The sequence below is a fragment of the Panthera tigris genome, chromosome B1, assembly GCF_018350195.1.
Source record: "Panthera tigris isolate Pti1 chromosome B1, P.tigris_Pti1_mat1.1, whole genome shotgun sequence".
NCBI classification, from domain to species: Eukaryota; Metazoa; Chordata; class Mammalia; order Carnivora; family Felidae; genus Panthera; species Panthera tigris.
In genome coordinates, this window is record NC_056663.1 from 52040436 (window position 1) to 52184614 (window position 144179).

Genomic DNA, 144179 nt, shown 5'->3' on the forward strand with positions numbered 1-144179 from the left:
ATTTTTCTGGCCCGCAATAATCAATAAATTGGTTTTTCATCCTGGAATGTCAGAACTGAAATGGACCTGAAGACCACACAATCCAGCCAGTCGTTTCCCTCGTCTTATAGGAGGCTGTGTGCTACGAGGAGACCTTGGATGGGCGGCCCTGGGGCTCACCATGTGGGGAGACCTGACCTGGCTGCTTGTCTGAGCACCCCATAGTCCTGCAATGGCTACGGTGGCCCGTCCTGCAGCACCGTCTGCCACCTCAGAGTTCTCATCCGTTGTTTATCTCAAGTCATAACTTCAACCATGGCACAAAGATGCTTATGCAAGACAAACTCGTCTGGCATCAAGTTTGGTGCGTCCCTTGTCCCCTGTGCCAGACCACGGACTGGGTTTTGTCCTGCCAGCACTTAAGACCCTTTCACATACTCTTAGCTTCTTAGTTACAATAGACTTTTAGCAACATGACCTTTCCTCCTCCTCCTCCTTCTCCTCCTCCTTCTTGAAATTACCTAAGATGCATTCAAATCTGGTTCAAGCATTTTTTACATGAAAATGATATACAAAAGAGCATAGTAACTCTTTAGGCCACACCTGTCTCTCCTGTTTTTGATTTCTTATAAATAATAAGTCTATTGGGGCGCCGGGGTGCCTCAGTCAGTTAAGCATCTGACTTCAGCCCAGGTCATGATCTCACGGTTTGTGAGTTCGAGTCCTGCATCAGGCTCTCTGCTGTGAGCACAGAGCTCACTTCAGATCCTCTGTCTGCCCCTCCTCTGCTCGTGCTCTCTCTCTCTCTCTCAAAAATAATAAATAAGTAAATCTAGTTAAAAAATAAATGTATTAACTGTAACACTAACTTTAGCACTTTATACTACTTTTTGTTTGGAGCATATATAATTTCTCAAACTGATCAGGGGACCTCAAACATAGAAACCTCCTTAGAACCCTCTGCTTCCTGCCCCTTACCCCCAAACATCTTCCTTTAACTGATCCAGTGCAGTGAACAGAGTGAGGGATGGGGGGACCAACAGTAACAAAGTTGTTGCTAGCCACCACATGCTAGACTTATGTTACCATGCCTGCTCCCCAATGAAGTGACACCACCACAATCATTGTCATCACCATCGTCATCACCACCACCACCATTTCTGAGGCTCTGAGATACTAAGTTCCTTGCCCAAAGCCAAGGTCCTTCCATGCCCTCCCTCTCACCTCCTACAGGCTGACTGCCTTCTCCTTCAAATCCAAGATGCTAAGGGGAACCTGGGTGGCTCAGTCAGTTAAGCGTCTGACTTTAGCTCAGGTCATGATCTCACAGTTTGTGGGTTCAAGCCCTGTGTCGGGCTGTGCTGATAGCTCAGAGCCTGGAGCCTGCTTCAGATTCTATGTCTCCCTCTCTTTCTGCCTGCCCCCTTGCTGTGCTCTGTCTCTCAAAAATAAAAATAAATGTTAAAAAAAATTTTTTTAAACCCAAAATGCTGCTTATGGGGTGGACACTAAAACAAATAGGTTGATTCATAGGAAAATTCCCTTATAAAACCTTTTTTTAAAACTTACTTTTTAAGAGACAGAGTGCGAGCAGGGTAGGGGCAGAGAGAGAGGGAGATACAGAATCCAGAGCAGGCTCCAGGCACACGGGGTTAGAACCCACGAACTGTGAGATCATGACCAGAGCCGAAGTTGGACACTCAACCTACTGAGCCACCCAGGAACCAGCCCCCTTATAAAGTAAAACCTTTTAATGAAGCAGTTCCAGGCTACAGAAATAAGAGTGTATTTTCAATGTTAACCAATGAACATAGTTCAAGTTTGTACAGAGATGTCAAATTGGCCATTTTTGGTTTGACTTTCTTTTCCCAAGTTGTAAATGCTAATTTGCAGGCTCATACCCCATTTTCAAATGAGATACTACTGTAAATCAAAGAATAACGAATGCTGGTTTTAAAAAATATATATATATATACAAATACAAGGTGTTAACATTTGCAATTTGTAAATATATCTTCTAATATAGTTTACGTATTCCAGATATTCTTCAAAATACATTACATTTGTAAATATACTGTCACTTCGAATTTGAAAAAAGTCTACTTGCCATAGTGTAGAGACACGGAAGGCAGAATCAGCCACGGAACTCATGAGACTGATGCTTTCAGAGAACTGCTGTAATTTTGCAGAACACCCCACACAGCATACTGTTCTGAATTCCCCTCCTCACAAAAGCATTTTGATCTTCATTGTTAACAGATAACACATAAGACAAGATACACCCGGTACGCTAATAAAATGTAATGCTCAAAGAAAGCAAAAAAAAAAAAAAAAAAAAAAATCACATGCAACTTGGCTCTGATCCTTTCTAACTCTGTGGATTTGTGTAAGGTTCTTTTTTTAAGTTTCTTTTTTTGATTTTTTTTTAATATTTATTTATCTGAGAGAGAGAGAGAGCGCGCGCAAGTGGGAGAGGGGCAGAGAGAGAGGGAGACACAGAATCTGAAGCAGGCTCCAGGCTCTGAGCTGTCAGCACAGAGCCTGATGTGGGGCTCAAACTGTGTCACAGACCATGAGATCATGACCTGAGCCGAAGTCAGACCCTTAACTGACTGAGCCACCAAGGTGCCCCCTTTTTTTTAAAGTTTCCGATTCAGTGGTACTAGACTGTGTCCCAGGAACTGGTAATTTTTTAAAGCTCTAACAGGATTCTGAGGTACACATCTGGTTAAGACTAGATCACATTTCATTAGTGGTTGTGTTTTCCTCAACACTCTGCCAATCTCTAATTCCACCGTCTTCCAATGAAGTGTACAGGTAAAGCTACCTTCACTAGCCTATTTTAGTTCAGGACTGGGAAGACATTTTCAAGCAGAAAGAAAGCCTAAAATAAAAGATTGAAAAATCCAACTAGGTGAAAGCATAACACTTGCTGAATGTCAACCAACAACTATAATCAAAGTGAAAAAAAAACAAATGAGGGAAAATATGTGTACAAGACAGAGCTTTTAAGGATCATTGAAAAACAACATCAGCAACAAAATAAAACTCCAAAAAAAAAAAAAAAAAAGGAGCCACGGACCTAAGAGGTATTTGTCAAAGGAAAAGAAAGAAATTGTAAACAGTTCAGTCTCCGGGAGATCAAATATATGCAAATTAAAACAAAGGATATCATTTTGAACTGTCAAAGAGGCAGTTTAAACACAATACACCAAAACAGCCAGAGCTCACTGTTGGTTGAGGATATAAATTGGATCAACCACTCTGGAACACCCTCGGTAGCATTTATCAAAAGGCATCATTTATCCAACAACGATTTTACATATATCTTTAGAGCTGGTAATTCCACTTCTCCATATTTATCCTAAAAGAATAATTAGAGATGTGCACAAAGATTCGTCGCAAGGATTCTCTCTCGGAGCATAACATATTAAACAACAGGCAACAAACTACACGTTCATCAATAAGGGAGAACTGCATAAACTAGAACGCATCCATCTGATGGTACACCAACCCGCAAAACAAACTAACAAGCCAATGAAAACCTCTTCAATAATATTTCAGAACTTGGGAAAACATTCACTCTAATACTCATGGGAAAGAGGAGGTTACAAGACTTAAGTAGTAAAACAAAACAAAACTTTAATAGCGTCATCATCTCAACTTGGTAAAATATGTTCCTGAATGATACTTACCAAAATGATAACAATAGTTATCACTGAGTGGTGGGAGTATAGCAATGTTTTCCTTTACACTTTCTGTTAATTTCCAAAATTTTTGCAGTGAACAGGTATTATGTGCATAACAAGACACTCTTAGAACACCAAAATCAAGGTGATCATGTCTTTGAACTGAATCAAGATCCCACATGAATCCAATTGTTCTATACCATTGCGTTGCTTAGCAGCAAATGCCTAAGAGGGACAGTTTGGAAAAGGAAGAAGTTTGGACCAACACAGATAAGAAAGTAACCTCTTGAAAGAAAGAAAGAAAGAAAGAAAGAAAGAAAGAAAGAAAGAAAGAAAGAAAGAAAAAGAAAGAAAGAGAACTTGTGAAAGTGAAAGACCATAGGAGACTCACTTTACCCCAAGGCCAGCTGGGGCTCCTCTCCCCAGATGGGGTCCAGGACCCACGGTCACAAATGCCACTCTGGACTTCCATGTTTGGACCTTTCTTACATTTGACAGGATTTAGCTATTTCTCAGCTAAAAGTAAGCCTAGTGGAGACTTCATTGAAAGTTACCCCAAGATCACATTAAAATCCAGCTGGAATCAAGACGTTGTGTTTCCGGTTGGCAAATTCTGAGTGAGATTTAGCCCACTTGCATATGATTTGCACATCCTTTGTACCATCTGACAGGAATGGTGTTCCATAAATCAAAGCCACCCAGCTCTCAAGTTCTAGCTTCATCCGGTAGATGGAAGGCAGCCTACAGTCAAGTTAAATCCCATTTTCCCAAAGATAGTTAAGTTTGTCACCAGAAGGACACTCGCCACCTGCTGTCTTCCTGTTGCCTAAAAATGGCAAGTGTAAGAACTCTCATGTGACCATCTCCCAGTCTATTAGCGCTGGCTCTAAGACCTCAGGGGACATCATAACAACAGTAATAACAAAAGGGTGCATTTTCTCTATTGGGTTTCCAAAAATTTTAATTTTACCTCCCCACTCCCCACATATTCATGACTCAACCACCAAGCTAGAGCTCCCTTAATAAAAACACTCCATGGGACGTTAGGAAGCTTGGGTTCTAGCATCAAGCTCTGTTTAGGCAATCTGCCTCTTGGGACCTGCCCTATTATGTATAAAAGCAGGTGCCACCAGCAGTGCTCAACTCACAGGATAGTTACAAAGTTCCATGAAAAAAAAAATGCATGTGAAAGTTCCTGGTAGGCTAAGAGGCTTACTATTCCATGGAGTTTGTGAACCAGCTGTACTGGCTTAACCAGCTGGCTCGTTAGAAAAGCAGAATCATTCCCAAGTCTCACTTCAGAAATAGTTGAGTCTGAATCTGCAATTGAATTTTGTCCCCACGTTATTGTCTGTCTCTGTCTCCATCTCTGTCTCTGACACACACACACACACACACACACACACACACTCTTTGAGAAAGAGGGAGCCAAGCGGTGCCTGGGTGGCTCAGGCAGTTGAGCATTTGACTTTGGCTCAGGTCAGGATCTTGTGGCTCGTAAGTTCGAGCCCCATATCAGGCTCTCTGCTGTCAGCTTGGAGCCCGCTTCGGATCCTCTGTCTCCCTCTCTCTCTGCCCCTCTCCCACTTGTGCATGCATGTGTTCTCTCTCTTTCTCGCTCTCTCTCAAAAATAAAATAAAACATTTAAAAAGAGAGAGAGCAAGAAAGAGGGAGCCAGAATGTGAGCTACAGGACCCAGTGGACAGGATACAACAAAGTGAAATGAAAAGGAGGCCCTATTCTTACCAGTCTTTGGTTTCACCTGATAATCTGAGTGCCGTGTACGTCTCCCCCTTAAAACACTGTAAAAGCACCATAGAACTATATTTCAGTAATTACATAACTAGAGGCCAAAAACTATGCCTCTGCACAAATCCCTGAGTTACGTACAGGGTAGGGTTACATGGTCATTCATGTTTGCATTACACTCCTTTTCAGCGAAATATTCCTTACAGAGAAGTTCAAGATACCTCTCGTAGAGTATTTGAAGGACTCATTATTTATTGCTTTCAGTAAGTGAGAAAAATCACCTGGAGTTCCTGTTTCCTTATATTTTAGTCTATTTGCATTGTTGGAGAAAGTTTTTGTTGTTGCTCTTCTTCTTTCTTTTGAATCTTAAGTGCAGGGAGAAACACAAATTTGTTGTTTCCAAAGTTGTTTTTAAATAGACTTTCTGGCTTTGGAACTTTCTCGAAGAGTCACCCATGGAAATATTTAAAATTATTGCTAGCTTCTGAATTTAGTCCACAGAAGTCTAACCAAAACCAAAAAACGTGGTAGTTTTAAGAATTTTATTGATGTGGTCTAGTAGAAAACAAGCATACAGAGAGCTTCCTCCCTCTTGAGCCCTGGGGGAGCTGAAGCCAAACCCTGACACCACACAGTAAGCCCACCTGCCCACCAACACCTGGGCTCCGCCCCACACAGCCCTTCTGCCCACTGGGCAAAGCTTCCCCTCTTTCAGGGCTCTTCTCTTAGCTTGAGGTGGCAGGAGGGCGATCTTGTCCAACCAAACTCATACTGAAAAACTGTCAGCTCAGTGAGTGTCTTGTGGCCTCTTATAACCCTGGCCTCTAGCACAATGCCTGGGACCGTAGTTGTTGCTCTGTAAATATCTATTGCATGTATTAATCCATTAAAATGCTTTTTTTTTTAAGTTTTAAAAATGTATTCATTTTGAGAGAGAGAGAACAAGCAGGGGAGGGGCAGAAAGAGAGGGAGAGAGAGAGAGAGAGAGAGAGAGAGAGAGAGAGAGAATCCCAAGCAGGCTCCATGTTGTCAGCACAGAGCCTGATGCAGGGCTCAAAATCACAAGTTGTGAGATCACGATCTGAGCCGAAATCCAGCCAGACGCTTAACCAACTGAGCCACCCAGACTCCCCCACTGAAATGCTTTTTAAAGGCAGTGCCTACTGTTAGCACAAGTCACCCTCCACTTGGGGGGGTGGGGAATGTTAGAAATCATGGCTCGTGCTCGCTTCGGCAGCACAGATACTAAAATTGGAATGATGCAGAGAAGATTAGCATGGCCCCTGCACAAGGATGACACACAAATTCGTGAAGCGTTCCATAAAAAGAAAGAAAAAGAAGAAAGAAAGAAAGAAAGAAAGAAAGAAAGAAAGAAAGAAAGAAAGAAAGAAAGGAAGAAAGAAAGAAGCCATGGCTCCACGTGAACATGCAGTTAGAGAAGGAGCTGGATGCAGAAATGGCGCCACTGGGCCAGGTCAGCCCGACACAGAGATCCCGCCCTGAGATCACTGCTCCTTTTCCCCAAGTCCTTGACTTTCCTCTGGTGTTTGAAAGCTCCAAGTGTCTTCACACGTCCCTAGGTAGGAACATGGGGGGATTTGTTCACTCATTCAAAAAGTATACATTTACTGAGTTTCTAACATAGGTCAGGTATTGTTCTCGGTTTTGAAGGAACATCCAGGAACAAAACAAAAGCCCTGCCCTCTCTGAGCTTATGCTTTGTGGAGGAGACAAATCTTTGCTGTCAGCGTGGGGTAACTGCTGTGAGGAAATAAGGGAGGGAGGGAAAGAGATGCTATTTTAGATAGACAGGTGGGTCAGAAGGGCTCTCTGATGAGGAGACGTTTGAGCAGAGAGCTAACAGAAGCAAGGGAGAGAGCCATGTGAGCATCTGGGGAGGAGCAGACCAGGCCAAGGGAACAGCAAGTGCAAAGGCCCTGAGACAAAAGAGTGGGAGTATGCTAAGGGGCCTGGTTGCTGAGTACAGGAGGGCTAGAGCTACAATTTGTTAAGTAGGGCTCTCTGTCTCTCTTTTTTATGTTTATATATTTATTTTGAGAGAGAGAGAGAGAGGGAGCGGCAGAGGGAGAGAGAGAATCCCAAGGAGGCTCTGCGCTGCCAGCATAGAACCTGATTCGGGGCTCGATCCCTCGAAACATGAGATCGTGACCTGAGTCAAAATCGAGAGTCAGATACTCAACCGACTGAGTCACCCAGGCACCCCAAGTAGGGCTCATTTTTAAGAAGAAAGAATGGAATGTATGACTTCAACCTAAACCAAGCCTTCTACATAACAGGACAAGGAGTCTTTAGCTCTGAGTTCTCATGACGTTTAGTACACAGTGGTTTAATCCAGGAACCATCCAGAGATCTTATGGACGAGAAATGGCTGGGGAGGGGGGCCTGGGTAGAAGACCACCACTGAGGGATCCAATTAGACCACTTCCAGAAGGTACTTTCCCCTGAAAGAACCAAAATGAACATCGCTCACACTTAACCCTTGTAAAGACTTCCTACATTGAAAAATAGAGCGGTTTGCCATATGATTTTCAACTTCTCAGAAAAACGTGTTGTCTCTTTGATCTGCCTAATTAAAATAGGAAAACTTGGAATCAAAGCAGTTTCGTGCGTGGAAGCCGGAAAGTTCCATTTTTAGTTTGGCTATCATGTGTGCTAATCATCGTGTATTCCAAAAGCTTCTGTTGGCATTGGCCTTAGAGTTGATGTTCTGAAAGCTGATTGCAAATGTGCTTTGTGAGCAGCAGGCACTTGCCATGTGACAGCAGTGCTGAGGAGAGATGGGAGCCCCCCACACCCACCCGAAGGAACGACCATCATCTCCACTAACCCACCTCGCAACGTTTTATGCAGATCTCAAGACGGAAGTTGCCACTAAAGTGCTCTGAAAAGTGCACATGTGGGCATACACACGCACACAAACTGCTCAATGGTAATGTCTGTACTAAATTCTGGTATTGTGGACCTCAGTTCTAGGTTTCAAACTTTTTTGTTATTTATTGAGAGAGAGAGAGAGAGAGAGAGAGAGAGAGAGAGCATGAGCAGGGGAGGAGCAGAGAGAGGGAGAGAGACAGAATCCCAAGCAGGCTCCATACTGCCAGCACAGAGCCTGACGCGGGGCTTGATCCCAAGAACCCAAGATCATGATCTGAGCTGAAATCAGGGACTGGACACTTAACCGAGGCACCCAGGTGACTCTAGGCATCCCAAGTTTTTGAGGTGTCCTGTTTATACCAAGGAGATAACTGGGTAAATGCAGATCTTATGCATAAGGACGTTCACGGGAAACCAAGTTTGCAAGAGTGAGAAAATGAAAAGAACATGAATAATGAAAATTGTAGACCACCTAACTTCCAGCACTAGGGAGTGAGATGGTTGCATCCACACACAGCAGCCCTTACCAAGGAGGCTGTTAGCACAGATGATGTAGAAGTCGAAACTGCTGATGATCAGAATATTAGCAGTAAGATAGCGAACTTTACTCTTACTTTTCTGCACCGTGTGAATTTTTATAAATCATCTCCTTTTTATGAGGAAAAAGTTATGTGCATTTTGGAAAAGCAAGTATTGAGAGACAGGAGAGAGGGAATGATTACTAATCAACTTCTCTCTCTTTCCTCCCTTGCCCGAGATGATAAAAGGAGAACCCACAGGGGCCAACAATTCTGGACCATACTCAGATGAAAGTCCCACATGAGCAAAGCCACAGAGGACAGGTCCCCTCCTGCCTGTAGAACTGAACCCCTACTCTTCAGCATGAACTTAGGGGGCCTCCACGATCTCTTTCATTTTAATCACCAGTAAGTTGGACCTTGCTCAGTCTGGGGCTTCAGCTCCTGGCACTGCTTCTGCCCGGCCTTTCCTCCTAAGACCCCCTTATGAAAGATCCCACGAACCGTGAGATCATGACCTGAGCCAATATCGAGTTGGACACTTAACCGACTGAGCCACCCAGGCCCCCTGCTGTTATCTTTTTCTAATTCTTGCTCTCAATTTCAAACCTTTCAGGTGGTCACCGGCCTCACTACCATAGGGGGCCAGAGGATCTGAAGGGTGAGAGACTAGAGAAAAGGCTTATTACACTCTTTCTGCTTCAGACCAAATTTATCACTTAAAAAACTTTTTTTTTAATCTTTATTTTTGAGAGAGAGAGAGAGACAGAGCGTGAGCAGGGGAGGAACAGAGAGAGAAGGAGACACAGAATCCAAAGCTGGCCCCAGGCTCCAAGCTGTCAGCCCAGAGCCCGACATGGGGCTCAAACCCACAAACTGCGAGATCATGACCTGAGCCGAAGTCAGTCGCTCAACCGACTGAGCCACCCAGGCGCCCCGAATTTATCATTTTTTAAATCAGAATTTAGGACTTACATAATAGTGAGTACAAGATGGAAGTCTAGGTCAGCTGCTGCTGGGTTTTTTGCTTTTGTTTGAGGAAATGGCAGCTATGGAGTTAACCTTACTTCTTAATTTAAACATAAATCACAAAATTCTAATCTGGGGGAAGGGAGAAACTACGGTTTGCTACAATGACTCCTTAGAAAGATGTTACATAAAAAGTAGGCAAACAGGAATTGCTTACGCTAGTAGATGTGAAAAGCCATTCTCCCAACACCTGCCACATTTCCACCCACCCCCCCCCCCACTGCCACTCAGCCCCCACACCGGAAGTGTGCTGAAGGCAGCCACAGACACAGACCAAGCCATCTGTGAACCACCTGTTTCGCCTTGGTTTGGCCTCTCACTTAAGGATAATTCCCCGTTTCTCAAAGAGGGAAACTATCCTACAGTGATGTATTTTAGTGTTTTCCAGAAGATCCCACAAATGGGGCTTTTAAAATTGTGTAACTCATTCTCTGATGCGGCTTTCTTAGGTAAAAAGGGGGCCTGGACAGGCCACAAGAGCCACTCAAGGGCTAAAGAAAATCCTAACGGAAAAGTTCTGAGGTATTATTTTGACTAAACACGTAACTTGGTATTAGAGGCAGAACTAAATTTCCTGCTTGTAACTGTCATCAAAGACCCCTAGCAAGTCACTTGTGTCTTTTCTTCCAAATACAAAATTGCAAATCTACACAGTTTGGTCATGTCATACTTTAGGTAAAATGATTTCAATCAGTACGTATCTATTTATAATCTTTTGTCTGCTATGCTACAAAATTGAGGACGTTCAAAAATATTTAATCCAAAATTTTCACGGCAAAGTGATGCCCTCCAGTACTGAGAAATTTACCAGCCCTCTGAGTGCCCTGCCCGCAGGAATGGATGCATAGCACACAGCTAACGAAGTCCAAAATATCCCTCAATCTCAGTTTATTTAGTAATTTCATTCTTGCTTTCGAGTCCCAGGGAATACAGAAAGCAGGTGTCTGCCTCACTAATCTTAGCCCTGGGTTGAATAATTCAAAGTTGGGACTCCTAAGAAAAAGTCTCTAAGGAACACAACGTGGAATACTAATAGAGCAATACGGTTCCGAATTTTGCAATATCCCCGAGATAAAGGGACGTACTTTGGAGTGCTGTGAACCATGACTAGAGATCACTGACTTCCTCTGAACTTGCCTACAAGCACCCGTTTAGGAAAGATACCAACCTTCATCTTTAGATGCCAAAGGAAGAAATCTCCACATCTTTCTTGAAAATTCACTCCTCGACACATTTTATACATTTACCTTATTGCAGGGGCTAGCATGTAAGCGGATATTAAAAAGCAGTCTAGTCATGCAAGACGATGGTACGTAGAGTAAATCTTAAAAGTTGGAGACAGGCAGACATAAGACAAGTTCTAACCATTGCATTGTTTCTGGCCACTCACTTATCAGCGTAAAATTTTTTGGAGGTTTGTGACTACTTTGCAGGTTGAAAAATTATCTGCAAGGGAGTGTGAAATGATTTCTTCAGTTTGTGTTGTAGTGGATCTTTGCATTATTGGAGGTCTCAGTTCATCCTCATGTAAAATACTGGAAATCTGTTCAAGAGATTTCCAGAATGAGTCCTCGGCCAACTGTTGGTTGAAACAGGATGATAACAGCTGTTCTTTTAATTACTACCTTTTTTAAAAAAGTAAGCTCTACACCTGACGTGGGGCTTGAACTCACGACCCCGAGATCAAGAGTCGCGTGCTCTACCAGTGACCGAGCCAGCTAGGTGCCCCTTAACAGCTACCTTAATTTTTTTGAGACAGGGTCTCCCACTCTACAGCAAAGCTGAAGGAAGTATGTAAACCTGCCCTGTTCTTTGGCGCGTTAAACAGCGTCCCATGATCTATGGGTTGTAGGATGGACAACTAAGACCTGACTATGCTAATCCTGCACATTTCCAAGAAACAGCAGCACCCAGCCTTTTGATTTCACAGGTCAATAAAAAAAATGGTTTGGGTATCTGTAGAGAACTGATTTGAGATGGCAAGAGTTTTATTTTACCAGGGGTACACAGTACAGAGAATGACACAGAAGTTTAAAAGGTCGATTTTTTAAAGTGAAAAAAACTTTTGAAGTCCCCACCCCACCCTTGATTTTCTTTTTCCTATTTTGCCTCATGGCACCCATCTGCTGATCAGTCAGGAACGGTGGGGATAGACTTCTGCTACCAAGCTTCCTTGACCTTGGATCCACGTCCACGGAGCACAGCTTACGCGCACCGACCCACACCACTACTGACTCCAGATGGGGGTCTTGTGCTCCTCTCCAAACTTCACAGCCCACCCCACCCCATTCCCACCGACTCACTACCACTGCCACCTTCCATAAAGGTTCCCAAACCTCTAATTTAGACCATCGTTTACAGCTCCTTTTGTTCACTTCCTCTCGTCTAACTTGCTCATGTTTCATAAAAATTTAATTACTAAAAGCTCCTTCAGGGTACAAAGCTATTTTATTTGCACACAGTTTGCTGCATACACAGAAAAGCTCGACACGCGTTTCCAGCCAGCCCAACCCCCAGCGCTTGGTAATTACAGCCAAAGGTTCAGAAACTCTTACTGAAGACACAGTAGGTTCACATGTGGAAAACAAACACGTGTCAACAGCTTCTAAGAACACTTGAACGTTACATGAAAAGTAAAAAGATTGTGTACCTTAAAATGTTACTCAAGAAAGTAATTTCAAAAAAATAATTTCAAACTATTAGGGCTCAAATGCGGAGACCACTTAAGTTTAATATTTATTAGAGCAAGAATCAGAAAATTATTGTACATAGTATAAACTCTTTCATACAAAACATATTTATTTGCACATGTTTCTGAAAACTACTTGTAAAAAAGTAATACCACATTTGACTTATGTCAGGGTTCATTTGGTAAGGTTTTTATTTTGTGGAAAGTAAGGCACACCAGGAGAGTCAATGTGGGTTCACGGTCAACCTGGAATTTGGCCTATTTCTTTGGACAAATCTTGTTTTCAAAATCATTCCGGCATGAGGACTTTCTCTGCACATGATCTGCTTTTACCCGAGTCCGGTGGAGGACCCGGGGAACTCTTCAGCTCCCTCGTTAACTCATGACCTCAGGAACTAGCAAGCTTACACAGAGGCCAACTACGGTTCCCCCTGTGTGAATGGTGCCATGCGGTCCATTCCCGGCCTCAGGAGAATCGAGCGGTGGAGAGGACGAGGGGACAATGCCCAGCACAGAGCAGAGGTATGAAGGAGACTACTGTGGACAGCACAGCTAAGAGGCTGTATTTTAAACACCGCGCTGTGCATCTGTGGGGGCAAACCTCACGCAACTCAAATCCCCAAGTCTAGATCTGTTTTCTCTCTCCAGCAGAACACGCAGGAAGGGGGAGGGAAATGAGAGAGCACATGTGTCCCAGTAGCACAACTGAAAACCGCCCACTGCAGGCAGAACAAAAAGGACGATGGGAAGGGAGCCTCAAAAGGTGTGATTTTGATGCCGCCTCGACCTAACCGAGGGGCTAAAATTGGGCAACACTGAGAGGAGCTGAAAAGGAAATGCAATACAACTACCTGGGAGGGAGAGCGGGATAGATTTAACAGGATCCTGGAATCCTCTACCTGCTCCACGTTTCCCCACATTTAAGTCAACAGTACAGAAAAGAAAGGACAGAGAACAAGTATCAGGGCACAGGTGAACTCCAGCTCCTCTCTCAGGGGACAGGAAAGGCACATGGAAGGCAGATGGTGCAAAAGCCCAAAACACTATATTCTGAGAGGAAATTAAAAAAACACCTTCAAATCCAGAATACATGGCAACTAACTTTCAGTCGAGTTCAATGACCCAAGCTCCTCCCTCCCTCAGTGAGTAGTCAGAACAAACTGTCCTGACAGAAATGTTTCAAAGGCCAGAGTCCTGTTTTCTTATATTAAAGATACATTTTATGAGGCTGTTTTCTCTCTCTCTAGGTCCAGTTCATAAAACAGTCAAATTGTTTCATGTACAAAAGCAGTGCAGTCGAAGATGTTTCCAGAGTGTGCTGCGTTGTCACTCTGACGATGCTCTTCCGTCTCTTTACTCAAGTCCCAAAGTAAGTTTCTTCAGATTTCTTGATTTTTCAAGGATGACCTTCTCAGCGAAGCTGTATTTTGCAGCAAAGTCCCAGTGAACGACATAACGAGCAGGGGATCTGAGATTCCAAAATGAAGATTAGAGCCACTCAAATAGAATTTTTTGTCAAAAACACATTTCTAATAAGATCAATTCAATGTATGCATTCTGTGTCAAAATATGAACTGAAGACAGTTTTGTCTCATCTTATAAATGGCTTAATAAGATTCAGAAACAATCATACATTCAGGAACTTGAAAGGAATAAAGAATGAATTATCCGGTCATCTCAACAATTCCCCTGAAAACGTGTTATAGATTTCAGAGTCACAAAATAACAATCCCAGGTTCCCAGTAACTATGTTAATTTGAAGTGCACATTTTACACCATTAATGTGACATCCTATGACACGAGGAAAAAGTCACAGTTAGAAACCTTTATAATAATTCGAGGTTTTAGAAGAAATATGCTCATTTTAAAAACAGAACATCAAGATTCAACTTACTATGGAATAAACCCCCCTGTGCCAGTAGGAAGGAGATACTACCCAGGAGGCTGTGCCACACACAAATGCCTCAGGCTGTCTTTTTACCACTGTACTTGTGGGGCAGCGTTTTGTGAACGACGTCTGCTCCATTACGTTACAGAGCTCTGGACATGGGGCTTCAGTTCAATGAGTAAGGCAGTAAGCGTCCTTCAAGATTTGAAGCTCCATTCGAGAACCCCTGACAGACAGTTGACAATAAAGTCAAGAGCAAGGTCAGAAGTAAAATGAAGATGATCTTGTAGATCAGGGCTTCCTGACCTGACAGCCAAGGGCGGTCCCTCTACCCTCAGAAATTGCAGTCTTGCTGGGGAAAGAATCCATAGTTACCTTCAGGTTTTCAAAAGGGGGTCGAAAAGTGCCGAAATACCAAGAACCACTGTTCTAGGCTCACATTCTGTGTGTGTCCCTACGCACTTACTGTATCCAAATTTACAAAGATCCGTTCCTCTCTGGGTAAACGAGCTTAGATTTCTACATTTTCACAGTGATGTGCCAGACTATGGAGTAGAGTGACCCAAGAAGGTACACATTTTCTCACTAAAATTGTTACAGTACAACTAAGGACAACATTAGACAAATGTCAGGTTTTATTTAGAAGTTTCTAGTAATACTAGCAACCATCAAATACTGATTATAGTCATGCCATCAATTCTCTACTATGCTCTGTAGTCTACATTACTCTCTAACGTTGCAAAATACAGACAAAAGATCCAGATTTTATAATATTTTCTCTAGTATCTACAATACTTATTTTGAATTATATTCATTTTTGAGCTGCATGCCCATTTATAACCCACTACAATAAATGTCAAACTCTGTGTTAGGAAATCCATTAATATTTCCCCAGATCACATAACACTGTCCTTACAATACTGCAGTGTGCTAGTGTGAACTACCCTAATGAGTCTAAGAATGCCTACTATCCAAGGGATTTCATATTCTATCTCATAATCTCCAGGAAATTAATTTCCTTCCCTTATTATACCTTAGTTAGCTATGTAAGGGGTTATCCCCCACCCCCACCCCCACCATTTTTTTATTCTTGGGCTCTTAAATTTTCCCCCCTCTTGGGTCTCTTTCATTTGTACTCAAAGTGTTCAGAATCTAAGAAGGTTTTTAAAATATTCATTTCAGTATAGACCAACTTTTTTCCTGTCTGTCTAATTCCTTCTGGGTATATCAAATGCCGAGGCCCAGTCAATACTGTGGCTAGAATTGGCTAAGAGGAAACACCTCTATTGATAAAAGTATCACAGAAGGAGAGTTTTTAAAAAGCCAGTTGTAATGGGAAAGCAGCAAAGAGGCAACACACATTTAAATTAAAATGTAACCTGATTTTTAAAAATCTAATGTCTTCATTGTGCCACCTATTAAATATACCTATCAGTCAAATCCTCTTAAAGCAAAGCAAAGTAAAGCAAAGGGGTGGAGGGTGTATTTAGTTCTGGAAGTCTTCTAATAGAAATGTTATGAAAACTTGGGTTATACACCAATTTCCGTATTATTGGATAATCTACCAATAATAAACCTTGTAATAGTCAAATACATTAACATTCTACTGGACTACCTCAGCCTTTTCCTATGATCCTTTTTCAGGCTGTTCTAAATACAGTCTTAAAAATCAATTTTTTCCTCAGTTTTGGTCAAAGGGGTAGAGAGGCTGTTGTATCATTTGACCATCAAAATAACTGCCCCAGAAAATTCCTCAAATCTGTTAATCCCAGCAGGAACAGGTCAGGGAACAAGTCAACCACTGACTGTCACCCAAGGACTGTCTGACTCTCCTATCAAATAACAAGTTCTCCAGCCATTCCTATGGTTAAGCATAAGCATACCCTAGCTGACATTCTGGGCCTATGTGAAAGTGAGCCCACAGTTTTAAAACAGTATGTTCAGGTACACAGAATGGAGCTAACTTTCGAATTTTTAAGGGGAAATATTCTTTCTTGGAGATTAAAATTTGTTTTTCCTCCTTTTCATTTACATGGTCTATCTCTTGGCCATTTTACTTTCCCCCAACCCATTCGCCCAACAAAAGGGAGAGAGGGAAGAGGTAAAACTGAACAGTTCTTTTTCCTCCCTATTAGCACTTCTGTTCCTAGATAATAATATCCAAGGAGAAAATCGGCAGCGTTTTGTCACAAGTGTATTTGGATATAATCTGTATATTCGAATACAGACCGTTCTGAGGTCATTTCCAGGCTGAAATTTTATAATTACTATCTCTAGGACTGTCACTTGATCTCTTCCTGTTCAATAATTACCACTGATCTAAGTAAGCTACACTGCACAGTAGTAGAAAGGTAAAGGAGCTGAACAAACTGGCCCAAGGGGTGGGGGAATACATAAACTGCCTGGGAAAATACGGGGTCCATAAAAACCCCCAAATCTTCAAAATAGGACTATCTCCAGAGAATGACACTAATACTGATAGATGACAATTTGAGATAATGCATGTCAACTTAGAAACACAAAATTATAATACCTAGTCTTTTATATACTTTTTATTAAATCTACTGATTCACCTAGTAAGCCATTATATACACAAAACAATAATTTCCAGAGTTCCTAAATATTTCCAACATATTCAACTTAGGGATCCAAGATTCTGAACATGCCATCACCAAAAAAAATTGCAAACCTAAAAAACAAAAAGGAAAAAAAATTAAACAATGTCAAAAGGAAAAAACTTTCTAAGGTCAATATTTACTTTTATAATTTTCAAAATGACATTTTAAAGTTAATGTTTCTTTCATCTTACAGTTATAAGCTCTTAAGTCTAACATTAAAGTTTTGCTTAGAAACAAGGCAGTTTACTTATTAAAAAATATTAAACTATACTCATATATATCACCTATTTAATATTTATTGGGTCCAAATATCTTCACATTTACAATTTCAGGCTTTAAATTAAAGTGGCATCAGTTCTATATTTTCTGTTAATAAGCTATTATTATGGTGACAGATATTCAGATGTATAAATGAGATTACTGATTTCATTCTTATATAACACATGCCTTTAGAAACCACATTTTTAGCCAATTAATAGTGGTTAAAGTCTTTGTACTTCTATCACATTCATTTTTAGCACATGAAATAGAAATATAAAAGATGACCTTCAAAGTTCTAACTTCAAACAGGGTCAACTAGATAGGCTTTATTTGAGGGAAAAAAAAAAGTGGGTAAACATAAGAAACAAGAATTTCAAAAAAATAAAAACAATCTAGTTGTTTCTTATTAAAGCATTAACACACAAAAGTGAACTATATGAACAATTCTGCTACTACAGGCTTAAAAACTATGTTTTTAGATTGGCCTGTTTAATTTTTCCATAGAAAAGCAAGAGGTCAGAGTTCACATTTCCAGAAGAATTAAAACAACACATAGGGAGATCTAGAAAACAAAGGAAAACTGCTTCTCTTCGGAACAAAGCTAGACTGACTGACTGAAGGCTAAACCAAGATCACAGATAGAAGATAACTACACTGTTGTGAGCCTAAGTGGTGCCTGGATTTGCATGGCATGTGATTAAGTCTGTCATCACAGAAAGCCACATATACAAATAAAAATACATTTTAAAACTTTGAGTCACTCTCAACATCTGCGAAAATACTGTTTATAAGATATTATTTGTAATACTCTTTATAAGAAAATACTGTTTGTAGAGAAATGAGGTAATGTAGCACTATACCAACAACCGAGACCCTAGAAGAAAACATGGAAAGAAGCATGACTTTAAAAAATATATTAATGCTGTCACAGTTCCATAGAATTTGCCCCCCCCCACCCCATTACCCTCTGGAAGGGGATGACAATCTCATTTTCTTGGCATGCCATCAATTAAACAAACATATAATTCAGGCTAAATATAAGTAAACTTGTGATACTATTTTTGCTATTAACACTATTACATGTAGTACAAGAAATAACAAGTAACCATTTATTCTGAAAAGATGGCTTTGCATAAAATCTGAACTTGAGCAAAGACCCTATTGGAATTCTATTCCCAGCGGGATTCAGCCTAGTAATTGCCACATCAACATTATTTTAACAGGACCTGGACCACTGGAATAAACTTAATAAATAGTAGCACTCTCTCAAAAAAGTTTTACTGTAATAAAAGCAAACAGTGCTATTCTCAACTATAAAATACATTTTGAACTAAGATACCGGTAATAATTAAAGTAGAGCTAACTGATACTACTAACATTCTTAATAGGACTTTACATCTTAAATAGAAAAACAAAAACACATACATAAGACATTAAAATTCTTTATGACAGCAAAAGAAAGTTGTGACAAGAACCCTAACTTCCTAGTCTGAAACGCCTCACAAGTCTGGAGCCCCTTCTAAGAGCAAACCCTATCATTTTTCAAAGGAAGAAAATTATTTCAATCTGCAAATTCCTAATGGCTCAGGCGTTTTCACAGAATACAGATTTTGTCACTAATTAAGTAGCTCACTAAAAAGTTCAAACAACTATACAAGGCTTACCATGTAGATTTACACAACTCTTCACCTGAGACATAGTTTAGTTAGGGTATATTAGCATATTGTTTAATACTTTTTGTTCGTAACTTAAAGAATTTGTTTTAATCTTAAAGAGGAAGGAATTGGGATAAGAGAACAGACATGGAAAAACATGAAGGCCTCTCTTTCTCTTAGGTTTTGCCATTACCATTCTGTTTGAAGTGGTTTCAGGACGAGGCGATCGCACACCTTCTAGTCAGAAATCAGATGGCCTCAAAACAACCTCATTTCAGTCTTAGGCCTCATGTCTTTCGCTTAGAGCTAAAAATAAAAATACATGTGAATGAACAAATGAGCATGGAATGAAATCTCTAACATGACACTAAAATAGAAAATATCAGAAGCCATTTTTATCACAGAAAAATGAAAACATACACATTTCTATGCAGAGCATCACAATCCTATTTAGAAGGAAAGAGTACTCTTCTTGCCCGTCAGCTGCTGGCTCTGATAGTAACAATGACAATTAAATACCAAAGGTGGTTCCACAAAGCTACAGTAGTATTACACTCATCTCCTGAGATTCTGAAACATCCCCCCCTCCTTTTTTCACAAAGTTAACTACAACAGTACCATTAATGAATCTAATGACATTTGATAGCAACTCAGCTCTTTTTATGCAAATAAACCAAGGCGAGCAAAGAAAGCATAATGCTGAAACAGAACAATGGGCTGGCCCTAGAAATATTATTTTTCTGTATTTAGAAACTCTGAATTCCAACAGCAACAATGGTGGTACATGAAAATTAACTTGTTTCTACAATCAAAATAAGGCATTCACTCACTCCACAAATATTGAATGTTTCTAAGTGCTGGAAACCAAATGCTGAATAGGAAAGCCGGGTTCCAGACCTCAGCAAGTGGCATCCTGGCTTTCTATCTCCTAAGTTTTTGTCTCAAGTCTGGGCTCTATATTGCGAAGGAGACAGAAAATAAGGATTGCTATGTTTCCACGAAAGGGAGGAGGGCAGTATATATGACAAGAGAATGACACTACAGGGTTTAAAACAAAATCCACTGAGAAGCCTAAATCTTATGCTGTAAGTGACGTCCAGTCAGTATTTGGTCTCTGCAATGCGAAGCTTATATTTTCAAAATCCTCATTAATCCTGAAAATTAATTCTCCTTCATTTGTAGAGCATGGTAGTTTCAATCCTCAATATAAATGTCTCGTATTATTTGGTAAGGTGAAATCTGCCAAGCACCTTCAACAGTCACTTAATAGGGGAATACTTCATTCAACAGAAGCCATATTTTAAAATGCAGAAATTCTGTTGCCAAAGTTACACTTTAAGAACTGGCCTTAACTATAACATAATGAAGACAAATTGCTTATGAGATTTTTTTTACACCATGCATATACTTTGGTTAAATAGAATTAATACATCATCACTAGAGTCTGTACTAACATTACTGCTTAATGCTTTGCATTTCTCTGCTGGATCTATGTATACCAATGAAAGTCTTTAATTTTGCGGAACACGGTACATTACCAAAACACATCAAAATCAATCAATTTAAGCTCAATGTTCACCTTAAATAAAGAGTAGTAAAAAGATTTCTGAATTAGCTTAGCTTCTGCAGTTTTTCATGTGAAGTCCAAGTACATTTAGTATCTAGACAAAAGTTACAAAATTAAATGGCTTGACTCTGAAGTTTATAGGTTTCTGAACCATTCTTTAAAGTAATAACTTGCCATTTCCACGTAAATATTTAAAGAAAAGAACTGTTTTGAGTTATACCTAGGTTTTAGAATATGGTTTGCACTAAGTGAAAATGTATTTTTTTTAATCAACAAAGCTTTTGAAAGTTCATAAAATGATTCTAACCGTTTTGTATTTTGATGCATTCAAATTTTAACCAAGGAAAACTGAATGCTGGCCTTATTTGGAAGCAGTTCCTACTTCTTCCTTTCCCACATGCATCACAGATTCCCTACCCCTTTCATTTTCAGTAAATTCCAGAGAAAACATAACTAATTGATAGACACACTTCTCCTACTCTATGCCTCGAACTCTCACTTATTTGTAAGTCCCAAATTTGTCCCGCTTCCATCAAGAAAACCTATCATTTAGCTCACAGCTCCTCTCAACTCAGGTTTGCTACCATTCTTTGGCAAAAACAAAAAGCAACCAGAGGCTTCACTGGCCTCTCCAAAACTTGGATCTTTCCTTTAAGTAGCTTTCATTCCTTTTTGCATCAATCATAGTCCGTTTTGTTCTACAAGTTACAGGCCTATCATTTCCCTGAACCAATCCACCCAGCCCAGAGGATGTAACCATTATTTCTTGAATTCTACAACTTTCACTACTGCCACTTTGATCAAGGCCTTTCATGATGAAGTCATGAGATTTTATGACTCAGAAGACATGATTTACAGCTTATTGAGGCAAGTAATATTATACTCCATCTTAAGTTATACTAATCATAAAACTCCACTTGTCACATCAGGAATGTCACTCTGAGGTCTCCCATTTAATACAATCAATGGGGACACCTGGGTGGCTCAGTCGGTTAAGCATCTGACTTCGGCTCTGGTCATGATCTCACAGTTCGTAAATTCGAGCCCTGCATCAGGCTCTGTGCTGACAGCTCAGAGCCTGGAGCCTGCTTCAGATTCTGTGTCTCCCTCTCTCTCTGCCCCTCCCCTGCTCATGCTTAGTCTCTCTCAAAAATAAAAAAATTAAAAAATTAAAAAAATAAAAACCACTAATAAGATCAACGAATTCCAGTAAGTTAGTTCCATTACACAGAGAATAGATATCTATGGGTTCAAGATGTTAACTGCTGTGAAGGAGTTAACACCCAAGGCTATGACATATGACAGAGCATCAACAGGGGGTTTAGATTGGGCTGCCACTCTGCACAACCTCAGCAGGTGCTCTTCTCTTCCTGGGCTAGGTGTTCTGGCATACAGAGCTCTGTGGTCTTAGCATACAGCAGTGCTGGTGAGGTCTCTTGTTGGAAACAGCATTTAAGCTGAGATCTAAAAGCTGAACAGGAAATGGCTAGGCAAAGAATAAGAGAGGTAGCATTCCACATAGAGGGAACTAACTATGTGAAAGTCCTTGGACAGGAAAGAATATGGTGACTTGGGAGGATCAGAAAGAAGGGCAATGAGGACCGAGCACACGGAAGAAGAACAAACAGGTATGAGCCAGACTAACCAGTCTCAAATGGCACGATGAGGATTTGGGGCTTTAATCTAAGTGCAATGGGGACTGCATTTATCACCCTTAACCATCTAGTTCTTTGCAGCATGATTACTACTCATACCTATTCTCTTAACAGCCAGCCATACACTTCTAACACACAGGGTCTTCTCAGTTCTCAGGAACTGACTACAAGCATACCCCAGAGGCACTGCAGGTTTGGTTCCAGACTAGCACAATGAAGCAAAGTCAAATGATTTTTGGTTTCCGTGCATATAAAAGTTATGTTTACGCTACACTGTAGTCTATTAAGTCTGCAATAGCATTATGTCTAAAAAGGCCATGTACATAATCATACCTTAATTTAAAAGCACATTATTGCTAAAAAAAATTCTAACCATCATTTGAGCTTTCAAAGAGTCCTAATCACTGATCACAGATCACCATAACAAATATAATAACAATGAAAAAGCTTGAAATATTGTGAGAATTACCAGAATGTAACAGAGACATGAAGTGAGCAAATACTGCTGGAAAAATGGCACTGAAAGACTTGCTTGACGTTGGGCTGCCACAAACCTTCAATGAGTTAAAAAAAAAAAAATTGCAGTACCTGTGAAGTACAATAAAGTAAAAGCACAATAAGACAAGGAATGCCTACGTTCAGCTTCTGAAATGGCTTCCACCCTGAGCTTGAAAACATAAGCTGTCACCGATTTTCCTGTCTTCTACGTCTCTCAGTATTTAGCTTAACATTCTATACGTACTAGGTATTCAAAGTTTGCACAGAGACAAATCAGTCTTGGAAGAAAACAGACTGATGAAAAATTAATCACGACAGTACAAAATGCAATCATATTTAATAAGATTCTCTATTAGATGTCTATTTGAAATTGCTTTAATTCAACTTATGGACTTGCCTGATTTTCTCTTGTGGGGATGAAATATTTATGAACTCCAGAAATTTCTTTAAACAAATGCCCAATTATAACTTTATTAGTCCACAAACACAATGCTGAGATGGCCCGGCTGTTCTCTGTGCTCAGCACCGGGTGTAAGTATGGCAGTGGCCTCGTTCCTCCATAGTATACCTATAAAAACTAGACAACCAGCACCCAGCTAAAATGTACATTCAACTGAAAAGCAGGACTCCTCTGTTCTTCTTACAGACAATACAAGCCAACGACCTCTCACATTAAACTAGCCATCACGTTCTGCAAGTTATTGTAGGTACGCTTTACATAGGGGCAATCTATCATTTAGAAACTGTAGAATATGCTATTTCTTCCATTTTTGATAATTTTAACAAACGCTAAAAGTCAAGGGCCACCACACTTATAGATTTTAGCAGGAAATTACCATACTTCTGTTCTAAATGAAGATAAGCACCGAGTATTTTCACCTTATTCTGGTACGTAGGGCAAGATGTCAAATTTGCTGGGTTCAACATTTAACGGCTCTGCCCACATCCCACGGATCTATTGGTACAGACTTAGAAAGAAATGTAGGATTTGTTTATTTTAAATAGGAATACACTTCCTCTACCATGAGTTGCAGATATTTCAGCTCTTTCAAAGCAGATCTTTTTGTGTCTGCAGAATGATTTGAGTTGTGCCCAGAATCAGGCCATCATATAATTACACTTAATTAGATATTTTCTACACAAAACAAATAAAAATGTACTTTCATGGTTCTCATACTAAGTCCCCCATATTATGTGTCTTTATAACCAAGAGTGATTACTCTAGAAAGATTAAATGTTATTGGTTTAAAAAATTCTCATCTGCTTCACACTTGGTTTTAAATGGGTTAAAAAGACCAGATTTTGCACATTTTGAAATTTAACATGGATATGGGTCCGAAGTCTAGTTTTCACAGCAGTAGATAGGATGTTAACAGGCCTTCGAAGCTTCAGCCGCGCTAACAGACAGATAGCGTTGTCCAAAAGATATGATCAGACTAATAACTAAACATCCAACAACCGGGTGGCACAATCTGACCGGGACAGGAAAAAGAGTCCGTATTTAGTACTAGAGCAGAAAACAGTGTCAGTGCGGCAAAACAGACGCATGCCGCCCTAAAGTAGAAACATCTGTCACAAATTCAGGCTCTATGAAGTACAGCCCACGATGGTCTAAATGGGAACTTTACAGTGTGAAATGACCATGTCATTTTGTGGTAGTTCCCGACAACACAGACAACAAGTACAGCCCCGTCTTGATAGGAAAAATCTGTTGTAAGACGGCCGACAGGACTGACAGGGGCATTCCAGTCCCGGACCCAAGACTCCCCTTCCAGGTTCTTCTTCCCACCCCCCTTGGCGCTCGCACCAAATTACTATTAATGAGGAATGCGGAAGTAACACACTATAAATCGTTCCCTCTGCTTATGCTCGGGGGATCAAACCTCTGGAATGGGATCTCCTCTGAGCCTGCGGATTTGAAATAAACCCCTGCCTTCCAAGATCCCCGAGTGCCGCTTGGGTCTTCTGCCTGGGGATCCAGACCAGGTTCCGTAACAGCCTGGGCTCCTGAGAAGAAAAAGGCCATAGGAATGAAGAACACTGAGGGACAGTAAAAACTGTTGGCACCTTCCTGGTCTCAGGCAGTAGCTGTACTAATCTAATAAAAGCAAAGCAACTGGGAAGGACTCACAGACTTTAACTGCCTACATGAAGTGCCACCCCTTCCAGCGTCCTTTCTGTTAAGAGCTAACAGCATTCTTCACAATTTGTTCCCTTCCTCACCAGCCACAGCCCCTCTACACTGGAAACGCTCCTTAGTCGTGGAGGGCCACAGCAGCCACTATGACCCCCTGGGGGAATAACTTCAGTCTCCTAAATTGAATGACAAATCATCATTTAAAAATATTTTGTATTATGGAAAATTTCAAACGTATACAAAAGTAAACAGACGAGTGCAATGAACCCTCAAGTACCCTCAACTCTGTTTCACAACTAAGCTAATCAACATCCTGCCCTTTCTGTTTCACCAGTGTCTCTGTCTACTCCTTACTCCCCAACTAATGAGGATTGTTAGTTTCCTTTTTTGGCCCTGGAGGTAAAATTTACAACTAAGTTGTTTTTGTTTGTTTGTTTGTTTGTTTGTTTTTGTGGACAACCACCTTGACCATTTTTAAATCGTGCAGTTTGGTGGTAATAAATATATTCACCACTACCCACTGTCGCCACTACCACCACCCATTTCCAGAATTCGTTTCATCTTGCAAAACTGAAACTCTGCAGCCATTCAACAGTAACTGCCCATTGCTTCTCCCCATCTTCCCCAACAGCCACCTTCTTCTACCTTCAGTCTATGAATGAGACTACTCTAGGACCCTCCTCACACAAGAATCCTACAGTAAAGCATCCTTTTGTATCTAGTTTCTTTCACTTGACATAATGTCCTCCAGTTATCTGTTTGTTTTGTTAATGCATGCTTTCTTTTTTTAAGTTTATTTATTCATTTTGAGCGGGAGAAAGTAAGCTGGCAGTGGGGGTGGGGGGTGGAGAGCAGACAGAATCCCAAGCAGGCTCCGTGATGTCAGCACAGAGCCCAATGCGGGGTTCCATCCCATGAAAGGCGGGATCATGACCTGAGCTAAAATCAAGAGTTGAACACTTAACCGACGAAGCCATCCAGGTGCCCCTGCACCTTTCCTTTTAAATTAGCTGAATAATACTCATTTGTATGTACAGACCATGTTTTATCTACTTATCAATCAATGAACGCTTGGGTTGCTGCCACCTTTTGACTATTGTGAATAACACTGCTATGAACATTGAGTGTACAAATACTCTCAAGACCCTTGCTTCCAATTCTTCTGAGTATATACTCAGAAGGAGAACTAATGGCTCATCTACTTTTCAGTTTTTGAGGGACCTCTAAACTGTTTTCCATAGCACATTCCCACTAATAGTGTACAAGGATGATAAACAATTATTTTTAAGACAACTGAAACTTGATAAAAATTTGGAGTATACAAATTTTACATATGTTACATAACTTTTTCAAACACAACTGACTGGCTGGAGTCCCAATCTGTTAGCAAGTATTTCAAGATCCCTAATAATCTATCACCATTCTTTACATATTTCTTTTTTTTTAAATTTTTTAATGTTTATTCATTTTTGAGAGATAGAAACAGAGTGTGAGTGGGGAAGGGGCAGAGAGAGAGGGAGACCCAGAATCCGAAGCAGGTTCCAGGCTTTAAACTGTCAGCACAAGCCCGACATGGGCCTTGAACCCAAGAACTGCAAGATCATGACCTAAACCGAAGTCGGACTGAGCCACCCAGGTGTCCCTCCATATTTCTGACTAAATGTTTTCTTCTAATCAGGCTGGTTTAAGCAGACTATATTACACAATATTAGATTTATAGCTCACTCAATGCTAAAAATATTAACAGTACAGGAATTAAAAGACCTAAATGAAAATACAGTGGAATGCTACTTGGGGCTCCCAAAGAAAAACTACCCTTACTGTAGCCTTGACAGATACCAGCTAGTTATTAAATAATAGATTTCTTGTTGTTCTTACCAAAGTCAGAAAAACACAAACTACTTTTAAATCACAAAAATGCCATAACAAAATATACCAGTTAAAACTCAAAGTTAAAATAACAGCTTTTGGAAAAATTTCTGGAAACATTCCATAAGGCAGCAAGCAATCTACTACAGTTCTCTCAAATAAGCAAACAGCCTCTTGGGGTAATGCCGAAAAGTTGTAGTGTTGGCAATGTTTTCCTAGGGAAAAACTAAGGAAGGAAAAATAAACACCCAATTATATTTACTGTTTAGTAACAGAATAAACAAATTCACTAACGCTCTAAAATTTAAATGACTAAAAGTACATGCCCCACATATAAATAAAAATACAATATTTTTCATGACAATTTGCTTTCAGTTGCTGAACTTATGACTGCAGAACTTATGCTCTTGTAAAGTTAAATTGGAAAAATCCTATTCAGTATATTTTACAAAAAAGATTTGTTTTCTTTTTAACGTTTTATTTAGTTTTGAGACAGACAGAGACAGAGCACCAGCAGGGGAAGGGCAGAGTGAGAGGGAGACACAGAATCCCAAGCAGGTTCAGTCTCTGAGCTGTCAACACAGAGCCCAAAGCGGGGCTCGAACTCGGGAACGGCATGATCATGACCTGAGCAGAAGTCAGACACTCATCTAACTGAACCACCCAGGCACCCCCAAATAAAGATTTATTTAATTAGGGAATTCTATTTTAAAACAAATACTCGAATCTGCTTTTCTACTTCAAATTGGACAGTCAACTAAAGTAGATAAAACTGCATGAAGATATGCCCCACCTTTAGGACCATCTGCTACATTGTAAAGCCTGAAGTTTCTTCAATGCCATCACCAACCTCAAACTGGACCTAAGAACAGAAATACTCATTGGCTGATACACACGTCGATTAAAAATTCAAGTGTGCCAGAGTTTAAGATACTTTACCATCAAAAAATATACATCCTCTGTATTTTACATTTTCAAAGGGACTGAATCTCCTGAAGAAACCTGAATTTGTGTTGCCTCTTCAGGGGCGGCTCTTCCTCGGTAATTGTTACAGTCATCCCACTTCATCTCAGTAAGGTATCTGCTCAAATGCTAACTCCTCAGGGAGGGCACCCTATCCAATCAATCTGTCTAAAATCAAACAGCCCTTCCTACTCATCCCTTCCCAGTCAACCCAGAGCCCCTTCTGTGTCCTGCCATTTTCTTCCCAGAATAATGTACTGCTAACATTATCCCATAGTTTAACTCATTTATTTTCTATCTCCCCTACCAGAATTGATTCTAGTTTCCTGGCATTTATATCTGAAACTATATTTTATGGTATAATCATTCAAGGAAGAAAAAAAGCTTTAATGCTATTCTATTATCTAGAGGGTAGATCGTATACTTTACCCACTTTACTCTATCTGCAAAATAGCAAACCAGGATACTGTTACGGCTAAGTTTCTACCCATAACCTGTGATGGACCCGAGGTCATCAATAACTCACCCATCTCTGAGACAACTCAACGTGAATGCAGTTACACCTCAATTAAACACACAACACAACCAACTAGAAACAAGCACATATTGCCTATCTTTTTTGAAGTACAGAAACCACAAGCAGAAGCTGGAGAAACAATTATTACAGGGGCTCCTCAATAGAATATTTATAAAGGTTTTTGTCAAAGTTCCAGACAGTACTGTAACTGGTTGATCAAGTAATTATAAAAGCCAAACCCTGTGAATACAAGAGTACTTGAGGGTTAGTAAAGATGAAGAGAAGTTAGGAAAGCAATCCCTATCAAAATAACACCAGCATTCATCACAGAGCTAGAACAAACAATCCTAAAATTTGTATGGAACCAGAAAAGACCCCAAATAGCCAAAGCAATCTTGAAAAAAAAAAACGAAGCTGGAGGCATCACAATCCTGGACTGCAAGCTGTATCACAAAGCTGTAATCATTAAGACAGTATGGTACTGACACAAAAACAGACACTCAGATCAATGGAACAGAATAGAGAATCCAGAAATGGACCCACAAACGTATGGCCAGCTAATCTTTGACAAAGCAGGAAAGAATATTCAGTGGAATAAAGACAGTCTCTTCAGCAAGTGGTGCTGGGAAAACTGAGCAGCGACATGCAGAAGAATGAATCTGGACCACTTTCTTACACCATACACGAAAATAAACTCAGTGGATGAAAGACCTCAATGTAAGACAGGAAGCCATCAAAATCCTCAAGGTGAAAGCAGGCAAAAATCTCTTTGATCTTGGCCGCAGCAACTTCTTACTCAACACCTCTCTGGAGGCAAGGGAAACAAAAGCAAAAATGAACTATTGGAACCTCATCAAAATAAAAAGCTGCTGCACAGCAAAGGAAAACAATCAGCAAAACTAAAAGGCAACCGACGGAATAGAAGATATTTGCAAACGACATATCAGATAAAGGGTTAGTATCCAAAATCTATAAAGAACTTCTCAAACTCACTACCCAAAAAACAAATAATCCACTGAAGAAATGGGCAAAAGACATGAATGAACACTTTTCCAAAGATGACATCCAGATGGCTAACAGACACATGAAAAGATGCTCAACATCACTCATCATCAGGGAAATACAAATCAAAACGACAATAAGATAACACCTCACACCTGTCAAAATGGCTAACATGAACAACTCAGACGACAACAGATGTTGGCAAGGATGCAGAGAAAGAGAATCTCTTTTGCACTGCAATGGGAATGCAGTGGGAATGCAAACTGGTGCAGCCACTCTGGAAAACAGCATAGAGGTTCCTCAAAAAACTAAAAATAGAACTACCCTACCACCCAGCAATTGCACCACTAGGTATTTATCCAAGGGATACAGGTATGCTGTTTCAAAGAGGCACAGGCACCCCCATGTTTATAGCAGCACTATCAACGATAGATAGCCAAAGTATGGAAAGAGCCCAAATGTCCATTGATGGATGAATGGATAAAAAAGAGGTGGTGTATATACACACACACACACACACACACACACACACACACACACACACACAATGGAGTATTACTCGGCAATCAAAAAGAATGAAATCTTGCCATTTGCAACTATGTGGATGGAACTGGAGGGTATTATGCTAAGCGAAATTAGAGAAAGACAAATATCATATGACTTCACACATATGAGGGCTTTATGATACAAAACGGATGAAATAAGGGAAGGGAAGCAAAAATAATATAAAAACAGGGAGGGGGCAAAACATAAGAGACTCTTAAACATGGAGAACAAATAAAGAAGAACTGGAGGGGTTGTGGGAGGGGGGATGGGCTAAATGGGTAAGGGGCACTAAAGGAATCTACTCCTGAAATCATTGTTGCAGTATATGCTAATTTGAATGTAAATTTAAAAATAAATAAATAATAATTAAAAATAAATAAATAAAATAAAAATTAAAAAGAATACACTTTTAAAAAGAGAGAAGTTAGGAAAAAAAGAGTTAAAAATATGAGGGGGATGGGGTGGGGGCAAAGTAGGGTGAGCAGAAGCTGGTGAGTTATCAGGCAGGACAGGAAGCCCACAGGGAAAACTGGAAACAAAAGGAGGAGAGAAAGCCCACAAATAATCAAAGCTTATGCAAGGCATGGGTACATAATTTCCAGGGCCTAGCTTACAAGGGAAATGCAGGCCCTTGTTTTTAAAAACAAACAAAAAAACCCCAAAAAAACAAAAAACAAAAAACACTTTCAGGGTAGCAGGAGAAAAACATTAGAGCAGTTGTGGGACCCAATGCACTCCCCGGGACCCTGGCCCTGAGTATTGAGCTGCAGACCTAACGTGAGACAACTAATTGCTCCAAGCAGCAAAAGCAGGGGAAGGCCAAAGTGAACCCCCACCTCTAAGTACAGCAGGCATTCACAGAAGCCACTGGCACTCATGGTACAATTTAAGGGGCAGAGCAAGGCCAAAATACTTCTTCAGGCATTTCCAAGTTGGTTTGTTTAACTAAGAGGGTGGGGGGAAGTGGTAACCCATTAACAGCTATTAACACAATTCCCTAGTTGAATAGAAGATTACTAAGCAGGAAACACAGTAGATACATTTTGGTGAAGAAGCATAATGAATTAGATCTGGATTCTATTACCACCCAAGAAAGATCAATATGGCTGACTGAGAGCAAGAAGACAAGAAACCCATAAATGATATCTGAAATATGTAACATAAAGAATAGGAAAGACCTAAGACTATTTCCCCTATTGACTAATACTCAGAGTTGGCCACGGTTAAAAAAAAATCCCATTAGGCAAGGAAATGGAAGAATTGGAGTTGGACAGGAAACAAGTTTTAATACCAGAATGGGTCTTCGGAGAGTTTAAAAAAAAAGTCTAAAATAAAGAGGAAAAAAAGAATCTCAAAAACTATCAGTTAAACACTGCCATTCCAGGAGACAAATTTGTTTACTTTGGAATTTATCTTCTAATTTCTGAAATGTGGTAATGTGTAAGAAAAGACTGTCATTTTTATAAACCATGTATGTTAATTTATTTTCCTGATATCCTGATAGATTAAATGAAATATGCTTTATAAGAAAAAAACTAAAAAGAAAGAAAAAAGCTTCACAATAATATGTGGACAGTCCCTCTTTTTTGCCTTTATTTCTGATATAAGACAGCTCAATTAAACACTGTGAACAATTAAACCTGATGTTTCTGACAATGTCCACCATGTATAAAGGTAGATTCATTTGTATTCCATTTTTGTTTTTTAAATTATTTTAGCTTCTCATTATCATCTTGAAATCCAAAGGGTAGAGACATCAATTTAATAAGCAAGCCACTTATTTTGACGTCAAATAATGTATTCCCAATTTACAAACTCGAAAAGCACAAAATATTTCTAATAAATGCTTACCACTATTATTACTTTCCAAAAGGATTATCATTTCAGTATGTCCCTACAACATCCTCTATTAGTAAGACTAGAAATACTTGGTTCATCTTCCAGCAGGAAAAAAACAAAACTAAAAAGATTAAGATTCTTTAAATTACTAAAGTAAAACAAAACTTCTGGCATCTACTCTAAGACACTTTCTTCTCTCCATAAATTAGTGCATCTGAACAACAAAAATGTCTTTTACACTGAAGCACAATTATGTTCTATCTCCTTCCCTCTGGAAACTATGAAATAGCAGTGATGTAGGGGAACAAAGGCAGAAAGAAATGTAGATAAAATTAAAATTTCCTTATAAACCTGCAGCCCACTGACAGATATTTGAGGCAGGCAGAGTCACTCCTCACAATCCTAGGGCAGCTCTTTTTTCCAAGGGTCCTGTCCCTGTGCTATAAGAAAACCATGTTTTTGCACCAAAGACATCTCAAGAATTCTTTTTTGGCCATCAGCTTCGAACCCCAGTATTTCCACATGAGCAGCAGACAACATATTCAGAGAAAGGAAAATGGGCTATGTGATAGGAGAAACAATGTTCCACATTCATCTCTCAAAGCAGTGATGCAAAGAGAGCACAAAATGGAGAAGCTAAGTGGACCCAATTTCAACTGTGGATTGCTCCAGTATTTTGTTTTCAGAATGGTAAAGCCTGAATCTTTTAGTTAGAAAGAATCTAAAGTCATCTAGTCCAGACTTTCACCAGTGCTAGAATCCCAAGTCTATTAAGTGGTTTATTTACAGCTTTTGTTTAAACATCTCAGAGGACAAAAAGGCTGTTTCTTTGGAAATAATCTTTTCCATTTCAGAGAGGCTCTGTTGGAAATCATTTTGGTCCTATACAATTTAGGAAAAATAAAAAATGTTACATTAATTACTTCAAGTAAAGGCCGGCTCATTTGTTTTTTTATTGTTCAATAATAGGAAGTTCCAAGGTCACGAATCTCCAGTGGTTTGTTATTCCAGTGGTTCAACAATCAAAGGCCTAGGCTCTTTTCACTCTGCCATTAGCAAGCTGGTTTAGCTCTCCTTATGGTTTCAAGATGGCTCCCATCATTCCAGGCTTCACATGCGGATATGATAATGTCCAGTATAAAAAGATTATTTCTTCCCTTCTGTAACTTTTTATCAGAGAGGAATATCTGTGTCTGAAGTTCCCCAGCACACATCTTATTGGCCAGAACTACACCTGGCCAATCACTGGCAAGGAAAATAGGTCCATTGTGATTGAGAATGATTATCATTTGCCCCACACCCCCACCCGCAGCCCCCCTGAACTGGGGTTTGCCTCTCTTGACAAAGCTATGAAGAAAGGGTAGATTACTTAAACAAAATAAAAATTCTCTTAGGAGGAAGGGAAGAGGAAAGGGCAGAGAAAGTAAAAGTGATTCAACATTTGCTTATGGGTACATGGCCTCAAAATCTGCTCTTTGGCAATTTCTACTCTAATCTCTAGATTTTTTAAAATAATTTTTTTTAAGTTTAGTTATTCATTTTGAGAGAGAGAAAGCATGAGCAGGGGAAGTGAAGTGAGAAGAGAGAGAGAGAGAGAATCCCAAGCAAACTGCACTGCCAGTGTGGAACCTGATGTGGGGCTCAAACTCAGGAACTGTGAGATCATGACCTGAGTTTGGTCATGGAAGTTGGATGCTTAACTGAGGCTACCCAAGGTGCCCCAACCCTCTAGATCTAATTGGAGAAATCGTTATACTTGTACTTAACTACACACAAACTCTATATATGCAAAAAAAAATACTGTGTGTTCTCATCCTCAATCCTAAATTCCTATTCCTCTCGTTTTGGTGTACTGTTCTACATATATGACTTTGTATCTCTCTACATGTTTTTACCATCTTGATCACTAATGTCCCTCATAAAAATGCCCAGACCCTCTTAAAATGTTTAGTACCAGTACAATGAAACTAATGATCTCCCATGTTCTATCAGTGCCATCTAATACACTCTGTTGCTTCTCTGGTACTCCCCTCCTGACTTCCAATAAACTTGCTGGAAACGATAAGCCTCTTCGTGTTCTATATCCTACACTTTATTTGTAAAGATGATGTAGTGCAAAACTCTACAATTAATTATCCTATACTTCACCTTATTTTTGGCCTATCTTTCCAACCTAAGCAGTTGTTGGAATTTTTTTTTTAATTCTAAAAACTAATGTTTGCCATTTTCCTAGTTTTCAATTATAGAAATTCAAACTTAAGGAAAACACACTCATGTTTACTTCTCAGCTTTGCAGAAGCAGGGCTATGACACCTTGAGAAAACATCTTATTCTCACAAGAGGCCTTCTGGGATTGCATTAACTTGTTGAGTTTTCAAGATCTAGAGACTAATCCTCATAAGGTGAGCAAAATAATCTGTTAGGTGCATTGAAAAGAGCCATTTCCCAGGGATGGACTGACTTTCTATGGACTAACTAAAACCAGAATGTCAACCCTAAAGTGTTAAGTGAAAATTAGAACAGCTAAGGAACTGAGAGAAATTAGAGTTCTGTGGCCAATGTATTCCCACCTGCCCACTCCTGCCCACAGACAAACCATATTGGAAATCAATATATAGTCCAAAGAAACCAGATAATTGAATCATTTGAGCAAATCATTAGAACAAACTCTAATTCTTTCCATGTGAGCATATCACACAGGAAGCCAAATTATACTCAAATGTTTGTTTACTGAGCATAGAAATCAAAGCAAAACAATCAGTTTTCTAACATATATTTAACAATACCAGGGTAAACAGTCTCATGTATCATTCTCTAAACAGGGTACTGTGCCTGGTACTTGAATGAACACTGTTAAAATATGTCTTGGTTACATGAGGAAGAAACATCCTTCTTGACAGTCCTACTTCTTAATTAGCTGCAATGCAACTCCACCAAGTTCTGATCAAATGCCAATGACCTGGAGGCTAGCCTATGTTAAGGCCTGGGAGTCATTAACGTTTGAGTTCAAAGCCCACTCGTCCTTCTGGAGACCCTCAGGGAGGATCCTTTGCCTCTTCCAGCTTCTAAAGATCGCATGCATTCATGGGCTCAAGGCCCCTTGCTCCATCTTCAAAGCTAACATCATCGGCAGCACAGTATCTTCAGATCACGCTCTGACTCTCCAGGCTCCCTCTTTCAGTTACAAGGCCCCCATGTGGTTACATCGGGCCCACCTAGATAATCCAGGATTATCACTCCATCTCTAAATCCTTAACTTAATCACATCTGCAAAGTCTCTTTTAGAATGTGAGGTAACATATTTATAGTTTCTGGGGATTAAGATGTGACATCACTAGAAGATCATGATTCTGCCTACTACAGAGGTGCAGTACTATAGTGTCACCACTGATTTTATGTTTTGTTTTTAATGTCTATTTTAGAGACAGAGAGAGAGAGAGAGAGAGAGAGAGAGAGAGAGAATGCTAGTGGGGGAGGGACAGAGAATCCAAAGTGGGCTCTGGGCTGACAGCAGAGACCCCAATGTGGGGCTCGAACTCATGAGTCATGAGATCATGACCTGAACAGAAATTGGATGGTTAACTGGCTGAGCCACCCAGAAGCCCTACCACGGATTTTATATTAACCAGTTTAAATTTGGTGAAAAAATTCCATCTTACCTTGAAACTTCAATACTGTTAATTGGGAGGACACAGCTATTTTCATGTTCATACTAAAATTAGACTGCATTTTTTTACTTCAGTTTTCAGATACAAAATGGAAGGTGTTTGATTCATCAATGGAGAGGAAAAGAAAATATAAGCGTTAGGCAATCATTAAAACCCTCAAGGCTACATGAATTAATATGAGACAAATTAAACTAATAAGGAATATGCAAATGCCAGCTCCAACAACTCCTCAACCTTCAAATCCGGGATCCTACTACCTTTCATTCTCCCTCCCCCGTTCTCACCCTCACACTCCAACTTAGGTCTCATAGTCAGTTGTTATAATCACTCCCCTCTCTCATCTCATGGTACTTGGCTAGCAAAAACCAGCAACACTCCTCTGTACCACTTTCCGTCTACTTCATGCCAGCCCAAGGACAGTTGAACATTGGGAAGAGAAAACCTCCACCACTCATCTCAAATGGGCCCTTTACAGCTGCCCTCTAATCAAACTACGTTTCCTTAATTCAGGTGATTTTTTTCCCCGCACATAATTATTTAGCCTCCTCTCTCTGAAACCCTGTACTCCCCTCCTCCCTCCCCAGTCCTCACTCCCAGGTTCTTCCTATTTCACTCAGCAAACAGAACATCCATCAGGTCCCACCTCATCATCTACTCATCTACCCACTGACTCCAAGTGCACCCTTATACCCTCCTTTCCCTCCTGTTAGTCTGGATAATTGCCAACTGCTTCACTCTGCCTTTGATCACTTCTCATCTGTTACCAACTCAAGGCTGCAGCTCTAGCAATCCTCCCCTGTCTCCTGCTTCATCAAATTCTTCCTCTCTTGTGGATCATTTCCACAAGCATACAAACAGGTCTGTAATTTTTCCCATTACACTTAATGTCTCCAACCACCTCCCTCACACCTTTTCCTAAGCCCACAAACCAAGTGCTCACCCTCAACACACAGCAAAAACTTATCAAGGTCATCAATAATTTTTACATGGCTGAATGTAGAGGTCAATGCTTGGTCCTTATATTACTTCACCTAGACAATCAATTTCTCTTCTATGAAGCATTTTTCACATTTCACTTGCAAGACACCATACCATTCCGGGTTTCCTTCTACCAACGGCCGGGCCTTCCCACTCCCCTTTGCTGGATTCTTCTTGATTCCCTAAACTCTAAAAGTTAAAGTGCCTTAGGCCTCACCGTCTACATTCACTCCCTTGAGAAGGTATTCAGTCTCAGGACTTTAATTACTATCTGTGCTGACAATTCCAAATTTTGTATTTTCGGTCTGTATCAGATCCTTGGTCTCCAGTCTTCTATATCACAACTACCTCCCCCAATAGGTTCTCTTATATATCAAACAGGTATCTCTGCATATCCTAAACCAAATTCTTGATCTTCCCTATAAACCTGCTCCTTGAAGTCTTTCTCAGCTCAGTATGTGGGAACACTATCTCATCAAAAACCTTAGTATCATCCTTGAAAACTTTCTTTCCCTCACATCCACCACACCGTCACATCAACAGACCAAATTAGCTCTCCCTTCAAAATATATCCAGAATCTGACCACTTCTTATCGTCTCCACCGTTATCATCTTGAGCCAAGCCATCATCATCTCTTACTTAGGTTACAGCAACAATCTGCTTCCACTTCTACTATTGTTCCTGTGGTTTATTTAATACTATATGCTATTTCTTCTTTTTTTTTTTTTTTTAAGTATGTCCCATGCCCACTGTAGGGCTTGAACTCATGACCCTGAGAGCAAGAATCCCATGCTCTACCAACTGAGCCAGCCAGGTGCCCCCAGGCTATTCCTGAATGCTTGTGTCCCCTCTGCCCCAGAGTTCATTACGTTGAAATCCTAACCCCCAAAGGTAACAGTATTATGTGGGGCCTTTGGAGGGTGATTAGGTCATGGGAGTGGAGCCTTCATGAATGCGATTAGTGCTCTTATAAAAGAGGGCCCCACAGAACTTCCTCACCCTTTCTGCCATGTGAGTACCTGGCAAAAAAGTGCCTGCTTTCAACCAGGAAGAGGGCCCTCACCAAAATGCAATCATGCTAGCACCTTGATCTCAGACTCCAGAACTATGAGAAATAAATTTCTTGTGTTTATAAGGTACCCAGTCTGTGGTATTTTGTTATAGCAGCCTGAATGGACAACAGCTAGAATCATTTTTTAAATTATGGTTCATGGTTTATTGTTCCTCTCTCTTTTAAAATAATGTAAAATGTACACCTAGTGAAATTAAACAGATGTCAGGTTTCAATTCAATTGCATACACCCATGTAATCAAGACCCCAATCAAGACAGAATTCTTCTAACTTTGGGCTATTATGAATAAAGCAGTTATAAAATTCTTATATAAGTCTTTTTGTGGACATATGGGTTCCTCAGGTAAGTACCTACAGCAAAGGTAGGTGTAATAAGATAGAAACATGCACATGCATGAGCGCCACTATTCGTAATCGCCAAAAGGTGGAAACAATGTTCATCAACAGATAAATGGTTAAATAAATGCGGTACATCCATACAACGGATTCTTATTCAGATATAAAAAGGAATGAAGTATTAATACATGTTACAATGTGGATGAAGCTGGAAAACATTAAGATAAGTGAAAGAAATCTGACATTAAAGATTATACTTATATGAAACATTCAGAATAGGTAAATCCATAGAGACAGAATGCAAATTGGTGGTTGCCAGATGCTGAGGGGAAGGAGAAATAGGGAGCAATTGCTTAATGGGTAGCAGGTTTTCTTTCAGGGTGATAAAAATGTTCTGGAGCTCGACAGAGATGATAGTTGTTGCTTAATACTGTGAATGTAACAGATCCCACCAAACTGTTCACCATGAACAGTTATGTTATATACATACATATATACATGAATGTTATATACGTTTCACTTCAATAAATAAATACATAAGACCCATACAGAATGTTTTATTTTTTGAAACAGAAAGCAGTCAGGCAATTCAGAATAACACAAAATCCAGTGTCAATACCACCGTATGTGTGACTTAGGTTATTTCACTAAAGTACGTAGTCTGGAGTAAGTCTTTCCAGCTTTACAGATTTTGTAGTTTTTTTCATGTGTAAAATGAAGACACTTGACTATTGTGAGGATCAACCGAGATAATGAAAATGAAACACACTGTAAAGTGTATAAAAAAGTTGACTATATTTCTATTAGTACCAGGTAGAGGATATGCTCAGACTGGGAGGGCCACAGGTAAATACAGGCATTGTATTCTCAGGCAGGCAGCTAGAACTATTTTGAACAGCTAGTCTTGTAGGCATGAGAAGAGGAGAATCCAAGTTAAGCCACATCAGCAAAGTGTTCACTGTTGGCTTCTATAATGACCTAGCTTGTCAAAGGTCATACTTAAGATTGTCCTCAGCCCCTGTCAATGCTTTAACATTGCACTATATAGTGTTACTATAAAGTAAGAATGGCTGAAGAAAGATTGCAGGAAAGAAAAGAAGCTACTTTCCTGAAGCCGTAAGTTTAAGATCTCCAAGTGTTCAGGAGTTAAAACAGGGTGCTAGTCAACTATTATGCCATCTCAAAGTTTAATCCCAATTAACATAGGGTAATAAAACAGTCTGATTACAGTAATTCGCTTATGTCTTACACAAGGAAAAACACTACCCAACATATAACTAGCCACGTAGAAGTAGCCTTAACTAGATTTAACGTGTCCAAATTTAAATGTTGTTAAATTTTCATATGTAACAGCTACCAAATTTACAAACACTAATGAAAACTACTACCACTTAACCAACTCCATGACAGGTACTGTGCAACAGAGTTTACAAATATTATCTGCATTCCTTACAACAACCAAGGAATGTTGGCTGTTTGAATCCCCATTTTGCCAAGCAACTTGTGCTGAACCAAAGTAATCAGAGGCAACTCCGGGACTTGATGTAGGGTGGGGCTGACTCTGAAGCCCACGCTCCAGCCATCATACCCTGCTGTCTCCCAGCCCCAGAAAAAACTCTAGGTTCTAATTCCTAAGGTTCTCAAGTCTACTGAATACAACTTTGGAAGGTATCTGGTTATTTTACTATTCAAGATAAATCTGATTCTAAACATCAGGGAGCAATAATTAGACAAAAGGGATTAATTCCAGAATGGAGTCACATTGTCTGTAACTGGTTGAGGTGCAGTTGTTGGTTCAGGGCTAGTCTGGATTTGAAGGGTCACAATCAGACCCTGCCCACGGGGAAGCCCGGAAGGGCTAAATCACTGAAGAATGCAAAAACAGAGCCCATATCTAGAGCAATTCTTTGCATCTCTGCAGACCCCATGAGACTCACACAAGTAAAGGAATAAACATACAGAAACGCCAGAGTTCTTGTCACTTTATGAGTTAGTTAATGTGGCTCACCAGTCCATTATCTAATGTGGCTGCCATTTTGTCTTTTTTTTCTTCCTCCAACTTGCAAGCAGAAAAGGCAAGCCCCTAGGAAAGGAAAAGAAATCAAGCTGGCCTCAGACTTCCTTACAGCAACACTCCATGGGAGAAGGCAATGGAGCAAACCTCGATCTAGTTTTGAGGCAAAGTATGACCCAAGAACATTAAAATCTCTTTTTCAAGAGCTCATCTGAAGCTAAGGGCCACACAGAGCCTAAAATACAAAAAAAATCACTGGGTGTCCAATACCCAGAAGTCTTTCTCTTGTGAACATTTCCTTCACCTTCCTGTGCTAAAGCTGCATCCAGTCACCTGACAACACAGCTTCTCCTGCAGTTCTCAGAGGCGAAAGCTGTCTTCCTCCCACATGCCACACACCTGAGCCCTTTTGGGGCAATCTGTCTCTTGATGACCTCAGTGCCACTTCTTCTCCTTCTACTGTCACACGTCCCAGGCTCTTTGAAGGCCTGCCATCAGACTCGACCACCATGAAGAAAATCTCAACACATTCCACAAGAAACACCAACACAAGCCGAATTTGCTAGCCAAACTGGAAGGGAACTGGAAATTAACAACAAAGGCCTAGTCAAAGACCACTGTCTACTTGGCAATGTAAAAGCACCTCTTCTGAATTCAAGAGGATAGAAAATGGAGTATTTTAAACTAAAAAACTAGTATTTTTGATTAGAAATAAACAGTGCAAAGAAGACTGCAGACCTTCTGCAGACACGTGTAGGTACCTTTTAGGAGTTCACATTACAGTGAACACATCAAGTGGTTCAAAAATATTGCTATTACCTAAAATTTCTATTCTTTCCACCATTGCCTTGATTTGTGAGGCAGAGTCATCAGGTGGAATGCACATCAGAAAACCTGTCAGGGGACTCTGGCTTACAAGCAAGCACTGCACAGTGAGAGCTCTGGATGCAGTGCCGGTTTTGCCACTATCTAACAGGCTGAGTGTCCTGTGCCTCAGCTATCGAACTCTGAGTCTCGAGCTTCTGCAGCTACAAAAATTAGGAGAATGGGCTGAATTCGATTATCTCTGACCTCTCCTCTGGCTTTCAGAATTAAATCATTCTACCTGCAGAAACTCTTGCTGTTAACCTCTTCTGAAAGCAAGCTTTTGTGTAGCACACATTTCCCTGCTCTACAACAGAGTGCACACACTAACCTTTTCTTAATGACAACCACCCTAATGAATATTTCCTATTGTGCCATGTGTTTTCAAACAGATACCACAATTCAAAAGCAAGAATAAGACACATTTCTGGGGTGCCTGGGTGGCTCGGTTGGTTGAGCACCAGACCCTTTGATTTCAGCCCAGGCCATGATCTCACAGTTTGTGGGTTCGAGCCCCACATTGGGCTCTGTGCTGACAGTGTGGAGCCTGCTTGGGATTCTCAGTTTCCCTCCCTGTCTCTCTCTCTCTCTCTCTCTCTCAAAAATAGACAAATAAACATTGAAAAAAAAAAAAGAATAAGATAAATTTCTGCCTTCAAGGAGTAGTTCCTTTTCATTTGCTGAGTGATTCCTCAATTCAGTAGAATAGATTGGGGTGAGGAGGGAGGGCAGCACACTCTTCTTTCTGTAGAAAATCCTCCTGGTGTTCAAAGCTGAAAGGTTTATTATTGCAGTCATGTTTTCCAAATCAGGTAAAAAAGTGATTTTTCACTATTCCGCTAATGGAACTTTTACCAAACTCTTATCATCAAACATTTCTTGAGTAGTTTCTCCTTGGCTTAAAAGGAGATCTGCCTTCCATTTTCCACAGGAAAACCACTAGCTATTCAAACCATCTCTTCTTTAAGAGTTAATAACTAACTCTAGAATTTAATGAGAATATTCATGGGACAAGGCCAAACATAAAATACCATTTTTAAAATGGTGACACATAGGAATGCCTGGGTGGCTCAGTCAGTTAAGCGTCCGACTTGGGCTCAGGTCATGGTCTCAGGGTTGGTGAGTTCGAGCCCCACATCCGGCTCTGTGCTGACAGCTCAAAGCCTGGAGTCTGCTTTGGATTCTGTGTCTCCCTCTCTCTCTGCTCCTCCCCTGCTCATGCTCTGTCTCTCAAAAATAAATACACGTTGAAAAAAAACCTTTTTTTTTTAATAAAAAGGTTACACATATTTAGAGTCAAATGCGATATGTTACAATAGTTTAATTTTACCTGAATTTTAATTTATTCTAAATCTGTTAGTTTTGGATTTTGTATTTGTGTCTAATTTTTTAAATCAAGGTGAAAAGGAGGACAGGAAGATGAGACATAGAGAGGAATATTTTCTATCCATCCAAGTCAACTGTCTTAAAGGACGATCCTTTCCACTCTTCTGCCAGTTCACAATAAATGAGAAAACAATTCAATTGTCACTTTTAAAAATACTCACCTATTTAATATATAACAAGAGATAAAGGAAAGGGAAATTTGAGATAAAAAGCTCAAGTGTCAATTGGAATTCTCGGTTCTAAATTGCATGGGAAATCCCTGATCATATTCCTTATCAGATTTCTTACATACAAGGTCTGACAATAAAGTAGCAAAATTAATTCTTCAGAGCCACAGAAGAAGCAATGTTGTCATATATTCAGCACATATACTTTTAGAAAGACAAGGAAGTCCTTTTCAGTTCCAGAACAAGACCAGCATTTAACATTTAAGATAAAGTAAAACTACTGATGGCTGATTTATTTATCTATTTTCAGGTTGCTGTTAAAACTGTTCACTCTCAGTTTCCCATTTAACTTAAAAAAAAATTTTTTTTTAACATTTATTAATTTTTGAGAGAGAGCGAGAGACAGAGTGTAAACCGTGGAGGGGCGGAGACAAAGAATCTGAAACAGGCTCCAGGCTCCGAGCTGTCAGCACAGAGCCCGACGTGGGGCTTGAACTCACAAACTGTGAGATCATGACCTGAGACAAAGTAGCTTGGTTAATCAACTGAGCCACCCTGGCTCCCTCCAGTTTTAACTTTTTAAAATGCTTCCAAACTGACATATTTTTCAATAAATAATTAAAACTCATTTCCTCTTCACTTTGTTATCAAGATCTGAGTTTGAAGTTTTTAAGTTTCCCAAAGAACAAGTTGGTTCAGCATCTGACCCTTGATTTCAGCTCAGGTCATGATCTCACGGTCGCTGGAGTCTGCTTAAGATTCTCTCCTTCTCCCTCTGCTCTGCTCACGCTCTCTCAAAAGTAAAACAGAATAGAATAGAATAAAATAAAAATAAAATAAATCTTTTAGTGACTTTATAATTGGTCTTCATTCCTACCTACCTGAGATCTGCTTCTGACCAAACTCTCCTCTGGGTACTCTGTCTACAAGTTGGTCACTGAGAACCTTGTACGTAACACTATATATCTCATTCTTCAGACTAAGGTACAGATTGTGGGCCTTCCATCAAAAGCCAAGGGACATCAGAGTCCAAGGGACTCCTCACTTGATGTGAGGAGTGTGTGAGGAGTAACTTGGAAGTAAATGTGGAAGGGAGAAGTAAAGTTAGGGGGCCTTTATAAAGAACACTGGATCCACATATGTGCACACCTACTAGACTTGTCATGACACCAAAACCTCAGACCTCCTTTAGATTGCACTTTACTGCAGTGATGTCAACAGAAATCTTGTGGAAAAACACGTGTTCTCAAATAGTAAATTCTGTCGTCAAACTACCTGAATTCTGAGCACAAGACCAAGAAATGGTGTCATGATATCACACACAACGTAAGTGTCTCTGATTAAATAGGTATTTCCTGCTTCCCTAACTCCTCTACAATACTTTGTTTCATTTATTTTCAAGCACACCCTCTCTCTTGGCTTGTCTTCTTCAGCATGTGCCTCATTTCAAAGTGTCTTCCATCTTAGGGTGCCTGGGTGGCTCAGATGGTTTAAGTGTTCAACTCTTGATTTTGGCTCAGATCATGATCTTAGTTCGTGAGACAGAGCCCACTCTGTCAGTGTGGAGCCTGCTTGGGATTCTCTCCCTCTCTCTCTGCCCTTCCCCTTCTTGTGTGAGTATAGGTACACTCTCTCTCAAAATAAATAAACATTAAAAAAAAAAAGAAAGACAAAGTGTTTTCCATCTTAATTACAAACAAAAACAAAAACTAACCTCACAATGAATTTTTTATTTTGGTATCCCCAAAGCCCACAGGCGCTGGAGAGACATTCCTCAAAAAATATTCAGAAACTATCCATACTTCATGGGAAAGAAAGACAAGCAAATAAAAAGATCAACACTATACACAATTAAAACTACAACGAGAAAGTATTTTTCACCAACCAAACTAGCAAAAATTTAAAACTTTTTGTTGGTAAAGCTGTAAGAAATAGGCGCCTTCTAACATTGCTGATGAGAGTCCAAATTGACCGCCATTATGAAGGGCTATTTGCCAATATCTATCAAAATTGCACACATACATATATACTCTTGGACACAACCAGTAAACTTCTAGAAATTTATTCTACAGCTCTGCTTACATATGTGTGAAGATGAGATGCATATATGTGTGTGTATGCATGTGTGGCATACATATATGCACAGTATCACAGCAATGATGGCAAGAGTTTAAGAAATGTAATTGTTGGGGCGCCTGGGTGGCTCAGTGGGTTAAGCGTCGACTTCAGCTCAGGTCATGATCTTGTGCTTTGTGAGTTCAAGCCCTGCGTGGAGCTCTGTGCTGACAGTGCAGAGCCTGGAGCCTGCTTCCAATTCTGTGTCTCCCTCTCTCTCTGCTCTTCTCCCACTCATGCTCTGTCTCTCTCTCTCTCTCTCTCTCAAAAATGAATAAACATTAAAAAAATTTTTAAAAAGAAATGTGATTGTCTATTATAAAAGGTATCGTAGTAAGATACTATTTGTAATATATACAAATGTATGCGTGTGTGTATAAAAGGACAGGCAAACACTGGGTACCTCAAAGGGAAAAAGATGAAGGAAAGCTTTTTACTATATATCCTTGTTTACTTTTTAAATTGTATTCTGTTAAACCATTCAAAAATACTCTTAATATTAGCTTTAGTTAGGTCAAGAAATTTTACTACATTAATATTTCTCATACCTTCTATCTTATTTTTTTTAATACTAGTTCAAAAACCTAGGTTAACATTTCCTAAAAGACTTCGTATTTTCATTCCAATAAGTTCTTTTGTTTTGTTTTGTTTTATCCCTTTTGACTCCCAGTATCCATTTCTACTACCCACCCCCTCACCCCGGCAACACACACACCTCTAGCAACCACCAATCTGTTATCTGTGAGCTTGGTTGTAATGTTTAATTTATATTTCTTTTTTTTAGATTCCACATATAGCAGAGATCATATGGTATCTGTCTTTGTCTGTCTTAACTTATTACACTTGGCATAATGCCTCAAGTTCCATCCATCTTGATGCAAATGACAAGTTCCAAATTTAATTTTTTGAGGAAAAACTCCATATTGTTTTCCACAGTGGCTGCACCAATTTACATTCCTATCAACAATGCACAAAGGTTGTTTTCTACACATCCTTGCCAGCATTTGTTATTCTCTTGACTAGTCAAACAGGTGTAAAATAACAAATCTCATTGTGGTTTTGATTTGCATTTCCCTAAGGATTAGTGATGTTGAGCATCTTTTCAAGTATGCGTTGGCCATCTGGATGTCTTCTTTGGAAAAACGTCTATTCAGATCTTTTGTCCACTTTTTAAATCGGACTGTTGTTTTGCTCTTCAGTTGTAGGAGTTCTTTATATATTTTGGATATTAGCCCCTTATCAGATATATGATTTGCAAATACTTTTTCCCATTCAGTAGGTTCCCTTTTTATTTTGTTGATGGTTTCCTTTGCTGTGCAGAAGCTTTTCAGTTTGATGTAGTCCCACTTGTTTATTTTTGTTTTTATTTTTGGTGTCAAGATTCAAAAACTTAAAGCCAAGACCCATGTCAAAGAGGTCTTGAATAAGGAGTTAATTTTCAAATATTAGTTTTAGTTAAATAATAAAATTAACTATGTTTCTGAGGAATTTTCCCTTTCCATATCATAAATTTAAAAGAAAATTCAATGTCTTCCATTGTACCTTCTATTTGAACTACCTCTCTTTCTTATATCTTACTTACATCTTTCAAGTAAATTTCAATTCCTAAATCCACACACACATTTCCACACAGAAATCTAAAGAGGTATAATCTGGATTAAGAACTTGAAAGAAATAGGAGAGAGTAGTTGTACTCTTTGAGTAACAAACAGAGAAAGGCTGAGATCTCAAAGCTATAGAAAATGAAAGACAGTCCGTAAAATGAGATCACATAAATGCTCAATTCAATATAATGTCAAGTCTCTGGAATTCTGTTTTCATTGAAATTATAGCTACTAACAAGGATTACCACAACAAAAAAGAAATCTCCAGGAGAAAGAATCTCTGAAACCAAGTACTCAGTTACATAACTAGCATTATTTCCTAACACTGTTGATCCAATGAGCTCTATTTTCTCTACGTTCTACCTAGTAACAGTGAACCTTAAAATGCAAAACTGCTGTGCCCCAGGCACCTCCAGAGATTCTGGTTCAGGAGGTCTGAAGTGAGGTCCAAGAATCCGCATTTCTAACTAGCACCCAGGTGATGGGATGCTGCTAGTGCCAGGACCACACTTTGGAATGAAATGATCTTAATATAACCGAGTAATCTACTATGGACATCAGATATCTCGGAAATCGAAATCTATGTATCACAGCCTCGGCTGGTGGTTCCAGAACTACTAAGAAACTCTCCTCTACAGTCTACAATAATTTCCTCTCATCTAAACCTCTGATTCAAGCCTCTGTCATACTTGCTGATAACCCAATATTCAACTTTTTCTTCATGCTTGGCAGACTTTGTTGTTGGTACTAGTCTCTGCCACTTACACTTCTCTCTGTGCAAGGAGAATAAAGGTCTTCCAATGGAAATGCCAGAAATAAATGCCCCAAGGACAGAAGTCTGCTGGAATCAGATTAAAGAGACTCAAGTTAAAAAGAAGGGTTAGATGTAAATTTACACATTTTTGAGATCAAATACCTCTGTAAGGAAAATGAGCAAAAGAAATTCATTTGACACCAAATGTTATAATGAAGGGAAATACTGAACTGTAAGTTATACTGCAAACATAAATATAATTGGCTTTAAAAATAAGCACACAAGGGAGAGGGTGCAAATGAGTACCAGGAATTGAAATTTAAATGCATATTTATTAAAATCTTTACAGCCTTTAGGCATCAGAATGAAGTACTATCATTACTGTGTAAGCAGCCAGGATCATATTTGGACAGATCTGTAAACATATGGTGCCAGCTTCATGCAGAGCACCTCTTTGTGAGGCAAGCTGGAGGTGGACTGGAGCGACAAATCATAACTCTGAACTCTGGACCTTAGCTCAGATCCTTGGGCCAAATGTGAGCATTCCCTTCCTGGGGAGGGGGCAAAAACTAAGGATTCCAACTTTCTCTCGGAAAGTACAAGGCTGAGAACAGACCCTGAGCTGGAGAGGAGTGGAGCTTCCCTTAAAATTCTCCAGGGAGATTTAAAGAGGAACAAATGTAATACATTACAGGCTAAGACTCGGCATAGGCCTGAGTTCTGGAAGAACTATGTACACAAGAATGGTCTGGCCTTTAATAGAAAAAGCATTACAAATAGGGAGGTAGCTGTGACACCCATTGCCCAAAACCCTCCCTGTCCTCAGTAGTCTGATTCCTTTTAAAACCAGTTACTTCCCAAGCTCAAAACATAACTAATTCTATGCCTTCTATTACATCATATACCTAATCAGATCATGTCATCTCCTATTTTAAAATCTAGTAACGACTTTCCTTCACTTATGGAATAAAGTCTGATTACTCTGACTTTCCCTATGTGGCCACTCATGACCTGGCGTCCTACCTTTTTGCCCTGAACTTCTTTCAAAAAAAACTTCATCCTCAAAGCACCTGTACTTCCCCCCAAAAGCATCCTTTAGGCTTATACCTCTGTACCTCCGTACACTCAACATTCAAACCGGCCAGGCAATTCTTCCTCTATGATGCCTTCCTCATCCACCACCCCAAGATGGCTCATGTGTGTCCCCAAGCAACCTCCCTGCACTTTTTTTCCCCAAATAGCTGAAGTACTTTATTTGTTTGCAATTAAGCTTGTTAATATATAATGGAATGGGCAAAAAATAATGTTGCAGTTTTTGGTTAGATTTAAAAGTCAAAGATGTTCATTGATAAAGAATCTGTGAATAGGAGTATGGTGGAAATTTCTCCAAGCCATCTGCTCAGAACTGTCTCTGAATATTACCTTACTTTGGAAGGAACCGGCATACATTTGAATTAAACTCAGAAATTTTCAAACTAAACTCTAACTAATAAAACTATTCTATTCACACTAAAGCAATTTCAATAGAACTTTCCTTTCCAAAAACAATAAAGGAAAACAAGCCATTCTCAAAAATGTGGTCCTGAAGAAGTAACATGTGAAAAATAAATGTACACCTAACTTCCACCTCTTCAAAACAGGATGAAAGATCCTGATGAAAAGAAAGATATGGTTGTGGCAACCAGAAAGTTTTAAGGTCTTTCAAATTGTATAAAACGGACCTGCAAAAACGTTTAGTGTTCTCAGGATACAAAGTTGGAGACGAAATGTGTTACCAAACCAGTTGCAAAAAGTGCACAGCAGCCATCTCTTGAGGTCAAACCTGGTACCCAGACATGCAAGAAAGCTTCAGGACACACAGCTTGTTGACCTTGTCCCATACTGTCGCATAACCTGCTCCTATGTGCATTTCACAAAAGATTCATATTGTTCTGCTTGTTTGGTCTTGAGGATTTGCTCATATTCCTGAATTTTATCTTCAGAGTCTTTTAAGAGACACTCACATATTATTCCAACTTGTTGGAGGGTAAATGTGGGCTGGTCCTTCCTTCTTCATCCTGGAGGAACCTGGAGAAGTAGGTGCTTTGGGTGCTAAGGAGTGAGGCTGACTCTCCAAAGCACCCCACGCTTCCTTCATAGAGCTTACCACAATGCATGTCATAGTTTGCTGGGATTATCCCCTGTCCTGCACCCTTCCCACCCCCAATACCTTAAGGGCCCTAACAAAAAGGATTTTTGTCTTATCTTTAGCCAACATTAGCAAAAATTAAAACACCTGAAACTATATTAAAAATATAAGTAAGGATGTACAAAAATGGGTAGCCTCAGACACTGCTGGACAATTTGGCAACAACTATTGTAAGTGAAAAAACTATACACCCAGTGACCCATTTCTGTATCCGAGGCACAAAGGCAGGCATTCGTGTGTGCTGCGTGACTGTGTGGAATAATATCCTAGCTAGTGTTTTCATTTATCAGATTTTTATGGAACCGAAACCCAGAATTTACACATGGAATATTTTAATATTTTTTGAAAAGAGGATACCATGGTCCTTTTAACTGTAAGTATGAATGTAAATTGGTACAATCTTTTATGAAGGCTATTCGAATATGCAGATCTTCCTCAGCTTACAATGGAGTTATTTCCTGATAAACTTCCTGTAAACTAAAAATATGGCTAAGTTGAAAATGCAAGTTATCTGCACAAAAACCACAAAAGGGGTGCCTGGCTGACTCAGTTGGTTAAGCATGTAACTCTGGATTTCGGTTCAGGTCATGATCTTATGGTTGGTAGGATTAAGCCTTGAGGATTAAGACAGGGGAGCCTGCTGGGGATTCTCTGTCCCATTCTCTCTGCCCCTCCCCCACTCATACTCTTGGAGGCTTGGGCATGCTCTCTGTGCCTCACAATAAGTAAATAAACATCACACACACACACACACACACACACACACACACACGGAGTGCAAGAGGGGAGAAAAAAACCCTAAACTAATCCTCACTTTAAGAGTTGGTGAAAAATAACTTCACATAAAAATGAGCAACAGAAAGCACTAAAATCAGATCCCAAAGTTATTATAAGAAAAAGAGATTAAACAGCAAATCCTCCACAGACAATGAAAGCACACCTAACTAATTAAAGCCAGATAAAAGATATTAAGATGATATAAGGCATGAAAGAATGTAAGTCAGAATTTTCTTTTAATTCAGAAAAGAGGGGATAAAACTCAAGGAAAAACAAAACACCAGTTTAGAAATGAACATTATAGGGGCACCTGGCTGGCTCAGTTGGAAGAGCATGTGATTCTTGATCTTGGGGTCATTGAGTTCAAGCCCCATGTTGGGTGTAGAGATCACTTAAAAATAAATAAATAATTTTTTAAAAATAAATGAACATTATTTTAGAAGACAAGAGCAAATAAACACAAACATGCTTTAAGAGAAACAGGGAAGATGAGAAATTTTTTAAATAAAAGAAAATGAAGAGATAAATAAAAATTAAGATACAATAGAAAATAACAAATATTAAAGATGGGTGAGGATACATAACACAGAAAACAGGAGTTGCTGACTAAAACAAGAAAGAAATAGAACTGAATACTGAAAACTACAATGCAAAAGACGTCTGCTTGAAAAAAATGCGAAGCTAAATACTGAAAGAACATACCACATATCTGAGACTACCAGCCCTGAATGACCAGCATCAGAGATATTCTAAAAAAAAAAACCAACTATTACTTTTTTTTTTTCAAATCTTTTTAAAATGTTTATTTATTGCTGAGAGAAAGACAAGAGTGCAAGCAGGGGAGGGGCAGAGAGAGAGGGAGACACAGAATCCGAAGCAGGCTCCAGACTCTGAGCCATCAGCACAGAGCCTGATGCAGGGCTCAAACTCATGGACCATGAGATCATGACCTGAGCCAAAGTCAGATGCTTAACTGACTGAGTCACTGAGGCACCCCCCAAAATTATTAGACTTTAAAGAAAAAGTCCTTTGTACTTCTAGGCAAAAGAGCACATGACTTAATTATCATTGGACACTGCCAGCAATATTTTATACCAGAATAAAACAAATATATTTAAGATACTTACAAAAATGCAAGCCAAGAATTTTACATCCAGCAAAACTAACCTTCAAGTATCAAGGTGACACTATGTAAGAACCCTAGAAAAGTTGTTCTCAACTTCTGGGGAATCTATTAGAGAGCAAAACTAAAGCTTCAGAAAACTAAAATGATTACAAAGACATATAAAGACTGATACGAGTATAGCTAACTATATAGTTACTTGAAGAAGTAACATTAAGTGAGAGTTAAAAGCTTTGTAATATACTGACACAGTACAACTGTTAAAAACTTGAGGGAAAAAAACAATTGGAAGAATGGGGAAAGTATATGCAAAAAAAAAACCTATGTTCTATTTTGATTCCACAAGAGAAATAAAAGTCCTTATCTCCAGAGCCCTTTCTTGTTCATACACTAGAATATGGACAGCTAGGTTTCACAACAGAAATATGGGGGAAAACAAAAAAGAAAAAAAAATAGTACTAGAAAAATGTCCCAAAACTAAAAATGACTTTCTTTGCTGAAAAGGCCACGAACCAGAACAAAGGATGAAAAGACCCATATTAAAGTACATTGGTATAAAATTTATTGGTAGAGGACATGATCATCTACAAAGAAAGTCCCATCAAATCTACCAAAAAAGTTATTAAAACTAATATATCAATACAAAATAATCAGCTGTATTTCTGTAAACCAACAACGAACAATCAGCATTGAAATTAATAACAAAATACCTTTAACAATAGGGTCAGAAAATATGAAACACTCAGAGACAATTCTGACAAAAGATACAAGAACTTTACACTAAAACCTACAAAATAATGCTGAGAGAAATTAAAGACCCCTAAAGGAGGGGAGATATGCCATGTTCATGGATCAAAAGGTTCAATACTGTTAAGATTTCAATTCTTCCCAAACTGATCTAGAAATTCAATACAATCCCAATAAAAATCCTCACACACTGTTGTGAAGAAATTTACAAACTGACTCTAAAATGCATATGAAAATGTAAAGAACCAAGAAGAGCCAAAACAACTTTGAAAAGGAAGAACTTTTCCTTTGAAGACTTACAATGCATGACCTTCAGGACTCATTTTATTTTATTTATTTATTTTTTTTTTTTTAATTTTTTTTTTCAACGTTTTTTATTTATTTTTGGGAGAGAGACAGAGCATGAACGGGGGAGGGGCAGAGAGAGAGGGAGACACAGAATCGGAAGCAGGCTCCAGGCTCCGAGCCATCAGCCCAGAGCCTGACGCGGGGCTCGAACTCACGGACCGCGAGATCGTGACCTGGCTGAAGTCGGACGCTTAACCGACTGCGCCACCCAGGCGCCCCTAGGACTCATTTTAAAAGTTATAGTAATCGTAACTATACTGGAATTAAAATTTTTTTAAAAGTTACAGTAATCAAGACAGTGTGGTATTGGCCTGAAGATACACAAAAAGATCCATGGAACAGAACACAGCTCAGAAACAGACTCATACTTTTATGGTCAACTGATGTTTAACAAAGGTGCAAAGAAAATCACTAAAGAAAGAATAACCTTTTTCAACAAATGGTACTAGAACAACTGGATATTGAGATATGGGGAAAAAAAGAACTGATCAATACTTCATATCATATACAAAAAGTAACTGAAAAATGGACCATAGACCTAGACGTAAAACCAAAAGCTATAAAATTTTTAGAAGAAAACAAAGGAGAAAATCTTTGGTGTTCTTGGGTTTGGCAAAGACACCAAGTGGTGCCTGGGTGGCCCAGTCAGTTATTATGCATCCAACTCCTGATTTTGGCTCAGATGGTGATCTCACCATCACCATTCAAGTCCACGTTGGGCTCTGTGCTGTAAGCACAGAGCCTGCTTGGGATTCTCTCTCTCCCGCTCTCTCTGCCCCTCCCATGCCTGCATGCTCCCCCTCTCTCTCAAAATAAATAAACTTTAAAAGTAAAATAAGATACCAAGAGTACAATCTATTAAAGAAAAAGTTAATAAAATGGACTTAAAATGAAAAACTTTCACTCATTAGAAGATTGAAAATACAAGCCAGAGACTGGGAGAAAGTATTTTTCAAAGCGTGTACCCGATAAAGACCTTGCATCCAAAATAAAGATTTCTCAATACTTACTAGTAAGAAACCAAACCCCAAATCTTCTTTGCCAAAGAAGATACATGGATGGCAATAAGCACATGAAAATACGCTCAACATCATCAGAGAAATACAAATTGAAACCGCAATGAGACACCATTATACATCTATTAGAAAGGCTAAATTATACAACTACAACTGATCATAACAAGTACTATGGGCTTAAGTGCCCCCCCAAACTATTATTGAAACCCTAATTCCCCAGTATCTCAGAATGTGGCCATTATTTGGAGATACGGCCTTTCAAGAGATGGTTAAGTTAAAATGAGGTTAGTGTGAGTCCTAACTCAATCTGACTGGCGTCCTTCTAAGAAGAGGAAATTTGAACATAAGAAAAGAGCATGTGAAGAGGCAGCAAGAGAACAGCCATCTACAAGCCAAGGAGAAAAGGCTCAGAGAAATCAACCCTGCCAGCACCTTGATCGTACGCTCTGGATCTATAAATAAATAAATCCCTATTGTTTAAACCACCCAGTTTGTGGTATTTTGTTAGGGCAGTCCTAGCAAACAGATACAGCAAAGGTATAAAGCAACTATAATTCTCATTCTGCTGATGGAAATGCCAAATGGTATAACCAACTTGGAAAACAGGAACAGTGTCTTAAAACTTTATATACTTACCATACGATCTAGCCATTCCACTCTTAGGGATTTACCCAAAAGCAAAGAAAAAAATATGCATGTCTACACAAAGACTAGACACAAATGTTTATAGCATTTTTATGTATAATAGCGCCGAAGAGGAAAAAACCCAAGTATCCATTAACAGATGAATGGATAAGATAGTGTTTCCATACAATGGAATACTTCTGGGCAATAGAAAGGAAGGAACACAACACACAAAGGAATACACACAACATAGATGACTCTGAAAATAATTATGCTGAGTAAAAGAAACCAACAGGAAAAAAAAATAGCGTATAATTTCATTAAAATAAAATTCTACAAAAGGTAAACTATAGTGAAAGACAGCAATTCAGGGGTTACCTGAGGACAGGGAGGAAAACAATGTGGAGTGATAAAGATGCACAAGAAAACTTTGGGGGGTAATGGATATTTTGGTTTTCTTGATTGTGGATCTCACGGTAGGGATATGTATTTCAAAACATTATCAAATTAAACACTTCAAATGTGTGTAGTTTTCTGTAAGTCAACTGTATTTCAACAAAACTGTTAAAAAATTTAAATAGCAAACATTTGAAACTACCAAGGAGAAAATGGCATAATATTCTGATAAATTTCTTTCAGGCCTTGACGGAGGAGGTAAAAAACTAAGAATACAGAAAATATTAAGTTGGAACATACAAGGGCATACTCACGCATCCAACTCTGTATCATGAAAAGAGAATTATGCTCTTATTAAAGAATTCACAACACTACACAAAAAGTGAACACACATGGGACTAGTAGAGAACATCTTAACAAAACAGTCTAATCATATACAATAAAGCCAGAGATTTAGGACAACAAAACAATAACAACAGCCCAAAATTCACTAATCTGAGAATTTAAAACACTCTTTCATAAATATTAGGCTAAAGGGGAAATCAAAGGTATAATTATAGATTATCCAGGAAATTATAATTAAAATGAAAACCATGTCAAAAATCTGTGGGCCATTACCCTGTTAATCTGAGAAAGCTCGAAGTTTAAATATCTATGTTACTAAGAATAAAAACAAATTAATACGCATATAAAACAAACAATTCAGAGAAAGAATAACATGAATCTACAAAATCAGAGAAGAGGAATTAATAACAATATCAACTGAAGTCCACATAGGAAAAGAACAAAGACTGTATTTCTGATTAAAATTCAATATAATGTATAAATCACTAATCAGCTACTCAAAATCTAAAGAGAAACTATAAATATCGAAACTGAAATTAGAAAAAAATAAGAAAGCAAAAAGAATTATAGGAGACTATTTTCTTAACTCAATGTTCATAAATCTGAGAATAAGGTCCAATGAATAAACAGCAAAATTGACTCATGGAACAGTAAACTTAAATAGGTAATATAATGCTTTGTATGGAACTGAGAAAGCAAAAAGCTACAGTCCAAAAATCAAGTCCAGATTTTTCATTTGTGACCTTTTATACAATCAAAGAGTAGGCTGTTCTGATGCTATTCAAATTGTTCCTGCAAACAGATAAAAGAAAATTTGTCAACTCCTTTTAGAAAGAAGAGTAATAATGAAATGCATAAACACACACATACGAAAAAGACATGTTAATTTCATGTATGAAAACTGAGGAATACCCGATATCCAATAGAAAGAACACAGCAAAACTTTAAAAGAAATAATACACTTTTATCAGGATTTTCATACCAATTAGAAGATTAAAAAGAAGAATATATACTCACACTTTCACAAGCATAAAACAATGAAGTATCCACTTAGTAAGAAATGTGAATGATCTACAAAACAAACCATATAACTCAACTGGGGGACATAAAAGAAATCCTAAATTAATTGAAAACTCATGTCTTATTCTGAATTGGAAGACTCTAAATAATACAAGTTGCTAATTCACATCAATGTAACTTATAAATCAATAAAATTATAAGTAAAAATCCCAGCATATTTATTTTATAAACTTCAAAATAATCCTAAAGGTCAAATGGATGAATAAATAACCAGGACTGACCAGAAAATTCTGAATTAAAAAAAGGACCAGATATCAAATCAAACATATAGATTATACTAATATGGTTTGGAGTTTTACACACCCAATAGAATGGGAAAATAAAATAGCAGATATTAGTAAGGATGTGAAGCAAACAGCTACTGGGAGTGCAAACTGACACAGCCACTTTATAGAAATGTTTGTCAGTATCTACTAAAACTGATCATAATATGCAGAGAGAACAAGAAGAAAGAAAATGCCAAATAAAAACAGTAAAGAATAGGGGCGCCTGGGTGGCTCAGTCGGTGAAGCGGCCGACTTCGGCTCAGGTCATGACCTCACGGCCCGTGAGTTCGAGCCCCACGTCAGGCTCTGTGCTGACAGCTCGGAGCCTGGAGCCTGTTTCAGATTCTGTGTCTCCCTCTCTCTGACCCTCCCCCGTTCATGCTCTGTCTCTCTCTGTCTCAAAAATAAACGTTAAAAAAAATTTTTTTAAAAACAGTAAAGAATAACATAACAGAGAACTAAACCAAACATTAATATTAAAATGGGCCAAAGACATATTAAAACAAACAAAATTATAACATAGCAATGTAATTCCAAACAGAAGTGTATATACATGTTCATCAGAAGACAAACGCAAGCATGTTTATATTACAGCAGCATTATTCTTAATATCCAAAAAGTAGGACAACCCAAATGCCCATCAATATTAGTACAGGTAAGTGAACTAACTGTATATTCGGTCAATGGAACACCATACAGCAAGGAAAAAGAACAGTCTACAACTAGCAGACACAACAACATGGTTGAATCTCAAAAACAATGTTGAATTAAAGAAGTCTGACACCAGGGGCACCTGGGTGGCTCAGTCGGTTGAGTGTCCAACTTCGGCTCAGGTCATGATCTCCCAGTTCATGAGTTCGAGCCCTGCATCAGGCTCTGTGCTGACAGTTCAGAGCCTGGAGCCTGCTTTGGATTCTGTGTCTCCCTCTCTCTCTGCCCTCCCCCGTTCACACTCAGTCTCTCTCTCAAAAATAAACATTAAAAAATAATAATAAAATAAAATAAGTCAGACACCAAAGCATCTACATAATTCTGTATGATACCACTCATAAAATTCAAACATAGGTAAAAACTCATCAATGGTGTTAGTGTTTACCGCTGGGGGGAGAGTGGGGGGGGGGGCAGGGCGGAATAGTTTTAGTGCCTAAAGAGTCAGTCACCAAGGGTATTTCTGTGGATGTGGTTTCTTGACCTTGGTGCTGGTCACATGGGAGTATTCACTTTGCGAAAATTCACCAAAAAGACACAAACTAAGGACTACGAATTAATAAACATGTTTTGGTTATCAGACTAAAAAACTGAAAATACTTCCCTGAAGGAAATACAAATTAGTAGCCACTTTGAGTCTTTTTTTATGTTTGCATTCTGAAATCCAGAAATATTTATCCTACTAGATACTAACACAAGTACAAAAGGTAAATAAACATACCACCAATGTCACTGAAGAACTATTTGTACTTCTATGTATACTCTCTGTACTCATTAAAAAACTAGAAATCAACTAAATATTTTCACTAAGAAACGATATTAACAAATCACGGCACAATGGAAAGGGCCACCCAGTGGATTTCTATGTATATATTTAACATTAGCAGAACTATATATACAGATATACAAAGGCATGCAAGATGTTAACTAAAAATGCCAAATTAGAAAATAATATATATGGTATACTCCCATTTTTATAAAAGTGAATAAAAATAATGTTTATTCAACAAACTTTTAATAGTGGTTATGTCTGTGAAGGTGAAATTGTGAGGAATCTCTACATTTCATATTCAGAATGGTTTCCTGGCTTGAAATAGCATGTATCATGCTTTTATAATCTGAAAAACTATATAAAAAATTAATGAGATGATAATATTTCAAAAATGCCTATGCTTTAAATCTCCTTTAAAAACCTACTGTTGTGTTATCCTTTATACAAAACCCTCTAGAAAACACAAGGTGAAAGCAATTTTAATAGATAAACTTCCTTCTCCACCTTTACCCTCCAGTTTGGGTTACTTTCCCTCTGATTCCCACCTCATTTCCTAAATTGCAATATTATCTCTCTGAAAAAAAAGGAGCTGAACATAATGATCAGTTAAAATTCCTTCCAATCTTGAAATCCTTTATTTTTTCCCTTCCCTTTTTTTCTACCTCCTTTAGCCATAATAACGATGTGTGCTGTTCCACTATATTCACGGAGTTTTATTTTCTCTTTCCTTAATTTAAAATTATGTTAGAATTTCTCCCAAGATAAAAAGAAACCCAAACTAATTTGCTTCATATAAATTCTTTGTGGGGTGCCTGGGTGGCTCAGTCAGTTAGGCGTCCGACTTCAGCTAAGGTCATGATCTCACGGTTCGGGAATTGGAGCCCTGCGTCAGGGTCTGTGCTGACAGCTCAGAGCCTAAAGCCTGCTTTGGATTCTGTGTCTCCCTCTCTCTCTGCCCCTCACCTACTCACACACCCTCTCTCTCTCTCAAAAATAAACATTAAAAAAATTAAAAATTAGCAAATAAATAGAGACATAAAGACATAAATAAATAAATTCTATGTGAATAGCCGTGAAAAAGCATTCCTTAATCTCTCTGGGATTTTCTTCCAGTTCCTCTGTTTTTTTCCCAAATGATATAAATATTCATTGGCTATTCAGAAAACAACATTTTTGTCCCAAAAAGTACCTTCCAAGGTGAAAGTTTCTACTGTTAAAAGTAAGTAAAGTAAACAAAAGTAAGGAAAAGTGCCTGGCTGGCTCAGTCTGATACAGCATGTGACTCAATCTCAAGGTCATGAGTTTAAACCCAATGTTGGGCATGGAGTCTACTTACAATTAAAATAAACAAACAAGCAAATAAAAATAAGCAACACTGAAATTGTCTTGAATTTTCTCTCCTAATTTTATTTTAAACCACTATGCCTACTGGACTTACACACCTAAGTGATCTTATACTAATTTAAAAAATCACACACTAATACACTTGGCAAACGTGTATATGAAAAGCCACAATTCAAAATATTTATATTTATCTTTGAAAGGTATTTTGTAGGACTGCAGTAGGTAATCCTGTAAGAGCAAAGAACATGAACATAGTTTACTATTTCATCTATCCGTATGGCAAGACTTTAACTTTGTTCATGAATAACAAGGGAAGAATGTAACAGAATTCCACCCATGTAAACACAATGTACCATTTCCTAAAATTTCATGTTAAAAACTACAGCGTTAATAGCAAAAGAAGTAAAGCAGCTAGAAAGCATGATGACTTCAGATCAAACTGAGTTCTAGTTTCAGAAAATGTACACCCAAGATCCATTTGAGAATCTCTCAGCAAGTATTTTATTTACATTTTTCTCAATCTTTTTCAACTTATCAATTCACATTCCCTTTTGCTTCACATTTTCTCCCACTTTAAAAATATCATAAATCTGTCTTCAAAAGTTCCAAACAACTCCCACCAGCAAGAGAAATAATTAATAAATTTGGACTAATGTTGTGATTTTGGCTCTATAAGAAGCAATGGCATCATTCTCATAACTGACTGGGAAGAAGATTATAGGTCCTGTTCAATAGATTATTAAACTGAAGGTTGAATGCCACTTAGAGACAAGACGATCACAGGAGAATGACAACGGTAAACATACTTATTAACAAACTACATTAAAAAGAGGCTTTTTTTGGGGCGCCTGGGTGGCTCAGTCGGTTAGGCGGCCGACTTCGGCTCAGGTCATGATCTCACCCTCTGTGAGTTCGAGCCCCGCGTCAGGCTCTGTGCTGACAGCTCAGAGCCTGGAGCCTGTTTCAGATTCTGTGTCTCCCTCTCTGACCCTCCCCTGTTCACACTCTGTCTCTCTCTGTCTCAAAAATAAATAAACGTTAAAAAAAAAAAATTAAAAAAAAAAAATAAAAAAAAAAGAGGCTTTTTTAGTTCCCAATTTACATTAAGAACATACATATAAACTTTTGCTAAAGTACACAGAATTCAAATGATACCTGATGAAAATGTCCCTGCTAGCAGTAAGGGCAGTTAAAACACTGGAATAAATCAGTGGCATCAGGGGTGTGATACTAGTTGGGGGGGGAGGGGTCTTTCTGAAGACATTAAGTAACAGCATGGTTCCCTGCACTGTCTACAATGGTCCTCTCTGAAATATTCGGGACAATATCCTCAGCTCTGACTCCATAAAATACCTAGGCATATTGCTGGCCTCATCTATACCACTCAAGGTGTAACACGTTTTTTAAAGCCAGACTAATATTAATTTTTTAAGCTTTGAATCTAGATATATAAACTGTGGGAAGGACAGATGGAGAAATGGAAGGAGGATGGGAGAGATGGAGAGAAGAAAGGAGGGAGGAAAAGTCAATGTACTCTACCACTTAAGAATGACTGGTCACTACCAGGATAAGATTTCTGGCACCTGAAGAACTTCAATTTGAACTTTTTTCCTAATAAAGTATACACGTGACCAAAGGTTTTCATTCTCTGTTCTAACATTAGTAACACCAATCTGTTTTATTTCACTAATCTTTGCTTTCCAAAACAAATGAATAGAATTAAGTTAGTGGCCCAAAGAACTAAGCCAGAACAGAAAGTCAAGAAATGACAATTTGATCCTTAACTTGCTTTTAAACAGAATACAGCTGACCTTTGAATTTCACCTGTATGCAGGATTTTTTTTTTTATAAATACAGCACGGAACTGTAAATGTATTTTCTGTCCCTCATGATTTTCTTAACATTCGCTTTATTTTATTGTAAGAAGACAGTATATCATACATATAACATACAAAAGATGTGTTAATCAACTGTTTGTGATCAGTGAGGCTTCCAGTCAACAATAGACTATTAGTACTTAAGCTTTCGGGACTCAAAAGTTATACACAGATTTTCTACTGCACAGAAGTTGGCACCCCTAATCCCCATGCTGTCCAGGGGTCAACTGTATTTCTTTTCTAGTTAATCCTTTTAACTGCTGTAAACAAATTTAAATGTAATTAGAATTGAGTTCATTGAGTCACAATTTCCAATGATGAGAAATTTCCTAAGCAGTCTTTAAGCGAACCTTGTACTTTCCATAATGCAGCAAAGATATTACTGGGTCACTAGGGCTTGAGAACAGCACAAATTCTAGCTGACAGATTTGTCAGATGGTAAGTTATGTACTGATACATAGATGAATAGCTAAATGGTTTGGCATTATTCTGATCTTAACATCAACAGAGTCATACTAACAAAATTTTGCTATTTGGAAGAATTTTTTAATTATCAATTTTTAAATTAAAATTAGAGTACAGTTAGATTACCCTGTGTTATCCATTGAATTATAACTGCCAACATTCACACTTAAACTCAATGAAGAAACTGAACCTGTATAAAAATAACCATCATCAAAGCTAACGAAAGATACATGAAGATAATGAACAACTGAGTTCAATATTAATTTATTCCTTTAGATCAATGCTCTCAATTGACCCAAATAAACCAATTCACTAGGTCAGCAGATAGCATGAAGAAACTATGAAATATGACATAACTCATGCATGTAGCATGTATAATACAGCAAAAACTTCTGAAAGTATTATCAGTTTTAATGAGCTGAATAATTTTACGTCCAGAAACTCTACTACTGTTGCTATTCAGAAATAATTTAAAACATCTAAATATAGTTTGGATCACTTTGATAATATTATGAGAGAAGAATCAATATAAAGGTATTAGTATCAGTTAAGTTGGCCTTTTGTTCATTCAAAGTCCTCACATGGCATTATCATAAGGTACAACAGATTTCTTTTTTCAAGTATCTGAAACACAAGAAATGATTTGCTTTTAATAAACCTCAACATATCATCAATATCAGACTAGTTTTTGAAACGACTTCTTTGATGGTAGTGGTGGGAACCACCTAATTCTTATGATGGACAACTGGCTTTCAGTAATGCCAACTCCATCCTTAAGAGCAATAAATCCTATTGCTTCTTTCCTTCAAAATATTCCCAGACTGAAACCACTTTTATTTAATGCTTATTTATTTTGAGAGAGAGAGAGAGAGAGAGAGAGAACGAACACACGCAGGAGAGAGGCAGAGTGAGGGGAATGAGAGGATTGGAAGTAGGCTCTGCACTGTCAGAGGAGAGCCAGATGCAGGGCTTGAACTCATGAACCATGAGATCATGACTTGAGCCGACATCAGACGCTTAACCAACTAAGCCAACCAGGTACCCCAGAATTAATGATGAAACCACTTCTTATTACCTTACCCTTACCACTATCATGTTGACTTAAGCACATTTCCTCTGGACTACTGCAAACAGTCCTTTTAATTGGTCTTTTTGTTTCTACCCTTGCCCCTACTCAAGACCAATCTCAACATAAAACTCAAGACAATCCTTTTAAAATATAAGTGTGTAGTAAAGTTGGTCTTGCCCAAAAAGAGGTCTAGCCACTGCCTAGGCTTTCGGGAGGTAATCTAAGTCATATCTGACAGAAGTGACCTTGTTTAGGGAAGGGGCTGGTCATACCCCATCTTAGCATAGGAATGGCCATACCCAACAGTCTTAGGATGGGGACTAGCCATGTCAGAAAGACCAATTTAGTATGGGGGCTTCAGGTCACACACAACCAACAGACATGGAGAGTGAGTTCAACTCCATGGGCAATCAAACAATCATGCCTATGTAATGAAGCCCCATTAAAAACTCTGGAAACCAAAGCTTGAGTGAGTTCCCTGGTTAGTAATACTCCATGCAAAGGGTTACACATCATGTACACACTGATACCAAGAGGGTAACCATTCTGGCTCCAAGGGAGAAGAGAACAGAAGCTACACATTTAGAATTCTCCCAGGCCCTGCCCTAGGATTAGCCCTAGGAGTCTCTTCCTTTGGCTAATTTTGATCTGTATTCTCTTTCTGTAATAAGCAGAACTGTAAGAATAACAGCTCTCAGTGAGTTCTGTGAGTACTTGCAAATTATTGAACCTTAGGGTGATTTGGGCAACCCCCTGAACTTGCAGCTGGCATCAGGGGTAAAGACAGTGCTGGGGCCTGCACCCACAAACCTGCAGTTTGGTTAACTCCAGGAAGATATCAGAGTGTTTTTATAGTTTTCTTACAAATTAATAGAGTTTTTAGCACACTTGTAATCTTTTTTTTTTTTTCTGTTGGTTCCTTGTCTGCCTCTAAATATGGTGGTCTACCCTCTCATTCTTCAGGAGAAAACAAAGTACCCTTCCCTCCATTCTCTTTTCTCTCTGCTGCTGCTTCAATCCTCTTCAAATATTCTCAGTAGCCCACCCTCACTTTATGGACTCAAAACTGAATTGTAAGATTTTCGCATCATATTCTCTTAAGTCTGTGATGTAAAGTTTCTACTTCCCCTGGAAAAGAAAGACAAATAGAGAATACAAAAGATTTTCTACAAGCACAGCCTCATATTTATTTGAGCTTCATTAGGGATAAAAACAGTAAGAATCTTCTGGCAAGGCCCATGGTTTCAACCTGAGGCCCCGAACCAGTGGCACCTGCTTCTCTAGTCTTGAGATGCCGTACTCTCCAGAATTGTATACATTTTACAAGCTTACTTTATTACGCAAAAAGAGTACTCTTGGGGCTCCTGGGTGGTTCAGTCGGATAAGTGTCTAACTCTTGGGTTTCGGCTCAGGTCATGATTTCATGGTTCAAGGGACTGAGCCCTGCACTGGGCTCTGTGCTGACAGCGTGGAGCCTGCTTGGCTCTTCTCTCCTCTCTGCCCCTCCTCCCACTCTCTCTCTCAAAATAAATAAACATTTTTTTATAATTAAAAAAAACAAAGTAGTCCTCTCAGCTTGGTTATGGTCATCACTGCCTTGTCTTGCTTCAGGCTTCCAAATGTTAAACAGCATTATTTAACATTTGGGCACACTGAATTCCCTGCCTTACTAGTTAATTAAGGGTCAAGTGTTCCAGAGTGCTAATCGAATATGTTTAACACTGTGTTTTTGTATCGCTATAACCAAAGACTTTATAATTTGAATATTAGTTTCATTTTATAAAATAAACACAGGATACCCCCCCAAAAGAAAAAAATTATTAAGATTTCACAGTAGTTGTGCATTATCTTCAGGATATGGATCCTTAAATGAAATTTGAAAACTGCATGTGCTACAAGGCTTTACACCCAGGCATATGCGGTCTGTTTAATACACATTCGTAGTTTTCACCTCACTCCTTCAGTGGTCTTTCAGAATGTGGAGTTTAACACCAAATTGTCAGAAAGCACCCATCACCAGCCCTTGCAGAGACTACTACTGAAGGCTAACTGGCCTTCCTGCATTTGCTCAACTCTCCCACCCATTTCCCACTCTGCCTCACGCCACTATACTCTGCTGCAGATTGATCTTACTCAAAATGCAAATCTGATCTCCCATCAATGGCTTTCTGGAGCCTTCAGGAGGGTCAAAATCCTTGTAAGACTCTCACGACATGGCCCTTGCCGCCACGTGCTGCTCTCCCCTGCATGTGTATACTTCAGCCTCCAGGGTCAGCTTGTACAGGACCCCCATCCTCCCCAGACCCTACTCCCTCCCTCGGAACCATTCCCTCTGCGCCATACATCCTTCCCTCACCCTTCTCCCAGATTCTACTCACCCCTGGTTGCAGATTTCATGTTACCAAAGAGATCTTTGCTGATGCCTTCCCACAAACGAGGAAAGTGCCTTCACAGGCTCACATCAGACACCCTAACCTTCTGCAGCACTAAGCACACCTATTCCATTCGTCTCACTAGACTGGAAGCTTGAGGACAGGATCCAAGTCTTTCTTACTCACTGCTACATCCAGCCATGCTTTGCACATTTTTGCTGAATGAACGAATGAGTCCAGAAGCATAAAAGATACTGACTTTAAAGGTTTCAAAGTCAATTGTTAGTGCAAATAATGTAATTTTATTAAAATTTCTTTTCAAAAATCCATCACAAAAGGAAAATGCTTTAAAGTGAAAGTTGTTTATTTACCATGACAATACTAGGTGGTTTTTCAACAATAAAACTTAAGTACACACTTTTTAATTATTTAAAGAGCATATGTTTTCTAAGGATTTAGAGCAGAAAGAATATAAATACAAGATTACTGGCTGCCTAATGAAGTTTCATTTTAAATTAATTTCCAAAGTCAATTAATACCATGCCCAAAGGGCATTTTATTAAAACCACAACCAAAAACCTTTTGTTAAGCATAGGGTCAAATCTATGTTCAAACATGTGCTAAATTTTAATGCTTTATTTAGGAATAATTTCCTTCCTAAGAGGTTCAATTCCTTTATAAATAGAATCTATCAGATTAGAAACCAGCGATTAACATTGTGGCCTAAGTTAAAAGAAAAGGAAGAAAAGAGGTCACCATAAAAATTAGTCTTCTTCATAGCTCAGAGTTAAAATTATCTAAGAGGAAAAGAAAAATATCAAATAAGGATTCTCTAGTGCAGAAACAGCTGAATTCACTCCTAATTGAGAAACACTATTTAGAACAAGATAAACTACCGCCAATCATAACCTCATTTTCTCCAGCACCGTAAAAAAACAAACAAACAAACAAACAAACAAACAGGAAGATAGAGTGACTGCTCTGGCCAAAGGCTGAAGCCCAAAGCATGAGAAAGAACTGGAGAATTTCACATATTTATTTTTGATCCTTTTATATATCTGTCCTGTATCCTAATTATTTCAACCAAGTTCACAAAGGGTATGGACTCTCTGACACTTTCTCTATCACCAGAATTTAGCAAAGACCTTAAATATATTAATACAAGAGATTAAATAAGCATATTGAATACAGTAAGATGGAAGGTCAGGTCACAGCCTGAACTTACCTATAAGTCAAATGTTATGTCAGATATGATATGTAAGACCGTTCTAAATAAAATGTACAAAAGCAATTAAGTACAAGTTAGATTAATTCCTAATGCAAACTATCTATTCTGTGTTAGTTCAACCCTTCCTCCCTTTCAGGAGCGTCATTTCAATTATCACTTTCCTTCTCTACTGGCTCCTTCCTTTCATTTGAACACACTCAAGTCTCTCCCAACTCAAAACAAACTCCTATGGATGCCACAATCTCTTCTAGCTGTCTCCTTCACCAAGCCCCTTCATATCCATGCTTCTTGAGAAAGAGGTGTACGTTTCTTCACGTCCTAGTCACTCCTTAGCTCATACATGCATGATGCATGTAAATTACTGAGTCACAAAACTAAAGATGAAAATAATCTGTGTACAAAACCATTATATACTCATTTAAACATTTCAAAATTTATCAACTGAGAAACTTATCCAAGGCTCTCTCCGCTCTATACCTTCTCCTACCTCTCCACCAATTTTATATCCAAGCCATCTGCCACTTCATCTATACCGTGCAAGATCTAGCTCCTCCAGCATGCATTTTTGCACAGGTCTTTGTTGGTTGTGTTCCTTCTGCTTAGAATGCTTTTCCAACCTCTTGTTGATTTAACTCTTTCTCATTCTTCAATGCCAAATTCAAATTGTAGCTGCTCTCTGTAGCTTTCCCTACACCCAAAGTAAAGCTACTCCCGTAACTGTTTTCCCATAATACTTTACTCAAATTTCCCTGACTGCACACAACACATCCTATTCTATTGTTTTTAACTTGCCTGTCTCCTCAGCTGGTCTAAATTACTAGTAGACAGTGTCTTAATTCAAGTTCTAAGAGTTTCAAAGATCTGTGAAACCCCTAAAATTAGAAGCAAAATTCTGTGTATCTTATGTTTTTTGGAGAGAAGGTCTATAGCAGTTATCAGTCTCTCAAAGACGCATGTGACCCCAGAAGAGTTAAAAATACTGCCCCCTAAATTAGCACAGTATCTGTCACAGAGTAGAGACCCACTAAACATCTACTAAATTGTCATCAATATAAACATACAAAGTGACTGCACAGGGACAGGAAAAAACAAATCTCCTTTACAGAATTCTAAATAACATATGCACACACTGCCCCCTCCAGGAGGCGGAGCTTAATCCTCTGCCCCCCCCCCAACACACAGTCTGTGGGGGTGGGTACTTAGTGACTTGCTTCAAAAGAATAGAGTGGAAAAGAGGAAAATAGTAAAGTTTACAGTGGAGAAACCTGAAGACAGCACCTTAAGCAAGGGATTAGCTACTTAACTGAAGGTCAACCTCACCCACGAGGTCATGCAGGTATCATGCATTCCTTGATGTCATGTGTCAAGAAAGCCACTTCATCCCTATAGTATTCTTTCCAAAAATTTATAACTTCTGTCTAATCATGGATAAAAAAATCAGATCAACCCAAATTGAGGGACATTCTACACAATACCTGACCAGGACTTCCCAAATGTCAGGGGCATGAAAAACAAGGAAAGACTGAAACTGTCACAGCCCAGAAGAGACTAAGGAGATATGATCACAAAATGCACTTTGGTATCCTGGAATGGATCCTGGAACAGAATGAGGACACAAATGGAAAAACTGGTGAAATCCAAATAAAATCTGGAGTTTAGTTAATGGCAGTACCAATGTGGGTGTCTTACTTTGCACAAAGGTACCATGGTAATGTAAGATGTTAAACAAATGGGGAAAACTGGGTGGGAGTATACAGGAACTCTGTGTGGTCTTTACCGTTTTTTGGTAAACTTACAAGTATTCAAAAAATAAACTTTTTATTATTTTTTGAGTCTTTTTTCATGTAGTTACAAACTTTCAGATTCCCAGCTTCCAAACTTTTGAAGAATTATTAGCAAACAGATTTGTTGTCCAATCTCCAGTAAGTTACATTAGACATGCAATAAAAGGTGTTATACTCAGGGGCGCCTGGGTGACTCAGTCAGCTGAACATCTGACTTCAGCTCAGGTCATGATCTTGCGGTTTGTGAGTTCGAGCCCCACATCAGGCTCACTGCTGTCAGCCAAGAGCTCACTTCAGATTCTCTGTCTCCCCTTCTCTGCCCCTCCCCTGCTTGTGCTTTGTCAAAAATAAACAAACATTAAAAAAAAGATGCTATACTCAAACCAAAGCAAAAATCTGTCCAGTCAATTATAATTATGAAAATTATAAATTACAACTTAGACATTAGTGACTGGCATCTATTTCTTGATAAGGAAGTTTCAAATGTGTCATTAGTGGCTTTTTAAATCTGAACCACTCAACTCTCTACATTCAAGCATCACACTGTGCTAGGCACTAGGATGTAATGTGGAATCGGGGAAAGACCAATAAGCAGTAATAAAGGGTTAAGTACTAGGACAGTGGGATACAGGATGCAACGGGAGGAAAACAAGAGCTCTCTGGACTCTTAGGACTGTCTGAGGGAGATTAGGATGGGAGGATCAGTAAAATTTTTTAAGTAAAATTTAGAATGAGATCCGAAGGTTAAGAAGCATTAGCCAAGAAAAGAGGATTGAGTATACCAGGCAAAGGCAACAGGCCTGCACAAAGAGCTACAAGTGAGAGACCATGGCCAGTTGTTCAGTGTGGCTACAGCTTAAAGTGCTAAGCAGGGCATGGCAAAAAATGCAGCCGCCCAATTTTTCAGTCTGCTTTTGGGAGTGGAGTCATGCCTAGAAGCCTGGCCTAAAGTTTCTTTACCTTTCCCAATAATTCTGGAGCAACTAGAAACCTTCATATTAGTTTGTTACTTGCCATAAATACTGAGCAACACAACCCCTCTTACAAAGATAATTAGCCTCCACACCATAACATTCAACAGCAACAGAAAAAACAAATGTTTAACCATAGTCTCTATGTTCAATCCTATCTACACAGTTTTCTTTGCCCTAGTATGTGCAAAAAGACAAGGAAGGCAGGTTTATAAAATGCATAGATGGCAAAAAGCTGGCAGACATTGCTAACATAATGTTTTAAGTTCCACACTTAAGTTCAAATTTATCAATAACCCTAAATATAAGTAGCTATGAACCAGGGAGGAAAGGAAGGGAGGGTATAATTACCAGAACACCAATCCCACCATACTGGCAGAGTCAAAAACATACAATGAACATCTTAGCTTTAACATTCCTGCAACAGAGGACCTACCCAACAGTCAAACATATGGTTAAAAGTACAGGTTGTGAGGCCAAACCTCATGGCTCTGAAACCCAACTCTACCATCTGTTAATTGTATTACACTGGGCAAATTACTTAAAGCTCTCTGGGCCTCAGTTTCCTCCTTTGGAAGGTATGGATATTACCTATTTCACAGATGCAGTTTGATGTTTAACCGAGTTAATACATTTCAGCTATCATTAATACACACTCTATACTTCCAAAGGTGTACATTCCCTGTGCCCTCACTGAATAGCCACCCTTTTCTCTCCCCTTCAAGAAAGCATGTCAGAAAATAACAAACATTATCTTGAATCTACTTGATCTACTCTATATTCATTCTCAAAGCTTAGTTTACTACTAGTAATATATTCTGTACAACCCACAATAACAATCACACTTCTCAGTGTGTTACAACATCTAGGAGAAATACTGATCTAGACTACAGCAGAAATGGACACTGCCTATCTCTCTCCACTGGCCCACCGTACTTGTTAACGAAATCCTGATTTTGTTTGGGTATCAGTCAGGCACACATTTGGAGACAGTCATTTCCATTCCCTGGATCAACAGCATCAGCATCATGTAGAAGGAACTTGGGAGAAATACAAAATCTCAGTCTCCAGTCTAAACTTACTAAATCAGAAACTCTGGGAGTGGGGCCCAGAAATCTGTGTTTTAACAAGTTCTCCAGGTCATTCTGGTGCACACAAGCCTGAGAACCACTGAGCCATTAATGGTAATCCCTATCTCTTGTCAGTAACTGGTTTAGGAACAGGCATATGACGATTCTGACCAAGGAGGGTCACTTCGGAAATTCTGCTTATTAAAAAAAGAACACAAAGAAGGGACTTTCCCTCTTCTGGCCTTTAGATGTTTTTGATTACAGAGATTTGATGCCTAGAGCTGTTGCAGCCATCTCGCAGTCATAAGAAGGCAAGCCAAAAACTTCTCTGCCACACTGGTTTGCTGATACAATCAAGGTAAAAAAATATCCAATCATGGATCCACTCTATCCATCAGATCTCCTGATATCTGAGATAACATCACGTTTCCTCAGTTAAGACATTTCAATGGTTTGGATGCATCATTATTTTATGAATCATCAAGGGGGGAGGCTGTCACTAAACCAACATTCTATTCACTTAAATAAACGTTCAAAATGTCTCAATTTCAAGAACATTCAATTATGAAGAAAATGTAAATTCCTTATTGTTTAAGCCAAATGAGAAGGGGATTTCTGTTGCCTGCTAAATCATAACTAATTATTTTTATGTTTATTATTGAGAGAGAGAGAGAGAGAGAGAGAGAGAGAGAGAGAGAATCTGAAGCAGGCTCCAGGCTCTGAGCTGTCAGCCCAGAGCCCGATGTGGGGCTTGAACCCATAAACTGTGAGATCATGACCTGAGCCAAGTCAACCGCTTAACCAACTGAGCCACCCAGGTGCCTCAATAACTGATTTTTTTAAAGAAGGATATTATGTCCAATTCCGGGTCTTCATTAAGACCAGAATACACAAAAGATGGACAAGAGTGATGGTGGAGAATCTTGAAGTATAAAGTAAGAGAAAGTAAAATATTGAGACTGAGAAAAGACAGTTTAAAAGAAGACATCATCATAAGTTTCCTCAAATATCTGAAGGGCTGGAATACCTGAAAAAAAAAATATTAGACTTTGTATAGCTCCAGATAATGCTAGAAAAGGCATATTTTAACTTAAGAAATGAAACCTACCAATGGAAAGAGTTGTATTAAAAGATGGTTCATGCATTCCAGCAGAAACAGAACAATCATTTCAATCATTAAGCGTATAATTCCTGTACTGGTTGATAGGTGGATCAGATTACCTCCAAGCACCCTTCCAACTGTAAGACTCTAAAATATTATGAGATTAGAATATAGCAAAGGTAAAAAGATGCATTAAAACACAAAACCAAATCACAACTGCCAACTGGACCTGATCCAAGCAGAGTATCTAGGTGAAATTAAATTTGAGAAATCAAGGATATGGGATGGAATTCACAACCCTCACAGGGTTGTAAGATGCAGCAGCTCTAAGCATCAAATCAACAATCAGTAACATCTGAAGGCTAGAAGAAGAGAAGTCTAAAGACTTCTAAATACCTACCTACTCTAACCTAAACTCTTCTGCCTGGGATTTAAAGTTCTCTCTCCACTACCACTACCTACCTTAATACAGCTTCCACTTCTTATGGAGTCTACTCAGTGTCCATATCCCAAAACTACCCAAGACCCTCCTCTCTCCCTACCCACCCCCCAGCCTAATTCCTGTCCAATGCCTTTGCTCATAAGGTCTCCTATACGCGCCTAGCACGTCATTAACCCTTTCTGCCCACGTGGAATTTGCAAATCTTGCAAAGTGCAACCAAAATACCCAGTTCCATGATTAGGTTGGATCCACGATTCTTTTCCCAGCAACTGCCAATAACTACCACAATACATACATCATCCTCTATACTGGGTCTGTAACTTACACAAGAGAGCAAGATTTAGCACCTGATTTGTTCTTTCAGATATTTTTATTTTCCTATAATACAAACATGTTCAGGGATACCCACAATTCTTCACAATGTTAGCAGCATTTTAAACCCTTAATAAATCTTACTGATTAATCAATCACTTTGCTATCACTTTGCTAAGACAAGCTATCACAAGTCTTTCTCAGTCAGAATTTAGCATTTAAATGCTAAATCTTTATAACAGCAAAATATTTATTAAACTATATCATGGAACTTGTAACTCAAATTCTGGTTGGCTTAACTGGCAAAGAAGGAAAAGAATAAAAAAACAGTGACCCAGAACAATTCTGAGTGATATACCCGAGATAAAGAAACTCTCTCTTTATTTTCTGAGACAGGAAACTACCTAATTATAAATAGAAGTTAAAGGAGCTAGCTTCCAGAAATTTTTAAAAGAATGAACAGAGAAATGAATCCAAGAGTTAGGAATCCAAGAAGCTGAAGGCAAGGGAGGGAGAAGCAGACAGAGCACATGACTGTATTAAATCAAACAGGAATAAACATGCTTACCACATTGTAAACTCAGAAAAAGTCTCCTTCTCCTTCACCTTCTCTTAGTCCACAGGAACCATCCTCAGACATCCCCAACTCTGAAGCTTTATGGCCTTAATTTTCCAAACTGTGACTGGAGATTCACAACTGATCAATTGCAGAAGGAGAAAAAAAAATCCTAACTTTTAATTATAATAGTTACTAGGTGGTTTTATTTCACATTTCATTAAAGGCAGCTAAACTGGAATTTCAAAATGGTTCATACTGACACTGTGGCAGTGAAAAGTTACAGAACATACTTTACTCTCCACAATTACAAAAGAGGAACTTCACTTTTTTGTTGTTTTGGCTTATATAAAAATGTGACTTTTGATTTTCTAAAAATTTTGAGGACATTATTACAAAAGGCCCAGTGGTTAATCCAGTGAGGCAATGAACCTCAACGTTTTAAGACGGTCTGTCTGACTGACACTGGGGAGCCAGAAAAAAAACAAAACAAAACTCTGGGGAGCCACAATAAGTTCAGGAACTCTTTAAATCATTACACATAAACAGTAAAGACATATCTGATGGCTGAGTCTTAGCCGAACTACCCAGTATAAGCATTTCAGACCCCACATTTTTATGGATTCATCACTTAATCTCATTCTCAGCCCAGCTAATCTGTTTGGACCATGAGCCTCCAAAAATACCATTTTAGGAAAAAGAAAACTGCTCTTCCTTAAAGAGAAACTGTTTATTTTATCGAATTTGTTTCCCCTGTACCTGAAAACAGGGAATACAATGACATACAAAAAAACAAGTGGTCAAAACGTAAAATTATTTTCTAATAAAATCAGGGCCATTTAAAATGATCAAAAATCAACAAATTTGATAATAAAAAATTGTTAGAAAACATCAAACCATACTCTGTGAGGGTCAGTCCTAAAAACTGGCGTCTTTCAAACATGAGAAGGTTTTAAAAACACAGTTTTGTGTAAGGTATAAGCACCGCACAGCCTTTATCACCCAGAATAATATATTACCAAATCTACTTCCATACATTCTCAATTCTAATACATAATTACTGTTGCAGGAAAAATGTGACCCGCACACCAGAGACTTGGCACCTTTTGTTGCCAGGGTCACTTTGCAGGTTCTCACGTGAAGCTCGCAAAACCCACCTAAGTCTGCATGTACTAGGTCTTTCCCTGGTCATGTAACTGACCACATCCTGATCTGCGGGAGATACACATCCATGACAAAATTAAGTCTCATTAATACAACCTAAGGGTAACAATTAAAAAATGAAGAGTAACAAAATACATACTGAATTTGGTAAAAGTACTAATTCAGGTGGGATAGAATCCATGTCCATTTTGTGGTCTGTATGGTCTGTTACTTAGTTTTTCAGTTTCTGACAAGAACACTTCTATGTGCTAGGCAGTGTGCCAGCACTTAAGATCCATAAACTCACTTACTGTACCTATAAGGTAGGTACACTCTTGATACCTCATTTCACAGATGAGGAAGGGAGGGAGAGAGAGAAAGAGAGGTTGTCAAGGTATCCAAGGTATCCCAGATCACAGAGCTGAATGAAGGGTTTAAATTTTACTTTGTCCTAAACCTTCTCTGTTGTCACTGGCCCAGCCCTCATTGAAAAATTAATGTGAAAAAAAAAAAAAAAAGATAAACAGACATTAAAAAGACAACCATTCCTCAACCCAGTCATCCTGGTAAGTTGTAGACATATGTTTCAAAATGGGAACGTGGAGGTAAGTTTCTGGAAAAGTCACTCTCATCTTACTTTTACCCTAGTTCTCTCCCTTTCTATATGACGAAGACCCCTGTCTAGAACGAGGAAGAATGAACGTGACCGGGCCAGCACTGCTTCCTACTTACTTTCCTATGGAGTCAGCCTGTTCATGGCCAGTAGCCAATCCACCTGCAGGCTTCAGCTTCAATTCAGGTAGAGTAGTAAGGTTTGAAAGTGCCTCAAGCAGAGCCAACAGTTCTCTGATCCTTTACAGTATCAAACTCTGCAATTGTGTGTCATCGCAGCCATGCTAGAATGAGGTCAATTACTGCAGGCACTAGACTTTTCCCTTTTCTCCTCCCCTGGTGTTCAAGCTCTTTTCCCAGCACTTGCTCAGAACTGTTGTTAGCCTTTTCCCCTTGGTTTTACTGCCCCTACGTTTATGTTATTCTAAGTCTTCTTCCCTATGGGTTCCTATGGGGAAAATGAAAGGTCTGAGAGGAGGAAAGTAAAAAAATAAAATAAAATAAAACTGAAATGAAAATTCAAGAGGTTCTTGTATTAAGTCACTGTTTTAACAGATACCCTATTTCCAATTTCATTCCTTTCAAAAGAACCAAGCATTAAACTGCAATGAATATGGCCTAACTATAATAAAGAAATAAACACACACACATACACACAAACATATATGCCATAATAGTGAGGGTCTTTGATTCTTAGCATCCCCCTTTTCTATCCACTAATTTCTAATGACACTGTTCTTCTCTCACCATATAATCAACTATTTCTCAAAATCCACTTGTCAGATGTGAAAAATTAGAAAAAAAAAGAAAAATTAGAACATTAGCCTTAGACACCTGAGACCTGGCTCCTAGAACACCATCACTTACTTAAGAAATGATGTTACTGAAGTTTTGTTTACTGATACATAAAACAAAGGTAATCCCACTTCCTCTCACCTCCATAATCTAAGGTTCAAAGGAGATGATATGTAAGGACAGCAAAGAACAAGAGGTACCAACAGGCTTAAGATACACCTTCAATCCAAAAATATCCCCTGACACAACAGGACAGTACTAAATCATCCAATCTTTCCCTTGACAATAACTATTTTAAGTAGAGAAGCACAGATCTACTAACTCCTATGCCTTAATGGAGAATTTTAACCAAACTATGTTTTTGAGTTGACACCCAGACAGTAAGAGACAACTGGGAAAATGGTGTGCAGTGTAGGGTCATGGCAGCCTCAGGTTCACATCATGTAAGCAATTTATTACCAACTGTGTTTCTGTTTTTGGGCTCAACTCAGTCTTCAGAATGAATGTGATAGGTTAGCTTCTAGGTCAAAGTCCTGAAAAACAAACAGTGATCCCAATCTAGTATCAAAAAGATTGATCAACATCAAAAGCAGCCAAAGAATGCCAGAAGGACCATCATACATTCTTACATCCAAAGGTCTCAAATTCTTATTCAAGTGGCCATTTCTGGTTTGTGTATAGTGATAGAATTTGTCTTCTCCTGAATACACTCTGTCTTATACCACCTCATGTTACATAAGAGGGCAGTAAGGTCTTAAAAAGCCACATGCAGTGGTCATTGTCTAATGTCCTGCCAAATGATGCCACCTTTCCATATTTGCAAACTGATTATAAACGCATACTCTCCACCACATAGATAAAAGACCACTTTAGCTGTACCTCAGTTTTGCCAGTAAATGCATAACTATAAAATTGTATATAAATCAAATCATATTTACCCTTGCCTCGGGTTATTTCAAAAGTGCATTTGCACAGGGAGAAAAGATATCCAAAAACATGGCCGTAAGAGATAAAGATCCTAGGGCACCAAACTTTTAAAAGGATTTAGTATTTAGTACTTAATCTAATATTTACTCAGAAAAAATATTAATGCTACTACTCAGTCAACAACACTCCTGAAAATAGTGTCACAGAAATTGGTGATTGCCAGGGATATATAAAAAGAGCACCTCTTATCTGCAGAATTTGTAGATGCAGTAGAATAAAATGCTTTCTGTGGGCACTGAAATTGGACTACCAGAAGATACCTAGGTCTGACAGGGTAAGGGTGAAGTCCGCAACATGGCGGAGTAAGTGGTTCCATGTTCCCACCCACAGCCCCTTACGGTACCATGATGTCGCAAAACAAACACCAACTATCAGAACCAACTTCATCAGAACTCTGGAAAACACAGCAACCAACTGAATACTGGATCAAGGAAAAGTCAACTTAAAATGGTAGGAAACATTTGTGGCATTTTCATTTGTCCTTGCCCTACCCCATCTCTGGTGTGGCAGCAGCCTATGTTCCCAAAATGGAACCTGGGCTCCCTGGTTCTAGAAAAAGCAGACCATACCTGACTTGTGAATTATTGTTTAACTGTGTTATAACCTATCTCGGGATCATCTGAAGGACGGGCAAGATACGGTTTCTGTCTCACCTAACTCAAACTCATCCAGGCTGGAGAAGTGGTGGGCACTGCTCAAAACATCTAAGGTGCAGGAACAATCTGCAGATACCTGAAGTAAAGGATTATAGTTGAAACATACAATAGACTACCCAAGATCTAGGAGGAAAAGTCAAGAAGAGAGTTTCTTTGGGAAATTAGGGCAGTCAAAAGCACCAGTATCTAAGGAAATTTAGAAAGGTGCAGCTATGCCCAGGATAGGACGCATGCTCAGAGAAAACCCTAAGCTTTCACCACACGCTGAATGCTAAATTAGTTCCAAGTCTGACTATCTTAGGAAAACAGGCACCAGCACACAGCCAACCTGCAAAGAATCGGAGAGGTTTATTTGTTTTCCAGCTTCTGGCATACAAGGCACTCTCTATGAAATCACTGACTGAACACAAGCCGAGAAATAGAGACTTCAGTGACGATATGCAACAAGGAATACGATTCCTACAACAATATTTGCAAAAAATTACTACATATCAGAAATACCACTGCCTTCAACAATTAAAAAACCAAGGAAGGGGGAGAATCTCATTTCTAGAGATAAAATATTATAAACATCAAATTCAAGTGTCCATTCTTCAATTAAAAAAAAATCACAAGGCATGAAAAGAAAATGGAAGGTATGGCCCATGCAAAGAAACAAAATTGACAGAAAAAAAGTGCCTGACAAGGCCTGAGACTGAAAATACCTTGAGACAAATGAAAACAAAAACAAAAACAAAACATATCAGAACTTATGGGAAGCAGCAAAAGCAATGCTCAAAAGGAAACGTATAGCTGTGATGCCTGCATTAAAAAAGACGAATGAGGGGCGCCTGGGTGGCTCAGTCAGTTGAGCATCCGACTCTTGATTTCAGCTCAGGTCATGATCTAGCAATTAGTGAGTTCAAGCCCCACACTGGGCTCTGCACTGACAGTGTGGAGCCTGCTTGGGATTCTCTCTCTCCCTCTCCCTCTGTCCCTTCCTCACTCCCTCTCCCCACCCCCAAATACATAAAGTTAAAAAACAAAAAACAAAAAAGATGAATGATCTCAAATCAATGACCTAACTTTGTATCGTAAGAAACAGAGAAGGAAAATAACCATGACTATCAGGGAGGAGATAAATGAAATAAAGTAATAAAGAAAATCAATGAAAATCAAAGTGGCCTCTTGAAAAAGATGAACAAAACTGACAAACCTGTAGCTAGACTTACAAAGAATACAAGAGACACAATAACCTAAATCAGAAAGTAGAGACATACTACTGACCTTGCAGAAGTAAAAAGAATTATAGAAGAATTATATGAACTATACATCAAACTAGTCAACTAGATGAAATGGACAGATTCCTAGAAACACACATATTATATAAACCGACTCAAGAAAAAACAAAAATCTCCCCAAGAAGTCCATAACCAGATGGCTCCACTGGTGAATTCTACCACACTGTTAAAGAATTAACATCAATCTTTTTCAAACTCTTCCAAAGAACAGAAGACAAGGGAACACTTCCCAACTCATTCTATGAGGCTGCAACAGATACCAAAGCCAGAAAAAGACATCACAAGAAAATTAAAAACCAAAAGCCCTATGAATATATACACAAAACCTTCAACAAAGTATTAATAAAGCAAATCCAACAGAGCATTAAAAAAAAAATTTTATCTACCATGACCTATTGGGATTTATCCTGGAATGCAAAGATGGTTCAATATATGAAGAAAGTGCAAGAACTACCTACAGAATGGGAAAAAATATTTCCAAATCATGTATTTGGATATCAAAATATACAAAAAACTCCTACAACTAAATAACAAAAGGACAGGCCAATTAAATGGATAAAGGATTTGAACAGACAATTCCCTCAAAGAAGGTATATAAAAGGCTAATAACAAGCACATGACATGCTCAACATAATCAGTCATTAGGGAAATGCAAGTCAAAACCACAATGAGAGACCTTCATACCTACTACGTTGACTACAATGGGAAAAAAAAAAGGAAAATAAGTTTTGGTGAAGATGTGGAGAAATCAGAACATGTGCACATTGCTGGTGGGAATGTAAAATTATGCAGCTGCTGAGGAAAACAAGTTTGGTAGTTATTCAAAAACTTAAACATAGAATTACCATATGATCAACCAATTCTACACCTAGGTATGTACTCAAAAAAAGTGAGAGCAAGAACTCAGATATCTGTACACCAGTGTTCACAAGAGCATTATTTATGAAAGCTAAAAGGTGGAAATAACCCAAATATCCATCAACTGATGAACAGCTAAATACAATGTGGTATATGTCTGTACAATGGATTATTATTCAGTCTTCAAAAGGAATGCAATTCTGATACATGCTGCAATATAGATGAACCTTAAAAAATATGCTGAGTGAAAGAAGCCAGACACAAAAGGACAAATTTATGATTCCACTTATACGAGGCACCTAGAATAGGCGAACACATAAAGACAGGAAGTAGGAAAGAGGTAACCAGGGGCTGGAGAAAGGGAGCATTGGGGAATTAATGCTGAACAGGTAGAGAGACTGTTTGGAATGATGAAAAAGTTCTGGAGATGGATGGTGGTGATGATTACACAACACTGTCAATGTATTTAAGGCCAATGAACTATATACACTTGGCAAATGGGTTAAAACGGTAAATTTTGTTACACGTATTTTACCACAATAAAAAAAAAATACTGACTACAATGGTAATTTATATTATATTATGCATATTTACCACAATGATAAAAATCTTAAATAGTTAATACAGTAGATCTGACATTAATATTTTACCACGATAACTTTTTTTAAATATAAAAGCAGAGCAAGACACAGAATCTATACGATTTGACAGAGGTATATAATAAAATCTCTCCTGTATAGGCATGAAAATAGTCTGCAATTTCTAGTTGGATCTGATGTTAGATCTGGGTTAGTGACTAGTATCCCAGGATAGTCTTTTTTCTTTTAATTAGAGAGATTCAGCAAGTGCACGAGTGAGGGAGAGGGGGAGAGGGAGAGAGGGAGAGGAAGAGAGGGAGAGGGATAGAGAGAGACACAGACAGAGACAATCTTAAGCAGACTCTATGCTCAGTGTGGAGTTAATGCAGGACTCAATCCCTTGACCCTGGGATCATGACCTAGCTAAAATCAAGAGCTGGATGCTCAACCGACTGAGCCACCCCAGCAGTGCTCCCATGACAGTCTTAAACAAGAGTGACTTAAACAAGCTCTGGGCCTTAGATAATGTCTTGTGCTAAACAAAGAATGAATATAATGCTATCACACTACTGTCCACAGTGTCCCTCAAAATATTACACACAGAATTATCACTGGACCCAGCAAGACCGCTCTTAGGTATATGCCCAACAGAAATAAAAATACAGTCCGTACAAAAACTTTCACTATTAGTAACAGTCAAATTGTGGGGATAACTCAAATGTCCACCAACTGACAAATGGATACACAAAATATAGTAAATCCATACAACGGAATATCATTCAACCATAAATGGAATGGACCACCAATACAGGCTACACCACAGATGAACCTTGAAACATTATGTGGAAGTAAAAGAAGCCAGTCAGAAAAGGCTATATACACTGTAGGTATTGTAGGATTCTCTCTATATGAAATGTCCAGAGCTCTACAGACAGTAGGTTAATGGTTCCCAGGGGCTGGGGAAAAGGGAGAAAGAGAAGTGATTAACAATGGGCATAGCGTTTCTTTTTGGAGGGATAAAATGTTCTAAAATTAGATAGTGGTGATGGCTGCACAATTCTGTGACTATATTAAAAAGACGGAATTATACACTTTAAGTGGGTAAATTTTATGGTTGCCAATTAGATCTTAGCTGCTAAAAATAAATGCTGCTCTTTGACATTCTGATCCTCATATCTCAAGTGCTGAAGCAAAGTCTCAGTGGGATAAAAACAATGCCATCTGTATACACAACGCATTCTGAAAACTCTAGTTTGTTTTTTAAGTCTCTGAAATGTTGGAAAATATTCTTAGATTTGAATAATTTACAGAGGAACATTACATATTAACCTCCACTGCTGTAACAGAATAATTATCTGTTCTCTCACCCTTCACAATGGCTATTCCAACTTAAGGATTTAGGTTAGGAACCTTGAATTCTTGACTCTTACTAATTTAGAAATTATAAGGAAAAATTGAGAAAATATTTTGTCCTCTATATATACGTTATTCTGGAGTTCCTCAAGTGTATGTTATTATAAGTATCACATGCCTTGTGCCCACAGAAGAGCGTAAGGAAGAAAGGATTCGCTGGAGTGTGGGCCACTGGAGAGATTAACTGTACACAGAGAACCTCAGAACAAAAACTGCCATTAAGAATTCTGCTAGGGGCGCCTGGGTGGCCGACTTCAGCTCAGCTTGTCATCTAGCAGTTTGTGAGTTCGAGCCCCATGTCGGGCTCTGTGCACACAGCTCAGAGCCTGGAGTCTGCTTCAGATTCTTGGTCTCTCTGCCCTTCACCCACTCACACTGTCTCTCTCTCTCTCTCTCAAAAATAAACATTAAAAAAAAAAAAGAATTCTGCTAGTGCTAAAATTAACGGTATGCACACACACGCACATACTCATACACACAGCTAATTCAAGAGACGGTGGGGAGAGGGGAAAAATCAGTCCGGGACATTTTGCCTGTTTCACTACGAATTACCAGAAATTAAGAGCTGTGGCCCTTAAATGCCATTCACTACAGCACATACTTTAGGTGGGTCTGGTGACCTCCAGGAGTTCTCTCCTGCACATTTTACTTTCACACAGGTACCCTTTCTTAACAATAGAGCTTCTCATGAAAGTCACTTGATTATCACAGTGGCATTTACTTCCTGTCCTGAGTGCTTTCCACAGACTCCTGCCTACCCCTGCCCCCAAAAATGGGTTTGATTTACTGTAGCTGGGGACGACAAGATAGAAAGGACAGAAGGGTTTTTTTTCTTTTACTCTCTTTTTTTTTTTTTTTGGAACCACAGAAAAAGCTTCCACATAAATCAATTTTAAATTGCAAAGCTTTTCTTTTCCTTTACTCCATGGCTGTCTCTAGATATGTTTGCCTACTCAGCAGGAGCAAAAGCCAGAATACATGTAGGCTCCAAAGAAAAATACCCAGAATAAAACACTACAGAAGACTCACGGGGGGAAACGTTTACTTTAACAAAGCAAAACCAGAAGGAGGATTCCTGCAAGCAGTCTGGCAACGGAATTGTTTCAAGACACATATTTAATTATACAAAATTTCTTCTCTGGTATTTAAGTTATTAACATATCTATAATTCCCATTCACTTAACTCCTGGGCCAAAAGGTATGCTTTAAAAATACAGCAGCTTCCAGCGAACACAGGTATGTTTCCAAGAGATGGCAGAATAAGAACGGGAGTCTGGAGCCAGACTAGTTAACTGTGAATCTCTTACTAAGCTCTGAGACACGGGGCACGTTGCTCACTTCTCTGTGCTTCAGTTTCCACATCTCTAAAATGGGGATAACAGTACTTACCTCACAGGGTTACTGTGGGAATTCAGTAAGTAATACACATGTAAAGAGCTTAATGCCCTGCACTTAGGAGACCCTCAGTATAAGTTAGTCATTGTGATGGCATTTTTCCAGTTAGGAATATGTAAGTACCAATTAAGGACAATGACCCTTCTTGGCCACTTCCCAGATGAAGCAGGGTTTTCCTTTACTCAGCCCACCCCTATCAGTCCCTCAATGCCCCGGCAGCCTCCCGAGAACCAACGCGAGATTGCCATTATCCAAAGCACTCAATGTGATTATAATGCAACCACAAGTCGCTACTAGAAAAAATTCCTCTCATAAGTCACTCTGGTATCTAGGTAGTTGATAGCACACAGAAAAAAATTGGGGGTGGTGGTGAATGCAGCACCTTCATGGTGATGGTGATTTGGGATGAGGAGAAGACTTTCACTTTTTTTAACTGTCTGACTTGTTTACAGTATCTTTTTCATTTAAAAATGCTAAGTGTCAATAAACATTTACGAAAAACATTTGCTTTCCAATTAAAACAATTTCAAGCCAGGTACAGCTCAAAATGTATTTCTGCAAATCCTATCCTAAGTGTGGTTCTTTCTAAGGATCTGACAGAACAAAATAATTACAGCTGTCAATTTTTGTCTCGGTGAATGAGAAACGAAGAGGGAACCTGAGACTGCATTAGGAACACGTGCTGAGATTCCAATCACTTCCTCTCTAGCAGTTAAGTCACTCCTCTCTCTACCAGATGGCAAGTGACACTCCAACAAAACCCACATATTTAAAACAAGTGTAGAAATGTTTATTGTACGTTCCTTTCCAAAGCAGCTGCTCAAGAGAATGCACTCGTGCCGCAAGAAGGAAATCAAAGTGTATGTCCAACTAATGAAATCTTCTACGAGCTATACACTGCAGGCTCCAACACTGGTAGCTGCCAGCTGCTGCCTAAATACTATTTTCCAACATCTTCGGAAGGCTAGTAGTTACTCAAATAGATTTTTAAAAGAAAATGAATGCAAAATATTGTAATTATTAGGAGATTATTATAATTAGACATTCTGTTCCTTCCTTTGATTCAAGGAACAAAGTGGCTGTGACTATAGCTGAGAACACAAAGTGCCTTCATTTGGTTGCTTATTAATCCATTCAGAGGTTACACTGACTTACAGGGAAGAGACCCTGCCCTTAGCTTTCTTCCAATTCCTGCTCTCACCTAGTCTCCTGAGCACATCCTGCAGTTTTCTCCATTAGCTCCTTTCCCACCATCCTGTGAGGCAAAAGAAAAAAAAGGACAACCAAAGGATCTTTTCACCCCTCAAACACCTGAAGCCACATTCTAGTTTTGAGGACATTTAGCCAAAGTTCTAAAGTAATTTATTTTTTTTTAATGTTTATTTATTTATTGAGGAGGGGAGGGCAGAGAGAGAGGAAGAGAGAGAGAATCCCAAGCAGGCTTCATTCTCAGCGAAGAGCTTGACTGGGGGCACGATCCCACAACTGTGAGACCATGACCTGAGACGAAATCAAGTCAGATGCTTAACCGAGCCATCCAGGTGCCCCTAAAGTAATTTTTAGTATTAGGATCCCCTTCCTCCTTTCTTTTTTTTTTTTTTTAATGTTTATTTGTGTGTGTGAGAGAGAGTGAGAGAGAGAGAGAGAGAGCAAGCAAGAGAAAAGGGGGAACAGAGGATCCGAAGTGAGCTCTGCATGGACAGCAAGCAAGCCTGATGGGGGGTGGAGGGGCTCAAACTCACAAACCCCAAGATCATGACTTGAGCTGAAGTCGGATGCCTAACCGACCGAGCCACCCAGGTACCCCTACCCCTTCCTCCTTTCTAAACTAAATGAGTGACAACTGATCTTACAAAAATACAGAAGGGAAAAAAGGAAAGAGAATTTGTTTGCAAGATCTAGTCCTCAGGTCCCTCTGTAGTAGGGTCTTAAAATTTTTTTTTTTTTTAACTTTTGATATCTACTTGAAGATAATGATTTCACTTTGAAAGCAATACAGGATTTTTACACTTTGTCCAGTATGTTTTCCTCACCTACCAGACCAATGACACCCCAACATAATCACTGTATCTTCAGCTGTCTGTCAGCATTACCAGTGGTGCCCGTCAGCATTTTTCATGATCTTTTTTGACTGCCGCTACAAAAATACAGGTATGCAACTGTGTCCCTCTCAAAAAAATCAGACAAGTGCTGTTTACATTTAAAGTCTGACACATTAATACTAATTTTTGACTCCCAAGAGATGGGCTGAATAATGTACTACTCCACGAGTGTAAAACAAACCTTGCAAAACTCATTTTACAAGGTTCCCAACTTGTGTGCCGGTATTTCCAAACTGCCGGTTTCACTGCTCTGCACACTTAGCATCTTCAACGCACTTTTACCAGCTACCTGATTTGAAAAAGTTGAAAAATCTCATAATTGAAATAAACCTGAGAAGTGACCTAATTGACAAACACGTATAAATCCTGTTCTGATGCTCGTAATGGTCTTAAGATTAATAAAACAGGTACTATCATTTCCAATTTACAGAATCAGAAACTGAGGGTGAGCTGAGTAAAATCGCCTAACGCAACAGATGATAAGCAAGGATCTGACAGATTTACTATATCAAGAACAAATTCCCCCCAAAGAAAACTTGAGCATGATATTGACACTTTAAAGGGTTAGGAAATGGTCTCAAATATACTGGTAAACTGGTGATTTTACTATATTATCCCTTTATTTATTAAATAAACACATATACGTTTTTAAAACTTGAGTCCAATTTCTTATCAACCTCTTCTCTGAAATATTCAGGTGCTGTCTGTCCCACAAAACTTCCCGCCATCCCCAAATCCAAGATTACTTAAACACCTCGGTGAGAAGGCAGATGAGGTCCACCCCCAAGTACACAGGGTGTCATGGTGCCGCACAGCACCGCACCCAACGGGACCAAGGTCCACAAGCCATCAGTGCATCTTGGTAAGGTGTGAGTACCATTCTCAAAGAAAAACCGCCATAAAGTCTTGAAATCTGAGCGAGAGACCTCCCCTGGCCGTCTTCCTGGTTACTATTTTTAGCCAGTTCAACACTGGGCAAAGTCTGGCACCACTGGCAGCAAGATGTTACTGCTGGCAGCGCAACGAACTCCAGCTGCTCCGCTGACAGCCACTTCCAGCGTGGCCAAGGCTAAGAGAAGATGGAGAGGAGGAGAGGGCAACTCCCACAGAGCAAACACGCCATGTGCGCCAGATACGATGCCAACATCCTCTCGTCCAAACCTCGGAATAACCCTACCAGGGAGGTAGAGTTCTCGTTCCACCAGTGGGCAAACTAAGAACTGTGTCATCTGTTCCAAAGCCTAAATGGCGCTATACAGAAACTGAGAAAAAGGCATTATCTGCAGGGTAATGCGTAACGAAGCCCTACCGGAGTTCCCCTTGTTACATACGAAGTTGGGTGGAACAAGTTGTGTGACAACGCACATAACAGGACAGCCACAAAGACTCCTACCTGTCACATGGCAAAGCTGTAGATTTACCTACTTCGTAACCATTACGGCATATAATTTCCTTATTCGAAGAGCCACCTATACCCTAACTGCCTTCATTTTTAGTCAAATCGACGCATCGGCTGTGAAAGAGAATTTTAAACCCTGCTACGCTGAAGTCTTGAGTGTTACAGACTGAACTGTGTCCCTTAAAAAGATATGTGCAAATCCCAACCACCAGTATCTCAGAATATGACCTTATTTGGAAACAGTGTAGTTGCAAAGGTAATACGTTAAAATGGAGTCATACTAGAGTAGGCTGGGCCGTAACCTAATTATGACTGTTGTCCTCGTAAGGAAACAAAACTCTGGACACAGACACAGAGGGAAGAATGCCATGTGACAATGGAATCAGGTAATGAAATTATGCAGCTGCAAGGCAAGGGGTGCCAAGGCCTAACTGTCACCACCAGTAACTAGGAATGGACAAGGAGCCCTTTAGCCGGTCTCAGAAGGGCCACGGTCCTTCCAACACCTTGGTTTCAGTCTTGTCTCCAGGACTGTCAGAGAATAAATGTCTGTTGTTTCAAGCTCTCCGGTTTGTGATCCTTTGTTACAGCAGCCTTTAGGAAGAAACTAATAACAATGATCTAACGTATATTCCAAGATACTTCTCTGACAGAGAAAGCCTGAAGCCTGAGTTCCTTCTGTACTGGGAACTACACAGAACTGATCCCATCGTACTAAGTTTTGTAACAGAGGCAAGAAATCGGGTATAGAACAGACAGCAAGGTACCAGGCCACAGAGGCTGGGTGGGAGCCAGGTCTTCCAATCAACAGGCAGCGGCAGGAAACCGTCCTATGGATAAAGAGGTTAACCTAATCGACGCTATTACTGGCAAAATGACTAAAAACAGACCACAAACGTGGATTCTGGTCAAATCAATAATTTCACATGTTCAACAACGAATCAGTGTACTCTGGTATAATCTTTTGAAAGTTTATCAGCTCCGGGATTGACCTGCAGCAACCTCAAGAATATTATGAAACTTGGAAAATTATAAATGGGCCCAAAAATTAATGTATTAAAAATGGATTACTTCATTAAATAGTCTCATGTGATGTCAGGTTGTCATCAAGCAGTTTCCAAAGAGTACAACTAAATTCCAACCAAAAAGAAACTTTGTGTACATACACATTAAAGTTCGGAGAGAAAAAGAAAGGATACAAAATTTCCCAGCCATGAAGAAATCACTAAAAAAAAAAAAAGGAAAAGAAAAAAAATTTAATTTTTAAGTAGAAACATTTAAAGGTTAAAAAAAAAAAGATATGAGAAGAGCTTGGACCAAACAGAAAACTTCTAGTTTCACTGTAATTTGGGCTGTAAATAAAATTGAGACAAAGCCCTTAAAAAAACACAATTGCTAAAATACAGATGAACACATCCTTCTTTAATTCTCCATTTTCTGACTGGTTTTGGTTCTGTCTGAGCCTACAGGAGTCCAATAGCCCAAAGAATAGACATCTAGGTGGAGAAAACCAAGATACAGTTGACAATTGGGACTACAAGTTGACAGATGTCTCCTTTTTAAAAGCAAATAACTGATTATTCTTATTAATTCCTACTGGGCACCTAGCCTTTAGCCACCATACATGGAAAACATTAAAATAAACCACTACACGCTTTTAGTTCATGTAACATTTCAAAGGCAAAAGATTAAAACCACCACCTGAGCCAACCAGACCCTAAGAAACTGTCAGAAGCAAACCTCCCAAATTGGTGAAGGCTATTTTCAAGGCAGCATTAGAATGAAAATACCGTGTGTGTCCATATGTGTGTGTGTGTGTGTGTGTGTGTGTGTATACTTATATTTGCATCACAGTCTTGTGTCTCCCCCTCAAAATTCTGGTGTTGAAGTCCTACCCCTTCACTGAAGCCCAACTCAAACTATATGTTCAGAGACTCCCATTTACACCCATCTTCTAAGTACTGAGTATCTATCGTTCAGTTAGATAGGTGGCTTAGTTGCCCTGTGTCAACACCATGCAATGCTTTAATGCCGCGTTTGTTCATTCTTTCAAACAGTGCACCCTTCTATGTACAAATTTCTTTGCAAGAAATGAATACGAATCAGACACAGAGCCCACTCTTAAAGGAGAGAACAAATTACAAATAAAGTAAAAAATAAAATAAAAATATTAAGTGCCAAAGTACTTTCCCTGAGAAAGTGAACAGTCAAGAATGATGATTTGAATGGAAAGACCAGTACCCATTTTCATGGAAGAGTTAACCATTTAAAAAGGTCATAAAAAATCATTAGAGGGGCGCCTGGGTGGCTCAGTCAGTTGAGCATCTGACTTGATTCCAGTTCAGTCATGATATCGCCATGGTGGGATCAAGACCAAGTCAGGCTCTGAGCTGACAGTGCAGAGCCTGCTTGGGATTCTCTCTCCCTCTGCCCCTCCCTGGCACTCACTCATGCTCCCTTTATCTCTCTCAAAATAAATAAATAAACATTAAAGAGATCATTAGAATTTGAACAGAGCAATACAAAGGACTACCCATGTGGGGGATTTTCAACACAGGCACTCTATCTTTTAAACTGAGTAATTCTTCGTCACAGAGGACTGTCCTGTTCACTGCAGAATGTTTAGTAGCATCCCTTGCTTCAACCCACTAGATGCCAGCAGCACTCTCCAGCTATGACAACCAAAAGGTCTCCAAGATACTAGTTAAAAGTTTGGAGTATATTCTGCGAATGAAGAGGGGCCACTGAAGATCTTTGACCCAGTAGTAGCAGGTCCAGAGAAGTTCTGTCAATAATGTTGTTTGGAAAGGTTGTAAAATGGCTAGTTAACATCCTTCCTTGCTGAAAGGATTTTAAAGGGTTGTTGCATAGTTAAACCTTTATACACAATATTTTCCTCATCAACTATAGGGTGGTGAACTCTTTTTCCATCAAAAGTTTATACAGGCATGACAATATTTTACAGCAACGTTTTTCTTTTTTTGTTTTAAAGTCATCTCTATACCCAACATGGGGCTCATACCTACAACCCCAAGATCAAGAGTCACATGCTCCACCAACTGAGCCAACCAGGCACCCCAACATTTTTTCTTTAAAAAGTTCACGTTAAAAAAAAATCAATCAATAATAACAAAATTAAAAGCTCATGTTTTAGATTTTGGGGGTAGTAGATAATGTTTTTGACTTTTATTTCAAAAGACATACCCACCTAACTTCATTCTTAAATATACACAACCCACTTTTTACACAAGCATTTATCAAATGTAAACGAATTACAAAGTGACTATAGTTTTCTCCTTGGTTTCACTTACAGTAAGAACAGTCACTTAATAAACACATATTTATAACTCCTTTAACATTATCATATCTTTATTTGGAGAATTTACTTTGAATACCTAAGCAAGGTACTTGGTATGCATAGAAAGAGATCTAGATAATAGATAAAGGAGGAAAATTTGGCCAAGTAGAACCTTATCAATGCCAGGTACAATCCTAAATACTGTGGGCCAGGTAGAAAAAGCTGTTAATATTGAACATTCTTTTATTTTTTATTTTTTTACATTTATTTTTGAGAGATAGAGAGCACAAGTGGGGGAGGGGCAAAGAGAGAATGAGACACAGAATCTGAAGCAGGCTCCAGGCTCTGAGCTGTCAGCACAGATCCTGATGCAGGGCTCAAACTCACAAACCACGAGATTATGACCTGAGCTGAAGTCGGACGCTTAACTGACCGAGCCACCCAGGTGTCCCAAACATTTATTTAGTGAGCACTTACTATGTATCAGACTTTACGTGTATTAACTATTAATTCTCAAACAACTATGTAAGATAGTGATACCCTCCCCCATAAAGCTGTTCCTGATCTTTCTACTCCAAATAAGCAGTATTTTACCTATGAGGAAACTCAGAAGCAGACAGGTTAAATAACTTGTCCAAGTTAACAACTGGCCTGAGGCAAGCTTGAGACCAATCACTCAGGCTCCAGAAGGCATGCCCTGAAAGCTCAGACTCTACTGGCTCCCTCAGCCCTCCTTATTAGGCAGCACTGGGCCTCATGACCACAGGTCATGCCATAGAGGGGAGAATTTGGAAGAACATTCTTTTGATACAAAATACTACCTTTTTTTCACTAGAGTAATTTCAGATTTAATAATGTTGGGGTTCTCTTTTTCAAATCTGACACTATAGGTTATCATTGTGGAGGATAACACCAGGACTTTTTTACCCAACAGTGATCACACTGTGTTATGGAAGTGACCAATTTTAAAGTATTTTTAAGAAACTGGGGCGCCTGGGTGGCTCAGTCAGTGGGCGTCCGACTGTGACTCAGGTCATGATCTCACAGTTCGTGAGTTCGAGCCCCGCATTGGGCTCTGTGCTGACAGCTCAGAGCCTGGAGCCTGTTTTGGACTCCGTGTCTCCCTCTCTCTCTGCCCCTCTTCCTCTTGCACTCTGTGTGTGTATGTCTCTCTCTCTCTCTCAAAAATAAATAAACATTAAAAAAATTTTTTTTAAGCATTTTTAGGAATCACAACAGCCAGTCACCAGCTGGACAGTCTAACTACAACCTAATAAGAGGTATGCCTTAAGCTAAATGGGTTGACTATGAGGACAGTATTAATCAGTATTAAAAAACAAAATATCAGTATTTTGTTTTTTAAACTGGCCAACGGTCCTGGGTGAGGAAGAGAAAAAGATTTCATCTGTTCATGTTTTTATGTTTTAAGTTGTAAAGCTAGAAAGAAGTCAAAATATCTGAAGGGTTTGTTCATTTTTTTTTGTTTTAATTTTTTTTTTTAACGTTTATTTATTTTTGGGACAGAGAGAGACAGAGCATGAACAGGGGAGGGGCAGAGAGAGAGGGAGACACAGAATCGGAAGCAGGCTCCAGGCTCTGAGCCATCAGCCCAGAGCCCGACGCAGGGCTCGAACTCACGGACCGCGAGATCGTGACCTGAGCTGAAGTCGGATGCTTAACCGACTGAGCCACCCAGGCGCCCCTGTTCATTATTTTTTTAACTGTGGTAAAATACACTTAACATAAAAGTTACCATCCTTACCATTTTTAAGTGTGCAGTGGCACGAAATACATTCACAGTGTGGTACAACCATCACCAGCATCCACCCACAGAACTCTTTCCATCTTCCCAAACTGAAACTGTACCTGACTTTCTATTCTTCCCTCCCTGCCTGCTCCCTGGTAACTGCCACTCTACTTTCTGTCTCTATGAAGTTTACTCTTCTAAGTAACCTGCTTTCGTTAACTGTCTTATGTCACTTAGGATAACGTCCTCATGGTTCGTCCATGTTGTAGCCTGTGTCAGACCTTCCTTCGTTGGGATGAATAATACATAGTCTATGTATATGCTACATTTTGCTTATCCATTCATTCATCCATGGACATTGGGTTGTTTCCCCCTTTTGGCTAGTATATATAATGCATCTATGAACACAGGTGTACAAATATCTCAAGTCCCTGTTTTCAGTTCTTTTGGGTTTATAACCAGAAGTGGAATTGTTGCATCACATAGAAATCTACATTTAATTTTTTGAGGAGCCACCATACTGTTTCCCATAATGGCTGCACCACTTTACATTTCCAGCAACACACAAGGGTCCCAGTTTCTCCACACCCTCACCGATACTTGTTATTCTGCTGTTGTTGTTTTACTGTAGCTATCCTAATGGCTGTGAAGCGTTATCTGCTCAATTTTTAAAAAAATATTACTCAAGATTGTGTCAATCAAGAGTATTATGTGAAGTTAATTTACTTATTTTTAATTTGGCCTTTAATTTGGCCTTAGAGTTCCCTAAGATCTGTGTTAACATTATTATAATGCCACTAAGTATGATTTTGGAAGAGTCCACCCAAAAGTGAGCTGATAAATTAAAACCTGAAAAGGCTTATGAATAAGCTTTTAAACACAGCGTAACCATTATAACATCTGAAGCAGTAATATTGGAATGCATAGATGTACCAGTATTTATTTTGATCAAGCTCAGACAGGGTCACCTTGTGGCTTTATACAATACTGGGGAGTGAGGTCTGTTTGTAGTGTGGGAAATAGTGCATGGCTACAACAGATAGACTAGTGGGAGGGAAAGACTAAGCCAATTCCAGATAATATAAGTAAATATACTAAAAGTATTAAATTATATTAATAAGATCAATGGGACAAAAGTTTTATCTCAAATAACGTGTATTTGACCTGTAACACCATATAGCTTCTGTTAAAGGTTTTGGTGTATAATTTTTACCCTAATTTGCAGTTTTATCATTACAGTATAATAGTCTCAGAAAATATTAATTACTTATTAGGCATACAAGTCACAGATCTTGGCTTTGTAGAAAAAACAAGGATCTTCATCTAGACCCCTCATAGAGTCTCAACTGATGGTGATATTATGTAGAGGAACTTTATTAAATAGCCTCTAAATAACACATGTATTTATTATTTTAAAGTTTCAGTAAGCTAATATTTAAAGCCAATTTAGAATACCAGAAAACGTAACCTAAATAATATTTGGAATTAACAGAACAAACATCTTAAACCAGCTGACTGTTAAACCTTCAATACGAGAGTAATAGGTTCTATTTTTTAAATATTTTATGGATTTCGATAAGAACTTCTAAAACACACTGACATGTTTTGATGAAAACATTTTAGTTTGAGTTTTACATGATTAATACTTAGATGCTTCAACAACTTTGTAAGGAATTTTTAGATAATTTTAATCCATCCCCAGTGGTTATTAGCATACAAATAGAATCTAGAATTTTAATAATGTAAAGTTTAGCATAAAATTCAAAACTTAAGTATGAATTTTATACATATATTTAGGTCATATATTTGATGGCCTTAACAATTAACAAATGAAAAACAAGAAGTAACTTTCAGGGGTACTTAGGGGAATAGTGCCCAACCAGGTCTCCAAGTATGGGACATAGCTTTGTTTCACATCAGCTGTGCTCAGGTCTCAAGATCCCAAACTGTCCTGAATCAGATGAACTATCTTTTAAGACTTGAAACACTGGGGGCGCCTGGGTGGCTCAGTTGGTTAAGCGTCTGACTTCGGCCCAGGTCATGATCTCACAGTGGGTGAGTTCAAGACCCGCGTCAGGCTCTGTGCCGACAGCTTGGAGCCTGGAGCCTGCTTCAGATTCTGTGTCTCCCTCTCTCTCTCTCTGCCCCTCCCCAGCTCATGCCTGCACTCTGTCTCTGTCAAAAATAAATAAACTTAAAAAAAAAAAAAAGACTTGAAATACTGACAAGGGTTAGACATAGGGCTACAATACTTTTTATTTAGTTTATGAGGGACATTTTTACCTCAATTAAATTTCATCTGAAAAATTTAACTCTAGTTGTATTATTCCATTACATTTTAATTTAGTATATTTAGTATGGATCACACTTAAAATGTTTGAACTTAGTTATTTTTATTAAAGGCTAATTTAAATAGTTACTTGTTTTACCTGACCAATTAAAACAGGGGTTGGTGGCCTGTTTTTATACGACCCTCAGGCTAAGGACAGTTTTTACATTTTTTAAAGGGTACAATGAGACAGAGGCCTGACAAGACTCACAAATCCTAAAATATTGAATTAAAACATGAATCAAACTAAAAAGAAATTCTCTTTGATACTTCAGTCAATAGCAATTTACATCACACACCCACATGTATACACCCTCCGTTAACCTGAAGGATACCTGGTCTAAGCACAGAATTCTTCCTTTCTCAGAGCGTCCACCAAAATCTAAGCTTCCTCTTCTATGGTCCAAAGCTGCCGCCTGGGCACCAATACATTTCCCAGCCTCACCTGATGTGGTTACAGTCACAGGGCTAGTTCTTCACAATGGATTTTCAGCACAAGTGATGTGTCTCACTTCTAGGTAGGGCTTTTAGGAAGCAATTATGCTTTCTCCATTTTCCCTTTCCTTTCACTGGCTGAATGCTGAGGGTGTTGAGTCCCTAAAGGATGTAAAAGCCACTATCAGCCAGGACCACCCACAGGAGACAAGACATTTCTATTGTGTTAAGTCACCGAAATTTTTGCTATTATACTTACTGAGGAAACAAACTGTAACAGTCACTAACATAAATGTTGTATATCTGCTGCCTTTCACATTTAACTAACTTCTACTTATTTTGGAAATTCTCCCAATCATCCTTTAAAAAAAAAAAAAAACACTCTCTGAAAACAGATTGTTTATATTGCTGAAAGCCGTCTGTTTATTCTACCCATCAGTCTTTTCCTTGACAACTGGCTACTGTTGCTCCTTTTTCTGTTTACTGTATGCTCAGATGAATTTTAATTTAAAAACTCACTAAAACCACATTTCAAATGAACCAAAATTTAAAACCATTCCTGCTCCACATACGTGGTTCAAATGATGCGGCACTGAGACATCCCCGCATTCCATCCAAAGACTATGTGACAGAAGCAGACATTTTAAAATGGATTAAAATAGCCCCTCTTCACTTACTTATTGTATGTAAGGGCCAAAAAAAAAAAAAAAAAACAAAACAAAACTTGAGAAGGGTACCAATTTCACTTAACGTTGAAACACTAGTGTCTCCCAAACTAGAACTTCCCAAAACAACAGAACCCTGGTATTTTCAAGAGCTGCATCATGAAACCGTCAGAGATTCAAAAATATGTCAGTTCTGCCAAAATGCATGCTTCTGTCCCATGGATTCCTTCACACCTGCCTGGCAAAATGGGAATGACAACAGTGTAATGGGAAAGTAGTGTTGGTTCTTGAGTGATTCTTCCCAGCATGTGAATGTTTTGAAGCTATCCTGGACAAGATTGTTCCGAAATAATGAGGAAGACTTAGAGGGAAAAGCAAAATAAAGATTTTAAGAAAAGTGGTAACTGAGAATCTTACCAAAGTCTTACCTTCCTGTGGCACAAATAGGGGTGGTCACTTTACTGGCTTTAGGGTCCGTTATGCTCTCCACTATCTTGTGATGCTGTGGACACACATGAAGGCTACACCTTACATCAGAGCTTTAATTATGGTGAAAACGGCCTCCAATAGAAGCTAATAGCTACAGGAACCTACATATCAAAGAAAAACATGTCCCAGAATAAAATAAGACCTAGAATCATCTTGGCAGGGAGTGCAAATGTCACCCATACTACCGTAGTGATATTTTTATCTGGATTCTCATTGTTTTTGTTAATGCTGTGGTTACAAAGTTACATAGTTTTAAGTAGTCTAGCCTTAATCCTTTTTTTTTCCCACAGGCCTTAGTTTTAGTGCGTGATTTTGCAGAATGAGAGGTTTTTCAGGAATAGGTATGAGCATATCACAAATTGAGATTGTGAACTGCAAATGTCAAGCAAACAGGCAAAATGACACAATCCAACCTCATGGGTCCCCATTACAAATCCTTTAGCAGCCTGACAAACACCATCTCATTTAATCCTAGACAACACCTACCTAAAAATTATGTAGTCCCTAGCAAACAATGGAAACCATATAGTCCATAAATGCTACAAACATATTCTAATTCTCTATTCTTCCAAATCTACAATATAATTGCTTTTAACTTCAGCTTCGCTTTTACAACTGTCATTTAGTCTGCAAACAAAGTAATAAATCCTTTAGGTAGCTTCTCTGTTCTAGTCCAAAGGCACACCATCACACTAGGTCTAACCAAACCATTTGGGATTGCTTGAATTTTGAAAATATGATTTCCTTTTTAGAAAGCATAATCTTTTCCTTTGGAGTCAGCTTTCATGAAAACTGCTTTAAAGAAGGCAAAATGGCAGCATCCTGAACATACAAAGGCTCCTTATACTATTTAGGTGACTCCTCCAGAGCTGCATTCCTCACAACCAAGCAAAATGACAGATGTGGGAATTTTGCTCATTTCGATCCAAAATCAGAGGATCCAACCTGGTCTACACTGTGCTCGCCCATATACTCTGTGCCCCATCTCTGCCAGCCATTGCCTCCACTAGGATTTCTGACCCCAAACTTCCCAGTTACAAGGAGCCTGAACTGCCTCACCACTGCCACACTACATTCCCACATGGAACCCCGAGGGACGCTATTTTGGTATGTGCGGATTCTAGGTTTCCTTGTTGATCTACTGTACTGATATCCTACCAACATGGAGTAACAGAGTAAAACACTCCATGACCCCTTCCGATCACCTTCCCTAGTTATCTACCCTCTGCTCATGAATCTGTCAAGCAAAATGTAGTGAAATCATTTTTCTTCTCTGCTTCCTTCATCCCTGTGTGTAATGAGACACCCCTTTAATACCTTTTGGGTCACTTCTCCTCTTTCACTCACTGGTTTCTTTTTAGGAATCCTACCTTAGTACTGACTTCAACATATACAACATTTCTGAAAATTCAAGATGTGAAATTCACTCTGGATTGAATAGCAATCTCCCCAACACCTAACTTGGCACTTCTAGAACACTAACAGTGGTAATTTGTGTTAATAATGACCCTGAAGTACTTCAAACTTCCAAAGAAGCTTCTGAATCAAAGGAATATTCAGTTATACACCATACAGTTTTAAAGTTAAATGTCTTTACAATATTCTAAGGCTTTAGTATATGGTAATCCATATGCCATAATAGATGACAAATCTTGCTACTACTTGATTAATACACACTTTCACCAACCCATTCCAACTAAGGGTAAGGTCAAATCAGAGATTGCTTTAACACTGGTGTGATCCATTAAAATCATCATCAGAGCTTCCTCTGTATGGTCCACCGCTCTAAATCTGGCATGCCCAGTGCTCAGATTTATAAAAACTTTCCAAGTGATCCTAACAGAAACTGCTTCTCGAGAACTATCACTGCAAATAGTGGCAGGAATCAACCTATACAACTGTGGTTCTCATCTCGGTGCACTGCTGGGGGACCTTTGTGAAAACACAGGCTTTTAAAACATACAGATTCCAAGGCCCTTCCAGATCTAATGGATCCTAATCTGTTATGGTAGTACCCAAATATCCAACTCCTCAGATGATTCCAATGCACAGCCAAAGTTTGGAAATAATAGCTTTATAATCTTAGGAATCTTTTTTTTTTTTTTTTTAATTTTTTTTTTCAACGTTTTTTATTTATTTTTGGGACAGAGAGAGACAGAGCATGAACGAGGGAGGGTCAGAGAGAGAGGGAGACACAGAATCGGAAACAGGCTCCAGGCTCCGAGCCATCAGCCCGGAGCCTGACGCGGGGCTCAAACTCACGGACCGCAAGATCGTGACCTGGCTGAAGTCGGACGCTTAACCGACTGCGCCACCCAGGCGCCCCTATAATCTTAGGAATCTTAAAAGCTGCTGCTCTCAGTGTTTCCAACAGGTCACCAAAGAACCAACATACGGGTGCAGCCTTTAGGTGGGACCTGCAAGGATAAAGAGTGGCCAAGAGGGTGTGGTCAACCCTACATACTCCTTTCTGTAATGTGGAAATCACGGGGTTGGAAGGACTACCTACCCCAAGAAAGAGACTAGGGTGAAGTACAGAAAATAACTTCCTAAAGATATACACTCAGCAGTACCACTCAGCTGCTTGAATCACAACAGCAGTTACAACTGACTAAGAGTCATAAGCCTACCATATTCCTCAGAGTTTAATACATTAGACTAGAAATCAGAGGTCTCAAAGGACCCTAGCTTTACATCAAGAGGGCCCAGTGGTTCAAGAATATCATTTCTCCATTTTCAATAAGCAGAACAGCAAAGTCCCAAAGTAAAGCAAAGTAATTAGTGAGAAGAGCCTTCTGATCATTACAAGAAAAGTCTGATAAAGAAAACTGCACAAATTTTGCCATCAATGAGATCTGCCTTCAAAACCTTTCTCCACCAGTTAGTTACCAGTGACATCAGATTACTTAACCTCTCTAAACCCATTTCTTCCTCTATAAAATGAGCACAAAAACTTATGAAAATTTAAATGAGACAATATTTGCAAAAACAGAATTTTCAATACAGCTGCCTTTCCTCCTTGGTAATTTCTATATGCCTCTTCTATACCACTCTCCTTTAAGTCATACATACTAATAGTTACTACATACCTCTGTTAGTCTTTACCTTGATTTATTGCTATTACATATGAGAAACACATGAGAACACTAATTCTGCTCCTCCAAAACTAACATGCAGTTTAAACTTTGTCTACTGACAACCCACTGAGAACTCATCAGGGCCTAGATTCATACTCACTTCTTCAGGACAGATTTTTTTTTTTTATTCTCAGGTACTGATTCCTCTAGAGCAAAGGCTCCCAAACTTTAAAGAAAGGTAAGAATTACTGGGGAGCTTGTTTAAAATACAAATCCCACCTCCCACCAACAATGTCATAATTGATAACAGGAAGGATTCTCACTGGCTGCTAATGGCAGTAGGTAAAAGGTTGCTAGGAAACAACACAGACATCTTGCCAAAGTATTATCCCACGAGTTATTTACTGGTTGCAAAAGGGAAAAAATACATACCTCTATACAGAAAAATCTGGCAGTCAGAATCTTAACCAAGAGATAAACCTTAGCATCACTAACAGTGCAACACATCAGATACCATGTGCCTGTTGACAGGATGCAAAAAGGAAGTAGGAAGCAGTATTTTGGCAAACATATGTACCCTGAATAAAATCAAGCCCCTAGATGCACCTTAAAGTTGACCCAGAAAACAGAGAGGTCAGATGATACTTGGAAAAAACTGGGGCGCCTGGGTGGCTCAGTCGGTTCAGCGTCCGACTTCGGCTCAGGTCACGATCTCGCGGTCTGCGGGTTCGAGCCCCGCGTCAGGCTCTGGGCTGATGGCTCAGAGCCTGGAGCCTGCTTCCGATTCTGTGTTTCCCTCTCTCTCTGCCCCTCCCCCGTTCATGCTGTGTCTCTCTCTGTCTGAAAAATAAATAAAAAAGTTAAAAAAAAAAAAAAAAAATATTTTAGAAAAAACAATTAGGCAATCCAAAATATAGAACATGTATGAACTGCCCTAGAGTCTGCAAAAGTCAACGTCACGAGGGGAAAAAATGTAAGAAAACTGTTCTAGGGTAACAGAAACAAAAGCAATGAGTGAATTATAATTAAATCCCTGTTTGGAGGGGAAAAAAACCTATAGAAGAAATTGTTGGGGGCAAATGGGCAAATGTGAATATAAGCAGTTATTACATGATTCTGTAAAATTATGGAATCATTGATAATGATGGGATAATGGTATTACAGCTATATAGAATTATTCTAATTATTTAGTATTTGAAGTACAGAGAGGTGCTTCCTTATAGTATGTTAGATACACAAACATACACTGACAAAGATATCTATGTTAATTATTGAAACCAGGTAGATGGTAACAGGTGTTCACTACTCTTTCTCTCTGTATGCTTAAAAGTTTCCATAATGAAGACTAAGAAAAACACATTCCCTGGCCCAACTCTATGAGACTCTAATTCCTTAAGCCTGCGGTGGGCCCATAAATCTGCATTCAAGTAGCCCTGGGGCCTATCCTAAAATACAAGATGTTCTCTGACCACTCTAAGAAACACAGCTGAAGACAGAAAGTAAGGTGTGTCCACTATCTGGAAGAGCTTGGGTTCTAAACTCTGTGCCAGCTCTATTTTATTGGCAGGCTTCCCAAGCAATGGATTTGGTATCTTCCTCACTGTTGCCATCTTTCTTCATGTGTCCAGTATATTTAAGATGGACTAAAAAGGAGGCATAATAGTAAAAGATTTCTATTTCATGTACCTATGATTCCTTGAGAGCATCTCCCCATGGTAAACAATAATTATCAACTCTAACTCCCAAGAGTGCTTTAAAGAATTCTTGTTTACCTTTCTCTAAACTGAATATTCAAATTTCTTCCTAGAAATGGGTAATGAGTACACAGTCCATAGTCTACAAATTGATAACCAAAATAAAGCAGGAATGGTATCCTCACAATTGAAAAAGAAAAAAAGACCAAAATACCGCACTCAAAACTTTTGACTACAACAAACTAAAAAGCTTTTGTACAAACAAATGGGAGTACATCGAACTGAAAGGCTTTTACACAGCAATGGATATGACCAACAAAATGAAAAGGCAATGGGAGAAGACAGTCACAAATGATATATACAATAAGGGGTTAACATGTGAACTATATAAAGAACTCATAATTCAGTATTTAAAAACTAATAATAAACACTCCAATTAAAAAAATGGACAGAGGAGGGAGAGGAGGGTGCCTGGTGGCTCAGTTGGTTGAGGTCTGACTCCTGATTTCACTCAGGTCATGAGATCAAGCCCCACCATTAAGCTCTGCTCTGAATGTGGAGCCTGCTAGAGATTCTCTCTCTCCCTCTGCCTCTCTCTCTCTAAAAACAAAACAAAAAACAGGACAAAACAAGAGACATTTTTCCAAAGACACACAGATGGCCAACAGGCAATGAAAAGATGATCAATTTCAGTAATCATCAGGGAAATGCAAATCAAAACCACAAGAAATCACCTTACACCTGTTAGAAGTAACAAGTGTGGCGAGGATGTGGAGAAAAGGGAATCTCGTGCACTGTAAGTAGTTAAGGTTGTAAATTGGTGCAGCTACTGTGGAAAACAGTACGGAAGTTCCTCAAAAAATTTAAAATAGAACTACCATACAATCCAGCAATTCCAGTTCCAGGTATGTATTCAAAGAAAACAAAAACCACTTTGAAAAGACATGTGTACCCCTATGTTCATTATAGCAATGTTTACAATAGCCAAGATATGGAAGCAACCTAAGTATCCATCAATAGACGAATGGAAAAACAAGATGTGGTATATTACCCAGACTTAAAAAATGAAATCTTGGGGTGCCTGGCTGGCTCAGTTGGAAGAGCATGTGACTCTTGATCTCAGGGTCATGAGTTTGAGCCCTACACTGGGTGTAGAGATTGATTGATTAAATTAATAAACACATAAAACCTAACTTCAAATAAACTTTCTTAAAAAATGAAATCTTGGGGCGCCTGGGTGGCGCAGTCGGTTAGGCGTCCGACTTCAGCCAGGTCACGATCTCGCGGTCCGTGAGTTCGAGCCCCGCGTCAGGCTCTGGGCTGATGGCTCGGAGCCTGGAGCCTGTTTCCGATTCTGTGTCTCCCTCTCTCTCTGCCCCTCCCCCGTTCATGCTCTGTCTCTCTCTGTCCCAAAAATAAATAAAAAACGTTAAAAAAAAAAAAAAATGAAATCTTGCCATTTGCGACAACATGGATGGACCTATAAGGTACCATGCTAAGTGAAATAAGTCAGTGATTTCACTTATATGTGGAATTTAAAAAACAAAACAGAAAAAAGACTCAGATACAGAGAACAAACTTGATGGTTGCCAGAGAGGAGTGGGGTGTGGTGATGGACGAAACAGGTGAGGAGGATTAAGAGGCACAATCTTCCAGTTATAAAATGCATATGACACAGATACGTAATACACAGCAGAGCTATTAAATTACTATGTTGTATACCTGAAATTAATGAAATATTGTATGTCAATTATTCTTCAGTAAAAAAAGTTATTTTAAAAACTGGCATTTCAAGGTAAAAGTGATATATGAGAAACTTTGTTAGCAATACGTAAAATACCTTAGGGATATAGTGATTTGTTTTAAAATGGATAAAAACAATGTAATATACCAAGATATATACATATCAGATATACAGAAAAGAAAAATCTAAAGGTGAATCTTGTGTAGAAATGTTATCAATGTCATTGTAACAATATTCACTAAGTCCTCCAAGCAAAATCAGGAAATACAACTAGAACCAGAAAAGTACCTATACCATAATCTAAGAATACCAAAACCAAAATTCACTTAGAATTATTTCCCAGAACAGCTCACAACTGACATAGAAGCCACCATTAAAAAAACAATAATTACAAACACTAACTTTTCAAAGTTAGAGAACACATAGCAAATAATAAACTGCAGTAGGTGACTTTGAGGTTCCTCCCCAATAAAGAAATTAATCTAATAAACAATCCAGGAAAACCTCCAAAATCTAGAACTTGGATACATACATTGCTTTAAGCTTAATCTAATAGTAAAAAAAATTTATAACTGAAGACTACAAAAAATGAACTTTAAAAGATGTGAATTTTAGCTGAAATTGCAAATTCACAAAGTTAGCTAATAAACCAGCATTAACACATTTCTTAGAAAGTCTAATCTGCTATGAATTCTAACATTAACTACAGAGAGATAAAAATGCCTCTACAGGCAGCAAAGTTATTGAAAATAATGAGAATGTGTTTAGTATATCAAAATAACACATGGTAAAATTTCAAGGCAGTTCCTGGGAAACCTATACATTTTAAAATATTTAAACTGCTCAAACTAAAGCATGAAACTGCTTCTTTAAAACTTCAGAGTGTTAATCCCTATCAGCATAATAAACTTTTTAAAACTGAAGAGACCTTAAGGATCACTAACTTTAACTTCTCATTTGATAAATATGAGAAAATTGAAGCCAGAGATTTTTTTGTAACTTGTAGAATGATAAACCAGACTTCTTAATTCCAATATACAGTGTTCCCTGTATACCACACTATGTATGTTCTGTCCCTTAACAACAACAACAAAAAATCTCCAATGACAATAAGTAGTGGATTGTCTTCAGGCAAATGTAAAAAGTCACTGAACTTTTTAAATGAGGTTGTATGTTCATGACATTTTAAAAAAATTTAACTCGTTCAGAAAGAAACAAGAAATCCAGAATTCTAACTAGAAGAAAGTAGGTAAACAGAACATTATGAAGGAATAAACTAAAGTTTTAACCATAAACTTCCTTGCAGAAGTAACACCATAAAGCTACCAGCCCAGGGTGAAAATGGCAATACGTCAGACACAGATTATTTTTGAATCCCACAGAATCTTTGCAATAGTCCAGAATTTATCAGTTACATAAGCCTAAGTGACTTTTGGATAAAGTTTGCAAAATCAAATCATACTGCAAAACAGTATGTGTATTGTTAAGAGACAGAAATGAACTGCCTGTGATTTCTGACATGTGCCTACTACATTTCTAGAACGCTAGATTTCTGTAACAGAGTTTAAGGCTTTGTTTCTCCATCATTCTGGAAATACTATCCTTCATCACTAGTTGCAATGTTACTCAACGCCATGCCATTTTTTTCATCACCTTCCCTTGAAAAGTTACCATAAATGTCAAGTTTTACTGTTTCTATTCTTTGAAAAATGAGAAATAATTTTCAGGGAAACTCTCTTCATAGTCATTCTCCTTGAGGAAGTAGCTCTTTATCTATATATATAACTTCCACTAATTATGTATTTCTATGATTTTTCAGGTGGTGGGAGGGGGAAGGGAATAACTAGATAAGACTACTTAATGTTGTGATACCTTTCTTTTTTCCTTTATGGTATCAAAGGGTCTTGCCCACTGCAAAATTATAAAATTATTCTATATTTTCTTTTACATGTACTATTTTATGTTTATATCTTTAATTCTTTTAGAATCTTTATTTATGTAAGGTAGAAATCAATTCTTCCCAACTGGGTAGTCATTTGCCCCAATATCATTTGTTAAATAACCCTTTTCCCCTTCATGGATTAGAAATGCTTTACTATCTGCTAAATTCCCATAAACCTGTCTTTTTACCTCACTCCTTATTCTGTTTCACTACCTATTTGCCTAATTCCTCTGCCAGCCACACGTTGTTCTAATTATTGACACTTTACAGCACATCCGTTTTCTGGTAAGTCTCAGCATTTTTTCAACAAGACTTTTTTTGATTGTGCAAAAACATTTACTTCTCTCAATTTTTCTCGTTTCCCCTAAAAAAAATCCCACTTTCTTTTGAAACAGAATTCCATTAAATTTATGGATAAAATATAATGTATTTTTAAAATATTTAGATTCCCATCTAGTAATAAGCAGATATGTAAAGCCCTGACACACACACACACACACACACACACACACACACACACACACACACACGTGTATACAATCTTCATTTGACAGTGACTGGTACTCTGGCCCCACACGAATGAAATTTCCTTATTTGCAAGGTAACATTTCCATTCTTAAATCACAAAATCTTAGAGCAAGAAGAACATTATAGATCACTTAGTCCAATACCACTTGTAAGCCCAGTTATGTTTACCTTAAGCCTGCCCGAGATTCATTTCAAAGTTAAAAGTAATATACCTTTTACATGCAACATAATCATAAAAGTACTACCTGGATCACACAAAAGCAAAGAAGTGGTCTACCTTTATTCAAGAGTACTTTCAACTTAGAAATCCTTTTAGAAGACCCATACTGGGCTCAAAACAAAACAAAAAAAAAAAACAAAAAACAAGAGTACCTTAAGGGCATATACTAGAAACAGCTCCAGGTACATTTTTAGATACTGTTTCCAAGGCAAAGTCTTTTTGTTACAGTGGGTCCAGGAACCGAACTTCATAGTACCACATCATTCCATTCCCAACTGTTCCATCATTTATTAAAAACACAAATCCAACAACAATCTCCAAATGAATAAGCTGAAACAATTCTAAAACTGTTTCTCAACTGTTTCTCTGCCTGCCCATGTAATCACCTGTAGAGCTTTTAAAAATAAGATTACTTGGGTCCCACTCTGGGACCTTAAACATTTTCTTTCTTTTTTTTTTTTTTTTTAAGCTGTAGTAGGTTCTAGTTTCAGCCAGAGTTAGAAACCAACGTTCTAAAAGATTCAACAAGAACAAAGGCCCTTAAAATGCCAAGCATCCCTATATATTGCGGGGGGGGGGGGGGGGGGTGAAGCAGTAATGAAAAAACCATCTTCACCAGCCTAGCAACATTTGCTGCTGATTAAGCTGTGTCCCTACATTATGCCAGTCTTAAAACAGGAAAAACTGCAAAACACACAAAGCTTTTAACTGTTCATAGATGGATGGGGCTATTATGATATGTCAAACACCTTTTTCTTTTTTCTCCCTTGAAGGCAACCCTCCACCCCACACCATCTCCCAGGAGAAAAGACAGTTGATACTCACTTTAAAAATGGCAAAAATTATTAAGATTTTAGATAAATTCTTCTTTGACTTTGTGAAAAAGAAAGGTGTAAACACACCCATAAAAACAAATAGGGAGATTAACGATTGGCTGCGATATCATGACATTAGATGAAATTTCAGTCAAAGAACTGTTGCTTTGTGACTGCAGAGAACTGCCGAAATACTAAACACCCTCTAAAAGTAGCACAAAAGCAAAGGAAGGCTGATACACTGAAGGAAAAAACTTACAATGATGCAAATATACAAACTAAATCAAACCGTTCCTAAGGTCTAACCCTCTAAGAAAATGATCGCGCTTTCTAATAACACTTTCACTAAACTGAAGCCCGGCGTGACTCACATTCTTGTTATGAGTGACTCATATACCTTCCATCCTTGGGAAAAGCACCTGAAAAATAGAGCACATAAAGCTACACCGTTAAGTTACATGTTAAGTAATTAGTGAGAGTAACACATACATTAAGTAGACCTTAATCACACACCAAAACTCTGCAAAAGAAGGTTCATGAAACCAAATCATCCCACAGACAACTATTCTTCCACGCTCCAATTCTGGCCTACCCAAAAATATTTTCTCACATTCTGTAAAGTCATTTGGTGAAAGAGCTATCAAGTATTTTGCATCTCGACAGGAAAGGCATCACACGTTAAAGTGTATCACCCTACTATCAAGGAAAACTAAATTCTCTTAAATTAGCACTGAGATCTGTCCAAGCATGAGTCAAATGATTTTACATTAAAAAAAAAAAAAAGAAGAAGCATGTGAAGAGACAGGTATTCATGGTTTAATGGAATCAGCTTTAACAATGTACAACTTTACCAACATGTTTCTTAGAAATGTAGCCCAAATCAGTGATATAATTCCTAGGCCTTACCCTCGTCACATGACCACATGAAATAGCAAAATTTAAGTAGCAAATATAATTAAGGGAACAACTGTAACCCCAAAAATCTGCAGTAAACTCTGAGATGATGTGTGTTTATACACACAATAAGTAATTGTTTGCCCAGAAATTCAAACAAAAAAAGGATGAAAACCTTCTTGTAATGCTTTTCATGTGAATGATTTGCATACAAGCCACGTGCCTAGCAGGTAGTAAAGAGGAGACTCTGTTCCTGGGACATTTCAAACAAAACAAGCTTATTGAAAAATTTTAAAGCAAGGAAAGAAAATCCTTCATCAGCAATTATTTCTTTTGAAGTACAGCTAAGTTGAAATAAATAACTTAGCTGAATTAACGTATCTTTTAGTACTTTATACTTTGAAAGCTTTATGAAAAATTTAGACACATATTCTAATCTTGAAAAAAAATTTAAACATAGTAAAATCACAGGCATCTTTCTGAAATATCTATACCACTGCACATCTTGGAACTTCAAGGAAGATCTGGGAAAGAAATACATTACCCTATTTTAAACAAGTATAAAAGCCTAAAATTACACTTAAAATGTACTTTTTAGTTTGTTCCAAAATCTGGACTTCTTTATCCAAATGCAATTAAGATTAGGGGAAAAATTGTTCTAAGAAATCTGTGAAGCTGAACTCCAATTCCATCATGTCCCAAAAGCTCACTACTAATAAATACCTAGCATGGATTACATTAGAAACATTCTCTCAGGAACTTGAACCTGACACCAAGATACTGATTGTCTACACTTTAGGAGTTAAAGACAGGGAGCGACAGGGAACTTTGGCTTGTTCAGAAACCTAGTTATTAAATATATGCAGTTTATCTTTACTAGTATTTCAAAATCTCTCTCCCCCATCCTTCTTGTCCCTCTCCCCCTTCATTCTTTTGCATCTTACCTGCAAGAAATCAAAAGGTTTTGCAAGAAACCTGCAAGAAATCAAAAAAAGTATCCCCAGTATCAAACGTACTACCTTTGATTCAATATGGATTTGGGTGTTCAGGTAGGTTTTTAGATTTAGATTTCAAATGCAAAACGTATTTCAAAACTTTACCTGACCGCATGCTACACTCAAAATTGCTAAAAGTTAATCATCACTTTCCCCCCTATTTTATCCCACTACCCCTTTCTTATAAACTTATCAGCAGGAAACCAATTATTTGCAGACAAGTACAGCTAGGAAAAAAAGGTTGCTAAATTCAATCTAGGAGCACCAGTAAACAAGCCTAGAAGTATCAGAAAAATCAAGAACCACTCACAAGTCCCCAGTCCTGAATCTGCATATAAACCCTACAGGACAAAGTTCTTGCAGTCACTTTCATGATTTGACTTAACTCAATCCCATGCTTTCTGAAACGTCTTTATTTGAAACTATAAAGAGAGATCTGGACAAACAATTCAAAAGACAATGAACTTTATGTCAGTTAACCTAAGTACATCTCAGTTAACTGAAATACAGAGCACCTAAAACCTCCTACTAGGTGCAGGACTCAGGGCAATCTAGGCAAAATGTCTTCTCACAGAAGCAATGTACCCGAAGAGCTCTGTGTAATTCAGCTTCAGTTAAGATTCGCTTCTCTTGTAAATGTTTACCTACAAACTCACAGTTTCCAGAATACACTCAAGCTTTTAAGCTGGAGGGCAAAGATTTACCAAGATTTTAAAGGGATCATTTCCTTAGTTAAGCCAGTTAAGGTGGGTAGCAAAAAGAACATCTGCAAGGGGTTTGTGAGGTATTCACCAGGCACAGGGGAAATTTACAAAAGAGGAAAGGGCCGCAGGGCCAAGCATGGGCTTGTGTAAACATAAATCCCCTAAGCACTGGCCTAGGTATCAAAAACAATGTTCCTCCAGAATAGGTGTCCAGGTGGCTAATTGACTTTCTGGAGGTGAGAGTTAAAAACAAACGCTTACACCCAGTATATACGACACAATTTTACCTGTCACCAAAAAAAGGGTCTAATCCAGCAAAAAAAGAAAGAAAGAAAGAAAGAAAGAAAGAAAGAAAGAGAAAGAAAAAAAAAAAAGAAAGAAAAGTCATTTTTCCTTCAAGGAGGGCAGCGGTTTAGAGTCATTTGCAGGGGACAGGATTGCAGGGGGGAGGGCGCATGGAATAAAGGAGTGCTAAAAGGAGAGGCAGAGAGGGGTTTTTTGCACAGGGCCCCACACAGGCCACTGCGGAGAGAAGACGGGGAAGAGGGGAAGATGTCTCACCAGGGGACAAAACCGAATGCAAAACCAGCTTGGAAGAAGGAAGGTCCCCCCCCCCCAAACAGGAGGCGAGCTGGGGTGCAGATAAAAAGCGCTAGCGGCTGGTTACCTTGGGAAACAGGGGAAAGGGACAACGGGAATAAGAGGTCTACAGAGATGTGAGGGAAGGAAAGGATGAGGCAGGGTCTCCGGTAAGTGCGAACCCGGGAAGAAGATAGACAAACAGCGGGACTGGGGCCTCCCAGGGCCAAAAGGCGTGGCCAGGGATCCAGATCAAACGACGGTCTTTTTCAGACGCCAGGGGAAGTGAGCGGCAAACCCCTCCTTCAAGACCCCGCGGCAGACCCGTCCGAGGGGCCCAACTGCGAGGCACCTCGAGGGCAGAACGCGCTCTGGAGGGCTCTGGCCTCGCCCGCGGGGCCCTCCGCAGGGCCGGCTGCCCGGGCCCCCGCCCCCACCCCCGCAGTGCTCTTACCTCCACACCTGCCCCATCTGCAGCAGGTGGATGACCGACTGCCAGATCCACACGGAGAGGCGGCACAGGCGCTGCGCCCCCGGCGTGGCCGAGCCCGGGCCGCCGCGGCCGTAGCCGGCCCCCATCATGGGGGGGCCCCGGCTGCTGAGCCCCTCCACGGCGCCCAGCCCGCCGCCCGTGTAGTCCTGCACGAACCAGCGGAAGCTCAGGCTCTGCACCAGCAGCGACGGCACCAGCACGAAGAAGAGGGTCAGCCCGAAGAAGCCGTAGTCCCCCTTGCGGTAGTAGTCGAGGGCCAGCCACAGGTCGGTGCCCACGTCCCCGAAGAAGACCAGCAGCGCCAGCACGATCCACAGGCAGTCGAGCCACGGCCGCTCCACCTGCGGCGGTTGCGGCCGAGCGGCAGGCGTCGGGGGGTGGTGGTCGGCGGCCGCGGGCGGCTGCAGCGGCTGGTCCCCCCCGTCGGCGGCGGCGGCGGCGCTGCGGCGCGGCTTCTTGCCCAGGAGGGAGCGCAGGCAGGCGGAGCGGCAGCCCCAGTAGCACGAGGAGGTGTTGCAGCAGTGGCAGATGTGCAGCGAGCTGCTCTCGCCGGGCTCGCTGCCGTCGCCGCCGCCGCCGCAGCCGCCTCCCCCGGGCTCCCCGTCCTCCTCGCCGCCGCTGCCCACCGCCTCGTCCAGGTTGTGCAGCTGGGCGAAGCCCACCCCCACGCCACCGCCATCGGATTTCGCCGCCATCTTGACTCTCTTCCCAGCTCCGGAGGTTGGGGGGGGAGGGACGGGTAGGGGGGGGAAGAAGGCAGGGAACGGGGAGGGGGGGAAACGAATGGAGAGGAAGGGGGGCGGGGAGGAAGCGGGGGAGCAAACGAACGAGGGGGGAGTGGGCCAGGGAACCCCCTCCGCTTCCGGGTAGTTGGCGTCACTTCCGGGCGAGCCCCCCAATCGCACGGCGCCCGCAGCTCCCCAGCCCTACCCTCCCGGCCAAGATGGCCGCCCTCCTGTGCCTCAGCTGCTGGGCGGGGGACCGGGGGGTTCTCCCCGCCAGGGCTCCCCTTCCCCTCTTCCGTTGACCCCGAAACCCATCAGGTTGACCCCTCGGCGTTTCTGAATCCCGCTGGGCCGAGTGATGCGGTCCAAAGTGATCCCTGGAGGGGGCAGTGCCAGACGTTTTGGGGTCCCCTTCCTCAGCGTCGCAGCTCACAGCTTTCCTCCTGGAGAAACGCCCCCTAACACCCTCCCGGCTGCTGGCAAAGGGGCGGGACCTCTGAGGGAAGGGGCGGAGCTCGTGCAAAGCAGGTGATTACGTGTCACTTCCGGGAGATAGGATGACCTCATTGAGTAGTTAGGCACCCCCCCCCCATCAAAATGGCTGTGTCTCACCTCTTTGGTGGTTTTTTTTTTTTCCTTCTTTCAAAATTCTCTTATTTTCTTATTTTGAGGGTCTTGAGAAATTGCATAAATCAGTTTAGATTCCCACACACAACTGACTGATTCTCACATGTTTGGACACCTCCCTCTGTTGACCCCCTGATTTTCTTGTCACTGACAACTTTACCATCTTTAGTAATAAAGTTTCCATCATTCCCTTAAGAAAAATCCAAAGTCCAATTAAAAGTCAGCCTATTGCACCTTGAATGTTAGAGCGAAGATTGAATTGGCATCAGTGACCTTGAATGTATTTTCTTCATCATTGAAATGTATTTCTACCAACTTTTTTTAAGTATGTGATTTTTATATTATGTGACCTTAATTTGGAAAATTCGAACTAGCCAGAGTTTAAGGTGTATCAATTACTTGTTCAAGCTATTTGAATGTGTGAAGATTGCCTTTTAGAATGTTTTTGGTGCTAAAATTCTGTCAGTAAACACGGCTTTAAATGAGTGAAAATGTTATCAATGTGCTATATCATTAAAACACGTGGAGGGTACACTACTTAATCTTAACAAATTACAAAAGTGAAGCAGCACTGAATGGATTTGAATTACAATGATCTTCTAGTGAAAGTACATTTGAAGCCAGACAAAGCAAGCTACGTGGTTACAATTGTTACTGATCAAGGGAAAGAAACATTTTGAGATTAAAAAAAGAGGGCAAAAAATGTTTTAAACTCTGAATTTTCTTTAAACCCTGAATTTTGTACTCATTTTTCTGACCCTGTCTACTTCTCTCTTGAGTAAAACCTAATAATACTGTAGTTTTCTTTGGAATCCTGAGGTCAAATTAGGTAATATTTGCACCGAAGTTCTGTAGAAGAAAGGTGCCTATGAAATCTTCAGGATTATTTTGAGGTATATGATATTTAACACTATAGCACCTAGTTAATTGGGGGTGGCAAGGCAAACAAGGATTCCATATTTTAGGACACAACTTTTCGTCAGTATGCCAAGGTAAATCCTATAAAGACCTTACAGAAAGTACTCCTAGAGAATTTTTACCCCAGCCATTGGGGAGGGGGGGAGGGGAAAGAGGACAAGTAATTCCAAAATCTGCTTTTGGAAACAAGTCTCGTAACTCTATCCTTTGATTTCATACCACGATTTAAGCCTCTTTGTTCCTGTGCTAGCAAAACTTATAGCCAACAGGTAAGGACATTTCCTCATATAAATGGCCTCTTTCTTTACTGAATTTGAATTAATAACGTTTTAGAAAAACAGCTTAAGTGTAGATTAGGACTGCCTAGGTTTGAATCCCAGTTCCACTAAAATAATAATGTGAATGGCAAAAAGAAAACCATAGGCCCAAAATGGCATGACTTTGGCCAAGTCACCAAACCAGGTCTTAATACCTCACTGCAATTTCTACCTTCCTCAATGTAGTCTTAACCAGTCAGGAATTTTCTGAGCAGCACCAATGAGGTAATTTGTCATACGGGCCCTTTTCATCCCCCAAAGGAAGATGAGGTAATTTACCTAATAAGAACCCCTGCCCTTGCGGCTAAGGGAAGGTGACCTTGTCTGGCACAACTCTTTGTTTCCTCTTGCTAGTAACTTTCTTGCCCCACCTTCCTTCCTATGAAAATCTTCCATTCTGTAGAACTCCTTGGGACTCCTCTCTACTTGCTAGATGGGATGCTGCCCAATTCATGAATCATTTAATAAAGCCAATTAGATCTTTGCATTTACTCGGTTGAATTTTTATTCTTTAACATGAATACTGTGAGCAAGATAATTAACCTCCTTAAACCTGAGTTCCCTACATTGTATGATGGGGATAATAACATCATACAATGTTGACATGTTCTCTGAAAAGTTGTTAGGTGGATTAAAGATGGTAATCCATTCAAAACTCAACATGATACTTGATAGGTAGTCAGCACTAAATAAATGATAACTGCTATTATTTTTATTGCTATTATATGTTTGTATGGTACCAACATATAGTTACTTAAATTTTATCACTCAGTAGATAGATTTGGTATCTCTAATAAATGAAGGCATTTTTAACTGCTTCCAGGAAACGGGTACAACTAATTTGTATCTTTAAGTATATTTTCTCTGTTTAAGCCTGTGAGGCAATGAAATGAGATACAATAGCAGGCAGCAATGACATATTTATGATTCTTATTTCTCTATGCCCTGAAAGAACATAATCTACTAGTGAAATTAGCTAAGTAAATTATACTTACTGTATAAAGCTGACAAATGAGACTGAATCAAAAGGGTTTATCACAATTGAAATTTCAAGTGGATGCATAAGATCTGCAGGCTGTCAAGTGATTTCAACTTTACATTTGCTGTTTCAACAATTTTATCATTCTGACTTCTGTGGAAGGTATACAGTGTGCAACCCAGAAGGTTCTAAAATTAAAATCAGTTACAGTGATAATAAAGCTATCATGAAAACTCACTGAAAGGCTAACATAAATTAGAACTGTGCTATGAATGATACTTTTTTTTAACCCAGAATTTTGGGGCAATTAGGTATACCAACTAAGTCCTGAGCTTAGCACAGTGCTGAACACATAGTAAGCACTCAATAAATATTAGTCAAATAAGTGAATTAAAATAATTTTTGAAATAACTGAAATTTACCCTTTCAAAGCCCCCCCCCAAAATAGGTATTTTGCATCTGATGATATAAATCTTTATAAAACCATTGATGTATTACAGAGATACCTTGATCCTTTCGTAAACAAGGAAGGAATAAAAAGAAATTCATTGACCACTGGTCTGCTTTTTTACAAGCACACCAGTTAACCTTTTCTTGATGACTTGACCTTAAGGTATACTTATGCTAAGAGGTTCTGTCTATTGAACAAGCCTACTAAGAAACCACCCCAGGCCTGCTGGATACTTGCGTTCTTGTTGTTTCTAAATAACATTTTTTAAAAAAAATCTCTGCTATTTGTAGTTCAGTCAGTTACCAACTTTGGCTTCTTTTACTTCCACTTTGACATAGGCTGGGAAGTCATGTTGGAATTACATGCAATACAATGGTAAATCGATTTTTAGAGCGTCTTCTATGAGTAAAGTAAGACAGACCTAATACACCGAAGTTGTGGCACAGTTTCACTGCCCCCAAACTTTTGACATTTTTCTTCCTGAATCTCTGCTGTTTTCAGAAAGGCAAAAGGGGAATTTATTGTTAAGTGCCATTATGTATTAGCCACCGTCCCAAACAGCATTCTATTTAATTTTACAACCATCCCAAAAGGCATGGGGATATCCCCATTTTAATAGCTGGAAAACAGCCTCCAGTCCAAAGGAGGCCTAATTCCAAAGCCTAAACCTCTCACCTTCACATTGCCCTGGGCCACCAGCTATTGGCCTCTTGAAATGAAGCCAGTCTTACGGTTCTAGTCACTAGAGGGGCCTGTTATAATCTGATACATATTAGGGAGACAGAATACTTGAATTACAGCGTGGGGATTTGCCCCCAAAAAAAGCACTATGTGGGGACTTCCTCATACATTCTTCACCAGGTTTTCCTAATTTGAGCTTGGGTAAAGCCTCAAAACCAGTAGATGGATGTCATCCTAATCAATTTTATTCCTTGTATCTATTGTCTCTAGAAGCAGGACTTCTTTGAGTACAGAGGAGTAAGCTCGTGGAGCCCATTATCCCTAAAAGCTCCATTTTTTCTATTTGATTCTAAGAATTGCAATTCAAGCGAGCATTCTCATAGATTCATGCTGATGTTACAAAATGGTACAATATCTATGGAAGGGAATATGGCATGATCTATCAAAATTACGAATGCAGTCATTCTCTGCAACAGCAATTCCTTTTACAGGAATTTATCCTACAGATAAATATGCACATGTCAGAAATGACACGTGGACAAGGTTATACATGCAGCATTGTTTGTTGTTTATAACAGGAAGAAAAATGAGGAGGAAAAAAAACCAAGTGTCAGTCCAAAGGAATACTAGTTACACAAATTGTAGCACATCCACATGACAAAATACTATGCAGTGATATTGAAATATTATGGTTTTATTTTTAATGATATAGAGTGAGTTACAGGACACGTTGTTGTACAAAAAGAATAAGGTGAAAATCAATAAAGCATGCTACATTTTCTGTAAAAAGTGGGGGAAGGCAGAAGTTTATTCCTATTTTCTTGTATTCGCATAAAGTAGTTCAAGAAAGATAGCAAAGAAACACCTATAGGGTGATGACAGGGGTGGGATGGGAGAAAAACAATAAATGTTTACAGGAGTCTTTTGGACACGGTGAGGAATGTGCACACATACGTGGGTTGGGAGAGATATGTAGGAACGAAGAGGTAAGCATGTCAGTATTTCTTCTGTGCAGGAACACCACTGAAAATCATTTGGTAAAGGTGTTTGTCTCAAGAACTTTGATTATCTGTGAAATGACTTAAACCCTTCTTCAACTTTCTCATACTTTTATTCTTACACATTTATTGTCTAACTAAGGATAGTGAGATCCATGAGTTAACTCCCCAAAGAGCAGAGTATAGCAAAAGTTCATCATACGTACACTTAACATGTGAAATCAACTATTCATGCTCAACCGAAAGAAAATGAAGAACAAGGAATAATAAGTCAACTCATATAGGCCACTTCAGAGAAGGGGTGTATGACTTCGCATAGAGTGTGAGATGGGTAATGAAAGTATGCTATTTCCACAGTAGACCTTCATTCCTTTGTTTCTCATATGATTGTCTTGCCAGGCCAAGTGTGATTCTAGAATTTAAAGATTTGTATTTGGCCTATAATATGGCCCCCAAATCCAAGTCAAGTAAGTCCTTTCTCTGATCTTCAACCAAAGATATAAGACTTGGTCTGATGCTAGAGGAAAAGCTTGATGAATTGGTCTTTTGGCAAACTGCTATGATGTCTCCAATGCAAAGAAAATTTTGAGCATACACGGCTCTTATGCTCGGTGCTGACCTCAGACATTAGCCGATACCACTGGCCCCCCAAGTCATATGAAATCCCACAGCAAGATCTCCTTCATATTTTAGACATGTTTCCTGCTGTAGTATTTCAGAAAGTGATAGACACCAAATTAAATTAAATCTAACCTAATTCAGCAAGCGTTTATTGAAAATCCACTATCTTCCTTTATTGCAAAGAAATATGAAATATAATTTCTACAAACTACAGTCCCATTGAAAGAAAATAGACACCTGCAAATAGCAGTTAACAAAACAGCATTATAAATACGTCATGAAATGATGTTAAAATTTAGAGAACAATTAGAGATTAGAGAGTAAGATATAGGATATGCATTTATCAACAAACATCTAAGTGCCTACCTACTATATGCCAAGCAGTCTAGTAGGCACTAAGAATAAAAGAGACATGGCTGTGACCCCCATGAAGCTTACAAATAAGTGGAAGTGACAGTGAACAAGTAAATAATTGTAAAAATAAAAACAAGAAAGTATTTTAGAAGCTTTAAAAGGTACCCAAGGGGCGCCTGGGTGGCTCAGTCGATTGAGTATCTGACTTCAGCTCAGGTCATGATCTTGCAGTTCCCAAGTTCAAGCCCTGCATCAGGCTCTGTGCTGACAGTTCAGAGCCTGGAGCCTGTTTCGGATTCTGTGTCTCCCTCTCTCTATCTCTGCCCCTCCCCCACTCACACTCTCTCTCTTTCAAAAATAAATAAGCATTAAAAAAAAAATACCCAAGAAGTGTTCTGTTGGTTAGTTGGTTGGTTGGTTTTTAAGTAGGTAATCTACAGAAACGTGAGAAATCAGGAAGCCAATGATAAAGTGACATTTAAGTTGAGAGCAAAAAATGAGGATGGACCAGTCTTGGTTGACCGTCGGGTGGGAGTGGGAATAATATTGGAGAAATGCCTTCTGGATGGAGAAAATCGCCTGTTTCAGGGCCTGAACTATGACCTGCAAAACAATAAAGCATGCTACATTTTCTGTAAAAAGTGGGGAAGGTACTGTTGGGGAAATTGTCACTGTAGCCTGTTGGAGAAATTGAGGGCAGTGTGTAAGCACTTAGTGGCCAACTGAGTGGCCAATTGAGGGCAGTGTGTAAGCACTTAGTGGCCAACAAGGAGGGTGGACCAAAGGGAGACTGTGTGATAGTTTCTATTTAGCAAGATGAACTCTGGAGCTGGATGGTGGTGATGGTTGCAGAAAAATGTGAATGTACCTCATACCACTGAACTTAAAAATGGTTAAGTTGGTACATTTTATGCAATGTGTATTTTACCACAATAAAAAAAATGGAGGGAAAAATTAACAGTGAGATTGAAGAAAGAAGCATTTGCACCACACTAAGGAATTTTTATTTTATTTGCAGTGTAAATTATACAGTACAGGCAATAATAACAAAAGGATTAGGAAAGTGGGAGAGAAGAGTTAAAGAAGGCATTGTGGCTGAGGGGAGAATTAATCAAAAACATTGGTGCAATGAAGAAGGAGGATCTATATAACAGGGAGTGGTTGGTGTGAGGCAGGGATTCCCTGACTCCAGGCATGGGATCTGGTCAAACAGAGACAAGGGTTTGCATGGACAAGTGGTAAGGCTGGAGAGGAAAGATGAGAGAGGGAGAAGTGGAAACCAGAAAGTTAGGCTTAATGCCCAAAGCAGTGGCAGCCCTTGCCATCAAGGCAGAAGGATGAAGTAAAATGCTAAACTGAGTGATCAAGTACCCAAGTGCTTGGGGCTGAGGCATGCACTATGGGCAATTAGAAAGGAGAAAAAGAGGAAATTTAGGATGGTTGAAGTCACGGGGCGGGCCGGGAAATCTTTAAGTGGGAAGAGGAGACCTTGTTACATTCGGGTCCCACCAGCTCTCAACCTTCATCCTTCCAGACATAGGAGTTCCAGACTTCTTACTTAATCTTATACAGAAGTCCCTCTATCCCACTAACTGATTTTATTTAATGAGTATACATTGGGTGCCAATAATATACTCAAGACTGTTCTAAGGATCCTGGAGAACAAAAAATTTTATAAACATTCGTAACCTCAAGCCTTTTACAATCTTCTGTGCATGTTTGGGGGCATGGGCATCATATATTTTCAAGTGATGATTAATTCATGCCCTCCTCCAGATTTTCCTATTTTTCAAAAAATATATAAAATTTTTAACTTTTGTATTCACAGGAAATAAGCTTTGTGTTTAAATCACTGCTTTGTCGTTAATTAGCTATGGATGTGGGGCAAGGTACTTTCTTATTTAAGCCCCAGTCCCTCAACCACAAAAATAAGGAGAGTAAAATCTATTTCATGGTGTGATTTGTGGTGGTTTAATGAAATAATGTGTGCAAAAACTATCTGCTTCTGAATAAGTGGTTAATGCTGGCCTTTCCCTGCCTCATGTTCCCAGATCCTTGTGAAAGTCTTCCTGGTTCCCAAGTCCCCGGTTCATTGATTCATATCATACGTTTTCCTGATTTTCTAGCACTATCTGGTTAAGTAACTGTGTAGGCTTTGTACAGGCTTTGCCTTTCATACCAGAAATTGTATGATACAACAGGCAGTCATGCAGCCCTGAGTCTGAATTCCCAGCTCAGGCTCTTCCCTGGGCAAGTTATTTCAGGTCTCAGATTTATTTTCCTAATGTGTAAAATAGCCTACTGTTCCCCAACAACAAGCCTATTGTGATATCAATGCCCAATTTAGAAAAAGTGCTAAGGGGCACCTGGGTGGCTTAGTCAGTTGAGCAATCAACTTTGGATTTCTGCTCAGGTCATGATCCCAGGGACATGGGAGCCTTCTTGGGATTCTATCTCTCCCTCTCCCTCTGCCCCTCCACCCCCTCTCTCTTAAAATAAATAAATAAAATTTTTAAAAAGTGCTAAGTAAATATCAGTTGTCCTTCCCTACTCCCCCCCCCCACCCCCCGTACTTGTTTCCTCTTGTTGCTGTAACAAATTATCACAAACTTAGTGGCTTAAAGCAACACAAATTTGTTATCTTACAGTTCTGGAGGTCGGAAGTCCAAAATGGGTCTCAGTGGGTGTCAGCGTATCCGAAGGGCTGTGTTCCTTCCGGAGGCTCTAGGAGAGAATCATCTCCCCTGCCTCTTCAAGATCTGGAGGCTGCCTACATTCCTTGGCTCATGTTCCTCTTCTACCTTCAAAGCCAGCAATTGCTTCACCTCTGCTTTTGTGAGCCCATCTTTTCTGACTCTTCTTCCTTCTTCTTTCCCTTCTAAGGACCCACCCAGGTAATCCAGAATAATCTACGCAGCGACATACTTATTTTCATTACATCTTCAATTTCTTCAGCCATGTCAAGTAACATTCACAGATTCCAGGGATTAGGACATGGCCATATTGAGGGAGTTGTTATTCTGCCTACCACTCCCTCGAACTCCTTCCTGATATGTAAACCTGAGCTCATCATCCCTGGCCCTCAAATTGACTCTGTTTGCCAATTTTCTTAATTGCTGTGATACCTACCTCACTTGGTCATCCAGATGGCTAACTGATGATTCATTCACAAACTCCGAGCCCGATGAGCCAGAACGAATTTAAGGAGATTTTCTGGAGATGCCTGGGTGGCTCATTGGGTTAAGCATCCGACTTCGGTTCAGGTCATGATCTCAGAGTTCATGTGTTCAATCCCCACAATCGGGCTCTGTGCTGACAACTCAGAACCTGGAGCCTGCTTGGGACTCCGTGTCTCCCTCTCTCTCTGCCCCTCCCCTGCTTGCACTTTGTCTCTCAACAATGAATAAATGTTAAAAAAAGAAATAAAGAGAATTTTGTGTACAACTCCCATGTTACAGATTAGGAAGAGGAAGCTGAGCATAGAAGGCATTTATTTAAGGTCACATGAACTCAGGGATTAGGATTTACTTTCCTGATATTCAGGCCAGCATTTTTACCACTATATAATGTGAATTATACTGACTCATTCACCTTATAAAGTTGCATAGAGTATTCATTTTCAGTATTTGAAATCTTCTCCTTCATCTCTATCTCTTAATGACCAGAATGCTGGGTTTAGAGATTAAAAAAGCAAAAAGTAGATCTGAGTTCCAGTGACACCATTTACCAGCTTTATGACTTTGGGAAAATCTAGATTGAATCTCAGTTTTCATGTAGAATAAGAATATTAATATTTCCCCTAGCTTCCTCCAAGGCTAGTTGTGAGTACTTCTTTTGTGGGTTTATTGGATGCTTTCTAAATCATAAGGAGGTGTAAAAAATATGGAACTATTTTTATCCAAGTTGAGGCCTCCTACCTAATGTTTCTGACTTTATTTTCTTCTTTTCCCATCCAGTCTGCTTAGTACTATCAGACTAATAAACTTCAAATACTATTGTAAGAACATGTAAGGTCTTGCTATTGCCTACTGTACCAAGTCCAAACTACACCCCTTAGTTTTCAGATCTTCCATTATCTTCTTCTAACCTACATAATCAAAATTAATTTCACTGTTGGCCAGAACACACCCTTACCATGAAAATGTCCGCATTGTCCACATCTATCCAGCTCATTCTTGCATTGGTGCTTCTGAGCTTGCATTTTATTCATTCACAAAGTCATTTCTCCTCTCTTTGCCCATCATTCAGTTCAAAAATTCAAAGCACTAAGCTTTTAAGAAGGTGTCATGCTAGCCATGGCCCCAAATCACTCTCCTCTTTTCATACCTGTTTCGAATCCCACCTTCTTCAGCAAAAATGTCCTTGACGACTCCTACAGAGAATGATACCTTCTTGCTCTAAAATCATGTAGCATTTAGAATCTCTACCACACATTTTAATTTGATTTATATGTTGTCTTCCATTCTCTTAGTTCTTGTAATGATTTTTTAAAAAATTTTAATGTTTATTTATTTTGAGAGAGACAGAGCGTGAGCAGGGGAGGGGCAGAGAATAAGGGAGACAGAGAATCTGAAGCAGGCTCTGAGCCATTAGCACAGATCCTGACGTGGGTCTTGAACCCACGAGCAAGATCATGACCTGAGCCAAAGTCCGATGCTCAACCGACTTATCCACCCAGGTGTCCCTGAATTTTTTTTTTTAAATAGAGCCAAAAGGAACCATTATTTTATCTAGTGTCTTGTTTTTAAAAAGGAGAATCAGTTAACTGGCACTGTATTTCTAATTGATTCAAATATTTTCATGCCTCCTAAAGATGGAATTCCCTCACCCATAGCTGTCCTACTGGCCTGCCCCTTCATCCAACAGCTGCTGGTTCAAACTTGGATGAAAATGGAGACACAGAGATACAGGAGGGGGCTATTGCCACAGTCTAGTGAAGTTTCTCAGGCCTGAGCCACTGCAGTGGCATCTGGAACAAAGAGGTGACCAAAGCAAGAAACAACTCAGAGCTTCATTTTGTATTTTGAGAAAACATTGGCTCATTTTATATATTTGGGCATCCGTAGTGTTATATAGTCATAACTGATGCTCATAATAATGATCTCAAGGGAGGGGAGGATTGGAAGCCATCAAAGAAACACCAGGTAAAATACAGAGCTTCAACCGTATTTTTTTTTTTTTTTTGCTTTTATTTACTTTTGAGAGAGAGAGAGAGACAGAGACAGAGTGCAAGCTGGGGAGGGACAGAGAGAGACAGAGACACAGAATCTGAAGCAGACTCCAGGCTCTGAGCTGTCAGCACAGAACCCGATGCGGGGCTCAAACTTTTGAACCACAAGATCATGACCTGGGCAAAGGTCAGATGTTCAACCAACTGAGCCACCCAGATGCCCCCATCAGTATTTGTAATGTTCTAGTTTTTTTGTTTGTTTGTTTTTTTGTGTTGTGTTGTATTGTTTGATTGTTTTTAGATTTTATTTTTAAGTCATCTCTACACCCCACATGGGCCTCAAACTCATGATCTTGAGGTCAGGAGTCACATGTTCCACTGACTGAGCCAGCCAGGCGCCCCTTTAATGTTCTAGTTCTTGAGAGGTGGGCTCACAGGTATTCATTTTATTGTGCTTTATAATTTACATATATGTTATATTGGTTCTTTCGTATACATCAACGCACAATTTATAAGTATGAATAACCATCAAGACTAGCCTAAAGTACTTCTTTTTTATTATTATTAATTTTTTTTAATTTGAGTATAGTTGACATGAAATATTATAGTAGTTTCAGGTGTATACATGATGCTATCCTCACTGTAATGTGCTTCTTAATTATTAATCTATTTCTGTTACCTACCAGAAAAGGCTTGTGCTCTTTGAAGGAGTTAACATAGTCAGTTCAACATAAACTCTGCTAAGCAGAATGTCATACTCCCTGAGGACGTAATTCAATGAAATTGTTTTGGTCTCGCATCTTTTGCAGCACAAGTATGAGGAGACAAAGGAAAAGGTAAGATGCAAAACCAACCAGGAGGAGAGGACAGAAAAGGAAAAACCAGCTGAAAAAGTCCTTTTTATGTTGCTGAAGAGCAGAAGACAAAGATCTGGGAGGAGAGGAGCAGGCAGAAGAGAGAAAACGCAACATTATGCAGAACAGAGACAGAAATAATTTATGCACCGCATGGAAATTAGGTACTGGGAGGCTGAGTCAAGCACAGAGTGGGCTTTTGGGCCCACTCGAGAGCTCTTTTAGACATGCGACCTGAGACACAGCCGCCACTGAGTACTAGGCCCAGCGATCAGCAGCAGCCTTTTCTGCTCCATACAGCCCGGAGCTCTTTCTTTGTTGCAACATTTTCAGTCAGTCTTCATGGGGCAAGGTATTATGCTCGATGCCAGGCAGGATGCCTATCCTCCAGGGACCCTCAGAGTTGGGAGGAATCAGAAGAAAGGCACAAAACAAAACTTTCTAAGTCAGGGATCCGTCCTGGCAACCAAAGCGCTGAATTAGGCAGGCAGATCTTGTGGGGCTGCCACATTGCGTGCGCGCGCGCGTGTGTGTGTGTGTGTGTGTGTGTGTGTGTGTGTGAATCTAGAAGTTTAAACACCTCCATTCTGACCCCATTCCCACCATTCCCAAAAGTCTTACTATGACAGCTCACGCAATTACCTACCTGCTTGGTCCTTGAAGGCATTTGAATTTGCATCCCTCTTGGATAAGTGGATACATTTCATTCTTGGGTTTTTATCATTTTTCTATTACCTTCTTGCATAACAACGGTTAACATGATGATATTCCTGACTAGATCAAACAAGTTCTTTTCAAGCTAACAGGTGCACCTCCAGTTTCTGTGCTTTCTCTTTGCTAACACAGTGTTTGCTTTTGTTCCCAGAACTCTGCGCTAGACTGATAGTTCTAATGATTTTTTCAAGAATAATCCCTAAATCCTTTTCTTGATCTGTGTGTTAGAAGATGATTTTCTGCCTAGACACATCACTGGGCTGGCCTCTTTCCTCCCTGGTTAATTATTAGTTTGTCTGTTAAATTACACTTGCCATTGCTGATAAAATCACAGAAGTGTCCAAGCTTTTTCCATTGCTTTCATTGTTTATTGCTGGTTAGTTCTTCCTGCAAATTGGGGGGGGGGGGGGGGGCGGGGGGGGGAAGGGGCGGGGGAGGTTGGTTTCCAATTCCTCCTTCCAAGTTTCTTCTTTATAGTGGAATTTTGGACACCTAAACACAAAAGTCAAATCAATATAGCCAAGCTTCCTGGAAAGAATAAAGAAGTGAGAAATGTACTAGGTGATTTTAAGCAACTTCACAATGGGTCATAAAATAATGAGTTCTAAGAGAGATACATTAAAAAAAGAATGTATAACAAATAGTAAAAATAAAAACAGATCCCTCAAAATGCAGTGCAGCAAAATCGACATGAAACCAAATAGCATGGGTAATAACTTTGAATCATATAGCTCCAATTTACATGTGAAAGAAATAAGGCATTGTTTTCTTTTCTGTTTAAAAATTTTTTTTTAATGTTTACTTATTTATGAGAGAGAGAGAGTGCGAGTGGGGGGGGGGGGTGGGTAGGATGCAGAATCCGAAGCAGGCTCCAGACTCTGAGCTTCAGCACAGAGCCTGATGCAGGGATTGAACTCACGAGCTGTGAGATCATGGCCTGAGCCGAAGTCAGATGATTAACTGACTGAGCCACCCAGGTGCCCCAGCATTGTTTTATTTTCCATTAAACAATTGAATTTCTATTCTAAGCCCTAATCTTATAAGATTGGCAAACTTTCAGCCTCAGTCCTCTTGGAGTGATCCTCTCCGGGGTGTACTAAGTTTCTGATGTCTCACTAAGGGTCAACGCCCATGTATTGGTTTGCTCCAGCTTCCACAACAAAATGACCCAGACTGGGCGGCTTAAACAACAAAAATGTATTTCTCACAGTTCTGGAGGCTAGAAGTCCAAGATTAAGGCACCAGAAAGGTGGGTTTCTTCTGAAGACCTCTCTCCTTGGCTCTCAGATGGCCATCTTCCCCCTTTGTCTTCCCAGGATTTCCCTCTTTGTGTGCCTGTGTTCTAATTTCTTCTTTGAGCGACACCAGTGAGATTGGATTAAAGCCCACCCATAAAGACCTCATTTTATCTTAATTACCTCTTCAAAGACCTCTTCTCCAAATACAGTAACATACTGAGGTCCTGAGGGTTAGGTTTCAACATATGAATTTACGGGGGTCGGGAGAGCACAACTCAGCCCATCACAACCAAGGAGTTACCCAGGGGTAACTCCTTCTGCCAACAGCCAGTCTTCCACACAGAGAGCCAGAGCCTTATCTCTGGCCATGAGACGCCAGAGCCACTCAGACCAATTGCTTTCTGCTGCTTTCAGGCTGGGTTGGGGAATAAGAATGGGTCCAGGGGTGCCTGGGTGGCTGAGTTGATCAAGTATCTGCCTCCTGATTTTGGCTCAGGTCATGATCTCATGGTTTGTAGGTTCAAACCCTGCCTCGGGCTCAGTGCTGACAGTGTGGAGCCTGCTTGGGATTCTCTCCCTCTCTTTCTCTCTCTGCCCCTGCCCTACTCACACACTCTCTCTCCCTCTCTCTCAAAATGAATAAATAAACTTAAAAAAATGGGTCTGTAGGGTAGGATCCCCGAGCATGTTTTGTACCATGAAAGAGCCCCCCACTATCGCCCTGCACCCCACGGTGATGACAGAGAGGCCTTTGCTCTTGCAATACCCCCAGGTTTTACTCCTGTCATCCAAATGGGAAATTTTTCTTTTTGGTTTGGGGAAGATATCCTTTACCTCGGACCTTATCGTCCTTGATGAATTCGACTTTTTGAAACAAAAGCCTGGAGATCTGGTGAACTCTTTCTACTCCCTGACTGCTACTGCCTTCCCTAAGGTTATGAAGCAGCTGCTTGAGTTGAAAGAAACAAAAAATGCAGAAAAAATTAGGATCTCAAAGTGCTATTTAGTTACACTATTCTTAGTATGTATCCATGAGGATCTGTACTTTGTCTAATCCCAGTGTTTTAAGAGTTCCAGTAGATATTTTAGAATTGTATGATTTTTTTTTTTCAGTCAGAAATGACAGGGTCTTATGGAAATAGAATATATTATTAACAAATATATTATTAACAAATATGACAAGTATTTGTTGAGTATCTACACGAAACTTTACACTGGGGACCCAAGAAATATTTCTTGACTTTGGGGTATAAAATACAAAAATGAAACAAAAACCAACACATGATAATCATTGCATCTGAGTATCTCTCTTTTGAAGCATACCATTTTTTCTGATTTAAAAAAAGGGATGGGGCGCCCGGATGGCTCAGTTGGTTAAGCATCCGACTCTTGATTTTGTCTAAGATCATGATCTCACGATTCATGAGGCTGAGCCCCAAGTCGGGCTCCACACTGACAGCATGGAGCCTACTTGGGATTCGCTCTCTTCTCCTGTCTCTCTGCTCCTCCCCTGCTTGCACGTGCTCTCTCACTCTCTCTCTCAAAATAAATAAATAAACTTTAAAAACAAAACCAAAAAAAAGATACATATCCTTGGTTAAAAACTTGAAGAACTCAAAGTGAAAATCATCTGTAATCTTACCACCCACAAAAAGCCCATTAAGTTTTAGACTCCTGGTATACACTTAAACAGTTTTTGTAAATAGCTGTTGCTCACTTGTTCATTCATCAGTTATATATTGACGTTTACTATATGTAAGGAAATCCTTGTGCTTTTGATAACTCCCTAAATGCAGCCTTTCTTACAACAGAGTAAGTTAATGCCCCAACAAGCCCCAGATAATAGTGATTGGACCATACTTGAGCCCATGACCCACCGTGGGCAGAGAATGACAGCAGGTCTGGAAAAACCTTCCCTCCCCAAGTGGAGTCCAGTGATCCCATGGGGCTCAAAAATCATTGCTATGAAGCATTGTACCCTGCATCCAGTCATAAAAAAAACAGGCGCGCTGGACAGTAAGAGCAAGGACTCTGGAGCCAGGCTGCCTGGGTTTGAATCCTGATTCTACCCCTGCACTCTACCTGTGTGACTTTAGACAAGTTACTGAGTCTCTCTGTGCCACAATATCTTCTGTGGAGGACAACTACCTTAACTTTGGTTGTTGTAAGAATTAAATGGGTTGGTATATGTAAACTCTAAGAACAGTGCATGGCACATCTTAGGCACACAGTAACTATTAGCTATCGTTTTGTTTTCATTTTGAAATACCGTGCCCCAAATGTTCTGAACTCCACCCCCCCAACACACACACACAAACACATGCTTTTTGTCTTCTGATCCTCATCCAAAATGATTATATTATCAATGGTAGGGGCCAATTCGTTGGCAAAAAGGAGGAAGAAACCCCGTGAATAGTTGACTGCAGGCTCTAGTCTGCAAATGCTTGAGTATGAATAGATTGATTTAAAACTGTCTCCAGTAGGACTTTCTCAAAAGAGAGAGGACTTAAGTTTCCCTTCCTCTTTTTTCCTCTCCCACCTCCACACTCAAAATGCTTTATCTTGAGAATAAAGAGAAGCAGCCCCCCAGGGTCTGCTAAGTGCTAGAGAATTCCAAGCCCACACAGAAATGGGTGCATGGCTGGCACTTAACACTTCCAAGACTCACTTTCTATCTCTCCTGTCTACTTGTCGCACTGGGTTTCTCTAGGTAGTAGGAAATGTGTACCCTGTTTGCAAGTTTCACGCTTCATAGTTTGTGCCACCAGAGAAATGCTTATTGACCTCTTTTGCCTTGGGGCCAAAAACCCTAGAGAAAGAACTCATGGTCTCTGCTTCTAGGTGCCCTCTCCTAAGCCAATTGATGGGTCATGGTTGGGTGGAGGGCACAGTGAGTTAGGTAAGAACATTGTGTGGTGGGTCGCGGAAAGGCTGGGTTCCCAAGAGAAGGGGGAGACTGGGCAGAAACTCCTATAAAAGTCCAGAAAAAACAGTTTTATCCTTTATACCCATGGCTAGTTATCCAATGAATATGAGCACCCATTTTTAATATTCTTTTTATTCTTTAATATTTTTATTTTGTTTAATATTTTATTCTTTAATATTTTTATTCTTTAATATTGTTTTTAATATTAAAAAGAAATAATAAAATATACTCTAATTGTGCCTAAAATTGCAACTCAGACAGTTTTTTAAAATGTTTATTTCTATGGGAGGGAGGGGTGGGTGGGTGATGGGTATTGAGGAGGGCACCTGTTGGGATGAGCACTGGGTGTTGTATGGAAACCAATTTGACAATAAATGTCATAATAAAAAAAAAATGTTTATTTCAAACTCCTAGGATTCTGATTTCTGAAGTGAAACTAGCATTTCCCAAAGGAGATGACAGGTAATATACGTGCTCTTTTTCTAGAGAATATAAATAAGAACCGACTCTCATGGCATGTACATTTGAAAATGTTTGATTCCAGATGAAGAGCCTGTGAAAGTGATTTGTGGCTTAAAACAAAGAGGACCTAGGAAGGCAAGTACCCAGAGGAAAAAAAAAAAAAAAAAAAAAAAGATGTTTGCTTGTCTCTATTTATTTTCTTCCTGGAAGCAGGGACAGGAAAACTCACTTCAATTAGGAACTGACTCTGTACCAGGCATTGGGCCAGGAGTTTAACATACATTATTATTTAATTTTTACCACCCTCCAGAAGATAAGAAATTATCCCCATTTTGCCCAGGAGGAAACTGAGATGCTGAGAAGTTAAGTAATTTCCCCCAACTTAACAGCCAGTAAATGGTGAAGCTGGGGTTTTAATTCAGGTTCATCTGTAAGTTGGCTGCAGGGGTTCATGATCTTTATAGCATACCCAGCAGGCAAAGGAAGATAACAGAAGTGGTCAGAGTTGGGTAGGAAATGGGACGGAGTGCTTAGTACCACTGTGGGTAAACTTTCAACTTAGAAAATGTAAAATATGAAGTTAATGAAGTATACTTTAGCTACTTAGATGAATTTAAGGAAGTTACCAGAATCATCTCTACTATCCAATGGAAAAGGGAAGGCTTATTTCATGGAGGAAGAAAAGTGAGTAGAGTGAGTAGAAAGGGAAAGGTAGATTTATGTATCTATTCAATACCTCAGAAATTTTGCTGTTGCTTTTTTTTTTAATGTTTATTTATTTTTGACAGAGAGAGAGAGAGAGAGAGAGAGAGAGAGACAGAGCATGAGCGGGGGAGGGGCCTAGAGAGAGGGAGACACAGAATCTGAAGCAGGGTCCAGGCTCCTAGCTGAGCTGTCAGCACAGACCCCGATGCAGGGCTCGAACTCACAGACCATGAGATCATGATCTGAGCCAAAGTCAGACGCTCAACCGCCTGAGCCACCCAGGAACCCCCCCCCCCCGTTTTTTTTAATGAAGCTCAGTGTCAACTGAGATATAAAGAATTATGTGATCACTTAAGGATACGGTAATAATTTTTTAAGGTGTAAAACACTAGTCTGGGTCAAGCCAAAAAGATTCCTTATAGTTTAGGATGTTAGTATTTACTGTTTAATATTTTCAAGGCACTTCAAAGTTTTAGGACAGTTACTTGAAAATACATAATCATTATCACCGTTGTTGATACACTTACTTAAAATTAAAAAAAAATAGAAGCATGAATCATTTGGAACTTAATGGTCACAGGCTCAATTAAAACTTTTTTAAAGGTTTGTAATTATGAAAGGAGCTTGAGGAAAACCATTTATTAAAGCATTTTTAAAATGTTAACTATTAAAATGATTTCTTCAGACATTCTGTTCTTTCTCTAACAGGAACTAGTTAAAGATGAAGTATTTCATTCTGTATGTTAAATAACTGCTTTACCGGCTTCTCATTTTTTTTCAGTCCACATTTTAGAATCTCAAAACAATAGTATGTAATGGAAATGTGAGATTTTCCATTGTAGTGATGTAAATTAGCAGTTGCCACCATCTCCTCAAGTAACGCAGGTACTATTGAAACATGTCATATCATGTAGGAATTTAATTTGAGCACCACTCCAAGGATAGAATCATCTTGGATCCACTTTTGTTTAGACCTGATCCATGCCCATAACCCTTCTGGGCTCCAGTTTCATTAGGTAAATATAGTCTTGTCTCCTTCATGTATCTTAAAGCTTTTAGGAAGATGAGGTGAGATCAAGGACTACTTATTCACCTCTGTACCCTCTCCCACAAGGGACCTGGCCTATAGTGGGTATTCTGTGGGTATTCAGTGAATGCTTGACAGGTGCCTTGAAGAAGGAAATCCGTCCAAAGAATCTAAGAATAAGATCAGGCATCTGTAAACCTCAGGTCCTCAGCGATCCTATCCTACCATGAAGCTTTTATTGCCATCTGGAAACGGTGTTTGTATTGGTGTACTTTGTTTTAAGGCTATGGACTCAGAGAGGACAAGGAAAAAAGTACAACCCAAGAACATACATGTAAAAATCAACATATATGCAAAAATATCTGTAAACTCAATTTAAAGCATTTTTAAATGTTTATTAATTTATTTTGAGAAACAGCGCACAAGTTAGAGTGGGGGAGGGGCAGAGAGGGAGAGAGAAAATCCCAAGCAGGCTCTGCAAGGTCAATGCAGAGTCCGATGCGGGGCTCGATCCCATGAACTGTGAGATCGTGACCTGAGCTGAAATCAAGAATTGGACACTCAACTGACTGAGCCACCCAGGCACTCCTTAATTTAAAGGGTGCCTGGGTGACTTTTTAACTTCAAAGCAGAAATAAAATTATTCAGTAAGAGCTATGAGCCATTAAAATAAACTTCAGTTTAATATTAAGACCACTTAAAGGAGACAGAGAAAGAAAAGGACAGGACAAGGAAAATGAAGGATACAAGGATCTGAGGTTGGGCTCCTGTGCCCCATGGGGCAAGGACGGACCTCAATGTCTAAAACTACTTTTACGATGCCTGCCTTTAAATGTGTAAGATATGTATGCATTGGGTGAAATTGTTACAAAGAGTTGGGCTCTTAAGTTCCTAACATGGAAGCAGAAACAATCTTGAAATCACTTCTAATTTTCAGTGGGGAGAAGGGAAACAACTTCACACGTCAGAGGGAAAATGGGCCTTGACAGTTCTCATTTTTAAAAATATGTGTTTCATGGAGAATTAAGACAATCATCGTTGTGACTATCAAGCATGTTACTTTCAAAGACTCACTGAGCTTTGTTTTACGACAACTATAGGCAAAAATGGGCCCCATGGCCCAAAGAAATCGAGCCAAAGGTTGGATATCTTTACATCTCTCTCTTTTTTGTTAAATTTTATTTATTTATTTTGAGAGAGTGAGGGAGAGGCAGCGAGGGAGGGAGGGAGAATCCTAAGCAGGCTCCTCGATGGCTCGATCTCATGAACCGTGAGATCATGACCTGAGCCAAAATCGAGAGTCAAATGCTTAACCAACTGAGACACCCAGGCGCCCCGTCCTTACATCTCTTTTTATCCATCCTCATCCTTCAGAATTGTTGTAAAACATAGGTCTCCCTTTTCACTCTTGCAAAACACCTGTCATAATGCTTTCGGGGTGATCCCGTCCTCATTCATTCCCTCCTCCTGCTTGCTGCTGTCATTCTCTCTCCCCTTCTCCTCCTGCTCCTGCTCCTCCTCCAGCCCCCTCTCCTCTTCTCCCTCCTCTTCCCCTCCTCCTTTCCTTCCTCCTCCTCCTTTTCTTCCTCTTCACCATTGCCATCATCTTCATAACGTAGCCCCAGCCTACTTTTCCAGTGTCTCCTCCTGAGTCCCAGAGTCCTAGCCATAATCGACTTTTCCCCATTTTCCACACATGCTACTTCTATGTCTCTATGCCCTTGTCTGTCCCATTTGTCTTTCTGCCTGGAAAATGTCTACATTTTCTTCAAAGGCTGGGGTAAATTCAATCTCCAACAGCCATTCTCAACCCTTGCTGCACTAGAATCATCTGAGGAGATTTTAAAAAATAGTGCCCGGGTCCCACCCTCACGGAGACCCTGATTTAATTGGTTGTTTGAAATGTACAACCAGGGTTGAGAACAACTCCTTTGTACCTTTTTGTGACCCTCCCCTCTATGTAGACGGAATTATTCCTTCACATGAGTTTCCAGAGCTTTCTCTATACATCTCCATCATACCACATGACACAATGTATCGCAGTTCTGGTTTACTATTTTACGCGTGTGTTAGACTTGAGCTTTACTGGGGTCATTTTTCATCCTTTTATGCCCTGTCAGAATCAGCTGGAGAGGTTCTCCCAATACACACCCAACCCCTAGAAAATTTATCTGAAATCTTGAGAGGTAGGCATGAGAGCAGGATAGATGTGGAGGATGAGGTTTTTGTCATTTCAGTGAGTTCTTCGGTGACCCCAATTTTCAGCCGCCAATACACCCGCCCCCCCCCAACCCCAGCTACTATTCTAAAACTAATTATGATTCCTTTCTGTCTTCCTTGGAGTTCCTTCTGTCACGAAGTCCTGTCCTTTCTCCGCAATGGCTCCCAATGACACGCCATGTCCCCCATTTGCAGGGCTTGGGTGTGCCATAAGAATGATCTCTTGCAAGTGTTGGCTTCTGTCATACTCTTCTGAGAAACTAGCACAGGCTTCCAATTGTTTCTTGAGTCAAATGTAAACTAATTATGGGCTTTGACGTTTTCCACTAACTTATTCAGGAGCCCTCTCTTTCTACAACCCCGGGGCTTATTGTATCTTCAAATTGGCAAAATACCATTCTTCCTCCTGCCTCTACAGCTCTCTATATTCCATTATTCCCCTATAAAAAGGCTGCTTTCCCTTCCCTTTCACAGGTTTCTTTTTTTTTTTTCTTTACAAGATTTTATTTAAATTCAAGTTCCTTAACATATAGTGTAGTATTGGTTTCAGGAGTAGAATTTCGTGAATCATCACTTGCATATAACACACAGTGATCATCACAAGTGCCCTCCTTAATGCCCATCACCTATTTAGCCCATCCGCCCCACCCCACCTTCCAGACACACTATGGGTTTCTTAAGCAAAACAAAAAAAAAAATGCAAAATTTGTTTAAAAATCACTGCTTGGGGGGCGCCTGGGTGGCTCAGTCAGTTGGGCGGCCGACTTCAGCTCAGGTCATGATCTTGCGGTCCGTGAGTTATAGCCCCGCGTCGGGCTCTGTGCTGATAGCTCAGAGCCTGGAGCCTGCTTCATATTCTGTGTCTCCCTCTCTCTGACCCTCCCCTGTTCATGCTCTGTCTCTCCCTGTCTCAAAAATAAATAAACGTTAAAAAAAAAATAAAAAAAAAAAATCACTGCTTGGGGCGCCTAGGTGGCTCAGTCAGTCAGTTAAGCACCTGACTCTTGATTTCGGCTCAGGTCACGATCTCACGGTTCATGAGGTAGAGCCCCTGCATTGGGCTCTGTGCTGACAGTGCGGAGCCTGCTTGGGATTCTCTCTCTCCCTCTCTCCCTGCCTCTCTCCTGTCCGTGCCCCTCCCCCTCAAAATAAGTAAACTAAAAAAAAAAAAAAAAAAAAAATAACTGCTCAAGCTTATGTAAAACCTTCCTTACTACTTCTAACATTGTTACCAGTTTTTTTTGTTTTGTTTTTGTTTTTGTTTTTTTGTCACTGAGTATGCATCTTGTTACTTTTCTTAGTGTATTTTACTTTTTATTTTGGTATGTTTCTTTTTTGTCCAGTGGAACAGAGATATGAAACCAGAAGACTTGCCCCACTATTTTTCTCAGACCTTTCACCTGGGGGAGCCTCAGTGCTCCTACCTATGAAACGGAGACAATCACCGTAACTCTTCCCTGCCTATCTGAATTCAGTGCTGGAGGACCACAGAAGATACAGTGCATGGAATGTGCTCTGTGGGTTCTAAGCTGGTTTCTAAATGCCAGACAGTTATTACCGTTATTATTTTCTGCCAACTAACTTCACTGCAATGGTCTGCACACAGCTCTATACCAATGAAATCCTTAACATGGAAGCATCTTAAGCCATTTTGCAGGAAGAAGAATACAAAATGTTTATGCTCTACCTTGATTTCATCATTATTCTTTTTTGTTTGTTTGTTTATTTGGGGTTTTTTTTTGGGGGGGGGGAGGTTAGGGACAGAGTGACAGGGAGACACAGCATCTGAAGCAGGCTCCAGGCTCTGAGCTGTCAGCACAGAACCCAACATGGGGCTCAAACTCAAGAACCATGAGATCATGACCTGAGCCCAAGTTGGACGCTTAACTGACTGAGCCACCCAGGCGCCCCTCATTTCATCATTATTCTTATGGTGTTTGTTTCATTCCGTGTTTCCAACAAGCTTTAAGCTATTTGCAAGTTCTTTATGTGTTCATCCAAAACTAAGTTGAAAAGTTCGCAGTGGAAGCCATGTGAAGCCACAGCAAAGCACCAGACACAGAGCAGGGTCTCTCAGAAAGGCAAGTGCCTTGTGGGAATAAGAATCCAGAATCTGTGCTCCATTTTCCTTGGGGGCTTTCTCAGCAACCGTTCTGCCTCTGAAGCAACTTAGGAGCCCCGAAAGAAAAACACCACATGCAGTAGCCAACCTCCCACTCCCATCGTTCCTTCAGCTCTGCCTTAAGCAAGTCACAATAATATTTGGAATCGGCAAAGCGACTTCTTTCCAGGGCGTTCACAGCACTAATACATTCCCTCATTAATGCACACAGCATTCCTGTGGAGGAGGTGGGTGGCAAGCGATTTCAAATCCTTTTCTTCTCTACCTACCAAAGAGTCTTTCCTTTCAATAGCTGACACAAACGAGTGAACCATTTTGGTTATAAGATTATGATTCGCCCATCGCCCCCCATTAACACTATTAAAACAACCTTTGTCCTTCTTAAAGTCTGTGCAGCCAAGTGTGTGCAGAGTTTAAAAAGAACATAAAGACTGCCCCAGACATCTGTGTGTGAGACCAGGCATTAGATACGATGTCCTTTGTCTGGCTTTGGAAAACTCCCATAGGACAAATAGGATTAGACGTGACACTTCCCTTTCTCTGGCAGCCTCCTGAGCCTCACCCCTTTCCACAACCTTTTATCCTCATACACAGCCCTCTAGATCTCTGCCCTCACCATCGTGGCAGACATCCAGAAACCATTCCGTCTCCCTCACCCTCCTGTCCCACCCGGGCAAGGATAAATTGCTTCCATTCTATAAGAGAGTGCAAACAAGTCAGAAGTCCGAGCACCAAACCCGGGGCATCCCTAGGCTCCCCATTTGTTTTTTTATAAGTTTATTTATTTATTTTGAGAGAGAGAGAGCATGAGAGAGGGAGGGGCAGAGAGAGGGAGAGACAGAATCCCCAACACGGGGCTCTATCCTACGAACCGTGAGATCTTGACCTGAGCCGAAACCAAGAGTTGGTCGCTTAACCTACTGAACCACACAGGCGCCCAAGGCTCCCCATTTCCTCATCCAGGCTGGAGGCCCAGAGCCTTCACACTGCTTCTCCTAGAATCTCCCCCATGACAACACATCTGGGCCACACTTAGAGCAAGTGCAACACCGCATGTTCTGGGCTTTTTCTGAATCCTCCGTCACGTCTACTCTGCTAAGTGCATGGATTCACTAATGGATAGTTGAAGGTTCACTACATGGCAGAATAGAAGGGGGGATAGGAACGAGCATTTCCAAGTGCCCCCTTTATGCCAAGTGCTGGGTCAAGTAATATAATATCATTTCATTGTCACCACAGCCTATGAAGCAGACGGTCACATCCCTGCTTTGTGTCTCGCTCACCAGAATCGCAGTGGCTTAACACATGAAGGGTTTAGCTCTCGCCTTGGAAGCATATCAATCATACCTCCGCTCCATGTGGTCACCCGGGTGATGGAGGCACTGCCGTGTTGTGACTGCACTTTGTGGATCCCAGGGCTGTCTTGGCCAGCACAGCAGAAGAAAGCCTGGAGTGTCATGCACCGGCTTTTCGTTGCTTTAGTAGAGTCGCTTGTGGTCACATTCCACTGGCCACATACTCACATGGCCACATCTAACTCGCTGCGAGGGGACAGGGAGACGCACAAAAACAGATGGAATGTACTGTGAGTGGCTGTGGTCATGCCAGTGTAGTAGACATGTAAATGTCAATAGCTATGCTTCTATTTCCTTTAAATGCACATGTCACGTTATTAATGGTGCATAAAACCCCACCGAATGACTGTCCCACACCTGATTCATGGGGGCCTCTGTCTTGGGACTTGTAACTTGTTTTCATCAATTAATATCTTTTGATACTTATTATGTGCATGGCACTGTGGGTGGGGGACCAAGAGGGTATTTACAGATTCAGGGAGGAGGTCAGAGACATTCAGAAATAAATGTCATTTTAAAAAGGAGGCAGATTCAGATGGATGGGACAAAAAAACAAAAAAACAAAAACTACCAAGCACTTGGGGACTGCAGAGGAAGCAATCATTTCCTGTTGAGGCACTGGGAAAGGACTTGGAAGGGATTTCTCCATTTCATTTAAAGACTAAAGACATTAAAGATTAATAAGTATTTCCTAACAGGTAAAGGATGGGATGGGGAGGGGTGTGTATGGGGGGGTGGCATGAGGGCCCTCAGCCAGTAGAGCTCAGAAGGTGTTCAGAACAAGTAAGCCCTCTGCTGTGTGGTTGAGGCAAGGGCGCAGGACAGGAAGTCTGGAGAGATGAGGCTGGAAAATATGTTGGATTCAGACAGGACAGGAGGGTCATGAGCACCATGCTTGGAAGTGTGGATATTCTGGGAAAATGGGGAGCCACCCACAGAGGGTCTCTGCACACAGGGATGCTATGGTGACATCTATCTAGACTCTCTTAGAGACAGTCCCCATCAGAGTATTAACTGATGATTTTTTTTTTCCTTTTCCTCCCTTTGGGAATTCCTAGTCTTCGTGAACATATTTATTTTGCTTCTATCCTGGGGTTTGTAATCAAACATGAATTTAATCTGCCTAAACACACATACCACAGAGGCAAAGTTTCTATTTTATCCAAAGAAGTCTGTAATCAGGCATTCACACTCCTTCAGCTTTTCTGGGTGTTTTCTCTCCCCACCCCCCACCCCCATCCTCTTTGAAATAAACATTCTTGTAAAATATTGCAACTTCAGAATAAAGATCAAGGAACAGAATTGCATGCTGTAGTTTGGTTCTATCATACTGAATTTAGTTGTACTGAATTTGGGCTCCCTATTAGGACTAAAGGCCAGTTTACCATCTACTTGCTGTGTGCTTTTGCCAAGTTACTTGGCGTCTCTGCACTTTAGTTTCTTGATTTAGTAAGAAACACTATTTACCGATTATTTGTTCCAAATTTTGATGTAATACCTTGTAGAGGCTGGGAAATGTACCAGTCATAGATGACCTTAATAAAAATGTTTTATCCCTTTCTGAAGAAAGGAGGCAGGGAAGGAAAGGCATGAATATAAATTGCATACATTGCATGCCAGCACGTCTGCTTGAGTTTGCACGTGCGCTGTGTCTTTTCTGACATGACTCCCACAAGGCAGCTGTTTTACAGGGAACAAGCCCAGGGTCACCCCCGTAACTTGCAAAATGGCATTCAGCTGGTGAGTGGCAGACTCAAGTTTGAAGGGTACAGACTTTTGGATCTCAAGCCCAAACCTATCCCACACGGAGCGAGGAGTTGGGAGCAGAAGCTCGCATTTGCCACAGTGTTCTTTGCAAAGCCATGGCTGAGCCTCTTGGTCTCCATCTGTGGTAGGAATGAGTAATTTTTTGGCACTCCCGGCATACTTTTCTCTGTCACATTCGGCTGTGATGGATCAATCCCACAGTTTGTGGTTCCAGGACACCTCCCCAGCCTCCAGATGCCCCTCGCCCACCAGGCCAGACTCATTGCTTTCACTGATGTCAGTGTCTCTGGAGGATTCCTCTGAATCACCGTTTGGTCACTCCCTCTTAATTGCTGACAATTACCGAATTCACGGTCCTACAATAAGCAAGGAAAAGGGTACCATTTTCGACGACATGTGTGTTTAGTGTTGCTGGCAGCTTTGTAAACTTATTAGTGCTCTGCATACCATATAATTAAGATCGAATTATCCGAGAGTTTAAAATAGTGCCTGCTGCTGTTGTGCTGCTGAAAATGGTAAGGAAAAAATATTTGCCTTTTTTTTTTTTTTTTTTTTTTACATATGCAGCTCACCTCTCCGACCGCCCCTCCCCCCCCCCCTTTTTCTCTGAAATTCTCATTCTCAAAAGGGCCCACGGGGCTGAGATCACCTGGATGGAGAGAGAGGCCTCACTAGGCTCAAACACTCTGCTTTCAAAAATGTTGCCACATCAGAAGCACGAGGGCACACTCTAAGACATCTGCCACGGCACCTTCTAGAAGGGGCCTGCAGTGCCAGGCAGGTGAGAGTAAACAGGAGGCCAGAAGGGGAACTCACCCGATGGCTGGGGCTCAGATGCTAGTGTCTTGGTGAGACGGGACCACAAATGGCTCGAGGCTGATACTTCAGGAGGAGAGTACCCAGTTGTGTAGGTTATCAACACCTGGAGCCAGGAATAAGCAGATTAACCCAAGAATACATGCGGTGTGGGAGCCTAGAGGAAAAAATGGGACAGAAAGGGGTAATCCAGGCACATGCCTGAAGCACTCACTTCAAGACATGGTTTTGGGCTCCTCCCTGTCTATACTGGGCTGAAAGCCTAGTGTGGGGGAGGCAGAACAGAAAGGCAAGGAAGATATGCCAGCACGGTAATCAATGAACCCCTGCAGGCAGTGGTTGCCCGGGGTGCATGGGTGACAGGGAGAGCAGGAAGTGTCTCTAGGGATGTGGAGCCAAAGGGCATCTTGAAGACTCCTGGGAGCTAGCCAGACAGAGGGGAAAGGGCATCCCAGGGAGAGAGAACAACACGAGCAAAGCCTAAGAGGCAGCAGAGAGCAGATCGGCTAAATGTGAGGACTTCCCTGGCCCCCAAAACAAAGGTAAAAATGCTAACTGATTTTCAGGAGAGAAATAGCAGCAGATTTCTCTTAAAAAACAACAACTCATACTTGTAATTGAATGACTTGAAGGGTGAGAGCAAAGATCAGTGAGAACAGTGATTTTCTAAGTGTGGTACTCACTGAGAGCACCACAGAACTTGCTAGAAACACCACTTCCCAGACCTGATGAATCAGATATTCTGCGATGGAGCCCAGCCCTCCAAGTTTTAGCAAGCCATCCAGGTAATACTGATGTACTCTAAAGATCTAAAGGAGGCCACTGCAGTAAACCAAGTGAATAAGGATCCAGGTGAACAACGGACCAAGGCAGTGGTGGTAAGAATGCAGAAAGGCAGATTAAGAAGATATGTGGGTGGAATCCCTTTGTACCTCTCTCATTACAATTTCCTGCTTTCCACTATGTCTTTTCCCCTCCCGCTGTGCTTTGTGTCCCTAAGTGTCTTGAGGGCAGAGACCCCATCTCCCCCCAGACTCTTGTAGTCCCCTGCATGGTCCCTCAAACACAAGTGGAGTTCAGGTGAGGGTAGACCAAGCAATACTGCATTCTGTCATGACTAGTCCTAGGACCCAGGGGTGGGACTGACCCCGTGAAGGGCCTACAGAGCCCTCGCAGGGGAGGGGAAGCCTCAGGGGTGTGCAGCTATGTTCACAACAACCCAGACCTCCCATGGCAGCTAGCAAAAGAGGCAGAGAAGACCGAGAGAAGTGGGAAAGAGAAGAGGCACTGAAGAAGAAGAGAGATGAAATGGAGGGAGGCAGAGAGGCTTTGGGAAGGAGGAAGAGAAGAGGGAAGAGAAAGAGGAGTTGGGAAGGTAGATGGATTTGAACATTAGCTCCTCTCCCTCCTCCAATCCCAGCACTCCCAACTCTGGCTGGAGTCATTCCCACCACTCCAGGTGTTGCCTATGGCGTTCTTAGTGGGAGTGACCCCTCCTCATGCCTCCACACCTGCAGGATGCCGCTGTAGGTCAACAGGCCCCACCTGCACACTCTGGGATGTGGGCACCAGCATGGCGTGATGGAACCTCTTCCTTCCTGCATCTTCTCTGCCTATTATACAGCCTCATGGTCTATGATGCTGTCTTAACAACGTTTTAGGAAGACATTATGTCGTTGTGGTGAGGAACATGGCCTTAAAGTTGTGAGTTCACACCCTTGCTCTGCTACCTATTGGCACCTAGAATAAGGTCTCCCATATGGTGGTGTGTAAATGAATAAGTGTATCAATTCATGGCTGAGTATTAGTTGTGAAAACTGGAGCAAGTGGATCATTCTGAGCCTTGGTTTTCTCACCTGTGAAATGGGAATAATAATAGTACCTATTACAAAGGGTTGTTGGGAGAATGAAGTGAGTGTGTCAGGTGTGTATCAGGGGCCAGTTACTCTCAGGTGGGGAGAGGACTTGCTTCCTGGGGGGTGGGGTGGAATAGCACATCCATCACCCACTGCAGCATTGCTTCTCAGAGTGAGGTCAGAACCACCTTCCTCCAAACCATCTGGGACAGGGCCAGAAAGGGGGATTTCTTGGCCCTACTCCAAACCTACTAAAAAGCAATCTTGAGACATGAAGCCTAGAACCCTGAGTTTCTATAAGCCCCCAAAGTGATTGTCAACCCATGCTAATGTCAACCCATGCGAATGAACAGAACAGTTCATACTTGAGGACCTCAGACTTCAGGGTGGACCTTTCTAGAGCCTAATTTATGATATAATGAAAGACCATATGTTCTATAATGGAGTAACGGATGTGTCATCTTAATACCTGGCATCCCAATCCCTCTTGGAAAAGGAACTGTTGTTGATAAGTCTGTTGGCACTGGACACTGGGCATGGGTTAGCCTTGCTGAGGCCAGAAAAAGAAATTCCTGAACTTTTTAAAATTTAAAACGAGTAAGAGAAAAAGAATATAGGGGCGCCTGGGTGGCTCAGTTGGTTAAGCATCTGACTTCGGCTCAGGTCATGGTCTCACAGTTCGCGGGTTCGAGCCCCACATCGGGCTCTGTGTTGACAGCTCAGACCCTGAAGCCTGCTTTGGATTCTGTGCCTCCCTCTCTCTCTGTTCCTCCCCTACTCTCTCTCTCTTTCTCTCTCTCAAAAGTAAATAAACTTAAAAAACTTTTTTCAAGAGAAAAAGAATATAAGAAGAGTGGGCTGAGCTACAGAGAAACAGAGAGGGAGGCTGGAACCATGGTCTGGAAATAATTTCAGGACTTCTGGGGAATTGGACTATATAAACTTAGATTTCACATTATCCGCATTCTTGCAACTTAAAAAGCCCAGCCTTCCTTAACCCATGGCAAATGGTTCTATGTCTGCCATGCTAAGTGCAAGTATATTTGTAGCTTTTCCCCAACAAAGACCTATGTAGGTAAATGGCATGAACTTTATTCAGGGTTTGTTCGTTGACTTGCCTTTCTTCCTCCTCCTTCCATCTGACTCTTACATGAGTGAATTGCCAAATTCACTTGTCCCCTTAGTTCAGTGATATTGGTCAAACCCATCCCATCTCCTTTCCCACTGCTGTCACTCTATGTCAGAACTTTGCCACTCATCATTTCCAAGCTTGTCTCCGTCTGAAATGTCTCCTGTCACAGGATCAAGCCAGCCCTCCTACCACTGCCAAAGTTAACTTTCTAATGAAGTGGTAATGGTGAGAAATGGTATAACATGGAAACCAAAAGTATAGGGAACAAATTCTTTTTTTTAATTCTTTTTTATTTCTAGAGTTTTAATTTAAATCCCAGTTAACATACAATGTTGTATTAGTTTCATGTGTACAATATAGTGATTCAACACTTCCCTACAATGCCCATTGCTCATCACAGGTGCACTCCTTAATCTCCATCACCTATTTCACCCATCCCCCTCCACCAACCTACCCTGCCTCTGGTAACCATCAGGTTGTTCTCTGTAGTTGAGAGCCTGTTTCTTGATTTGTCTCTCTCTCTTTCTCTCTTTGCTCTTTTGTTTTGTTTCTTAAATTCCACATATGAATGAGATCATATGGTATTTGTCTTTCTCTGACTGACTTATTTCGATTAGCATAATACTCTCTAGCTCCCTCCACATTGTTGGAAATGGCAAGATTTCATTCTTTTTTATGGCTGAGTAATATTCCATTGTCTATATATACCACATCTTCTTTATCCATTCACCAATTGATGGACATTTGAGCTGTTTCCATAATGTGGTTATTGTAGATAATGCTGCTATAAACACCAGAGTGCATGGATGCCTTTGAATTAATATTTTTGTATTCTTTAGGTAAATACCTAGTAGTGCAATTGCTGGATCATAGGGTAGTTCTATTTCTAACTCTTTGAGAAACCTGTATACTGTTTTCCTCAGTGGTTGCCCCCGTTTGCATCCCCACCAGCAGTGCAAGAGGGTCCTGAGAGCAAATTCTAAATCCCCCTTTCTATGAGCTGTGTCTTTGGGTTGGGTAACCTCTCTTGCCTTAGATTCTCCATATGTTAAATGTGGATAATAATAGTGTCTACCTTTTGGGATTGTCATGAGGAGTATGAATTACCATGTGCAAAGCATCTTATTCCATTGCCTAAAAAGACCATGTAGGCAATTTATGGAATTAGATAAAGCTCTTACTTTAATTAGAATTCTTCATGATATTCAGAGTCCTTAGCATTTAGGCTGTCAATCTACATTTCCCCCCTCATCTCTCTTTCTACTGTACTCAACCTAAACTCCAACCACTTCAAGTTATTTAAGCTCCTAGAATATGCTACGCACCTTCTAACTTCCGTGATGTTATGCCGACTCTTTCATTTTTATTGAATGTTCTCCAGTGCCAGCTCTTCTCTCTCCTTTGTTGGGAGGAGGGGAAGGGTGCTCTTCCAGTTTTCTATCTACTGTTTAGAGAGCTCCCTGAATGACTCAAATACACACACACACACACACACACACACACACACACCCTTCTGCATCAAGATTGCCTTGTTTATTTTTGGCCTTTTGCATTTTCATAAAAATTTAAAAATGCATTTATTAAGTTTTACACACACACACACACACACACACACACACACACACACATCTTGCTGGACTTTTAATTGGAACTACATTAAATGTTAAATCTTTCCAACAACATGGTATATCCTTCCATTTATATAGGTATTTTTACAATTTCTCAATAAATTTTTGTAGTTGTTCATGTAGAGGCCTGCTTATTTGTTGATAGTTTTGGGTACCATTGGTAGTGATATTTAGATATTTTGATTTTATTGTTTGTTGCTAACATATAGAAATAGAGTTGATTTTTATATATTGATCCTATTTTCAGTAGCCTTGTTAAATTTACTTATAATGGGGGCGCCTGGGTGGCTTGTCGGTTAAGCATCCGACTTCAGCTCAGGTCATGATCTCAGGGTCCGTGAGTTCGAGCCCCGCGTCGGGCTCTGGGCTGACAGCTCAGAGCCTGGAGCCTATTTCAGATTCTGTGTCTCCCTCTCTCTCTGACCCTCCCCTGTTCATGCTCTGTCTCTCTCTGTCTCAAAAATAAATAAACGTTTAAAAAAAAAAAAAAAAAAAAAAAAAAAAAGATAAATTTACTTATAATGAAATCATGTTGTCTGCAAATAATGACAGTTTTCTTTCTTTTTTCTTAAGATTTTTAAAAAAGTAATCTCTATACCCAAAGTGGGGCCCAAACTCACAACCCCGAGATCAAGGGTCCCATGCTCTACTGACTGAGCCAGCTAGGCACCCCAATAGTTTTCTTTCTTCCTTTCCAATTCTTGTGCGTTCCCCTGCCCCCTTGCCTTAGGACTGCCAGGACAACATTGAGTGGAAGTAATAATAGTATATAATCTCAATTTGTTCCTCATTTGGTAGGGGAAAGTTTTATAAAAAGCAGGAGGACTTATGCCACCAGTATTAACACCTGTTAAAATCTGTAATCATTAAGACAACGTGTTACTGATGCAAGGGTAACAAGCAGACCACTAGAACACAATAGTGAATCCAGAAACAGGCTCACATGTGTACAGTCACCTGAAATACAACAAAGGTGACATTGAAGAGGAGAGGAGAAGGCTGATCTCTTGAATGGATGGTGCTAGATTGATTGGATCTCCATATTGGGAAAAATGCATCACGATCCTCACCTCACACCAAACAAACAACCATTCCTGATGCATTGTATGTCTAAGCATGAAAAGTGAAGCAACACAGAGTTTAGGGAGAAAAATGAGAGAACATTTTCATGACCTTGGAGTAGATAAAGGTTTTTTTTTTCTTTAAATAGGGTACCAATAGTAATAACCATAAAGTGGAAAAGTGGATAATTTGGATTATATTAAAGTTAAGCTTTTTTGGTCATCAAACATGATCATTTAGGGAGTCAAAGGTGACATATAGGATGGTTGGACATTTGTAATACATACATCTAACAAAAAAGTCTTATCCAGAATATGTTAAACAAAACTGCAAATCTTTAAGAAAGGAATATATTTCAATAGAAAAATGGACAAAAGGCATGAACAATCACTTCAAAATAGGGACATCCAACTGGCCAATAAACCTGTGAAAAGGTGTTAAAATGCATTTGTCATTAAGGAAATGCAAATTAAGACCAACATGTGATATCACCTTACGCCAATCCAAATGGTTCAAATGAAAGAGACAGAAGATACCAACTATTGGAGAAGATAGAGAACTTGAATTCCCATAGACTATTGATAGAGGTGTATATTGATATAACCACTTTGAGAAACTGTTTCACAGTCTCTATAAAGTTAAACATACACTTACTCTATGACCTAGAATTTCCACTCCTCAGTGTATACCCCACAGAAAAATGTACATATGGTCACCAGAAGACACTTACAAGAATGTTCACAGCAGTGATACTCATGGTAGCCAACCACTGGAATGCAGTAGAATAGCCATTTTACTCAAGGGACTACTATATATCAATGAGAATGAACAAATATATGTTCATGACATGTATCCATGCTGAGCATGGAGAACAACGTTGAGTGAAAGGAAGCCAGATATAAACAAGTACACACTGTATGATTCCACTTATGCAAAGTTTAAAGACCAGCAAAACTATTCACTGTTGTTAAAAGTCATGAGAGTATGCTCTCAAGGGTTTAGTGACTAGAAGAGAACACAGCTGGGGCTTCTGGAGTGCGATTAATGTTCTGTTTCTTGATCTGGGTATAGGTTACATGAGTGTATACTTTCATGACGATTTATCCAGCTGAACACTCATGATCTGTGTATGATTTATGTATTATATGTATGTTATGTTTCAATAAAAAGTTTAAAAGCCAACAAGATAATAAAAATAAAATAAAATAAAAAACAACCAAATAACCCTCCCCTCCCTAAACAGAACCCAGGGTCCTACTTGGGCATACTGAATTAAACCCATTGGGATAGTAGGGTCATGTTGAAACCAGCCCCCAGAATGCCTCTCTGCAATCCTCACTACCTGGAATTCACCATCTTGTGTGGACATCTCACACGCTGAACAGAGCTGCCCTGTGTAATCAGGAGGATGTTTTGGAATGATGCAATGTGGCTTCTGAATCTAGATCATATATGATATTTCAGCTTGCACCTTGCTCTCTCTCCTGGATCTTTCTTTCTGGGGGAAAGTCACTACATTATGAGGATACTTGGGTTGCTTGTGGAAGGGTCCATGTGGGGAGTTACTGAGGCTCCCTGCCAAGAGCAGCACCAACTTGCCAGCCATGTGAATGAACCATCTTGAAGATGAATTCTTCAGCCTTGGCAAAGCCTTCAGATGATGACAGCCCTGGCCAACATCTTGACTACAACCACTGGAGGGACCCCAATACCACTACCACCTCAGTAAGCTGCTCCCCAATTCTAGCCTCACCTAGAGCGGTTTGACATAATAAAGGTTTATTGTTGTTTGACGCTGCACAGTTTTGGAGCAATTTGTTAAGCAGAAAAGATCATCAATGCAGGCCAAGATGTACATATTCTTTTAATCCAGAAAAATGATATATTTGTTTATAAATTACCTGACACAGTTTGATAAGATTTCTCTACCTTGTTGGACTGCACAATTTTTTCTTTTCTTTTGCTAAGAACACTTAACATGAAATCCATCTTCAACAGATTTTTAAGTGTGTTGTGTTATGTGTATTGTTATCTATAGGCATAATGTACATCATATCTCTAGAACTAATCCACCTTGCAAAGTTAAATTTCATATATGTTGATTAGCAACTCTTCATTTTCTTCTCTCCCTAGTCCTTGGCAACCACCTTTACATTCTTTGCTTCTATGAGTTTGACTATTTTAGATATTTCCTATAAGTGGAAACATGCGTATTTTTAAAAACTCCTCACGTTTGGATATATAGCCACGGGTTGAAAACCTCTTACATAATATTTTGTCCCCACCCCTAGTCTAGTGCCTCTCGTTTTGTATTAGTGATATTCTTTGCTGGTCTTCACTTGATCAACTGTGAGCTCAGTGATGAAAGGAATGATGCATTGTTCATTTGGGTGCAATGAACTCAAAAGAGCTGCTGGCACATAGTAAATAGTCCATGAATATTTGTTGAACTAGAGTGACATTTTCAATAATCATAGAGGGTTAGACCTACCATTGCCATCAGCTGACCTAACCTTTTCAACATAGCCTTTCAATCCGACATACACGTTTAATGGGTCTGTTTTGAGTTAAGCACAGGACAGGCCCTAGAGGTGCAAAGGAGAGGAAGGAAGGTCAGTCCCGGTAGTCAGGGACTCAGTCAAGCAGGGCCGACATCGGAAACTCCCAGGTGCACATGCCATGCTTGATGCAGGAGCCTCAGATGAAGTGATCGGTTACACTTGGGTGGGCCTCAGACACTTCCAAGTGGGCTTCAGTTACCCAAAGAGTGACTAGGAGTTTGCCGGGTGGGCAAGGAGGGAAAAAGCACTTTGGGGAGATAGAACTGCCAGGTACATGAGTAGATTGACTTGACACCCCATGGAGTGTTGGAGGAGAAGGGCAGAGAATGAGAAACGAATGGCTTGGTAAGAAAGAAGGAAGTATTCTGAAACTAATGGGAAGTCCCCAAAGGATGAAACAGGACCCAGTTTGCAGCTTCAGAGAGATTGTTTTGGTTGCAGCATGGACAATGGATCTAAAAGTGAAGATCACAGGACAATTTGGAGAGGAGGTTCGGTGAGGATCCAGGTGGGAGAAGGCAAGGG

General features: G+C 39.8%; 1 protein-coding gene, 1 long non-coding RNA gene and 1 other non-coding gene across 3 annotated transcripts; 1 reads left to right on the forward strand and 2 right to left on the reverse strand.

Annotated features, from left to right (window-relative positions):
• The first annotated feature begins 6639 nt into the window (after nucleotides 1-6639).
• On the forward strand, nucleotides 6640-6746 carry LOC122238180. Its single transcript, XR_006217142.1, has one exon. It is a non-coding gene; the product is annotated as a U6 spliceosomal RNA (small nuclear RNA).
• A 5945-nt stretch (nucleotides 6747-12691) lies between these two features.
• Nucleotides 12692-108063, reverse strand: XKR6 (XK related 6). The gene is made up of 4 exons (XM_042984743.1): nucleotides 107330-108063; nucleotides 71515-71643; nucleotides 19162-19274; nucleotides 12692-17123 (listed from the first exon to the last, which is right to left on the reverse strand). Exons 1-2 carry the CDS (start codon nucleotides 108061-108063, stop codon nucleotides 71559-71561), a joined length of 819 nt encoding a protein of 272 aa, XP_042840677.1. The 3' UTR covers nucleotides 12692-17123; nucleotides 19162-19274; nucleotides 71515-71558.
• A 13129-nt stretch (nucleotides 108064-121192) lies between these two features.
• Nucleotides 121193-135568, reverse strand: LOC122237916. The gene is made up of 3 exons (XR_006216681.1): nucleotides 135416-135568; nucleotides 132825-133018; nucleotides 121193-121269 (listed from the first exon to the last, which is right to left on the reverse strand). It is a non-coding gene; the product is annotated as an uncharacterized LOC122237916 (long non-coding RNA).
• Nucleotides 135569-144179: the final 8611 nt, after the last annotated feature.

Bases quoted from the DNA above. Each gene is read 5' to 3' on its own strand.
- XKR6 (XM_042984743.1), bottom strand. From the start codon at position 108,063: ATGGCGGCGAAATCCGATGGCGGTGGCGTGGGGGTGGGCTTCGCCCAG. The intron at 71,644-107,329 runs GTAAGAGCACTG...GCAATTGATCAG, and splicing joins CAGATGGGGCAGGTGTGGAG to TTGTGAATCTCCAGTCACAG.